The 144179-nt window shown below is 33.1% G+C and overlaps 4 protein-coding genes across 4 annotated transcripts in view; 3 read left to right on the forward strand and 1 right to left on the reverse strand.

Moving 5' to 3' along the window:
• The first annotated feature begins 848 nt into the window (after nt 1-848).
• On the forward strand, nt 849-84499 carry LOC123668514 (DNA-binding protein D-ETS-3). Its single transcript, XM_045602249.1, has 9 exons — nt 849-853; nt 2790-3163; nt 7651-7737; nt 39490-39543; nt 50274-50345; nt 76700-76747; nt 82507-82696; nt 82921-83129; nt 84375-84499. Exons 1-9 carry the CDS (start codon nt 849-851, stop codon nt 84497-84499), a joined length of 1164 nt encoding a protein of 387 aa, XP_045458205.1.
• LOC123668585 (dynein regulatory complex protein 11-like) lies at nt 14598-17303 on the forward strand. The gene has a single exon (XM_045602315.1). It carries the CDS (start codon nt 14598-14600, stop codon nt 17301-17303), a length of 2706 nt encoding a protein of 901 aa, XP_045458271.1.
• A 5795-nt stretch (nt 84500-90294) lies between the features above and the next one.
• Nucleotides 90295-91155, reverse strand: LOC123668515. Its single transcript, XM_045602250.1, has 3 exons — nt 90903-91155; nt 90629-90813; nt 90295-90393 (listed from the first exon to the last, which is right to left on the reverse strand). Exons 1-3 carry the CDS (start codon nt 91153-91155, stop codon nt 90295-90297), a joined length of 537 nt encoding a protein of 178 aa, XP_045458206.1.
• An 8244-nt stretch (nt 91156-99399) lies between these two features.
• Nucleotides 99400-144179, forward strand: part of LOC123668606 (chondroitin sulfate proteoglycan 4) — a 49578-nt gene continuing 4798 nt past the window's right edge. The window contains exons 1-23 of the mRNA XM_045602328.1: nt 99400-99454; nt 99573-99709; nt 99913-100059; nt 109635-109778; nt 110069-110250; nt 111520-111727; nt 121248-121403; nt 122112-122336; nt 126277-126561; nt 127239-127436; nt 130432-130538; nt 131120-131255; nt 132164-132339; nt 134082-134241; nt 135139-136344; nt 136912-137093; nt 137860-138013; nt 138643-139137; nt 140034-140229; nt 140546-140701; nt 141053-142911; nt 143224-143459; nt 144083-144179. The exon at nt 144083-144179 is cut by the window's right edge and continues 54 nt beyond it. Of these exons, the coding sequence (XP_045458284.1) occupies nt 99400-99454; nt 99573-99709; nt 99913-100059; nt 109635-109778; nt 110069-110250; nt 111520-111727; nt 121248-121403; nt 122112-122336; nt 126277-126561; nt 127239-127436; nt 130432-130538; nt 131120-131255; nt 132164-132339; nt 134082-134241; nt 135139-136344; nt 136912-137093; nt 137860-138013; nt 138643-139137; nt 140034-140229; nt 140546-140701; nt 141053-142911; nt 143224-143459; nt 144083-144179 (6897 nt within the window). The remainder of the gene's footprint in view (nt 99455-99572; nt 99710-99912; nt 100060-109634; nt 109779-110068; nt 110251-111519; nt 111728-121247; nt 121404-122111; nt 122337-126276; nt 126562-127238; nt 127437-130431; nt 130539-131119; nt 131256-132163; nt 132340-134081; nt 134242-135138; nt 136345-136911; nt 137094-137859; nt 138014-138642; nt 139138-140033; nt 140230-140545; nt 140702-141052; nt 142912-143223; nt 143460-144082) is intronic.

Raw genomic sequence — 144179 nt, forward strand, 5'->3', positions numbered from 1 at the left:
GTCGGTACGAGCCGGAGGACGTCCCAATGTTTATATACATATATTTTACTAACTAAACCGGTGAATTTTATATACTATATAATATTCGCCTTATTACGTTTGAGTGTTTTTTTCATACTTTCACGTCATTATTGTATATTGATATTATTGGACAAAATTAAGATTTGTTCATTATGCTAAAAACTACTAACATTTTTTTTGATAACTTTTTAGATAGTCAGTTAGTTGGTAGTAACATCATTGTTTAGAAATTAAGTAAGAGAATATACTGTCAATATTTCAACTAAAACAGAACAGGAGAATTATCTTATACAGCTTGGAAAGTTTGCGTAACGCTGTGGTCAAATCGAGCAGCAAATATAAATTGGTTATACGACACATTTCCTTTACGCCGGATGCAATCAATTTGAATGCTATGGCGCACAGCGCAGGCGCATTACATACAGTCGTCGGAAGGACATCATCACGATATCATCACTATAACTATCGAAAAGATTTCTGAAACGGGACCAACAGCATTTTGTCCGCTACAGTTTTACAAACGTTGCCACAAAGTGATCGATATTCATACTAAAGTTACAATGTCCATACAAAGTGTTACAGTGTACAGTGAAAATAAAAAATCTACGATCAGGAAATTCGTGACGTAACTAAAATGCTTCTTTCATGTTTCGTTGAAATAGTAGGTACATGAAAAATTAGTGTAAGTAAGCCTTCCTTGGGACTTGTTGGTGAATTCATTGATATAGTCAAGTGGTATCACTGAAATGTGATACCACCTGTAAAACTTCACCACGGAAAAGAATAAGAAAGACGCAAAGCGACCAAAACGGAAGAGAATATCCGACATGAGGTGAGGAAACTTGTTTCTGTATGATGAAACTAGAAACTACAAAACTGCACTCAGTAAGATGTGAATCCTTCGTGGTTGGTTTCTAAAACCGACAAATTACAATATCACAATTGCCCAAATCAACAAGTAGTAGATATTGCCTCAATGTATTTTTTTTTATGTGCGGAGATCGAATCCGCAACCGTTAGCGCATGAGTCAGTTCCATCATCAATGCATCGATAAGATATTATTTTGCTAGGAAAAATATTTAACACTAAGTGCTATACTATCTTATCTATAAATCATAATATTTTTTGTGAAATTCGTTTTAGAAAATCGTATTAGAAAACATAAAAAAATAAATCAGTTTCTACCCAGTCTATTTCGAGCTGTTTTCGAGTTTCGCGATTAACACCACATTTAACGATTCGTTATTTCTATATAGAACTAGCTGACCCCGCAAACGTTGTTTTACCATTTATTTTATTAACCTTCTTAATCCCTCCCCCCTTATAACTGAGGGGAATGAAAAATAGAAATTGGCCGATACTCAGACCTACCCGATATGCACACAAAATTTCATAATATTTTATTATACCTACCCCTCCCCTCCCTTAAACTTAGAGGTACGAAAAATACATTTTGTTCGATTCTCAGACCTACCCAATATGCACACAAAATTTCATGAGAATCGGTCATGGCGTTTCGGAGGGGTTTAACTACAAACATCGATCGCAACACGAGAATTTTATATATTAGATTATAAATTACGCACATATTATTACTACTATAAATAATAACCTTTTAAGCTACAATCAAAATATAAATTAAAAATATTAGGTATCTGCTTACTCGTTACACGTATGTGTTATTTCTGAGTAATAAGGTACCAAGATCAGCTGGCTGAAGGTTATGTAATACAAAGCACAATACAAGTGTCAACTCGGGAGGTAAAATCGTTAAAATTAATTTTTACCTACTTCCAAGCGTAGCGGTTTTGACCAAAAAGATTGACTAATCAAAACTTTAATTATTTTTGTTAAATTATTTTGAAACTTAAAAAAGCTTGTTTGTTTACACAGACTAATTTTGATTTCAAAATTGCATTTCATGTAATGTCAAACACGTTACATACCAGACGTCTACAGATCCTCAATAAAACGTTTGCGCATACTCTCTTATGTATTCACTAACTATTGATATAATATTTTAGTCTGGTGCAACAAAATCATTTAACCGAACCATTGCAAAATATATTTGTTGTCATACGTAACTTGATTTTTAAATTGAAATATAGGTCGTCAAACAATGATTCAGAGAAACGGAACAGTAGTCATAAAAGTTAGGTCTCGTTACATTACGATAATTGCCAGATTTTGTTTGTATTCTTATTTTGTCGATCAAAATTCTTTGGGTATATAAATTCATAAGAACCAAACAAAATCAAATTACAAAATTTTTATTAACAGGTATTTGTCTTACAACAACCGACATTACTTGCTTTTCTAACGCAGCGTTGCCAACGCTTACAAGCTCAATTTGTAATTATATTAATGCAATGGTGGTAATTTGTTTTGTATGCGTTTGTTTGTATATGTAAATTTTTAGGGAAAAAAACAGACAAAGGTGTATTTATATATTTAATTAAATAATTGCATAACAATAATATGATTATCTATAAATTTAAATTTATAAATTAAAATTAAAGTATAATAAAAAAAATCAAGATTGTGTGTTGAAATCTATTTTGAACATTCATCCGTATGACTCGTAAACAGCAAAATAGTTCGTTTTAAGTATTATACTATATTTTACTAGGGATACATAGGGATTATAAATACAATACTGATATGAAAATGTCTTTTGTTTTATGCAATAGAACTAAAATGTATCGATTTATGGTAAAAAATAAGATATTATTGCTCTCAAATAAAATAATATTTGTAATTGTTTCAGGGTCGATATCCGTGGGCTGAAGTGTGCCACTGCACTCCGTGCTGGAGTCAAAGCGGCAATGTACGAGAGTAGCTGCTCCTATGGTGGAGCTCTTGAACTTAAGAGAAGCGCGTTAAAAGAGGACCCCTGGCCCACTACAGAATGGCCACCTTACCGCTTGCATCAATCCACATTCGAACAGCTAAAACAGAGTGTCGAAAAAGCCAAAGCTGCTTTGCAAGACAGATCAGGATTACTAGGAACGGCGACTGCATTCGGTGACTTTTATGGAGGTCAATTGGGGCAGGATACGACTACTACAAGCTTAGGTTTCGGCAGAACAACGAGGACAGATGACTCCATGATAACTTCGATAGACAAGAATAAAGGATTGGGTACGTCTTATTCTTTGTAGATTTATTAACCAACCACTTTTATTTACAAACATAGATTAATAAGGTTTTTTCAGTTCAAAACGAAAAATCGGCTCTTTTTCTTTAACTACTTTTTTATTTTTGACTTTTATACTTTTAACTTTTTTTTATTTACCAAACGACTTCAAAAAAAGGAGGAAGTTCTCAATTCGAGTGTACTTTTGATGCGTGGAGATTCTTTTTTTATTCGAATGTTTTTTCTTGTCGTGTTTTATAGTTTTTGAGTAATCCTTAATAATGTATATTGTACTGTAATCTAAGCTTATCCAATTAAATACACACAATGTTTGTGCTATTTCGAAAAACAAACAGGGACATCAGGACAAAACCAAAAACAGAATGGTCTCGTCCAAAAGGGGACGTATATCTTCTAATATATAAAATTCTCGTGTCGCGGTGTTTGTAGTTAAACTCCTCCGAAACAGCATGACCGATTCTCATGAAATTTTGTGTGCATATCGGGTAGGTCTGAGAATCGAAAAACATCTATTTTTCATCCCCCTAAATGTTAAGAGTAGTCCACCCGTAATTATTTTTTTAATTTTTAGATAAATTATTTATTTTTTATTTTATTATGATTTGGGGTTGAAGAATATATACAATCCTAAATTTTCACCCTTCTACCACCAACCCCTATTTTGAAATAGCGTTTAGCGTCAAGACAACGTTTGCTGAGTCAGCTAGTATTATTATGAAATACACAGGCCGAAGACGGGCAGCAGCGTCTTCGGTACAAGGCAACACACACAAGTTCACACCGTTTTTGGCGTGAACTTGTGAAGGCCTATGTCCAGCGATGGACTGCGATAGGCTGAAGTTATTAATATGTTTAACGTGATCATCTACATAATTTATGTAAATGGTAAAATTGTTTTCATATTTGATTTAATGATAGTGAACTGGTTTAACTTTTTTTAACAATTCTCACTAATTTAGGTAATAATACTTTTACGACTTTAATATTAATTCTTACTTTACAGAGCAAACGTAGGTAAAGGTACGTTAATAACAATAAATGTTAATATAAACGATAGAGAACCTTTTAGAAAACAATGAAATCTCTTCATGCGTAAATGGGTATTACAGAAACCAGAGACGTAAAGATTCAATATATCTGGCAACACTAGAAATAGGTGTTTATATACAATATAAATCGATTGTTTGCGGTGTCGTTCTACCAGTAACCTTAGAGGCACGAGATAGGGTTGTTTTTGCGGTGGGCGGTGGTTGAACTCTTTCAGATTAAGGCTAGGGAGGCTGTAGGTACAGGCAAGGTGGGGTCTTTCTTGTTCAGATTACAATCGCTGTCAAGGGAGCGAAATGGGGGCGTGTGAGATTTATCCAACGGTTGCTATGGCGACACGCCCGCCCACTCGCCCCGGCGGATCATCGTAGCCTTATAAATACTAGTTGGGAAAATAAAATTTTATTATCTCCGCTGAGTTCATTATTTCGAAACTTACCCGGGGGTGCGCTATCCCGTTTCCCGAGCCTTAACGAGGGAGGCGCTTGTGAGGAAATTTTTGCAGTCATATTTTTATCGGTGCATTTCAACTGTTCATATTCAAAGTACTGGTAGGCTTCTAAACGTATGATTTCTTTTACGTATTCAACTGAGATAATCTTTTCATATCATTCATATCGTTAGATCGATTTTCTAAGAAGACTTTCGGCCTTGTGTCATTTTACTATGATTGTACAAAAAACACACGCGTATTATCAATTTTATTTTTAAAATCTGAATTTATAAAACAAAGCCATTTGGTTTTAAATGTTACGTTAACATTCAAAATATTTTTGGAAGTAGAAGATATTACAATGAGATAGGTCGAAAGGTGAAAAAATGAAAAAGATGGTTGAAAATGAAAAAAAATGCTTGATAATGTAAGCTCTCCATTTTCTATATAAAATTTTGTTGAAACCATTAACCTTTTTTATCTTAAAACACTGTTGATGAATTTTGATTTTCTGGAAAAGCTTTTAAATTGTTGTGACTTACATCGTTCTTAATTATAAACGCATTTTGGGTGTTTTCTTAGACATATTAAATTTCTGTTACAGAATATCGAACTCAAAATATTTATATTTAGAAAAATAAATATTTTATAGATATCAGTAACTTAGAATCAATCGTTAGGTATATAATTATAAATAAGATCATCATACATTAATTATCGAAAGAAATATTGAAAAAAAAAACTACTAACCATTAAAATACTGCTTCGAATTGAAAAAATATTTTTGTGCTGAATAGTCCATTTCCCGAAGAAGCCTACGTACCTACCTATATCATGTTTTAGTACCTCCTGTTTCTCACATTAACGCGGGCGAAACCGCGGGTTACGGCTAGTAATGTATATTTCAAATACACTATTTTCTAACTCTTCATTACTGAAAACTCTCATATATAAATTCATTATTTCTGTCTCATATTTTTTTACACCGTCCCTTCTTCAAAAGTTACGGTTTGATAAATATTCAACTCGAGCCAAGAATAACAAACAAGAAAGCGACTGAGCGTAACCTATTAGCATAATATTCAAATAAGTGCAAAAATCCACGCGCCACTTTTAAAGTCCAACCCTAATCTTATAGTCATCAAGAGCTATGTATTAAAATTTATAAGCCCCAGAGGGCTAAGTTAAAGAGTTGTTAACACGAAAATGATTACAGTACGCCCTCACTCACTGAAAACGTACCGTACGATACGCGACTGCGTTGTATACATAATCTCGTACAATCGTCATCAATTATGATGCCGTACTTTAGATTGTATCGTGATAAAATATATTTCAATAAATCATGTTGCAACTGGCCTGATACGCGTATATTGATTTTTTAATGTTTATTGCGTAACGAAAGGGCTGGGGTCGGTTTTTTGTTTTGTAATTTATATTCATTAGAGAACAGGGCTTGCCCGATTCCGATGGCTAACTACACGTCGTTTGCGTATTCAAACTTATTTTAACTGTTTCTTTTAATTATACAAAAAACTATTACCAATAGAGCAGGTTTTAAAATTATTTTTCATTATCGAGTATAAAAACGTTAAGCGTTAAAAACAAATTAACACGGAATAACAGGGGAAGTTTTTTTACTAATAAGCAGCTTGTGTGTATAAAATACCTTATATTAGCGTCCTTAAACATCTAGATATTATATTATTTTATTAATAAAACTGGGTAGGCAAACAAGCGTACGGCTCACCTGATGGTAAGCGATTACCGTAGCTTATAGACAGACGCCTGCAACACCAGAAGCATCGCAAGTGTGTTGTTGAACCTATCCCCAATCCCCCCCAGGAACTCTGGTCAGCTTATTTACCAACAGGAACACAACACTGCTTGAAAACCGTATTATTTTGTTGTAGTCTTCTGTAAGGTACTACCCCAGTCGGGCTGTTCCATATTTTGAGCAGGGAATTTCCTGTTGTGCTCTACCTCAGTTAAAAATAATAAATATAGGTATATGGAAAGACAAGTTTGTAGCCAAAGGCGGTTTTATAGTAAAATACGCCATCGTAAATTTATCCCAAATGCCCCACATCGGTACAATATTAAATATATTTTAAGTTCCTACTCAATTTTATATCATTCTTAGAAAGTACCAAGTGTAAATTTACAATTAGAACAAAAAAAAAAGTTCAAATAATACACGTTTATTTAAAATGCAGGGGTGCACAAAACCAAACAGATTATTAAACATTAACACCACTAAGCCAATAAAGTCATCCGCAAAACGAAAACTCTCACAGAAAACCCTTGAATTACCCCTACAAACAAACAATTATTGTACAATCAATGGGCACTCGCGCGTGAAGTATAAATCAGGAATGATAATAGGTCAGATTGAGTGACATCATTTTTAGTTCCATATTTTAACAATAGATGGCGCGCGTAGACGATGCGCGCGCGCATCTATCCGTTTGTTATGTCAGCTATTTCATGGGAACCGTGGCGGGGACAATGAACACTTAATTGTGCGAAAGAAACACCAGTAATGATGCTCCGTTCCCCTCGCTGGCGAGATTTATGCGTTCTGCTCGACCCATCGGGTGCCTCAGCATATTTATACAATAAATAAATAATTCCAAAACATATTGCGCCGAGCAATTCGGATTCGGAATGATGCGTTAACTTTTTGTAAGCGTGGGAGAGTTTGGATTACTTTTTTTTTTTTAAAGAAATTAATAATTTATTTATTTTAAATTTTCGCTTTGTTTTTAATTTAATAAATAAATGAATATATATATATATATATATATATATATATATATATACCAGTCTGCTATCACCTATATCACAGGCATTAAGTTGCTTACTTTAGGAACAGATGACCGTGTGTTTATGTTGTAAATATTTATTTAATAATTTTCACAGGTAAACTTATGATTTATGAGAATCTACTTATCGACTCTTTAACTGAAATATCTCAAATTCGTCTTTCAGGTTCAGAAAAGCTATCTGGGGGATTATCTAAAGGGTACACGACCTCGTCAACTCTGTCTGATACGCTGAGGGCAACAAAATGTTCAGGTGAGTGATAATATAAGAAATATCAGAATATTCAACAATATATATGTGTACTAACTATGAAGACATAAATTCTAAGATTACTGAACCGATTTTAATGATAACAGTTAGCGATGACGAGTAAACCCGCTTACGCTGTGTGATTACGGCAGTAAAGAATATAGCCACCCCCTCTCTTCCCGTGGGTGTCGTAAGAGGCGACTAAGGGATAAAACAGTTCTACTACCACCTTGGAACTTATAAAACCGACCGATGGCGGCATAACCACCCAACTGCTGGCTTTGAAATACACAGGCCGAAGATGGGCAGCAGCGTCTTCGGTCGTAACCGCCTGCCCAGCGTTGTGACTATGGGCAAAACATGAGTTCGCGCCATTTTTGGCACAAGCTTGTGGAGGTCTATGTCCACTTTTCTTAATTTTAAAATTTAGGTACAAAATTTTACTAAGACTACCCTCGCGCTACCGTAAAATTTCATACAAAGTAAAAATTTTATTATTAGTTATCTACTGTTGAAGCAAAATAGAGTACCTAATAGATCACTTGTGAACAATGTTGGTTCGTAAAAGTAGGTAGTAAAAACAGTTTAGATATAATTTATGTAGGTACAAAATATCACAAATCATACATATATCGTATATACTTAAGAGGTATGTATAACTTACATGTAATATCTATTGCAATATAACTATAACTAGGTGATATATTTTTTACTAGCTGTACCCGCGACTTCGTCCGTGTGGAGTTAAACAAAAAAGTTATTGTTCAGTTCGCAGAGTTATAAAATAAATAAATTTGTAAAATAAATATAGCCTCAGATACTCCTTATTACATCAGCTATCTGCCAGAGAAAGTCCCTTCAAAATCGGTCGAGCCGTTTCAGAGATTAGCCGGAACAAACAGACAGACAGAATTTTTTTATAAAAAATGTCATTTTGGTATATGTACCGTGTACATGTGCATTCAGTATTATAAAAAAGTTTTTTTTTTATATTACAAACAGACACTCCAATTTTATTTATTAATATAGATGTAAAACCTCTCCCTTCTAGTTATCTAACGTTGTGACTTCTCTCCTATTAATGCTGATACGCTTTGCCGAACTTGGTATTCCAAATAGTGACACCAAGACATTATTTATAGCGTTCATGTTTTTTCAGCCGACTTCTAAAAAAGGAGGATGTTCTCAATTCTATTTTTTTACTATATTTTCTATCTTACTTCAGAACATTTGACTGGGTTGACCGATTTCGATGATTTTTTTAAACCATGTTTTTTTTTATAAAGTTATGTCCACAGGCTTATAGTGCCCATGCTTTTGTCATTTCGATTTTTATTTTTGTTAGTGATCGTTTAGTTGGTACACTACTGCAGCTTACATTAAGAGAACTAATAATTCTATCTTAGTATCCCTAATGCAGACGTGAGTCCACCGACCAAAATTATGCTAACTTAATTTAAATCATATGTTAGTACGTGTCATTTGATCTCATTTAAATTTAATGGAAATCTAACAAGTACTTACTAATAAACTAAATCTAACAGTTACTTGACTGTTTGTTATCAACCTACATTGTATTATACCGCTATCTTTTCACTTGGTATAGCGATTTTGATGATTTCTATTTTAATCGAAAGGTAATGTTTATCTTGTAGTCCCATTTTGAATTTAATCGAATTCTGATGACTACTTTTTGACAACGCGTATTTACTTGACAATTTTTTCGTCTACTTACGTTGTATTCTATGTCGATGTAACTATTGATAACTAATTGTCTGTAGTAATAATGGGTTGAGTGGTAAGCAGCCTATGTATCTCTTTGGATATTTAGCTGTGTAGGTATGTATAGAGTTTGATAGTAGGGTAGTGTCATTAGTAGTGTAGTAGTGAAAACAAAACTACTTATTACTACTACCTATTATAATGAAAAGCTTAGTAGATTATCAAAATAATTTTGTCAAATATCATTCTAATCTGTACTCCAAAATAATAATTATAGTGGATTTACGCTTATGCTTCAGCCCATAATATCCAACTTCTGGTCATAGGACTATTTCCCCGTGTAGGAGCAGGATCAGAGCTTAAATCACCACGCTGCTGCATTACTGCGGGTTGACGGATATATCCCTACTATGAGTAACGATCGCTATCAGGTGTAAATGATAACAACCAGGACTGGCAGCTTAACGTGGCCTCCGAGGCACGGTGGGGAGACCCACAAGGACTCACAACCAGACCGGTAATTAATATTTGTATAAGCACAAATATCCACTCCGAGCGGGAATCGAACCTGCGACCGTCGGTGTTTAGGCGCCGCCAACACAGCACACGAACCATTACACCAGAGCAGTCGTAGAAGGTAGGTATATTGAGTTATTTTGTAAGAACAAAATATTCGACAAATTAGACATGAACAATTCTCGAAAAACTTATCAAATACCTTTAAAATATTGTATCTGACTTGTAGCGTGATGAAGTACCCAAAGATCAAAGATTTTAAAATTGTTAAGATATGAAATTACGCAAAACGAATTGCCACAATTACAGTCGGTAAGTTAAACTGGCAAACGGAGCGTGAACTCAAAGGATAGGTTAGACAATTAAAAGTTATCTGAGCACTGTCAAAGGAGCTGTTATCTTGCTCAGTAGGGTGGTTAAATGGTATGTATTTGATACTTGGTAATGTTTTGTCCTTGGTAACAGTCTTAAAACGTACTCGTATATGTATATTACTAGAGCGACTCGTGACTTCATCTGCTCTGCTTATAATGTTTGTATAAAAAGAAGATTTAATTAGGATTAATAATACGGTAATAAGTTTACTTCTAAGTAATATTTGGGATGAAACTTATGGGAAATCGATCCATACAGTAGAATCTAATGATGATGATACAGTATTCCTATACAGTCATAAAATTTATTCTTTTAAATTTAATTCATTTTTCTTGAATATCTCTTTCCGTTTCTTACTAATTTCTTATGCTTGGTGTGTAGATTGTCGCCTTCTTAATCGGAACATATGATTTTAATTAAAATTGTTATAAAAGATGACATTCCGAAAGCGTAAAGACAGCAAACGAACTTTACAAAATACAAAATATAACGATTCTATTCCGTGAAATGGCACTTTATTATTTTTTCCACCCTACGTTAGTCGTGAAAATAATAGGTGTCTAAAGGCGAAAGGATTTGTGGATTCTCTCTCCTGTAAAAAAAAACACACACACACAAAAGCAAATGTACGTTTATAAAAAGATCAGTGCAAGTACTGCATACGAAGGACCTGTACCTAATACAAAACATGCTTATATCACATTAATTACGATCGAGTTAAAGCGTCTTAAGTACAAATTTCTTGTGCAGTGATCCTTTAATTTTAATATTTATTTTCATTATTTGTCGTTGTTAGCTGATGCTAGTCACTAAGATTCTAAAGTGCGCCCAGTAACGAAACCAAATGACGAATCAACATATGAATATTGGAGGTATTAGATGACCAATTTATTGGCAACCTTATTTAACTTACACAAAACTCTTTTTTACAAATTTAAAAATTATAGTATAACTAGCTGACCCCGTAAACACTGTTTTGCCATATATGTTAGTAACCCCCTTAATCTTAAGGGAGGGGGCTAATAATTTAAGGATATAAAAAATAGATGTTGGCCAATTCTCAGACCTACCCGATATGCACACAAAATGTTATAAAGTTCGGTCCAGCCATTTTGAAGGAGTATGATAACTAGCATTGTGACACGGAAATTTTATATAAGAAAGATTTATACACTAGAACTACATTCATTGAAAAATAGTGTTCTAATAATTACTATTGGTCCTTCAGACCCGTAACTAAATACTGCCACGCGTCATCACATGTGCTTAATACAAGTGTTCTCAAATCTCGAGTGCACTTTATGATTCAACTCTATTCCTTATTGGTCTATGGCTCCTAATTATACTTATCATTTAATTTTAGGAAAATGAGAAGTGTTGCTAATGTTTTTAGATAGCTTGACATTTCAACAAGAGATAAGAAAGAATACTAAAGTTTAATTGATTGTAATTCTCAAATACATCTATATTTATTGTTGCTACCAATATTTATCTAATAAAAGCGGATATTCTAAATTAAGTTTTAATATTTCATATTGAGAGTACCACATTATCAAATAACAAACACTCCGGGTAATGATCATGTTTTAATAATACGAAAAGTACTTTGATATAAGGGGTCTAATGGATACCACCACCCGTAGCGAATGGTTGCGCGTGTTTCAAATGTTGCCAAATCTGCGGTGACAAGCGTGCATCGTACTGATTTTTTCTCATAGGGACACAAAAGACACACACCGACATTTAAGGGTTCACTTAATTCACTAATTGTCGTTGCGCTTCCTGATTTGATCTACACTCGTAAATTTAAATAATTTGATGTCTAAGTTTAAGCTAGGCACAAATATAATATAAAGTTCAAAAAGACTACTAAGAAATAAGTTTCTAAAAAAGAAGGTCTTAAAAAAGAGATCTGAATCGTAACCAACTTATGTCATCCGAACTTTGGAAAAGGTACTTTTTGTACAGTTAAATTATAATTTTTGTAAAGGTAACCTGTAATTCATAGCAACTGATCATTTGACAGACAGAAGCCCCTTGCCCAGTCAATCAAACTGCGGGTCGATTACACTAGTCGAGGCCGCTAACTGGGTGGGAGGAGCTGTGTCTAATTTGACTCGAGTACGCATTAACCACGCTGCAGCTAATGGTGATTCTCTCGTGAGAAAACAAACTAATTCTGTCTCTATTTATCTATGTGAATATTATGAATATAACCGATTTGTATGTTTGTATTTGATAAACTATGTATTTAAAAAGTTATTAAAATTATGTTAGTAATTATATTAGATTAGCCATAAAATGGATAATATTTAATATAATAAACAATGCAATCAATAAAATTAATACAACAATAAATTATTTTAAAAATTGGTAACTTAGATATAAAACTAGTAGCTAAAGAATCAGCAGCCGAACTACAAAATACCTGCGCATTAGCAGTCAGCACCCTATACCTAAGTTTCCTATTCTTTTTTAAGTTATATAATATTATACCTACCTGATGTATGGTACACAAACTATGTTTTTTCCAGAATGTGATTAAAATTGATTCCATATTTGCAGGAATGCAATAATACTCAAAAAGTTCGTATTATAACATAGCATTAGTTAAAAATATATCATTGTTACTGTGGTTTTGAATGTTCTTCGCTAATAAATATAATTTATAAAAATATACAGAAACCTTTAACAGAACCTTTAAAATTTCATCAGTTCAAAACCAATATAGGTAGTCAAAATGTTTTTTTTTATACTTGCCTGATTTCTAAAATTGTTTTAACAGTAATAAGAATGTTTAATCAGAAGCTTAGGTTTATAAGACATTACATAATGAAGGATACGAGAGTTGGACAGTGAATACAACACACAGGTGAAATCGCACTAGCATTCTAGTAAAATATAAAGTGAAGAAATAAACAACCATAGTCGAGTATAGCTTATAAACTAACGGCATTGATCCCTTTAACCCTCGCCAAGTCGGCTTTATTGCCCGAGACAGAGTTAACAAAATTAATGGCTAAAATTTCTACACCCGAAATGAATACATCGGAGGGATAGTGAATAAATCAATGTTACGTTGCATTTTGGACGATTCCGCTTCGATGTTTTGGTCTTAGTTAGAAATTAAGGCAATTAGAAAGACTCATTTTTTACAGCAAAACGTTTGTAGTATATTCTGTTTGTAGACTGCCAGCTAACTATATCTATTTATTTGTTTATAGCAAGTGCTAGGATTTTATATGTTTGAACGGATGAATCACAAGCATTTGTCTCCATGATACATATTTTATAAAAAGAACTTATTAGTATCCCGTCAGCGCGTATAACTAGTAAATACAAAGATAGATAAATAACTTAACATAAACACATTTACTTCACTAAATTTATATAAGTCAAGCTACCCGCTACGTCTCATAACTGGGGCCGAAGAGGGAAAAGTGGCACGCGTCACTCACCGGAAGCGAGAGACGAGCGCGTGCGCCGATTCTAATGTTCAATGGAACGTACGGAGGCGCACTTGAAACATTTTTATTGTAACCAGCGCCGGGGGCCGCTATCATTGTTAGTCCCCACAATTCGAAGAACCAAATATGAAAAAAAAAATGTTTGTAGGCTAGAATATAATTGATTTAAATTTAAATTTTAGTTACAATGGTTATTTTATATATCAGTAGTTTTGCGGTAAAGTAAAGAATTTTATACTAATTCTATATATATAATATATATATATAGAATTAATATAAAATATATATTATAAGTGGTCAGACTACGTATGCTGGTTACACATACACATAGTATAATTATCGTGGTATAACGTCTCATATGTAAAATATATTACTTTTTTAAGACTAAATTTTCTTTTAAATATGAATAATAAAGTCAACAGTGATCTTTAAATTCAAGGTAGCTTATACATTTTGTTAACAGAGTAATTTACTCCAAAGATATTCATAAACAATCAAATACGTACTTAGTCTTATTGCAAATTTTAAAATTGTATGTTATGTATTATATATCTTTTATAGTAACTGCGAAAGTAAAATATTGTACTCAACTTTTTTTTTAAGAAAACCTCCTTTTTATTCTAATACATGTCGCAACTCTGACAGACGTAACAGAAAAATATATCATAAGATCTATTATATTGTGTGTTACATAGTGTTAATTTAAATTGGTTATACAACCCATATTAGTTAAAATGTAAGTTTTAGTAACAGACTCATTATCAATAATACCTTAAATTTAAAATGTCAAACGTTTCTTATTATTTAAAATGGCTCAAAATCAAAGAACAAATACAAAATACCCTAGCGGAAGACGAACGTTTACAGGAGTTAGCATCAGCATTTGTCGGAATAAAACCACAAGGAACCGCAGTTGAAATTGTTGCTAGAGTTTATTGTAAATTTTGTGAATTATACAATAACTTGTGTGATTGTTACGATCAAATGGAACAAGTACAAAGACGACCTTACATACGAAAATTAATTGATGCAATTTCTTGTCGCATACTCGAATTGAAGTCAACGCTGGAGGAAGTGGAGGTTTTTGAATTTACGTACCCTGATAATGCTTTGCTACAATTGATTATGGTACCTCAGGATATTGAAATACTTTGTCCGTTTCATTATCCATTTGAAATGAGACAGGAAGAAATGCAGTACATTGCTAATCAAATCTTGGCTGGTAATCGGTTAGGTGATCCAACTCCAACACCTTCGGAAATTGAACGTCGAGAACAAGAAAAGTTAGAAGAAGAAGAGAGATTACGTGAAGAAAAGGAAGCGGAAATCAAAAGAAAATTGGCCATGGGTGAAGAAATCGTATCTATACCAGAGTCTGAACATTTGTCGGCTGAAGAGTTAGAAGAATTAAGATTTCAACAAGAGTATACTGGTCATATTTTAAATATTCAACGAATGGAACGCTCTAGGTTTACTGTACGAGAAAGGACTCATATTTTTAATAAGGATAATGACTTATATCTTGAACTTGCGGGTCTAAAAAAACCACCAGCAAGTGAAGAGTTGCGAATAAAAGCAGCATCACTTATTCAGAACATTTATAGACGATTTATGGAAATCAAACGAGAAAATATAAAGAATAATATGCGTAAAGATAAACTTAACATGATTATACCATCATGGTTACCCCCTTCTGCAAAAGAACAACTAAAAAATGTTAAAGAAATTAGACGAAACTTTAGATATAAATATTATGAAAATTGGGTTCAGGAAAACTTTAAGGAAAGTAGTCGTGCACTTAAACTTAGAGAAGGAGACATAATGGAAGATATTTCGACAGAAATTCGTCAATGGTTTCATGATTGGTACAATCAGGTTCGTATTTTTGATGAATTCCCTTTTCCAGAAGAAGGTGGGTCCATATTAATAGTGAAAGGAGAAACTTTTACTATAGATGAATACATAGAATGGCGTACTGAAGAAGAAAAAAGACTAAAAGCAGAAGGAGGTGCACAAAAAACTAAAGAACAGATAAAAGCTGAAAAACTTGCTGCTCGTGAAGAAGAAAAAAGATTAAAATTAGAAGCTAAAATAAGAGAAGAAAAACGTTTACTTGATTATAAGAAGGCCAGACTTAATCCTGATAATGATCCAGGTGTTTATATTTCTGTTGGTGAAAATGCAAACCAAGTGCACGAAGCTTGGAATGAATATCAAAATCAATGGAAGGATTTAGATACGAGAGATGCTTCACTCGATGTCATGAGAGGTTATATAAAGTCGCTTATTATTGAAAATGTGTATCAAGACTTACAATTCAAACTGAGACCGATTGTAGATGAACTCATGAGATTAGAATTGAATATGCTCAAAAATTCTTTGAAAATTGATTACCAAGCAGCTGGAATTGCCAAGCCTCCACAAAGCAGAAAAAGAAAGAAACCGAAAAAAGTTAAGCCACCAAAGCCAGATAAAGTTTCACCAGCTGCTATGTTTCAAGCTTTAGTCGATGAAGGAATTATAAAAAAATATCCACATACTACATTTGATGATTACTGGGGAGACAGAAATTATGCTGCAGCAGATACTCGTGCTATACTCTGGACACCAAACTTCCCACCGCCATGCTTAGGGGACGTTAAGGAACAAGTAAGATTGCGATGTGTTTTGACACTCGGATCCGACTGCCCAAATTCCGTTCGAACACAACTGTTTGTAGGACCCAAGGGTTCGGGTAAAAAAACCTTGATCTATGCAGTCGCGACAGAAACGAATTCTATCCTCATAGACTTATCGCCAATGAATGTGTACGATAAATTTCCTGGACCAAAAAATTTGAAGACTATGTTCACATACATTAATAGAATAAGTAGACTCATGCAACCTTCTATAATACTCGTTGACAATGCCGATAAAATTTTCTGTAAAAAGGTGGCGAAAGAAGATAGAAGCTTCGATCCTAAACGTCTCCAGAGAGATTTTTTCAAAGAAATAATTAAACCTATAAACCCTAGCGAAGATAAAATCTTAATTCTGGGTACAGCTACAGAACCATGGTTAGCGAAAAATGCACAGATGTATAAAGTTTTTCCTTCGATAATCCTTATGCCGAGGACTGATTATAGCAGTATATCATATATTCTAACTAAAACACTCATGCAATATCATGGAATAAATCGTGAGTTCAATGTACATTGCGTCGCACAGGTTTTAAGAGGATATGATATACACACTATAAGAAAAGCCATAGAAACCTTGTTAGATGGTACACGTATCGCACAACTATACCACAAACCGCTTCAGCCAGAGGAAATAACCAACGCTGTTGTGGGTTTCGAAGGTGCTGTTTATACAGATTTGGTGGCTTATGATATGTATAAACAGTGGTACGAGTCATATTCACCGTGGGGTAAAAAGTACATCGATTATATGCAGATGTTAGACTCACAGCTCGCTTATAAATTGAAGGCAGATAAAAAGAAAAAGTAATATTTAGATTATATTATGAAATCCCTACTAATTATCCACAACTTAGTGTCACTGTAACAATTTTCCATTCTTTTTTATAAAATTTTGCAGCTGATCGACTGATAATAGTTAAATTTACTAATATGTTCAAATAAATAAATCTTAAATAAAACGGAAAAAAGTTTTCACTAAGAAAATTCCTTTATTCAATTTGGGATAAAATATTAACACGTTATTTACTTTTATTTCTATATATATTCTACTTTATACCTTTTTAAATAGGTTTGTAAAAAAAATAACATTTGACAATTTAAAAAATAATAGGTATTCATCGCGTTAATCAATAGAAACATTTGTCTCCCGTTACAAGAAACACTGTCCTTTGAATTCGACCCTTGATCCAACAGTCAAGCAAAAATTTCTTAAGGTGTTGATCTTTTATCTTATTTGGTACTACATATTTACTACATTATTTGTCTTCATTTTTTTATCATCTCTTTGTCCATGTAAGGGCTTTATGTTTATTAACATTTTTATTCACCACTTCCTTTTTAAAATATACTAAAAAACAAAGCCTTATAGTAATTTGTTTCTATAAATTAAAAAAGAACTCTTAATGACAGCACATTCACAAAGGGCGCTTTCTAAGCGAAATTTCCCTTAAACAACTTTCAAAGAAAAGGAAATGAAGCAGGATAAAGTTCTCACTACATACGATAGAGGGCATTATACCGATGTCATTGTACCAGTGAACTTTCGTCATAAATAGTTTTTACATACGCCACTAGATGGCGAGTTATTTTTGTAAAATGATATTTAGGAAATCTAAATATTAGTAGGTGTAGAAAATATTAATTACACAAATAGTATTTTAATGCAATAATTATATTTAATTATTAATATATTTTTTTTAGTAATAGTTATTTTTATGCCTTACATTTAACTTATTTTTAAGCTAGTTTCTATATTTATTTGTCGTCATATATTTTATAGTCATATATATTTTTTACTTTACCTATATACCATTTACATATATAACTGACAGATCATTATTTTTCGTATGCCTAACGTGACCGTTTTATTTTTGGTTCAAAACGGAACATCGTTTCTTTTGGCTCAAATCGGAATATCAGTTTTCTTTTTACTAGTAGCTTGTACTGTAGTTGTAGTTGTTGTAGATGGCAGCATAAGAGCACATAGCTAAAAACAGTTCGCTGAAAGTATCATGCAACTCCTATTTCATTTGAGGTGACCATACCTAACTATAATATACGTCAACATAAAAACAATGAATTAAAAACACAGTTTTACTACGCTTACACGCTTAAATTATCAAAGCTTAAACATTTTTAAAAATGTTTTAAAAATTGTTTGTACAAATACTACTTACCTATCTCTTAGATTCTCTTAGATATGTGATCTATCGGTATATTGTTTCTATGTGCCTATTTTATTTATTTTTATTTTATTTTATTTATTCAGAAAAACTTACAACTATACATACAAAATAGAAATAGGTACAATTTAAAACTAGAAAGAGTGCTAGATTATTTAACAGTATTGAGAGTAAAACAAAATTAAGCTAAGGATGGTTAGAGAACTTAGCTTAGCTGGATAATTAAACTGCTTAGATATCATAAGCTATCGGAAGAGAAATATTTGAACGCACTTTTTTTGAAGTCGGTTAAAAGTTAAAGACGTCGACCGATTTGAAGGACTTCTTTTTTGTTGAGTCTGTAATATAATAATTTTTGAAACAATGTTTTTATGAAAAAAAATTTGAAAAATATGTTTCAAAATCAGAAACTCATAATTTTTTTTTGATTGAACTAATATTTATAAAAATCGCGAATGTTCTTCCTAATCCTCTTTATTTGCAAAGAGTATTTCTTATTTACTTTATATTTTTTTCAATTAAATATTGTATGAAGCCGAGATAGGGATGAAGAAATTATACTTATTAGAAATATTTATACTCTGTTTTTATTTTTGTCTGTTTTTTTTACCGATCATACGTAAAATCTGCTGCACAAAATTAAACTTAACAGTTGTGATCGACCACACGACAGAAGTAAAACTTCTTTTTAAACTTTTGTGTACTAGATATACGACACGTAACTGGCTATGAGATAAAGGGAGAAAGTAAATATGTGCTCGGACCTTTCTCTCCGTTTGCCACGTATGATCACACTTTTCGTAACGCTCTTGTCAAGCATTCACCAGCTTACTCCCCAAGTCAAGCGTGCATAAAGAAGACTTCAAAAACATTTCCGAGTAGAAATTTTTCCACGTTCCTTAGCAGGACCGGACCGGGCATGCCCGACCGGATAAGGTTTGTAACGCAGAAGATCCGGTGAGACCTGATCAGGTGAGATGAGATTTCCTCATCTCATCCTGGTCCTGGTAGAGTATGCCCGGTCCGATCCTTTTAAAAAACACAAATTTATATTCTTGAAAACATTGTTTAACAAAAAAAAAGCGAATTGATATTATAAATATGTTACTTAAAATAATTATTGTGATATTTATTTCCGTTTATTTTTACCAATTATTATTTATTTTTGTTAGTACTTTAACTATCAATTATTTTTATTTATTTTTATATTATTTATTAACTATTATTATTAATTAAATTTTATTTAATAACTTCTAATAATTAACTACTTTCTACTACTTAAGACTGCTCCACTGTGTAAAAATAGACTCCCTGCTAGACTGTCCTAATAACTGTATATGTATATATACTAAGTGCGGCTTAAAAACATCTATAGCGCGATTCAAGCTCAGTTCACGTAATTTCATTCAGGTTATCCTGATCTGGACCAGACCTGGTCCTGATGCAGTTATGCCTTACCATACTTGATTTTTTTTTATATTAGGCTATTCTTATCTGAATCGGACCAGGTCCTGATCCAGGACCTGGTCCGATTAGTTCCGATTAGATTAGATATCCAGTATGTCTTACCATACTTGATTATATTTTACATCAGGCTATCCTTGTCTGGACCGGACCTCATGATAAACATCGGCTTTCGATTAAATTAAAAATTATCAAAATCGGTACACCGGTATCGGTACATCGGTACAGTAAAAAGTTATATGCGGATTTTCGAGTTTCCGTCGATTTCTCTGGGATCCCATCATCAGATCTTGGTTTCCTTATCACGCTGCCACACTTGGCATATCTCTTTTTCAACAAAGAAAAAGAATTATCAAAATCGGTTCATAAACGACGAAGTTATCCCCGAACATACATTAAAATATATATATATATATATATACAGTCGAATTGAGTAGCCTCCTCCTTTTTTTAAGGTCGGTTAAAAATAATATATAATTTATGTGGAGTAATTGTGAGATTTTTTTCTAAAAAGGGAGGCAAAGATTTTAAACCTTAGCGTATTAATACATATGATGATGCTGATTTATGTTTTATTTACTATTCGCGGACCCAGCGGACGCTGTCAAGTCTTCCGAACTGTCTATCGAATAAAATTTAAGTAATCAGTAGATATGATTTCTTCAATTTTACATTTTATTTTTCTGCGTAATTTTCTTAATTATCACTTCCACAAAGTATCAGATAACCTTAAAAAAATTTCGATTCGCTCCAGCCGATCTCAAGCTTTAGGGTTAGCAATATACATAGCGCTTTATTTTAATTTATATAGATATTCTTTTTTCATATAATTATAATAAGAATAATATTACGTACTTGATTTTGAATATCACAACTACATCTATAGCATAGTATTCTTAATTTTACCAAACCAAAAGAAAAATGTCTCATATGCGTATATATCTTAAACGCATAAAGGCACGTCAAAGGTAGTTTTAATCACATTATCAGCTGGTAGGTTAGTGGTAGGAAGACATAGAGGGTCCATTGTAGTTGCGGATTCGGAAGCCCCCTCTCCTTCCCCTCTACGGAAATGGCGGCGGGGAGCGGAGACAGCGTCGTCCGGAGGTGAACCCGACGGTAGGTGCAAGTCTGTAGTCCGAGCTACGACCCACTTTCAGGAATTACGTATTAACACTAACCGAGTAACTTGAATGATGATTGCTGCTTACAAGCCTAACCGTCGAAGAACAGTACATTTAATACTGACTTGTGAAGGTTTGAAATCGATATAGGTATTTTCAACATTCGTTACAACAAGTCAGTTTTACCCACTACAAATTAATGCGAGGTAATGCAACGAATTCAGGTCCCACTTCTGGGCAAGGTTAAGGCTTAAGAGTCACAATCACGTTGATTAAGCTCTGAACCTGCGACGACGACCTCGTTAGTTTTCTTGTATGTAAAATATTACTATGGAGTGACGTAGTCCTTATGGACTAAAACTCCTTAAATAAAGAAAATAGGAGCTATGAACCTTTTTGATGTGTAGGTACTTATATATTTAAAATACCAATGTCTAAAGAATTCGTTTCACTAAGCTAAATCTAGACGAGTGAAGGGCCTTAGGAGACGTTTGTGTACTTCGTACCGTCTCTCTCGTAAACTAATTAAAACTGAAAAGTTTTTCAATAAACCACTTCGTATCTTTAGTAGTCTACTGAGAGGAGAAATGTTTCTTGTACGAACGTCATCTTCATTCTCTATGAATATCATTGTTGAATTTACTTGCTTCAAAAGATGTGGTATTATTTAATTAAGTTATTCCAATCTATATAAGTTAAAAATTAAACATCCACCAAATTCGATAATTTTATTTTGTGTTCATTACGGCCAGGACAAGTAAAAATAAATTAAAAGTAAAAAAACCTTTTTAAAAAACAAGCGTTTATTTGAATGCGCTAAAATGAAAAAAATAAATTTTTACTTTAAAACTTTTACTATCTACGTATAGAGTCATTACATAATTTATATGAAATATACTATAAATATTTATTTTATATTTTATATTTAGTGTCAGCATTGCACTCGTGCGAAGCCAGGACGGATCGGATGCGGTGCTTTTTGAGTTTATCCCGGACATACATACAGACAAACAGACAAAAATTCTAAAAACTATATTTTTGGCTTCGGTATCGATTGTAGATCACACCTCAAGTATTCTTTTAAAAAAATATTCAATGTATAGTTTTGACTTTCTTACCATTTTATTATATGTATAGATATATATGTTTTGATTCAGACATGTCATTAAATAATATATTATAATTAATTTTATCTCTGTTACTGTTTAGAAATATTTTATCACTAGACAGTCGATTCACCCGATGTCACCCGTACAATTTCACCCGGGCTGAATTTTGATTTCCGGCGGACATTTAATACTCACACAGCATCGTAGTTAGCTTATCGTAATACCTATTTATTATTCCTTTTCTCAATACCAGAATTTAATCAACGAATTTTTAAAGTAAAGAAAAAAGAAAAACAACAATCCCGCAAATACAAATCCGTCGCTGAATTCAGATAAAAAAAATCTGATAGGCGCTTTCCTTATAAAATTCTTAAAGCAAGTAATCTAATCAGACGGTCACAATCGAGTTTATTTGTCTTCAAGAATGAAAATAAAAAAATCATCACGAAACAACCTTTTGCGCCGCGATAAAATGTTATAGAGGCACTTTTTAAACATTTTATATTTGTTATTATCAATTGAATACGTGAATACATATATTTTAAAACAATATTTTCTTTATTAAGTTTGTTTTTATCTATTATTATTATTTATATAATACTGGATTACGTCAAAAAAGTATACACATTAAAATATTTTAAAAGTATTCCGAAAATAAACTAGGAAATGTTTATATGTTTATATCAGTATTTTGACATAATCTCCATAATTTGATGAGAAACTTTTAATAATAGAGCAAATAACACATAATTAGATTTAACAAATTTTCTACTAACATCGTCGAAATCACATCATTTATAAGGGTAAAGATATTAAATATATCTTTTCATTTTTTAAATTATTTAAATTTTTAGTTACATTTTTACTTAATTTTGAATTTTTTATTTTATTTTTTTTATTGTGTTTGTTGTATGTCTGTAAGACATGACATTTATTTGAGACTCCTCAAATAAATGTCTTTCTTTCTTTTTTTCAAATATAAGTATTACATAAAACTAAAAAATCCTATCTTAAAACATTTTACGTAACTGTAACACACGTACACGCTTATAGTACAAAATTAGACAAATGAAAGATATTATTAAATTTTGTTAGCTACTTCATGCTTATTAATTGTACACCACAAATTCATAATATACATACATTAGAAATAGTTTAAAGATGGTTACAAATCATGTAGTACAATGGATTATGGCTTAATAACCCATTTCGGTAAGTTTTTAGATTAAGAGCCGTCGAATCATCTAAGCTCAAAATTAGATCGTTTATTTTTATTTATTTAACAATTTTTAGACGTACAAATTTATATACAAAATATATTTGTCATGGAGACTCACGTATAATGGGTGTGCTTAACCCTATAAGAGATGTCTTCCAGCACACTTTAGTTTAGTTTATCGACATAATTTCGTTCCAAAAAAAAAATTACCCTAACCTATCTAACTTCAAAATGACGGCTCTTAATCTAAAAAAGACTAGCCGCCATTTCTTCCAGACAATACAAAATTAACATAATTAATAATTAAAAAGTTGATTTACAATAAACAAGTGACATAATACAGGTTTCGATAATCTCATAGTACTAACAAAGCGTTAACTAGTTTATTAAGACGTGTCTGCCACACGTATGAAAATTCCGTTTAATTTGGACCGACCCCGCCCTCATCCCTGCGCCCTCCGCCACCTCTCTACGTTCTAAGCTCATTTCCTCTGTGCCGCCTGCTTGAATTAATTTTAAATTAACTTCGGATAAAGCGAAGATCTGCCGGAGTAAATATAAACATAATGTTTGTTTGATAGGCATCATTTGGGAATTAATAAATTAGATCAAAAATAATTTCGTTATCATATTCAATTAATTAATTATTAATTAATTTAAGTTTATGAATAATTTATTAATTGCTTTTGAAGTATTTTAATGCTCATTTTAGTTATTTTTCGTTATTTTTAATTACAAAAAACTAAATTTAGACATCTGAATCATATACAACATTTTAATACATCAGATTGGTCTTATCGATGCATTGGATTCACTATTACTGCGGTTGAGCGCTGCATCGTTAGAACCTAGCGAGTTCCTCCGACTTTTCCAGGTCGTTTGTTTAACCGATGAGAAGTCGTCACTAATACTTCGGGACATCGAAAACTACTAGTCTTTCAACTCATGATAAAATTATGTATCAGTGAGCAGCCATTGCTACTTCCTCTTTGAAATGCATTAAAATATATGTGTCACCTTATTCTGTACAGATCAGCTTCTATGGATTCTATGAATCATTTCATTTCAGAATCAATCGTGTATTAATATACGTTGAGCACTGCTATTTTCATCCGTATCCTCTGCACTATAGTGCACTCTATTTTATGGTATTGATACAACAAAGGCTTCTCCTCCTTCGGAAAAGGAGCGTTGGAGCCTTGGTGTTGTATTTATATCAGTATAAAACCTGAATACTTTTTAATGCAATGAATATGAATGCAAACATATTAAGATTTATTTATTTTTTGTTACACGAAGATTGAAAATATACATCTAATTGAATATATAGAGCCTATTTCACTCAATAGGTTCCAGTGCTATACAAATTTTAAAACAAACATTTTAAGCTTACTTAAATTGCATAAGACTCGCATTACAAAAATCATAAATATTTATTTTAAACAACCATAGACACAAATGTAAATTTTTGAGTGTCTGCAATGACAGTTTGAGTAAACCTGCGTAACAGATGAACAGCGGTAATTGAGTAAGACTTCCCTTGGCAATTGTTTCGATACTATATAAAAATTAACACCAAAAGCAGATATATAACTCTCTTAATATTTACTTTTAATTGTTCTGTAACATTAGATATACATAAAGACATTTTTGTCTTGCGTATTTAACCCCCCCTTACTGCAAGTAGCGGCAACACCGCGGAAGTACGCGGCGTGGCAACGTCGCTACTGCATCGATCACGCCGCCACGCAAACGTACCGATATAAAATACACAACACACACTAACGCAACTTTATTCACGCCTCGAGGTGTTCAGGTCACGTTTAATCATAATAGGACCTCCGGATTGTTTTGACTAATTGCCTTTTCAATTCAGTTTAGTATTTTATTTTAAAGTTTTTATCGGCGTTTTTTGTTATTTATTTAAAATAAATTTGTAACTATACACGTGTAACTTAAAAAAAATAGACCTAAGTATATCTTCCAGTCAACGTTATACGACAACTAAGGGTACTTTTTTTATTTTATAATTATAAATAGAATCACATTATTGTTCTTCAAATATATACTTTTGCATTTTTTCAATTTAATAGGGAATAAGAAACCTAATACCACAGACTTAAAATTGTACGAATGAAAACGGTTTTCTACTTTCAGACGCTATTTTATTTTATACTAAGGCTTTCACAGACTTTAATCGAAGTTCGAAACGGTCTGTCAAAGAGACGATGTTTTCATTACGCTGTTTTTTTTTCAAGAGAGCGTTTTTTAATTTCGCCGTCACGGTTGCAAAGAATGTCTAGAAATGATTGGTCGTTGTATTGAATAAGACTATGCAGTTATGTATAAATACATAAATATACATGGAAGAAATACGCATTGGACGTTATTTTCATTTCTAAAAACGCTGATACCAAAACTGACTATAATTATCTTAGCGAGAATCGTAATAATATAGAGTTCATACACACTATAGTTGATATCTCTTCGCCATCGTTTTATTCATAATGAGGAAAATTTAATCATAGAATACGATAACAGCCTGTCTTTTACAATAGTTGATCTGTGTATTCACACTTATTATAGACCGCCGCATTTCAACACAATCCTTGTTTTTTTTTATACAACTTTGTCGACAAACAAGGTGTACAATGGTAAGCGATTACCGTAGCTTATAGACGCCTGCAAAACCAGAAGCATCGCAAGTGCGTTGGCGACCGTATCCCAATCCTCCCCAGGAGCTCTGGTCACCTTGCTCACCGACAGGAACACAACACTGCTTAAAAGAAGTATTATTTAGCTATTTCCTGATTTTTTTTTATGTCACTAGGTCGGCAAACAAGCGTACGGCTCACCTGATGGTAAGCGATTACCGTAGCTTATAGACACCTGCAACACCAGAAGCATCGCAAGCGCGTTGCCGACCCAATCCCCAATCCCCCCAGGAGCTCTGGTCACCTTACTCACCAACAGGAACACAATACTGCTTGAAAACAGTATTATTTAGCTGTGATCTTCTGTAAGGTCGAGGTACTACCCCAATCGGGCTGCTCCATATTTTGAGCAGGAAATTCCTGCTGTGCCCTACCTCAGTTAAAAAATGATATGCCCTACTATATTCAGATAAAATCATAAAGCTATATTTTTAATCCGATTACAATCACTGATTTTCTATGCAGCATTTTAAGTTTAATATACTTAGAAGAAAACTATTTTATTTGTCCGTGAATCAGCTGGTTACGATGATTTTATTACACTGTTTTCTTATATTCCCCAAATTTGTGCTTTTTATTATTTTGTTTTAGTTTAATCGATACAAACCTATTAAATAAAAATAATGTTGCACAAAAAAGTATTTTAATTTGATTAAAAAAGAATTGTACAATAATAGTATCAAAATGTAGTATTCATTCGACCAAACTTTACCAAGTTCATATTTGGGGAAATGCCGTGATGAATGGTACTTGTAATACTGTTTCGCATTAAACGCCATGCAAACAGCTGAGGGGGCTCCAAGTTTACGAGCTCTCGAAGTGTAACCTTATCTGTATCGCCTACGTGACCGCGTTACAAAATTTTACATACATTCCGTCAAAAATCGTCTCAACGTCATACATACAACATAAATCTATACAAAATAATATAATTGGAGTGTCTTTTTGTAATATTAAAATAAAGGCTTTTTACTGAATGCATAAGAGTGTATACACGGTACATATACCAAAATAACTTTTCACAATTTTTGTCTGTCTGTATGTTTGTCTGTTTGTTCCGGCTAATCTCTGAAACGGCTGCACCGATTTTGACGGGACCTTCACTGACAGATAGCTGATGTAATAAGGAGTAGCTCAGGCTACTTTTATTTTAGAAATTTATTTATTTTACACCTCTGCGAACTGAACAATAATTTTTTGTTAAATTCCACGCGGACAAAGTCGCGGGAACAGCTAGTCGTTAATAAAAAACTTAAATTTTAAATGTCATCACGTTTAAATGTCAAATAGATGTCATGAACACATTCATTTATCGTCATATAAACAATGAAAAATCCTAAAATGAAATAAAAAATACAAATTTCAATATGAAAGCCGACTGAGTGCGGACAATACGTCTATAATTCCACCAATTATATGGACAATAATTAAGATACGAGGGGCCAGTAGAGCAATTTATAGAAAAATAAAACGGTAGATTTTTATTGCCCGAATGTCCAAACGCGGAATAAAAACAATGTGTCGCCGTGGAACAGTTGAAAGCCTACAATGCATTGAGTGAATATTCTGGAGCTATATTGGAAACCACAGCAGAAAATCACTGTTAAAAATTATATTGTTTCATTTCAATTATTATTTGTTCATTGATTAATTGCTGTTGTTTTTACTTTTATATGAGTAAGTATTGTTTTGTACTTCTAATTTCGAAATGACAATAATCGTGTTAGATAAAACTGATAGTGTATAAACAAAGTTCAGTTATTATCTGTTATGCCTAAACAACAATATCTTACAAAAGGAGCACGAACAAAGAAATTGTTGAAAAAGCGTCGTATTGACAAATTATGTAAAATAGTGGTCGTCCAGAGATCGAAATTCGACCACAGTTAAAAATTTAAACTAAATAAAACCAAAAGAATAATGAAAATGAAGAACCTTTTTAAAAAATATCAATTTGACTACAGACTTTGACAATCAACAAAAGAGTAAAGAGTATAAGCGTGTGTGTGTCAAATACATGGTAGTGTATGTAATGTTTTTTTTTTTATCTATTTAATTTATTTTTATGCATAACTTTAAAAAATATTAGCATTCTGCACTCCTTCTCTATAAAACTATAAGTGTGCGAAATGTCATACTCCTCCGTCCGCGCAATTTTCGTAAAAAAGGAGTACAAAGTTTTAGCTTCACGTATTAATATATAGATAAGCGTAGCATTAAAATGTCGTCAACGATTTACGAAAGCTTGAAGTATACAATTAATTTCCCAATTATTAGCATTTATTTATTTAAAAAATATGTAAAATATTTCAATTTCATATAAGCTAAGAAGAAGAGAAGAAGTTAAGTTAAATTGGCTACGTTAGTATTGCTCAATGATAAAAATAGAACGAGTTAAGGTCTATACTAGGCATAATTTTTAAATTCGCATTTTGTTTATTTTGCATGGTATTAGTTCTTAAAAAAGATCTTTAGACGTATAGCTGACAATAGTTCTTCTCATTATAAAATAAATGAGAGGGTTCTATTATAGGCTTCTACAAGAACATTTTATATAGGTGAAAGTAATATAAAGTATACCTTACGATGAGTAGATATATACAATTAGTTTCATCGATTAAAACAATTTCCATCGCAAAATTCCGTGAAAGCTTTCTTGTGAATAAAAACAAACAAAAAAAAAAGATTTATAATCCTTTTCTATTATTTAAACCTTCAAATAATAATTTAATAAAAACTTAATAATTAATTTCAGTGAAAAATATAACAATCACGTTGATGTCGTTAACATATGAAAAGCGATTTCTTTGAGAACCTATCGTGATTTAAACTGAGTAACTTCTATAACACATCGAGTGTAAAATTGCTTCGAAATTATAAACGCTATGCCAACTTCGATTTTCCTCTGTCGCGAGGCAGCGCAATATCGCGAAAAAAAAAAGAACTGAAAGCGACACAAAGCATTCAATTTTCGCCAAACCATCGTCGGATAAGCTCACTAACAGGCTGTCGCGGCCCACAAAGCGCAGTGATTACCAGCGCCGTCGAAGCGCCTCGTCATTATCTCCCTCCCCCCCTCCCTGTTTATTTTTCTCTGATAAAGATTAGCCAGAGTGTTTCGCTATTGGCGGGGCGTGTTGCGAGGGTGCGAGAGGCGGACCGGGGCGGCGTTAAGGGTCGCTCCGCCTACGACAGCGGAACTTACGGGCGCGCTGATAGAGTGTCGGTAGCGCCATGTGTAACGCACGTCTCGATATGATGCGCCCGTCGACTTGATCGCGCCATGCTCGACATCAAAGGATCCGCCGACTACCTCAGTCGGTCGGGCACGTTTACCAACTTCTCGATGCTGTTCGCTGGTGAATATGCTATTTTATTTGTGATTGTGGTGTGAAGTGGCTTCGGTGTTTGTGTACAGGTTTTCTGTATATTTGCATAGATATCTATTTTTAATGTACATGCGTTTCGTTTCGTAAGTACATTGTATTTTTCAAATAGTGAAATGTGTCTTTGCTAGCTTATGACATATTTCTAACACATGCCTGTGTTATTTATTAGAAACATTATTTTTAATTAAGTTATATATAATAGGTTAGGAACAGTTGGTCGATATAGACTTCATACATCCTTGAAAACAACGAATTTTTGTGCTTTGTTCAAAATTTCTTCTATTGTACAGTGCTTTGTATACCGGTATATAAATTGATATAGTTTCAGGCGTACTCATGTAATCTAATGCGTATATTTGTTCGAATGCGTCATTGAAGATTAACATTCCTATTTTTAAGTATTGTTTAAAGAGTACATTTTTGGAACGAAGTTCCTTACGGCGGGCTTGACATTTGGCTGGGCGACTGAATTAAAAAAAAAGGATTATTAAAACCGTAAGAAAAATATATAACGGAAGTGACGTAATATCAGTCACACGACTGTATAATATGACCTTTGTAAAACTAAAATATTACTAGTAAACTTTAAAAAAAAAAATTATTTATGTAATTTTATACTGTCGACAAAAATAAATAAAGACACGTTTTTTTATTTCACTTAATAGTTTGAATTATTATTATTATTTTGTTGATTTATTTTATTTTACGGTATTTGTTATGTTCTAAAATACTAAATCTCCTAAATACTTTTATGTACTTAATTAAAAAACAATCAACAAAAAAAAAATCAAGAACTACAAAATATATATAAAGTTCATCATTTTTTTTTTACAATCTAGAACCTTAATAAGTATTTTTGCACAAGATTGACATACGAGTATTTGGCGACGCATACGGTGCCACGTGTTTGCTTAGTGCTCTGTTCCTTTGAGCTTAAGCTACACTTTCACGTGTTGTTATACAGCCTATAACCTATAATCTTCTTTAATCAACAACCTTTTGATGATTTTTTTTTTTATTTAATCGCTAGTCTCTGAAATTAATCTTTAAAATGTATAGTAAACAAACACTATTATTTTAAAAAGTCAGGAATGAAATTAGAAACCTCTGCATACTTAGGAAGTTTTGACGAGCTTTACTACTACTATTCGATTAAATCTAATATATAAAATTCTCGTGTCGCGGTGATTGTAGTTAAACTCCTCCGAAACGGCTTGACCGATTCTCATGAAATTTAGTGTGCATATCGGGTAGGTCTGAGAATCGGCCAACATTTATTTTTCATTCCCCTAAGTTATAGGAGGGGGGGGAGGATTGAGAAGGTTAATAAAATATATGGCAAAACAACGTTTGCGAGGTCAGCTAGTCGTAATTATGAGCAATTATATTTTCTTTCTATAAAACTGACTGTCTTTAAGTGTAAGTTACACTTACCTACAGACAGTCCTACCGTGAAATTTAGTTATATTACTTCAAACTTTTTTGGGCTTTCGAAAAAATTTAAAACGTAGTTGTCATAAAATAATTTTTGCAATTTTTGTACTAATACTTCCTTAAATTAGTTACTTTGTACTTGTATTATTTTTTTGTTTTAAATATTTTGCCGCTCTTTCAAATGACAATTTAGCACGTATTACGTTTCATAACTTTAGGTATAATTTAAAAAACGAAGTTACAAACATGATTTCCAATCTATTCTTAACACATTTATAAAAATCTTTATCATTGCGAAAGGTCGATAAGAATGCAATTCAAAGTTAATATTATCATTACATTCATCGTAGTCTTTCTCTTACGTTGATTTAAATGTATTGTCAGTTGTGACCCAATATTGGTCATCATTCGGCGATACCGCGAACCATAATATATATATATATATATATATAAGAATCATATGTTATTTTTGGAATTTACTGCTTAAGAAACGATACAAGGCGCGCAGTATGAAAAATATGCGAGGAATCAAAACGTGTGAAACAACGAAAAACAGTTTCGCGGAGAGCCACGCTTAGAGTTACCCTTTACAGTTTGAAGTTTTTTATGTAGGACTAGCTGTGCCCGCGACTTCGTCCGCGTGGAATTTCACAAAAAAAGTTTTTGTTCAGTTCGCAGAATTGTAAAAAAAATTCTAAAATAAAAGTAGCCTGAGTTACTCCTTATTACATTAGCTATCTGCCAGAGAATGTCCCGTCAAAATCGGTTTAGCCGTTTCAGAGATTAGCCCTAACAAACAGACAGACAGACAGGCAAAAATTATAAAAAATGCTATTTTGGTCTATGTATCGTGTATATATCCATATGCATTTAGTAAAAAGTGGTTATTTCAATATTACAAACTGACACTCCAATTTTATATACTCGTATTTGTAAGGAAGTAGTCATAGATAGAGTAAGCGTATAATAGTTTACCAGCATTTAACTTATCGATACGAATAGCAGCAATTAGTTTTGATTTTAGAGTTTAATTATTTTAAGGTAAGTGTAGATAATTTGATCCCTTTAATAGGACATTTAACCGCCTCCAAAAATGGAGGAGGTTACTCAATTCGACCGGATATATATATATTTTTTTATGTATGTTCGGGGATAACTTCGTCGTCTATAAACCGATTTTGATAATTATTTTTTTGTTGGAAAGGAAATATCCCAAGTATGATACCATGATAAGAAAACCAGGATCTGATGATGGAATCCCAGAGAAAACGAGGGAAACACTCGAAAATCGTCTTGATGACTAGCGCGTTTGTTAATTTTATTCGTCTACTTGCGTTGTATTATTTGTCTATGTAACTGAACTCGGTTTTTATCGTTTGCGAGCAAACACAATTATAATTTTTAAATATCACAGTAATCATTTTTGAGGAGTTAATTCCAAGCACGGGCCGGAACTGACACACAATTTTTAATAAATGCCTTTCAATGGTCAATGCTTCGGTAGGATGTGATTCTTGGATCCGGAATCTGGATATATACCTACACAGCTCATGCCACGCTATCGTGATATACAATGACAAATCGCTATTGTGATACAGACAAACATATATAATATTACTATAGATATTCGTTCTAGTGCACAGCGTATTGATTTCACACATCGAATATGATTAGACAAGGATGCCATGAAGAATCCTACTTACAAATGGAAAAGCTTCAGAGGACTGATAGATTTTTTTTAATCTCTCACACAAAAAGTAATAAGCTTATTGTATTGAAACTTGGTACGAAAATAGTCATAATACATGAGTTACTTTTTATTTTGTTATTTTTGCATTATCGGATATAACGTGGGTGAAAACGCTACCCGCAACTATCACCTAAATAAACTAAACCACGGTACACGCACTGGCATATATTCACATCAACAGAAATTAGAAATACTTTTCTGGATATTTTTCTATAAAGGAATCAAAAGACATATCAGTCAGTTGAGCCAATTGCAGTCCACTGCTGGACATAGGCCTCGCCAAGTTCGCGCCAGACATCCCGGTTTTCCGCAATCCTCATCCAGCCTACACCAGCAATCTTACGTAGACCGTCGGTCCAATATATCAAAAAGACATATGCTACCAATTAATTCTTTTGATGACTTATAATATGTCTGTAACTATAAATACTGCAGCGTTAACATGACACAATAGTGTGAAGTATCGTACGCACACAAATTGTCGTACGAATATGGTCTTTTTCTAAAAGTCACTTTGCTGGAACTAGTAGAATCGAATATTGAATATTTCGGATTGCGTTATAAAACTCATTTTTTTATTTTTTGAGCTATTAAAAATGTGTCATGATAATTCATCTTTTTTGACACTAGGAATTATTTCTTTCTTCATCTCTCCAAAGTGAATTTCGGATTGCCAAGTAAGTTTCTAATATTGACTTGAATCGTGTCAAGTTTCATTAAATATCTGCAGAGTTTCCAGATAGACATAGAATAATGAAAAATGAATTACGCCTATCGCTTTAATAAAAAATCTTCAATCTGTAGACAACCTTTTACAGTTTTATTATTAGTTCAAAACATATCATGAACTTTGTATTAAAAGGAGGAAAAAGTAACTATTTTTGATTTTTGTTTCCCGATCTTATGTTACCGAATAAAGCCAAACATTGTTCTGAATCTGTTTAGCCAAAACAAATTTGCGCGGCCATGTCCTATTGCAATCGATTCAGTAGTTTTTTTTTTTTTAAATAAACATTTTATACTCATCTTCATATTTTACCTAATAAATTTTGGCATTTTACAAGCACATATAGCATAGAAATTAATAACTATATAAGTTTTAACATAATATAGTTACACTTAGTTTTATTTATCGATTTAATAATAAAGTTCCCTAAAATTTTATCAAACATAAATCTAGTATTTGATCGACAATATATCACGAAGTATTTATATAATCCTTCCATATATACTCGTAAAATAATATATTTATATTCAAAATCGTATTCGGAATCAAATCTCTTTATTCTAGTAAGCTTTAGAAGAATTTGTATCATGTCACATTGTGCTATTATATTATCATTTGAGAAAACGTACCGATTTTTAATAAATTACTATTCGTTCAACATTGATAAAATTATTTAAAATAAGGGGCATTTTGTTCCCTGTACGTACTAAATTAAACCTATTTGATATCCAAATCAGCAAAGAAAAGCAACCAAAAAACTCCAAAAACTCTATTATAAACAATTTCTTATACATACACATACACAAATACGCATTCAAATGATTATACCACTTAAAAAAACACGTATTCAAAAGTGAAGTGACAAAATGCATACGAACAAGCGTTAATATGCCCATTTACAGTTTCAAGATTCCTTTAAAACTTGCCACTCTACCCCACGGCTTATAGCACTTCCAAAGGACGTAATGATAGCGGAATAGCTTCATCCTTTAATCACCGTCTCTTGTCGCATAGTCTACTTCGCAGCCATGACGGGTACAGAGGGTTTTAGTATAAATAGCACGTGTTCGAAATGTTTTTGACTGACAATTTATTTGTTTGAAATTTTGAAGAAGATTATTTTTTACGTTTTTGAAAGACCTTGAAAAGTCAACGTATTGTCCCTACTTATAAACGCATAACGTATATTTTGACAAACCTTTCTTTGTTACAGTTAATGGAAGTGGTATAAATAATCAAATAAACAGGTTTAAATCATTACTTACTAGCCTATTACACTGCTTCGTACATTATAATTTAATGACAGCGATGTTGACTGTTTGGTTTTCTGACGGCTATGTGCATGTGCAGTCGTGTAATTAAATGATCGGACAGATATTTTTTTATCACTTATTACGACTTAATATCTTTTCGGCGTATATATTTTTTTAAATACATATTTTAAGTAATCTTTATATTACTTATGATTATCATGAACAAAGTTTATTAGCAACTTATAATATAATAATAATAATTAGATAAATAACATTAAACTAAAAAACCTTAAGTATATATATATACATAATATAATAATTAAAAAATATTATTAAAAGGAGTCCCTTTAGGCAAGGTTCCGAAGATACTGGCAGCGTTCCCCCTTTGAATAGCTAGACTAATTCTTTGTCCGAAGTAGCTGCCAGCTCTTCGGTCTCCTGTGACGTCGAATAACCTTTTCGATATTTCCTTAAAAAGGGTTATAGCACTAGGACCCCACGGACCAAGGGTCTCGACACCGAATGGGACAAAATCATATTCGGAGCCTAGACCCCTGTATTTGTCTGCTTTTGTTTTTTCCGCCGCTTCACAAGCCGCACCAGCTCTGTTGTTGGTTCCATGTAGATGGGAAGGGGCCAGCGTGTCTGAACAGGTTGCATCCCATACCAGCACCCGGCCCATCTTCCATGGAATCAAATTCATACCGTCCGGTCTCTTGCCATCGTCTCTTGCAATACCAGTCGGCTCAAGTAGACTTGGCACGTTGACGGTGGCAAGGGACCGGCGTATGATATCGTTAAGTGCGGCATGTCTCGAGAAGCGGCCTGCACTTTTTAGGCATGACAGACCGTGATGTCCTAGCTTATCGACATCACTGCCACAGGGACATTTATGAGGACCGCAGACCGGAACCCCAAGCCGTAGACAGGTTGCGATTCGGAGCGTGTCAGGCTCAAGAAATGTTCCTGTATTTGTCGAAGGGTACGCGTGAAGCCAGTAGCCGGCCTCATGCGTACCCACGGCCAAAAGCCTAGCACGCGCCGAGCCTGTACTACAACTTAAAAGATTTTCATAAGTCAATTTGCAGTTTTAAGTAATTGTGTAAATATGTTTATTGTTACTTCCGTCTTCAACAAATTTTTGGTAGTAAATTTGTCCAAATGAATAAGCAACTTGTTACCCTTCGAAATATTTATTATTTATTTTACGAAATATGTATTATTATAAGTAGATTTTTTTGTTTTTTCTCACTATATTATATAATTTATTATTTTTTATTATCTATCTATATAGAATTTATTATTACACATTTTATTATCTCTATTATTCATATGTGTGTAAAATGTTATTTTGGTATACGTACAGTGTATACATTCATGTGTATTTAATAAAAAGCGGTTCTTTTAATATGACAAACAGACACTCCAATTTTATTTATTTGTATAGATTATCTACGCTTATTAAATTATGACACAAAATAATTTGATAAAAATGTTAATGAATTCAATTCAAACATTAATGAATTAACTAAAATACTGGCAATTGTAGGTTTTAATTATTGACTAAAACAAATTAATCAAGATTTTTTAGGCTTTCTTACACAAACGTCAAAACAATATTACTAAGATTCCTCTGTATCTCCATTCGTCTATTTCTTATTGAAATTACAATTTACCTACAAAAGCTAGTTTTATTGTCAATATAAATTAAAAAATTATAAGTTTTATAAATGTAAGAAAGTAGTGCACATCTTCGCACTAATTTCTTTACTTACTTTTGCTCTTTTTAAACAAAAATGGTGTTAAATATTATAAGGCGACATAGAACTCTTGTACTTAATAGATTTTCTTAATCATTTATTCAGCAAAACAAGATTTACTACCTATATTTAAGATTACGTAAACGTAGAAATTCGTAGCCTGACTCACGTAGCAATAGTGCGTAGCTGTGTCTACACACATTCGTAGTACAGTACTTATAGCAGTATTACGTACATTCAGCAGCTAATAACATACATAACAATAATTTTTGTATATATAATAACAACAATGGTTTTTGGCTGTTGCACTGGTAGTTGCGGGTTCGATCTCCGCACTGCATATAAAATTTAGATACAAAAATTCCTTGTTACTTTTTTCTTTTCAACAGTTAATATTTTGTTTAATATATATGGTACAAATGTAATATTAATATCTATATATTAATTGAAACTAGTCGATATGTGCGGTTTTACACGCTTTAAAAGTGACGGTTACTACTCTGCTTATTGTATACTAGCTGACCCGGCGAACCTCGTATCGCCTAACACAAACTTTATCGTATGGTATTAAAGTTCAAATTGACTTTTAAGTATTATCACAAATCTTTTGTATGGGAGTATAGAAAAGTGTTGTTTTTAGATTTTTTCAGGAATTTTTAATTTTTTTTTTTTAGAATTTTTCTCTCCGTAAGAACCATCCTCGTACTTCAAGGAATATTAAAAAAAAAGAATTAGCGAAATCGGTCCAACCGTTCTCGAGTTTTGCGCTTAGCAACACATTCAGCGACTCATTTTTATATTATAGAGATATGTCATAATAAGATGTATGTGTGAAGTAACAGACAGCCCAACAAAATTGTCAAACGTGAATTCGACATTTATAGCCACAATAAAGTCAAAAGATGTCGATGCTAAGTTTTTTTTTTGTATTCATTTACGATTCAACTAGGCCGAAACATTTCTAGAAGGCAGCTAAAGGAGAATTCAGTTGGGCTGGGCGGTGTTTGGCAGGGATCGCCGAGTCTTAACTTCGAAGACTTTGGAAAACTTGATGACAAGTCTTCGATGAATGCGTCCGGCCTATTTTGACATCGGTGCTCAGACGTAGACACTGATAGTCCACAAGTTTAAAGTCGCTCAACGTGCTATGGAGCCGGTTATACTTAGGGTCTCTCTCAAAAATAGGGTCAGAAATGAGACTATCTGTGAGGGAACAAAAGTAATCTGTAGAATCAGCATATTGGACAAGCAGTAAGCTCAACTCAAGCAACTCAGCAAGGTCAACTTTGTGGCAGGACCGATGGGTGACGGAGCAGACGTGTCTTATAGTGGAGACCGCGTGTTGGGAAATACAGTGTGGGACATCGTTGGACCGACGATCAACGTAAAATCGCCGGTGAAGGCTGGATGAGGATTGTGGAGAACCGGGATGTTTGGCGGGAACTTGGGGACGCATGTGTACAGCAGTGGACTGCGATAGGGTGAAGCGAGCGAACGAGCGATTTATACAAAACAACTTCATTACTATTTTATTGCTGTTGCTTATAAAGTAATAAACTTTACTTCTCGACGGAGTATCAGGATGGCGATGCGTTAATATTTTTGATGTAATGATAATTATTAATAAAAGTAAACTGTATTATTCATATAACGCCCAACTAAGTTAGTTGCTTCGACCAATAACACCAATGCGTCACCAACTCGACGAAACTTAGAAAAAACATTTTGTAAGGTATACTTCTATGTGTACAGTATGAACACGAATGTCATAATATGGTGAAGATTTTAAACGCCACATAATTAGGAAATGAGCTCCTCTTTTTGTTGGTGGAAGATTGAAGTTTGATACCCTGCGGTGTTCCTTTGTGGTTTGTTTAGTTTTGTCCAATAATCTTCCGGTTTTTTTAAATAAACATATCACTTAAAAATCGTATATATACCAAATCAGTCATAACTTCATTTCTTTTTTATATACAACTAGGTAAGCGATTACCGAAGCCTATAGATGCCTGCAACACTACAACCATCGCAAGTATGTTGGCGACCCTACCATCAGTCGCCCCAAGGAGCTTTGGTAGCCTTACTCACACAGGAACACAACACTGCTTGTAAACGGTATTATTTACCTGCGGTCTTCAAAATTATTTATTTAAGTATGTTTAAAATACTCTTCAATTAATTCATAGTTAACGTAAAGCTACAACAAATTTGAAAAGAAACACAGTTATAGCTATTTGCACCGATTTTAAATGGTTGACGACAGAGTGGAGTCGCTTTGCGCAACATGCAGAGGTCGCAAACATTTTAGGTAGCGATTCCTTGAGATGCATACTCATACGACATTTTTTTCTATTTTATACTAGCTGTGCCACCAACTTCGCCTACGTGTAATTTAACTAAACTAAAATATAAGTAGCCTAAGTTACTCCTTATTACATCAACTATCTGCCAGTTAAAGTCCCGCCAAAATCTGTCCAGCCGTTTTAGGGACTAGCCGGAACAAACAGACAGACAGACAGACATTATAAAAAACGGTTATTTTGGTATATGTACTATGTATACATACAAATTAATTTGGTAAAAAGCGGTTATTTTTAACCGACTTCCAAAAAAGGATCTACGTTGTATTACTCGTCGATGTAATTGAAATCGGTTTTTTTTCGTTTGCGAGCAAACACAATTATAATATTACAAACAGACACTCCAATTTTATTTATTTGTACAGATGTAAGTAAGATAAATGTCTACAAGGTAGACACTAATACGAGTACATACACAATAAACAGTACAAAATCGGCAGTACAAATCGACTTCAATCAAATATGCAGCTTTCCAATTTCTTTGTATTAATGATATTTTTTTTTTCAGATGCATCATACAAAAGCACGTGGTCTACACATGCAACGTCACAGGGTACGCAAGGTGAGCATTTATATAATAACTGAAATATAAATAAATAATAAATAATTTTATAAAGCAGATAGGTACCTACGAATGTGCTTCTACAAATGGTTTTTGCTCCTAATCTTCGAATTATATATTCATGTATATTCATATTCTTTTATAGCACACTAGCTTCTACCCGCGACTTCGTCCGCGTGGACTCCGTTCCTATTTGTCTTAGCGTGATGATATATAGTTTATAACCTGCCTCAATAAACGGGCTAACTAACACTGAAACAATTTTTCAAATCGGACCAGTAGTTGCTGAGATTAGCATGTTTAAGCAAACAAACAAACTCTTCAGATTTATAATTTTAGTATAGTGGACACATAATAATGCTCCTCTATAAATATTTACGTACTGTCTTCTACGAATACATTAATATACGATTTTTTTTCAATATTAGATCGATAAATCCAAAGGTAAACTCGTAGGTCACATGTCTAAGAAAAGTAACGTCTGATGACGGCTAGTTTTATTACTTACTAGCGACCCGCCCCGGCTTCGCACGGGTGCAATGCTGATACTAAATATACTACAGAATGTCTTTATTTATAGTGTGAAGCTAGCTTATAGCATGGTTATTAACATAATAACAATAACATTCAAATATTTGTCGTTAGATTAGGTACACGTTGTTACAGATTGCGTTGAAGAAATAAAGGTTCACTGCTCGTTCCCGGTGGGTGATAGCATGATGATATGTAGCCTATATGTTGACCCGACTTCTTAATAATATTCGTGCCAAATTTAAAGTAAATCCGTGCAGTACTTTTTGAGTTTATCCCGGACATACATACAGACAAACAGACAAAAATTCTAAAAAGTATATCTTTGGCTTCGGTATCCATTGTAAATCACACCCAACATATAAACAACAATATACAAATATTCTTTTAAAAAAATATTCAATGTACAATTTTGACTTTCCTACCATTTTATTATATGGATAGATTAATTTTTTTTCTAACGTATCTAACACACACATGCACTTATATTATAAAAGGTAATGCATATAAAATCTATAAATTAATAAAAAAAAATGTAATAAAATTATAAACACATACCTACTTGTATGAAAGAAAGGCCCCGCTCTAACTAAGTTAAAATAAATTAATACACAGAAAATATAATTAACATGTAAACATTAGGTACATGTACGCGCTGAGTTACGTCAGTAAGAATTCGATTGCGTGCTAATATTCTGTGTTGTAATATTTCGTTACTGTAAATTTTTTACGCCTCAAAATCAAAACAGAGGGGATCTAAAACGAAACGCTGGCCCGATCGACGAGCGCGGGTCCGCCACGCGCCGTATTCTGTACTACAATACAAACTTAATTCTTTGATTGACATTTACAATATTTCCGTAAGTGACGCAATATGATGATTATCATTATACTCGAAATATAGGGAGGCATTATCTTCGCACGCTTCACTGACACGGTCCCTTATTGCGTTGAAAATTTCTTGACTTTCGAGCTACGAAATTGTTGAAATAGACCTAGAGATACGTTTTTTGTTAATATAACTCGAAATGTACACGTGTTCCTCAATATATTTTAAAATAATTATAAAGATAAATTATAAGATAAAGTTTACATATTGCATTTATGTGCAAAATTGTTCAACTGGTTTTAATTTTATAAATTTAGTAGGTACGTATACAAATAAATTATTTAAACAAAATCAAGTTAAAATGTTTATGTATCGATCAATGACTTATTAGCTTATGATTAATAGAGTGTCGATGACATAGACCAAATCCAAGTCGATATAATGAAGAGTTGTCGACGTCGCGTCGCCGCGTCGTCGCGTCGACCCGTGACGACTTAATGCCCCCGGACAATAGTTACAAACGATTTAGGCTCACCCCAGGGAGCTATTATATTCGACGCTATTATCGAAACACTCAATAATATGCATGCGATAAAAATAGTTATTATCTAAATATATATTCTTGCAAATTAGAGCTTACAATAAACTCTTTAAATTTGTTATCAAAATATCTTGACCAAGTTGATAAAATTGTATAATTATTTCTATAATCAATTATTAAGTAGGTATCAAAGAACAGTAAAATTTCCATTTCGCATAAAGCACAAAAATGTTTTAATTACAACAAATTATCTTTTTCTAGGACATTGATAGTATATAAAAAGGTAGTGTTCAAATTAATCGTGTTAATTATTTCCATTCGTTTAGTTTTCGATAAAACAATAATCCCTACATATCGAACGCTCTTTGAATAATACATTCAAGTTAACCTCCGAGCCTGCGTCCCTCGAGACCATTTCAAAATGAATTATAAATAAGCTGGCTACAACTTTATTTAAACTAAACGATATTCATTAGGCGAGATTTGTGAGGCGACGCCCCTAATAACTCCCTTAATTCGGAATACTTATTAATACCGCTCATTAGTCGAATACATTTTTAAAATTTCTTTACACTTACATAATAAATGAAATTTTTTTGCTTTACGTCCAAATTTGCATAAATTGCATTACACTTTCTTCTCTATTTTGAGTAGATAGAGATTGTTTTTATTGTTTTATGATATTCTTGCTAGCTTAAGAATAACGTCGATGTAAAACTAAATCAAGCGCTAGAGTTTAATAAAAAAAAATGACGTATTAATAAAACGTGTCACGGTATGTACGAAATAAGAATTTGCAAGCGGAGACTTAAAAAATAAACCGATATTTTAAACCAGGGTGCGCTGAAAGGAGACGAAGCTAGCGGCGGCTTCGAAAATTAACTGAGAGTGGCATTTACCCACCGTTCTCCATCCTCTTCTATTGTACGTGATTTATAATGAGTGTGGAAGAGATGGATTAAAGAGGAAAACTTGCTTTAGGAGAGGGAAACCATAAGCGCCCTATTGTTTTGCGTGCCTTGAAGCGAAAACGAGAGCTATACCTATCTAAGTGTATATTATTAGACGGATGATGTGATTTAAAATGGAAATCGTAATATTTTCATCGCTTTCGGTTGAGATTATACTTGTAATGTTATATTTAATATTTAAAAGATTCGTTCTAATAATAATTATTATTAAATCGTCAAGTGGGTATATTCTTTTTTTAATTCTAGACACACTACATTCCAACTCAGAAAGACATGTAATAAATCATGAAAATTAGTAATTACTACTATTAGTCGTTCTTATTAATGCAATTTCCAACTACTATAACTAAGTTCAAAATTTAACGGAACTTCACAACCACCAACCGACTCATCTCCGTCCTGTCTTCACCATTCTACGTGACATTAGCAAAATAATCTATGCTAACACGGCACAATTACACATGACATGTAAACAAGAACTGAATGTAGTTGAATGTTGATAACCTATTTGTTAGTTTGTTTTTTAAAGGTTTGTTTGGTTGATCAAGGTACGGGTTGAAACAAAGATACGCCTAAACTATTTAATAGATTCTATGATTAGCATTTAGATTCAAGAAAAATAATAAAATGAACAATAAAATATATACATTTCTTATTCCTCCTTCTCAAAATCTGGAGCAGCCCATCTGGGGAAGTACCTCTCAACCTAACAGAAGATCACAGCGAAATAGAACTTTTCTCAAGAAGTGTTGTGTTTTTGTGGTACGTAAGGTACGACATAGGACACGTATAGGCTACGATGACCGTATACCATCATGTGGGCCGTACGCTTGTTTGCCGACCTTGTCGTAAAAAAAGCATAAATAAAAAATAAATAAACAAAAAATTGAAATAAGGTTTTGTCATTGTGAATTAGAGCTATTGAAAAAAAAGTGTTACTGAAAAAAAAATCGTTGATCTTAGGATAATTTTGATAGGTAATTCTATCAAAATTATCCATACAAATATTATAACGAAAAGGTTTTGATCTTTATAATTAATTTGTGAACTGAAAGAAACAGCATAAAATTCGATCGAAACCGTTATTCAATACACTTGATTTCAAGCCATGAGATGTAAATGTTTATTTTATTCCATAATAATTAATACATTCATTATTTGATCTTGCGGTAATTTTAACAAAGCTTGCTACATTTACTTTGTTATACCTCGGGGTATTTCTATTAACATTTTTTCCGATAAATTTTATCACTGTTTAAGTATAATAATTGCTAATGATTTAATCAATTACATGCAATAGTACATTATTATGTTTTCAATTTCGTTTTCAATTCCTTTTTTTTTATCTTATAATTGAAGGTGTTTGGTCACGAGTGATCATGTCACCCCTATAGGATTTAATTCTTATTTATACTTTTGTTTCATTACTTATCATTACATAGTATTAAACAAGGTCACTTCCCGCTGTCTGTATCCTTAGGTCTTTAAAACTACGCAACGGATTTTGATTCGGTTTTCTTTAGTAAATAGAATAATTCCAAAGGAAGGTTTATATGTATAATACATTCATAATATAGTAGAAGATCATTGATAGTTTTTGCAACCATGCGAAGCTGGGTTGGGTCGCTAGTTTTTAATCTAACAGTAATTAATCCGATAATTATAATTTAATTTTGTAAGCAAATAATATTTGAAAGTGTTAACCCATTCAATTGTATGGCTCATTGATTAAGACTAACTTTATTTTAATTATTTTATAACTAGCTGCCCGGACAGACTTCGTTCTGTCAAAATTTAATAGTAAAAATTACTTTTTTTTTGTATTAAAGCCTTTCTCCTGGCTTCCTTTCCCGGGCATTAAGGGTCGAACCATTCTCGATTTATGCGCTTAGCAACATTCATTTTTATTTATATAATATTATCATTGTTTGTTATTGTAATTTTTACGTACACGTGTTTGATTCAATAGAATCAGCGTAAAACCGATAATAAGGATAACGCTTAGTTTTTACGATATGCTGTGCATGATGCATCAATCTTCTTGGTATTAAATAAATGAAGGAAATTGGGTCGATAGTCTTGACTGAATGGATGAATGGTCATACATCTCGGTACCTCGATATATCGTCAGTCGATATGACATCTCTGCAGATAATTATAAGAATAACATCATACATGTGGCGTACTATATGTACGTAAAACAAAATTGTACATGATTACACACATCACTTTTTTTCTCTTACTCTTACGCTCCTTTGATTCAATACTCTTAACTTAATATGGCATATTTAATTTTTTTTACATATCAAAATCAAAATCGAAATTAAGTTTATTAAAATAGGCTTCAAAAGCAACTTTGAATCGTCATCTTACAAAATTAAATTTTAACTATCGTTGACGACACGTTGGCGCAACGGTAACAGCACTAGTTTGTGGCTGTTACACTGGTAGTTGCGGGTTCAATCCCCGCACATTACAAAATTTGTATTGGCCATAGGTATATGTTTGCCGTGGTCTGGGTGTTTGTGCAGTTCTTGTAGGTCACAGCACCGTGCCTCAGAGAGTACCTTAAGCAGTCGGTCCCGGTTGTTATCATGTACACCTGATAGCGATCGTATTGTACTGTACCTACTGATCGTATTGTACTGTGTGAATACGGTACTAAAGAATATAGCCACCCCCCTCTCATCCCGTGGGTGTCGTAGGAGGCGACTAAGAGACAACACAGTTCCACTACCATCTTGAAACTTAAAAAGCTGACCGGTGGCGGGATAACCATCTAACTGCTGGCTTTGAAATACACAGGCCGAAGACGGGCAGTAGCGTCTTCGGTGCGATAAAGCCAGTACTGCGGTCACCAACCCGCCTGCCCAGCGTGGTGACCATGGGCAAAACACATGAGTTCACGTTATTTTTGTCGTAAACTTGTGGAAGCCTATGTCCAGCAGTGGACTGTATAGGCTGTAATGATGAATGATGATATACTCGTAGTAGGGAATATATCCGCCAACCCGTATTGGAGCCGTGTGGTGAATTAAGCTCTGATCCTTCTCCTACATGGGCAAGGAGACCTATGCCCAGCAGTGGGATATTACAAGCTGAAGCGTATCGTTAAAAGTAAAGTGGTAGCTTCATCTTTCTCTTCATCAGTAGTGGGTCGATTCGGAATGTAGATTCTGCAGAGAAGAATCGACAAGAAACTCTGCAGTTACTCTTTTTTAAAAAATACCTGTGTTTTAACATGACATTTATATGATGTTAACTTATCAATACATATATTAAAAACTAGCCGACCCCGCAAACGCTGGTTTGCTATATATGTTATTAACCCCCCCTAATCCCCCCCCCCTATAACTTAAGGGTATGAAAAATAAATGTTGGCCGAATCTCAGACCTACCCGATATGCACACAAAATTTCATAAAAATCGATCCAGCCGTTTCGGAGGAGTATAGTAACTAACATTGTGACACGAGAATTTTATATAGAAGACTAGCTGACGCCGCACACGTTGTTTTGCCAGATATGATATTAACCCTCTTTGTCCCCCCCTATAACATAGGGGTATAAAAAATAGATGTTGGCTGATTCTCAGACTTACCCGATATGCACACAAAATTTTATAAAAATCGGTCCAGCCTTTTCGAAGGTGTATGTTAACTAACATTGTGACACGAGAATTTTATAAATAAGATGTAACGGATCGCTGTCTGTACATGGAAGGCATATGAGAAAAAATATTATTGGGACCTTTATCAACGCAAATAGCACCCAAAACGATGCTTGTTAGAATTTTTGTCTGTTCGTCTGTTTGTTTGTGCATTTGTGCACGCTAATCGCAGAGACGACTTATCCGATTTAGATATGGTTTCACTACTGCACTAATATACTATGGTAAGCTTGACTTAACACTTAGTGTTTGTTTCATGTCAATCTATTCATAAATAAAAAAGTTATGCCAATTTAAAGAATCACATTGAACATGTAAGTACCCTAATGTTTATAGTTCAAAATAAATATATATCTTTTATATATCCACAAAATTATGTCCAAAGTCACTATTCCACGCGGACGAAGTCGTGGGCAGAGCTAGTTACTTATAAACTTTTGACGTGAGATTAAAATTCGTATGTTATTAAGTAATATTTGTAAAGAATCATTTTTATTGTTAAAAAAATACCCTACAATCTATAATACCGTGATTTCTACGATTTTCAAGTAAAGAAAGACACAAGTATCGTGTTTCGTATGATCGATGCCGGCGGCGATAGTGCTGTGATGAACAAACAACGGGGAATAGTGGCGCTTTTATAGTCTCCTCTGATATGTACATGTGTATATTAACTAAAAAAATCCTATATCTCAGAATTATTTTCGACACTACACCTAAACAAAAGAAGAATGAACGAAGTGTTTTTAATGTTAAATATAAGAAAGGATTTTGTTTAAAAAATAACAATAGTTTATTAAACATTATGCATATTATTTTGTTTTGAATAAATTATAGATATATAAATTATTGTTTTATAAAATATCACACACTTCAGCCTGTAATATCCCACTGCCGGGCATTGGCCCCTTTTCCCATGTAGAAAAAGGATTAGAGCTTAATCCACCACGCTGCTCTAGTGTGGGTTGGCGGATATATTCCCTATGTATCGATCGCTATCAGGTGTACATAACAACAACAGGACCGACGGCTTAACGTGCTCTCGAGGCACGGTGGCAAGACCGCACAAAACACCCAGACCAGGACAAACATCTGTATGACCAATAAAAATGTTTGTCATGTGCGGGGATCGAATCCGCAACCGACAGCGCAACTGTCACAAACTAGTGCTGTGATCGTTGCGCTATATATAAAATATCACATATAAAATATCACATTTATATCAATAGCAGGAAAAATAAATGTAAATATTTAAAAAACGTCAAAAATATTGTAAGCTCAGCTCAGCTCAGCCTATTGCAGTCCACTGCTGGACATAGGCCTCCCCAAGTTCGCGCCAAACATCCCGGTTTTCCGCAATCTTCATCCAGCCTACACCGGCAATCTTACGTAGATCGTCGGTCCAACGGGCTGGAGGACGTCCCACACTGCGTTTGCCAAGACGCGGTCTCCACTCCAGGACCCGTCTACTCCAATATATATTGTATAAATAATAATATTGTAAGCCGCTCGCTATTATTTTTATTTTCTTTTTTGTACTCACAGTGCATCAACATTAAAAGTGTATAAACGTAAGCATGTCGCGAATTAATTTAATTTTAATGTTGCACAAGTTTTTTAGATGACTTACAGCTGAAATGTTAAATATTATAACGATATAGAACAGTTGAAATTGTTTAGAACTATAGCAATGAAAACGATACATAAAGATGGTCAATTCTTACTGTTGCATTCATTTTTGCCTTTTATTTGAACTTTATTTATACACAGTATTCTATAAACTATTGTTAATACCAAGATTTTTATATAGATTTGTGACAATATACAGATTTGCTATACTAGTGGTCGCGCAGTAGTCGAAATACGATCATAATTAAAAAATTTAAATAAAAAAATAAAATAATGAAAATAAAGAACCTTTTTTACATTTTTCAATTTGACTACACTCTAACAATCAAGAAAAGAGAATAATATGCGTGTGTGTGTCAAATACACGGTAGTGTATGTAATTTTTTTTATTGATTTAATATATTTTATTCATAATTAAAAAAAAATAGTATTCTGCACTCCTCTATATAAACTATAAGTCCTCCTAAGTAAGTAAGTATTCCTCCGTCCGTGCAATTTTCGTAAAAAGGGTTACAAAGTTTTTGCTTCACGTATAATATACATATAGATAGAAGACAAAAATTCAAAACTTTTTAGTACATCTCGAGAAAATGTTCCCTAACAATGTCACTATCAGCACCCTAAAAATCAAAGAGCCGTGGAACATGGAATCAAAAATATACCCGAAATCAAAAGGAGTTTCCACAATGTTGCTCTAACACTAACAACGCGTGAAATTCTATTGAGAGCTTCAAAGAGACTATAATCCTTGATCTGTGCCAGACAATCCAAAATAAAGCCTGGGTTATTGTTCGTAAGGTATAATATGGGTTGTCATATGCATAAATCGCTCCAGGCACTGTCAACCCCCTGGAACAAATAGGCAATATTATCTACAAAGATCGCCCCGGGACCGCTGATGAGGTGGTCCCGTTAATTATCAAACAAATTATTTTACGGCTGGCACTTGTTGTGCAATCTATTAATTTTTGTCGAAATTCGTGCAAATTTTGCAAATACAAATGAATGGCGATATTTTCGTAAAAAATTACGTGTCAAAAATTATAAATTAAACATTTTAAAAGAAGAGTCGGACATTTCATACGAGTACACACGGCCACAGCTCATGCATGATGTACTCTTGTCTGTAGTACTCGTATATTCTCTTAACATATATTCATAAGTTCGTAACTTCGTCAGTAGCAATTGAAAGTCCAGACTAGGCTGATGCACATGTTGTTATTCCGCAACATGGTGCCTTGTGTCAACTGCTTTTTTTCGTATTTATCTTAAACACCTAAATTGAATGAAATGTGTAGGAAATTATTTACAGTCATCGGTTCACTTTACTGGTTTCTATATTTTCTTCTTGCGACTAGCTCGTTAGCGCAGTTTGTTGTGGCCACAAATCACCCATCTAGTGGCTCTGCTTTTTGCTCCGGGAATTGTGGGATCGATTCCCGCCCTAGTCTGGGTCTAATTATATTTATCAAACAAAATATTTTTAGCTATATCAGTCGGCTGCTATATATAACACAAGCATTGAGTTGCTTACCGCAGGAGCAGACGACTTTGTGTGCATGTTACAAGATATTTACTTATTTATTATTTTTCTAAAGTAAAATTATGTTAGTACAATCACTTACCATGATGATGATCATTAAGAAATTCTAGTATTAATGACTCTGGGCTTAGTATCACGTATTGTTGAGGTTAAATCGCCACAACCTATCGTAACCAGAATTGCTTAATAAGCGTACCGTAATAACTCACAATTGAACTAGTTCTATATTTATTTCACGTAAATTTCCTTTGTTGCTTTGAGAAAGTAAACAACCACAACTTAAAACTAATATAATTGTGTTTGCTCGCAAACGAAAAAAAAAAACCGACTTCAATTCCATAAACAAGTAATACAACGTAAGTTGACGAAAAAAATTAACAAACGGAATTGTCGTCACTACGATTTTCGAGAGTTTCCCTCGATTTCTCGATATCTCCTTTCCAACAAAAAAAAAATGAATTATCAAAATCGGTTCATAAATGACGAAGTTATCCCCGAACATACATTTAAAAAATGTAGATATATATATATATACGGTCGAATTGAGTAACCTCCTCCATTTTTGAAGACGGTTAAAATTCTGTATATTATGTTATGTTTATATTAGGAAATGCTATCTCGATCTTGCTTAATCTCTTTCTAGTAATATCTCGTTATTATTTTGTGAGATCAAATCTTGATACATTTTATAATAATATTACTGATAATCTCATTAGATTCATTGAAGTGCTGTTTCTAAAAATATTTACACTTTATACTTTTTATCAAAGCTTAAGCTGCTTCGTGGATAAACAAGGATTAACAAAATAATTTTAACGAAAATGGAAATAAATAGGCGTTAAAGTGTGATTACTCTGATTCTAAATAACTCTGATTTGACATTGTGTGTTACACAGTTATAATAAAATAAAATAAAATAAAAAAAAAAAATAAAAAATAAAAATAAAAAAGCCTTTTATTCCATGCTTTTGCGTTACACAGTTATAACGTGCACTTATTTTGTATATTTCTTTGCAGGATATGGCAGCAATTCGCTATCGGCTATGTCGAAATCTACATTAGACGCTCACACACATCTGCGTCAACCAGGTCAGTTACACGACTATTGTTATTTTTCTTATCGAAGTACTTGAAACAAAGAAAGGAAAGGAATATGCTATTTCCCAGAATTTAGGATATCAAGAGCTCCCAAAAATCTTTACATGACCAAATATGCGTTACAGGATTTGTGTTAATTTACAAAGATTTTTTTAAAAACATTTTATTAAACTGCGTTCGACTCAGCTACAGTAGAGCTGATTTGTATATGAAATTTATTTTACTTTATAAATACTATAGTGCCTTACGTCTCAATTTGTTTTCATTGTTACCTATATAAATGATCATATCTTAAGAGAGACTGGCTTTAACAAAGTATTTGAGTTGAGAAGTAACATTATGCCATTTTTTTAAGCCGTTTTTCGTCGTTACAGAAATAATAATACCAATGTAATTGTGTTATTTACACTAATTATAGTTACAAAATAAAACACTGAAAAGTTTGCGCAAAATGTTAAAGAAGGATTGTTTAACGAACTAAAATATTTCTTTCATACATTTGCAATGTCCTGGATAAACACTCAGACTGTTTATTGACCACGGTCAGTTACCCAGGGAACACATTTATTTGTTCCTCGGCCCTCGGAACCGCCGTGTTCAAACATATTCTTTTAAGGGTAACACGATCACAAAAGGTCATTCAAATAAATATTTTTTGATATAGCTTTGAAAACGTATGATCTTTTGACCGCATTGATTTTATTAAAATTTGATATATACTATAAGCATTTTATGAAAAACTCAATAATATTAGAACATTTACTTGTTTACTTAAAAATCAAGTACTACAAACAACTACTATCTGGGGGCTAGTTTTTGTAATGTTAATTTCATTAAACTTGTTTTTAAATAAATAAAAAAGTTAATAAAAATCTGTCAATTTTTTTACTAAATCTGCAAGCAAGTATACAGTAGACATCTTGTAGGTAGGAGGCCATTTTACTTGAAACCAAGCGTGACAGCCGTCAGTTCTCCATTTCATTAGACAATGCCGCGCGTTTGCGCGTGTCAGCCGCGTGACTCTTGACACCGGCCGGGTCGGATTACATGCGGCCAGGCTATGGGGATCATGGCTTTTATTTATACCTCCCCCGCACATGGCAAAACATTAAACATATTTTATATTGTGACACACAATATCGCAACTTTATTTCAACGTTGTTTTTCTTTTCACGAGGATAAAAAACTTTAATCATCATAAAAATTTGACAGAATAATATTTTCACATTGTGGTATAGAAGCTTTATATAAGGTTTTTTAATCTCAATGAAAATTGATTATGATTTATACATGTATGTCAGTCAGACAGTCAGTCAGTTCAGCCTATTGCAGTCCACTGCTGGACATAGGCCGCCCCAAGTTCGCGCCAGACATCCCGGTTTTCCACAATCCTCATCCAGCCTACACCGACAACCTTACGTAGATAGTCAGTCTAACGGACCGGAGGACGTCCCACACTGCGTTTGTCAAGTCGCAGTCTCCATTCCAGGACCCGTCTGCTCCAACGGTCATCGGTCCTGCGACATAGATGACCAGCCCGCTGCCACTTCAACTTGCTAATTCTGTAGGCTATGTCGGTTATTTACCAAGAGGATATGGAAACTTGTACGCCGAGACCTCCGCTGCTGAAATACGAGAGAAATTGCTACTCTGATTGAGCAGAATAGGGGGTCCAAAGTTTTCCAAAGACCACTGGGTAGAAGCTTTCTCGCGAAGCTTAAAACAGCGGATGGCAGAACCGTTTGCTGTCACCCTCAGATCCGAGAAGAGGTTGAGAATTTTTATGGACAGCTGTACTCGTCGAGCACACGTAAGCCTGCGACTTGGGACACCGAAGATCCACGGGCACCATTGTTGCGTCATTATTCGGAGTATATCCCGGACTTCGAAGAAGATGAGATTAGTGCAGCGCTCGAGCAGCTTAAAAACGGAAGGGCCTTGGGGGATAATGGACTTACCACTGAGTTCCTTTAAGCCGCAGGGAAACTTGCATTAAAAGCCTTGGCAAGACTCTTTGACGCCGTCATCCATCCAGGAGTGTGGTGGGGCTGTTCTTTAAGAGAGGCGATAAGTCTCTGCTGAAGAATTACAGACCGATCTTACTTCTGAGCCACATCTATAAGCCATTTTTGAGGGTTGTTACGAATCATCTCGCCAGAATACTCGACGAATTCCATCCACCAGAGCAGGCTGGGTTTCGAAATGGCTACAGCACCGTAGACCACATCCAAACTGTTCGGCAGATTATTCAAAAGACAGAAGAATATAATCAGCCGCTGTGTATGGCATTTGTGGACTACGAGAAAGCCTTCGACTCTGTCGAGACCTGGGCTATCTTGGACTCTCTGCAGAGATGTCATATCGAGTGGCGATTTATCGAGATACTGAGATGTATGTACAACGCGGCGACGATGACCGTTCATGTCCAGGACCAGAGAACAAGACCTATTTACGTCCGGCGTGGGGTAAGACAGGGAGATGTAATATCACCGAAACTGTTTACCACTGCGCTGAAGGATGTCTTTAAGACCTTGGGTTGGGAAAACGAGGCATCAACGTCAACGGTGAATACATCTCTAACCTTCGTTTCGCTGACGATATCGTCATCTTTGCGGAGACATCTGATAAGCTAGGCCAAATGTTAGCCGGCCTAAACGAGTCCTCCCGACGTGTCGGTCTCTGTATGAACTTGTAAAAAATGAAAGTTATGTTTAACAACTAAGTCATACCAAGACCGGTATCGGTAGATGGTACCCTTCTCGAAGTTGTTCAGGATCATATTTACCTAGGCCATAATATCCAACTAGGCCGCGACAACTTCGAGAAGGAGGCCGATAGGAGAATTCGTTGGGCTGGGTGGTGTTTGGCAGTCTTCAACGAGTCTTCACTACGAAGATTCCGCAGTGCTGAAGTGCTGAATAAGTCTTCGAGCAATGTGTCCTGCCTGTGTTAACATATGGAGCCGAGACGTCGACACTGACGAAAGGACTGGTCCACAAGCTTAGAGTCGCTCAAGGTGCAAGGAACGGGCTATGCTTGGGGTTTCTCTCAACGATTGGATTAGAAATGAGACTACCCGCTAGAGATGTATGTACTCGTACCTACTTAAAAAGTGACCAATAAAAAAAAATATTTTAATCGTGATCAAATTTAATGAAATTCTCAGAAATTCGTTTTATTTTTATATTCAAATGTCAAAAAATATGAAGAATTATATAAATTAAGTAAAAATTTTAGTAACAATTACCTATATTTAATACACAAGTATCAAATTACGTAGTACTTGGTTAATGAACACTATGTGTAGGTACATAAGATCAACGATTATAGTGATGCATTGATTTAGAATCGACGGATAAGTAATGGTTTTATGTAAATGTTCCCATTTAATACCGTCGAGTAAACATAAAGCCAGGCGCCTGAGTCTACTATTCACAAGACACTAAATCAATCACGCGACGTTCCAGCACGCAACTGCGTTTTACACGAAAACAACTAGCAACTACATATCTCAAGAGCATTTTAACTGACTTTAAAAATAAGGGCGTTGTACTATTAAGGAAAAAGTATTTTGTATGTATGTACCCCGATATATTCGTCGTTTCTATAATTAAAATTCGTATTTCTTAATCACGTGCAAGTATATCGTAGTTGATTATCAAGTAACATTGAGTTATGGAGAGGATTTTATTTTTTAATAAATATCAGCTACCTCTAGTTCCTATATGGAGAGCGAGGCCTTTGCCTAGCAGTGGGAATTTATAATTTAATCAAAAAATTCATTCAAAATATTGTTAGTGCTGGTAGTCGTTGCGTCGCTAAATCATTGTTCTACTTACTATTGTACCACATTTTTCCATCTTTTGAAACATCTCTTATATAATTATTAAAAAAAAAAATAGTTATAAAATATTGTTTTATAAATATTTCAATTGATTGTAATTCAAATAAAATATATAACACTAGCTGTGCTCGCAACTTCGTCCGTGTGGAATTTAAAAAAAAGTTAATGTTCAATTCGCAGAGTAATTATAAAATAAATAAATTTATAAAATAAAAGTATCGTAAATTACTCCTTATTACATCAGCTATTTGCCAGTGAAAGTCTCATCAAAATCGGTCCAGCCGCTTCAGAGATTAACCGGAACAAACAGACAGACAAAAATTGTAAAAAATGTTATTTTGGTTACTTTAATGTTACAAACAGACACTTCAATTTTATTTATTTGTATAGATAAACGCGCTTCGAAATTCATTTTAATTACATTCGATACATGTCAAACAGCTCTGATACAAATGAAATTTATTTGTTGACATTTCTGTTTGTTTACAGACACCCAGATTGCAAACCCAAATCAAAAACTGCTATGTATTGTTGTCACGTTATTTACATTCGTAAAGGTATAACAAACACGAAATAGTCAATTTAATTAAATACATAACAATATAAGGTAGCAAAACAACAGCAACAATTTTAAGCCGCCTTCGAGCTAAAAGCCATTAATAGCCATTTATAGTGACGTAACAATAATTTCGTCACGCGAGATGCGTTCCCTGACGTGCGTTTAATTGTGCTTCAATAAAACAATGTTATTACAAAGTGTTTGCTCGACGTTTGATCGGTCCCACCCAAAGACAAACCGCGCTGCTCAAACAAGCTCAGCAAACAGGGGAGAGATATAAAAAGCGAATAAATAGACTAAATTACACAACATTTTTTCTTTATAAGAAATCATTAAAAATTCTATACAATACTTGACTTTTCTCGTGGTTTTATTATCTATTTGATATGAAGCATTATAAACCAATTAATAAAAATTAAAAAGGTACACTACTGTATGATAAAGGTAAAATTTGAAAATAAAAAATAACCAATTAATAACATAAATAAGTTTAAAAATCGTCATCAATTTATAAACTAAAATGTTTTATTTTTATTATAAAAGTGTAATCCAATTTTTCGCGGTCACGCTATTTGAGAACGATTCATAGACTTTTTTTTTTCATTTATTTTATACATTAAGGAAGGTTCATACGGTAAAAGCGTTTTAAAAATTGCACAAAAATTTATAAAATTCCATTTATAAAATTCAAATTTATAAACGTTTGACAGTTCGAAAACCAAAACAACGTCTGTTTATTCCGCTAGTATGTATTTCAAGGAACGTTTTTTTAATAAATATTTTTTTTATAAATATTTTCTAACTTTAATCTTCAAAACTTTTCGCTTTAAAATCAGTAACAAAACTTATATTCTTAACTCTTTAACTTTCATATTTTAACTCATAAATCGTCCAAATTTAATTTATTTGTAAGTTATAATTAATACCAAGGAATTGAGTTAAATTGAGCTTATAGTAGTAATATTATGAAATATTTATTCCACAGTGATAATCGTTATATTATAATCAGTGTTTTTAGAGGATCACAACTTTGAATTGGCAACACTGCTTTATTTGACAACCCATTTAACAGCTGATATTTGCTTTCTGTTTAGTTTTGGTTTGACTGTTATCTCCACCGCACCGATCAATCTCCTTCGTGTATTCTTCACTCTACGTGACATTGACAGAATCAACTGTGCTCCACTAGCACAACTGAAACCCATTAAACCAATCAATCAATTACTTTGGTTTGACATTTTACTATGGATAGACGTACAACAGCGCAACGCTTGCAAATTTTTGAAATTTTTTATCAAAATAATGATTCTGTTCGTGAAACTTATCGCTCACTTCGTCAATTTTAAGGCGTATATAATCTACCCTCAGAACAGCTAATTCGAATAAAAATCGAGCGTCTTAGAACCAAGTTTACTGTTTATGATAATGTGCATCCTGTGAGATGTCAAACTGTTCGAACTGAAGAAGATGTAGCCGTTGTGCAGGAAAGCATTGAAAAAGACCAGAATTAATCAATTCATCACCGTTCTCAGCAACTGGGTTTATGTCATTTCACTTTGTGGAAGATTTTATGAAAGGATCTTGGCTTAAAAATTTTCAAAAATCAACTTGTGTATGAATTAAATGCAAAACAACATCGTATGCACCGCCAATTCGGCGAATGGGTTGAAGCACAAACTGATATTGATATTGATTTTCCATTCAAAATTTTTTTTCTGATGAAGCCCATTTTTAGTGCGTAAATAAGCAGAATTGTCGCATTTTGAGTGAGGATAATCCACAAGCTTTTATCGGACTACTATTACATCCACAGAAAATTACTGATCGGTGCGCGTTGTAAGCTAGCGGAGTAATTGGTCCATATGGTCTTAAAAACCAATTGTGATCAGAATGTTACTGTCAATGTTAAACGGTATAGGGACATTTTAGAAATTTTTTCCTACCTCAATTAGCTGGCATTAATCTTGCTGACATGTGGTTCCAACAAGAACGGAGCCACATGCCACACAGCACGCGTTACAATTGATTTACTCAAAGAAATTTTTGAGGAAAGAATAATTTTCCGAAATGGTTCAATTACTCGGCCACCAAGACCGTGTGCTTTGAACCCTTTGGATTATTATTATTTTTTTACTATTTAATAAAATAGGAGTTTTTTTTTTCACACAGTGACCACGTCACTTCCATCGTTCTTAAGTAAACCAAACATGTCTCTTTAAATATATTAGGACTAATTTATAAACATTTTTTGCCTCTTCGGAAGTTGAAGAAGCCATGATACTTTTAAATACCCCCAAATTATATTGGATTATTTCTACTTTGGAGTTATGTAAAGTCATTTCGCACACATACACACAGTCTACATCGATAAACCAGACAATTGAACACCAAGTAATCTATATGCATTCGAACGATTATTGGCGAAATACGGTCGCAAATGCTGCGAAAAGTTTGTGAAAATTGTTGTTCCAGATAACGCCGTATACGCAACAGCCGTGTCGGTCACATGGCCGAAATCATATTCAAACATTAATTTCATAAAATTTTGTATGCAATAAAGCCCGTTTCAGTATATTAAAAATATATTTCTTTGTTTTTTTTTTAACTTGTGTAACTTTAAAAAAACACAAGTACTTTTGCATTTTTCATAGAAAAAATGTTAAATTGACTAATATTTTGTAATTCTTAATTCAATTAAATTCAATCACAGTGTTCGTATGATGCAAAGATATAAACAATAGAAATAAAAATTAAAGAAAAGTCTTTTCATCTAAAATCATACCTAAACAATCAAAAGAAATTACCAACCAATAATCGTAAGTCTTAACAAATAGAAACGTCAAATTTTATCTACGGGGTGAACTTTATTGAATCCGAGATTGGGGCTGAAATTGCAATCAAATGGCTAATAGTAGGGTCTCTCTGCTGGACCTAACGGGACATGTATCCATACTCCTTAAAGACATAAAAATAAAGGCTATAACGAGAAATATACTCTTTCTAGTCGTATAAGAAATTCTTCCCTATTTCGGCAGCACGTTAATGCAATGAAATGGAGTAATTATCCATTTATTATCATTTTATTGCTTTCGTAGACGTTCTTCTTTTGTCTTAGGAAATATATGTTATTCTGGAGAATTCCAGATAATTGTAAGATTTCGTAAATTGAAAAAGTACGTACCTTATTGTTTTAAACAAGATGGGATGTTAATATTTTGATTTTTTCGATATGTTTTAACTATATTTTTACTATATCATTTTTAATGTTTAATTGAACTAGACCTTTGGCTAGTGTTATTGATCGACGGGTGTCTGTGGCGTCATAATTGGAATACAAATTTCTTCTTTGACGGCGAGGCCACGTCGGGAGGGTCGTGATTTGGTCTTTTGTGCGTCACGCATTAACTCCTTCGAGCCTCTGGCTACACCCTACTCTATGGGTGTCTCGTCAGTCTAATATCCACCTTATTTGCGTACAAGAAGGCACGAATCTGTATGTCGTTACGCATGATCAACGATTTTAGATTTACGGTTAACGTAATAAGAACTGTTTCGAGTTTGTAAAAAAACACATCAAAGCTGGCAGTTTTATATAATTATTAAAAATTGTACTTTATCTTCTTTCAATAGAGTCTAAAATCGTTTTCTTCAAATAACGGTGGTAGAAAGATTAGTGTTGGTAATGGGTGCGTAATTACAGTAGAAAAGCGGACATTACGAGGTTCATTTGGCGAGCAGCGATAGTTCGAAGGGGTTCCGAGTGCTTTGGGAATTAGCCTCGCACTGATTTCATTTAACTGCAAACATCGTACGTGACACTAGAGCCTCTTTCCAACCACTCGTCAGTGATCCGAGCAATTAAGAAAGCGTTCAGAGCATCACTTTTTATTTTATTATTAACTGTAACAAATAGTTGTAACAATTACGAAAAAGGAGATTGAAACTATAATGAAGTAGTACTAACACGTTCTAATTTTTGTAGCTTAACTTACCTAAGGTTTTCTTTGACAAGAAACCTCTCTAACAAAATCATTTGAGTTATTCTCTAACAAAATCATTGAGCTTATTATTTATTATTGAGTTTGAGTATATGACCTAAAATAATAACTAATTCCTAAATTGTTTATAAATCATGCGAATCGAGAAGAATACCACGTTACCTCTAATGCGTTTCCCCGAGATCGTTCTATTTCGGCGGTAGCTCAATAAATTTCATATGAAGGGTGGTTTGTTTGCCGGGTATTGTTGACCATCGCGGGAGAGCGACAGAGCGCTCTTGTCAACACCGCGGGCGACACATATTGTGCGAATCGTAAAAAATATGTACGAAAATTCCAACCCAATTCTTTTTCATTTTAACATATTTGTTATTTTAACATACATACGACCAAAGTTATTTTTGCAATTCGCGAATCAAATTTTTCTCATCTGTCTGAGATTACTAATACTTCTACAGTAACTTATTTATATTAAGATTATTAATAAATATAGAATTACTTATTTTTGAATTATTTATAACAGGATTCACGACCACGCCTGAAATTCGATTTCCAATCAGACGAATATGAAATCATATCTCAAAACAATCACGCAACAATTCGGGACAGAGGTGCCTCGTCCTACCAATCAGTTGCAAATGGAAAATGTAATCGTATTTCGACAATTCTATTTGGTGCAATCATAACTTCGCTTAACGTTCAGGTGAAAAACGTCTGCTGGGGCTATTCGAGTAATTTGTTCCACCGGGAATGTAATTCAGAAAAAATAACTTATTGCACATAAATTATAGTTTTATTAATTTTTATATAATAATAAATATTTATTAAAAGTATACTAACTTTATTGTACGTTGACGGTTTCAGATTATATCATTATTATTATAATATTGAAATAAAATTTGAAACTATACACAGACATATTCACTGATTCACATAATCAATCGAAAGTTTCTGAATTTGACTGTATTTTCTTATATGTGTTACCTCATATCTTTTTACTGGCTGCTAGTGTCAAGTGATTCCATTTAAATTTTATCGAGATAACTATAGCATATTTAATTGATTATTTTTACAATTACTTATGTATAACTGGTCAATTTAAATTGAAGTCAGTCTTTTTTTGTTTGCTAACTAACGCAATTATTTTACATTTTTTTGAATAAAACACTAAATTTAACGGTAGAAATTTATAATAATACAAAGTAAAGTAACCGATCATATCATAATTTCAACGTAAGTTACGTATATAAAGAAAACAACAACAAATAATATCACTTTAATCACACATACGAAATCTTCTCTATTTGCAATCGATAAAATTAATAAATAAAAAATAAAAAGTTTTTTAAAAGCCAAGCTTTTATTTTTTAATAGGCTGGAATAAAATGTCCTTTAAAACTTTTAATCTACAATATATCATTACACAATGTATATGCTATAAAAGCTTGCCGCAGGATTTACCAACATATGTTGATAAACAAGGAAATTAAATAAGTTGATCTGATTGATTGTAATTTTTAAAATTTTTGAACTAAGTAAATACGAAGACTTAATCTCTAAGATTATTTCAAATAAAAGCTTATCTTTTAAAATATTTTTTAATTTTAAAATAATTTTTAGCTATCGCTGGATAGTTTTTCAGTCTTTTATTCTCAGCAAAACCTTTCCTTTGATACCCACGATGTAGAAAAGCAAAAAGACTTTATCCGTTATCTTTATACGCTATATTGGATCTAGAGAAACCTCACTTTATTTTTCGAATTACTTCCAGTAAAAACTTTCATTTGGTATCCATATTGTACATTAAAAATAGCTACTCCACCATCTTGGTTTTTCCGCCATGATGGATTTAGAATGACGTCATATAGCCATGCATTATCATCCAAACGAAATGTGTACATACATACATGTGTATCATACATTACAAGTTAACTAAAGCTTAAAAAATTCTCACAATTTTTTTAATATCATACAAAAAAAATTTTTTTTTGTATTATTGTTACATATTCAGTAAAACGAACTAAAATAAAATATAAAAATTCCTTGTTTAAAAGAACCCTAAAAAGCTATTCAGATAAGCTAGTAGCAAATTGTTCAATGGTAACCAATTTCATTGAATGAATTTCAACCTTTTGTCGAATCGAAGTGAGTTAGACAATAACCTTTTTTAGCTATTTGAATATTTTCTATTCTGGCTAAACACAAATAAAATAGAATTATATTAATGAAAATAGAATATATTATATTTTGGCGACTCATTTTTATGTAACTAGATAATAGATAATTATAAACCGTTTTGATAGATTTTTAATTACAAGGATTTTCAATTTATTGTCATTTTTCTGGGACCTATTTATTTACTTTCAATTATATTAATTCATAGAAAATAGTAAATATGTTTTTTTCCCTTAATTTCCTAATATTAAAATAAAAATACAAAAGATCTTTAGATAGTATCTATACTAATATTATAAAGAGTAAAGAAAGAAACTTCTGAATCGATTTGAAACATTATTTCCTTGTTGGGACACTTTTCGCGGTTGACATAGGCTATCAAAAAAAAAAAAAAAAAAATTGATAAAAAACAAAAAATAATTTTGAAATTTTCGTTAAATATCCGTACGAAGCCAGGGCGGGATGATAGTTAACTATAAGTTAATTTCAAATAATCATGTGGTGTTTTAAAGTATCAGCTATAAAGACAATCGTTTCCAATTTAACTATAAGCTCCCCTTAGTCATGTTGAAGTGGCTTTTTATCTGATATACTGATATAATAACTTAGGACCACGTTATCTTTCCAACACAAATTTTATTCAATTACATTTGAATTTACAACTAACTAAGGGCCTATTTAACATAATATAGTTTCAGATAGTTATCTGGCGTGTAACAGTATTTCAAAGATAAAAGTGTTTGAGATATTATTTCTGTTTCATCATCCAACTCTACTTTTGTTACACACAAACAAACACACATACACACGAAAGTATTCATGGAAGCCTTTTGGACTGCTCAGCGTACTAGCAACCTGCTACATGGTCTTGTATTGTTAATTTTACACCTGCACTACGTATCAAAAAGCCAGTCTGTAAGCGGTCCACTTCTGGGCAAAGCCCTTTTTCCTTATGGAAAATACATGCGACACGAGGGAGTGTGATTGAAGAGCAATTCATCACACTGCTCTACTACGAGTTGGCATTCCTTACAACGAGTAACGATAACTAACGGCTGTCTATGATAACAACCTCAAATGACGGCTTTACGTACCCGCCGACATACTGTGGGGAGACCACATGGACATGCACCTAGTCCAAAAACACAAAAATAAAATAATTATACAACTAGGTATCTGCCTCGAATGGGAATCGCCATCGCCGCTACCGCGTTTGTCGGCTACACGTACCACTACATCCATGCGGCTTTCATATTACGACTAGCTGCACCATGCGCGCGTTGCTACGCCTTTTTTTTGGTCGCACCAACTCAGAAACCTCTGTGGGCTCATGCACACCACTTTGCTGAAGATCGTGACATGAACAAATGCATAGTTTACGATACTATAAAGGTTATACAGACAAACATTCATTTAGATTAAAAACCTATAAAAAATAAGCGGTACCTACACTTTGGACTTCTGATTAAATAGTTATCAAATAGTTCGCACCTGGAACTTATATGCGTTTGTCTCTAAAGGTTTGTGTATCACTTTAAATAATACAAATATACGCATATAAGCGCTTATACAACGTTTGAGTTCTAGCAACACAGGCTCGTTGGGAAATATAACCCGAGCCCCAACACAAGTAGTCATTTATCATAATCATCTCGATTAGATCGCGCCTCGCCCTACAGGGGCGTCGAACTACCCTCCATTTAACACTTATTTTCAAAATTTTTTTATGCAAAACATGTCTTTTGTAACTGCTTAGTCACCTATGTTGTTATTCATCATTTTTTTGTCTGAATACAGTGGTATTTAAGTTATTTTAAACGTCAATTACTTTTGAAATTCTCGTTATTTTGTTTACACAAATTTAATTTTGACGACAATAAAATATAGGATTTTTTTTGTGTACTAATATTTCATAATTATCTCCAATAACAAATAAATTAAAGATTGCGATTTATAGATCACAATCAACCTCTTTAGAAATTTTAGTACTTAAATTTAAAAATTTAACATAAATACATGCCCAAGTCTGCAATCTCACTTTTCTCTGTCTTCTCTAAGTATCGTTTCTTATAATGAAGTAGGACACTAATCTATATATATGTATAAATGAATGTTTGTCCGTATGTCCGAATGAAAAAAAAATAAAAAAAATAAAAAGAGTAGTATCGCGCGTAGCACATACCTAGTCTATACAAATAAATAAAATTTGAGTGTCTGTTTGTAATATTATAATAACCGCTTTTTATAATACTGCATGCATATGTATACACGGTACATATACCAAAATAACATTTTTTACAATTTTTGTCTATCTGTTTGTTCCGGTTAATCTCTGAAACGGTTGGACCGAATTTGACGGGACTTTCACTGGCAGATAGCTGATGTAATATGGAGTAACTTTTAAAGACTACTTTTATTTAAGAAAATTATTTATTTTATAACTCTGCGAACTAAATAATAACTTTTTTGAAAATTCCACGTGGACGAAGTCACGGGCACAGCTTGTATTATAATAAAATTTGAAGTGCTTTTTTCTAGATAATGAAACTGTAATTTGTGAGACGGTGTTTTATAACATACAAGTGTTATCAACGTACAAACATAATTATATGAGAATAGTCTCACAAATATCTCCAATTATTTCGAAAAAAAATCTTCTACTGCTCTCTTAAGTTTGGAAATTGAAATGACAAAAAAGAAAACAATAAATCACTCTAATATTTATTTATATGCTATTGAAATTAATGAAAGTTTAAAATGCTTTTTGATAACAAGTCCAACTGAAGCTCCTCCTGTATAGTTATTACTTACAAACCATTTTTTATTGTTTGCTGTTTAAATTAGAATTTCAAAACAACTGCATTGCGCATTTGGCATTGTTTATTTGGAATACAGGTTATTTTGAAATTCTCATTGGCTATTTATGTTTTCATGTGTTAAGAATTTCAGACGTACGACACCTCGACCATATAGTGTGACCAAACTATACTCGATTTAATTTATTGAGTTTTATAATAGATAATTAAGAAGCAAAAGCGTTTTAATTTCTAAATAAATAGACAATTATATCTATCTTTATAACTAGCCCATTGGTGCACTTTGTATTGGCCCTGCTTTTTGCTCCGGGGAATGTGGGTTTGATTCCCACCAGTCTGGGTGTATTATTTATATTTATTTACTAGCTATGCCCGTAACTTCGTCCGTGTGGAATTCAACAAAAAAGTTATTGTTCAGTTCGCAGACTTATAATATAAAGAAATTTCTAAAATAAAAGCCGCCTAAGTTGCTCCTTATTACATCAGTTATCTGCCAGTGAAAATCCCGTCAAAATCGGTCCAGCCGTTTCAGAGATTAGCCGGAGCAAACAAACAGACAGATAGACAAACAAAAATTATAAAAAAATGTTATATTGGTATATGTACCGTGTAAACACACATATGAATTGAGTAAGAAGCGTTTATTTTAATATTACAGACACTCCAATTGTATTTATTTGTATGGATGTACCTCTATCAAGAAACACACATGTGTGAGAGTGCGATAAATATGTTTATAGACACAGTCGTCTCTTCCTTAGTTTGAGAACGTAGGGTCTGTGTTGTAGGTAACAACTGACTGACATATACATATTTCTTAGAGCACGTTAAAGTTTCGGTCCTAGTTGTTATCATAGACATCAGATAGCAATCGTTACTCATAGCAGAGAAAATATTTGCTAACCCGCAATAACTCGCAGTGGAGCATCATGGTGGCTGAAGCTATATACCCTACGTGGAGAAAGAAGCCTATTCTCAGCAGTGGGATGTTATGAGCTGAATCAATAATGTACATACATACATATCACACGCATACTCTTAGTATATGTAAAAACCATCCTCGTGTCGTTGATTTGTTTCCTTACGAATTGTTTATAATAATTGTTTGCTGGCAAACGAAAAAAACCGACTTCAATTACATCGACAAGTTAAGTCATAAGACATAGTCAAGTAAATACACATTTTCAAAGATTACTTCAAAAGTTGTAATCAGATCTCGATGAAATTTTAATTTGACCACATGATAATCATCAGCTTTCGATTAAATTAAAAATCATCTAAATCGGTATACCCAGTAATAAGTAATGCGGATTTTCAAGGGTTTCCCTCGATTTCTCTGGGATCCTATCATCAGATCCTGTTGTCCTTGTCATGATACCACACCTGGATTATCTCCTTTCAAACAAAAAATAATTAAAAAATCGGTTCATAAACGACGAAGTTATCCCCGAATATACATAAAAATGTATATATATATATATATATATATATATATATACGGTCGAATTGGGTAACCTCCTCCTTTTTTGACGTCGGTTAGAAAAGAAAAAAACACTAATATTAAAGTTATTAACGGCAATTAATGTTTTGTAATAAAAATTTATTAAAGTATTCGCTCGTATTTTTATAAAGGTTGTGGGTGGTAGAACTCAAAGTTAAAGTTCATAGGCATATTTAATTTATGGTATAAGAAAAACTCGTGTATTTGATACCTATTAATCGTGTTAAGCATCAAAATAAAGACGGTTCCTTGACAGTAGTAGAGCGGTAGTCTGCTGTTGTAAAACTGGAATTTCAATGGTACATAACCCTTCATTATAATGCACTGAAGGCGCTGATTAATTGTATTTTTCTTCGCCAAAAGCTAGAAATGAAAAAATACTTAAAACTTGTAATGAGTTGTGTAATTTAGACTAGTCCGGTCCGCAGTGTAGTGACCCTGTTTTCCGCTGCGAGGATTGTGGATTCGGTTCGGGGTAACGCTAATATTAATAAAATATAGCGAAAGATATTATGTTGTTATAAGAATTATGTTAATAATACAGATTTGTCACTAGAATATCTATGTTGTGTGAGCGCCGTTCAGCTGAACACTTCACTTCTTGATGATGTCATATTTGTATCAACGCATTGGTTTTATCGTGTGGTCCAATGTGTAAAATTTGTAAGGAGCTGGTCCAAGTTGACAAAATAATATTGTGGCGTTTATTATCATCAGGAAGTTCGCCACAGGTATATTCTTATAAATAAAATTCTCGTGTCACCTGTGTTAGTTACCATACTCCTCCGAAACGGCTAGACCGATTTTTATGAAATTTTGTGTTCGTATCGGGTAGGTCTGAGAATCGGTCAAAATCTATTATTCATACCCCTAAGTTATAAGGGGGGGGGAGGGGGAGATTAAGGGGGTTAATCTTAATATATATAAATCTCGTGTCACAATGTTTGTCCTCAATGGATTCCTAAACTACTTAACCGATTTTAGTCAAATTTGCACACCGTGTGCAGTTTGATCCAACTTAAAAGATAGGCTATATTTTATTTTGATATATTATGTTATTATTATATTTCAGAAAAAAATAAGGTGATACGAAGTTCGCCAGGTCAGCTAGTAACATATATGGCAAAACAACGTTTGCAGGGTCAGCTAGTTTTAATAAATTATATGCCCAATTGTCCATACTGTATACTTACATATATATAAGTGAGCTGAGTTGATTGCCATGTCGGTAAAGTTAAGTTCACTGATTTACGAAAGAATTGCCTAGAGGTTGCATCCGGTGTACACCAGCCGAACTTGTAAATGTGTTGTAGTGTATCTGAAATAAATACCTACTTTATCAAGTGTAGTACATTTATATATGGATTATTTACAAGTAGATATAAACAAGAATATCAGTCAATTAGTCAGTCAGTTCAGCGTATTGCAGTCTACTGCTGGACATTCGGCCTCTCCAAGTTCGCGCATTCCACAATTCTCATCCAGCCCACACCGGCAATCTTACGTAGATCGTCGGTCCAACAGGCCGAAGGACGTCCTACGCAGCGTTTGCCAAGACGCGGTCTCCACTCCAGGACCCACAAAATTAGCAAGTTGAAGTGGCAGTGGTCATCTGTGTCGCAGAATCGATGGCCGTTGGAGCAAACAAGAATATGTATAACCAAAATATAAAGTGTACATTTTACTAACATAGTAATAATCTTCTTCATCTGTATTCTGTACCCGGAATTCCAAGCCTGACTAAGTAGTGGATGTCAAAAGGAACTAAGTGCGAACGAACTATTAAAGAAAAACGAACTTCCATAAAATCACCTTTATTAAGTCCCATTTGAAAGTTCTAGCTGTACCTCATGGTTTTGCAGTTTACAGTCTTAATTCCAAAGTAATAATAAATAAATAATAAATATGTATACACACACATACATACACGATCGTCTGTTCCTAAAGTAAGCAACTTAATGCTTATGATATAGGTGACAGCCGATTGATGTAGGTACATTTCTTTCGATAAACATACATATATTAATAAATATATATATTACACCCAGACTCAGGGTGGAAATCGAACCCACAACCCCCGAAGCAGAAAGCAGGGTCACTACAAACTGTGCCAACGGGCTAGTCATAAGTAATCTTATGTTGAGTAAACAGCTTAACTTAGTAATTTCTCTAATTATTTCCACAAATTTTCGATTTAGAGCTGGGGCGATACACAAGGAAATCATCTGCAAAACAAATCAAGTACATACCTCTAGGTAATAACGAGTCTAGCTTGTCTATCTCAGTTTGTGTAAGACCCGATGGTCCTTGACGAGAGTACATTGCTTGATTAGCAGGTATCGCCTTCCAAGCATCGCTTCCGACTTTAAATAATGCTGAAATATATTTTCTTCATAATAATGTAATATATTAAGTAATCTTATACTATTAAACGAGCAATTCTTGTATATATATATCTATATAATCTGAATCTCGGAAACGGCTCCAACGATTTTCATGAAATTTAGTATGCAGGGGATTACGGGGGAGATAAATAAACCTAGCTAGGATTCATTTTTAGAAAATGTCGTTTTATCCCTGTTTTAAGGCAATGAAAAAATGGCTACAATATCGTTAGAATAAGAAAGTAAATTTCGCATTTGTCAATAAAGTTGTAATAGCTCAGGGGAAATCGGCCGATCGCGCTCGGCCGAAAAGATCATGGTTCGAATCCTCCAGTTTTCCAGATCGATTATCGTTTTTTTTTTCTTTTTTTTTTTCTAAAAAAAATAAAATCGAAAAATATTAATCATATTTTATCAATATGTAATTCGTATTTAAATATGATTTTCAAAAAACACGATTTACTAAAAATACCGAGCTAAGCTCGGTCACCCAGGTCCTTTATTATTAATACTAATACAAGCTGGTATCCGCTTAAGATAATTCTCCGTCTGTTCTAGAAAATATAAGTTATCTGTGGAAACTAATTTCCTTTATATCCTAAATATCATCATTTTTTTTAATGAAAATATAATAAGTAATTTAAACATATACAATATTAGTAGTTAATTCATTATAAATCTATTATAACTTTTAAATTAAATGAATTTAGTTTTTAATATAATTTTTTTTGTGTGACACTCTCTAGGTGAATACATGTATAATAACAAACTCTTATGATACGATTAAAAGAGACGTGATAAGGGAGAGACGAGAGACAGAGATTTCCGGCGTAGGCTAGATGAGTACTGCGGATAACCGGGATGTCTGGCGCGAACTTGGGAATGGTCAGCAGTAGACTGCAATAGGCTAAAATGACTGACTGACTGACTGGCTGATTAAAATCTGACTGTCAGTAATAATAAACTATCGCAGTATTTTTGTATTTTCTCTTTTTAATGATCATATAAAGTATAATATATATGCCGCGTTGGCGCAACGGTCACAGCACTGGTTTGTGGCTGTTGCGCTGGCGGTTGCAGGTTCGATCCCCGCACATGACAAATATTTGTATTGGTCATACAGATGTTTGCCGTGGTCTGGGTGTTTATGCAGTCCTTGGGTCTCCCCATCGTGCTTCGGAGAGCACGTTAAGCCGATGGTCCCAGTTATTATCATGTACACCTGATAGCGATCGTTACTCATAGTAGGGAATATCCGCCATCCCGCATTGGAGCAGCGTGGTGGATTAAGCTCTGATCCTTCTCCTACCTATGGGCCTATGCCCAATAGTGGGACATTACAGGCTGAAGCGTTTATATATAGAATATAAGTTACTAAACGTACCACATAAATTGAAAAACATATTTATAAAAGTAATATTTATTGAATAACCCAGCACGTTTGGCCATCAAATAAAATATGTAAAAATATGTATCATCTTACCGAGGCCCAACAGTATGAAAAAATAGTAACCATTCATTTTATTTTTTAAATCAATTTAAGTTAAGTACAAAACCAACCTCTTTGGGTAGATTAACATAATTAAATTTAACTTGTTTGTTGAAATGTACACGGTGTGTTTTGTTTTCCTTGGTATTTTGTAAACAACATACCGGCGAAGCGTGAGACGTAATATCGGTTCAATTTATAACATACAACAAATATACCGAATAAAAAAAACATATTTTTAGCTATGTAAACCTATATCATATTGTCCGAGGTTAATCTTGAATTTGACTAACTTTAAATTATTTGATGCTATAAACATTTTGTGTCTATAGCCATTATGGCAGTAAGAATATATACTATATGTATATATATAGTAACACCCCCACTCTCCCCGTGGGTGTCGTTAGAGGCGACTAAGGGATAACACCTTAGCTTAAAAAGCCGATCGATGGCGGGATAACCATCTAACCGCTAGGTTTGAAATACACAGGCCGAAGACGGGCAGCAGCGTCTTCGGTGCGACAACCCTGCGGTCACCTACCTGCCTGCCCAGCGTGGTAACTATGGGCAAAACACATGATTTCTCGAACTTGTGGAGGCCTATGTCCAGCAGTGCTGAAATGATGATGATGATGATGAAGATAACCATTGTGATATACATTCTGTACCCTTTTCTAGTCTATATAATTATAGAATACTGTACTGTGTATTGTTGTTATTTAAAAAAATTAGGAATTAAGAGAAGGAAAGAATGTGCTTACTTTCAATTTGGCTGACTGTGCCCATGTTCACGCATTGTCAGGATCATGGTACATTATTCAGGGACTAACAACATGATGCCTTCAGAATAGTAAAATTTATAAATCAAAAATACCTTTTTTGCGAAACATTTGATTTTAATTTTTTCTACTAAAAAAAACCAGTATTGTACATTTTATTTTTATTTTTATTTTTATATAGTTATCATAAATAAAAAAGGGTTTATATATTATTTTATGTGGCGTTAAATATTCTTTAATTAAGTATTTATTTCATAAAGCCAGTTCAGGTATTTTTGAAGACATTGAAGATTTTTAACCGACCCATTTTCTTTGCGGTCCAGTTTATTTAGTGTTTTACTTTAATTATTAAATAATTAATTAATTAAGAAATAATTCCGGGATAAATAGTAGCTTATATGTTGCTTCATAATCTCCTCTATCTTGTAGTAAAAACTCCATAAAAATCGGTTCTGCCGTTCCGAAGATTAGCGCGGACAGATAGATTTTTTTTTAAATCGATATGTTTTAATGTCGTGTGATGAACTAAATGCATTTGATTAAACATAGGTAGGTACTTTGGAATCACAGACAGAGACTTCAATTCTATTTATATAAGTATATATAGAAGTGTTTTAAAAACAATCAATACGTAAATACAAAACAAATGCTACAATATTTCTTTAACAGTCATCTATTCTATATCATTTTTACAATTTGTCGGTCTCCTGAGATCAGAAGAATGGTTAATTATATACATCAAATCACCATTTTGTTTCTCTTCGGTAAATATATAAGAATTGCAATTGATATAATACATCTTTTTTTTATAAAAGTTTATTAAAATGATGGAAACCAATTTAGATTTCTTTTTTTTTATACAGTTAGTCATAATTATTGCTGGCAGTATTTCACACCACTGAACGCTTTAACTTTAACAGGCTCTCCGCCAGATCAAGGTAAAAAGAACACGATTTATAGATTCAAGACGTTCTAATATTAAACTTTTATTCTTAATTTCTAATGTCATTGTAATATGAACTAAAAAAATTTAGACAATAATAGTAAGTGCATTTAATTAAAATAAATTGTAACACACACTGTTGTTAGCTTTTCATGTTTTTGTTTTTGTAAGTAACAGTCCTATTCAAACGTGGCTTTATAAAGTAAATATTTTTCAATAATAAATATTTCTCAAAAATATCCATTTTAGAAACAATTCACAGTGAATACACTTTTGGCCATTGCAAACGACCTGGTAACAAGTTCTATGCGCACGTACATAAAGATCATATGGATGTTTTAGGAAAGTTAATAATAAGGGTGAGTCCTTTAAATTATTTTGAAAGTAGGTATTAGGTAGTTTTTAAAAATATTTTCATAATAATATAATTTAATTTGAATAATATAATTCAATTTGAATATGAATTTTAAATTTCATAAAATTATAATTTATTATTTCAGATTTATTAAATTCATACGATTTTTTTTTTTTGTTAAGTTCATCTATCAACCATGATACGTATTAATGATTAATTAAGAACAATTAGACTGACAGATGTCGTCCTGTTTTGCGAAATGTAAAACACTTGTAATTAAAATTAATTACAATTAAATTGAAGTACTTTTTGAAGTAAAACTTCTTTACGCACACTTGACTTGGGGAGTAAGCTGGTGAATGCGTGACGTGAACGTTACGAAAAGTGTGATCGGACGAGGCGAACAGAAGTTAACAGGGAGATATAAGTTAGCGAAGATAGAAAGAGAGAGAATTACGTTTCGTCTATTACTGTAGGAACTAAAGAAGTTTTACTTCGTCGTGTGGTGTAAAGCCTATTCGTTTTTTTTTAGTTTACCGTACTTTAACATAGTAGATTTTTTTTTCAATCCTCTCGAGTTTTGCGTATTTCATTTAGTAATACATATATATACTTCTTAATTATTCACAGGGATGGCTGGATATACCAAGGATGCCAACGTGCATTGTGATAAGAGCCACCGCGTATGAAACAGACTTATTCCGGAGTACGGCATATAACTTTCAGATATGTGTACCGCGCATAACATATTGTCACACGCAAAAGCGTTACAAATATTACTATTACGAGTGGTACTTGCCCTTCGATATGGTGGGTGGTATGAATTGGGATCTATATTTCTTCGGACCCGATAGCTTATTTTGGCAATAATAGATACACCAAAATATATATTTTTTTTCTTTTTTTTTTGTTATATTTCTAAATAGGTTTTACTTTTTTATTTATAAAGTTTTGTTTAAGAGAAATATAATATATATCAAAATGTTTATTAAATATTTAAACCGTATTTTAAAATTTTTATATTTTTCTATTATTTTACTATTATTTTTAGTTTTAGTTACCAAATGGTATCTACCATTATATAGCAAACATTTAATTATACTGCTGGCTTATAACAATCCAAAATTCATTAGAAATTAAACATAGGCATTATCGAAACAGCTTTGTAGTAAAGTAATCAATACAATCACGTCCAAACAACGGTTTATCAAATATATTTTTTACTTTCCTCGGTGCGACTCCCTTTTCATAGTTTGAAACACGAATCAAAAAACCATTTATGGTATATTCAAATCTATTAGTCGTAGGGTCGATTCGTCATAGCTCCTTGCTTTATAGCCCAACAGTAACACGAGTGCCATTAACAATTACTTTATTATAATATTAACAAAGCCGCGAACAGTAGTTAGGGGACGCTTTTGTTTCAATTTCATTGTGTAACTATCGCTAGAGATACTTAATATTTAGATACAGGCTAATTTGGGTCTTATCTTGACGTAACTGTGGTCAATTCCGCTTATAACAGTTTCAAACATTCGACCATCGTTCCGTATAGTAGGTACTTGAGAATTATTACGATAATTTGCATAGACGCGACGAGTTTTACGAAATGGGTCCCATGAATGGAAACGAATGGAAACGTAATTTTTATTGCTATTAACTGCTTAAATTTGGTCAGTTTGGTATATACTGGAATCGGAAAGGTAGATTCATAACAATTTCCGACAAAAATAGATGTTATACTGTCGAGATAGGCTTTTAGAAGTTAACTATGATCAATAAATTGTCGCTTACAAATAACCTTTTTTTTTGCTCCAAACATTACTGATTCTTATAAAATAATAAAGAATGAAAGACACATTTTCTTTACAAAAATACATATACTTATGCTATATATATATATATATATATATATTTTTTTTTTTTTTTTGAAATATTGATTTAATTATTACGAATAACAGTTTGAGATATTCCGAATACGTTTTTATTCGCGATATTGCAACACCTTGAACCTCATTCTCTTATTTTTATTACCTTTACTTCTTGTATCTCAATTATTCTCTTTTTATCTTTGTCTCGTAACCCTAAAACAACGAACCATGAAACACTTACCTAGTTTTACATCACTTCAGCCTATCGCAGTCCACTGGCATATAGGCCTCCACAAGGTCGCTCCAAAAATAGCGTGAACTCGTATATGTTGCCCATAATCACCACGCTTGGCAGGCGGATTGGTGACTGCAAGGCTGGCTTTGTCGTACCAAAGACGCTGATGCCCGTCTTCGGCCTGTATATTTCAAAGCCAGCAGTTGGATGGTTATCCCGCCATTGGTCGGATTTATAAGTTCCAAGGTTGTAATGGAACTGTGTTATCCCTTAATCGCCTCTTACGACACCCACTGGAAGAGAGGAGGTGGATATATTATTATGAATCTGTGTTTTGTTCCCTCTGTTCAGTGAGTTAACCCGATCCCAAGACGTTAGTCGTAGAGCTGGCAGAGGCGACATACAGGTGCAGTACGCACGCGCACGCACGCACGCACGCGCACGCGCGCACGTGCGCCCACACACTCACACTCACTTGCAGAGAGGCACACATCACCAATCATCAACACTACTGCTTTAGACGTCGGGGTATAAAATACAGTGTATAAATATATTATTTGTTATTCATATACAATGACACTGATGTACACACACACACACACACACACACAAACGCGCGCGTGCGCGCACTCAAACACACACACACTCGCCATTTTTTGCCTTAGTTCTTGTACGTTCCAATCAAATAAACTTTAATTTTCTTTAAATTATAAACTTTAAATGCATTGTTTTTGTTTAAACTAACGGAATCGTATTAAACTAATGGAAGGGACTGGACCCCACGACACAGGGAATCCTAGTGTGGGACCAGAGACATATTGTTCTTTTTGTGACTAAATATTACTGATGTGTTAATGTTACGTACTAACGTTTGAAGAAATAAAGATTTATTATTATTTATTATTTATATTCTTTACTGCCGTAGCTACACAGCTTAGTATCTAGTTTTACATGACATCGACGAAATAAGATCTCAGAACGTCAGCGCTCACAGTATAAATAGAACAATCCTTACACGGTATTCATTATGCATTATGGCATCTCTACAATACAAGCGCAATATGTTCTAGATTACATAGCAGAACTATTCAATGATGTAAAACAGTTTGAAACAAGTTTTATTTTGGCGCAGCACTCATGGGTCATATCAGGTTGAAGTCTCCAAACAAATGTTTGTCCTTTTTTTGTATTTCCAAACCCTAGATAAAACAGAAAGTTATGCCCGTTGACTGTGAAGTGTTTATTTATTATTTATTTATTTACTAGCTGTGCCCACGACTTTGTCCGCGTGGAATTTAACAAAATAGTTATTGCTCGGTTCGCACAGTAAAAATGAAAAAAAAAAAATTCAAATAAAGTAGCCTAAGTTACTCCTTATTACATCAGGTATCTGCCAGTGAAAGGCACAGACAGACAAAAATTATAAAAATGTTATTTTAGTATATGTATCTACCGTGTATACATACATATCATTGGCCTAAGTCCGTCTATTGCAGACGATTTAGACAGTGTCAGACAGTCACTGTGTTGCCTAGGACACTCTTCAGGAAAACGCAGAGTTGCCTAAGCTCTGCGCTACCCTCTCGACCTCACTGGCTAGGCCCACAGTAACGACGAGTCGACACGTGTGGATCCAGTTCGACTGCAGGAGTCTTTCGAATTTTAGAGCTATGCCAGGAATACTTGACGGGGACCCCGTTCCGGGTTTCAAATGAAGTTTTTCTTCTCCATGACCCTGATGATTTTGAGCCAGGTTTTTCCCTTGGTCGCCTTTTACGACCCCCACGGGAAGAAAGGGGGCGGTGCTATTCTACTCGGCCGACACTACACAGCATATACATACATATGAATTAAGTAAAAAGCGGTTTTTTAATATTACGAATAGACACTCCAATTTTATTTATTTGTATAGATTTTGAAATGAAACTGAATTTCAATACTACTGCATTAAAAAAAAATAGATTTGTCTGTTGACATTATAATATGAAACTAAAACTGTTAAATTGATATAATTGTTTCATTATTAGAAAATTAGATTAATTGAAACCAGAACATGCTATTATATCACGCCACATCTTGTAATATTCTTAATAAAACAACTATTTAAATAACAACGTGGGGGCAATAATTGTAAGTACCTAGTTGGGAGAATTGTGATCAATTCACCATAATTTTTGATACACTTTCTAAAAATAAAGTTCTTTCTAAAAGTAAATAAAATGCCAACTAAACTCACATGTTGTTCATTTTTCGACGTACAACTTGAGGCTGATAAGTCCAAATTAGAAAGGGAACAAACGAAGATATAAAATTAAGAATCTTAAATATGTCATAATATGGAACTAAGCAGGTGAAAACGAGAGGAATATCTAGTATAAGTACAAATCCACCATGCAACTGTGTAAAATATTCCACAAACTCGATTTAATGTTCACTCTTATATACTTTTCACAAATATAGTCCTTAATACTATATTTACAAAGATTGAAATAGATACAATGCATTATCTACAGTACACAGTACAATCGGTAGCCAACATTATCTATGCTAATTCTGACGGCTGCACGTCGGGTTCATTAAGGCTGCTTTAAATGCAATCTATGTACTATATCTATTTTTTTCGGCATTGTTGTTGAGCCGTTGTCATGACAACAGATATCTTTACAGTCTAGGCAAGTAACATAACATCAACAATTGCGAGGATATACTGTATTCAGAAAGATTACAACTATCGACTTTTATTAAGAGATTAATTTGTCTGCCTTTACAAGTATTTCAGATTTGTTCGTCATTGATGTATTCTAAAAGGGATGAAATTATTTTTTAAATATATTTACCATTAGAAATCTACATTATACAAACGTAGATTATAAAACGTCAAAATATTAATACAGAAATTATATATAAAACACCAATCTATGAATCATCATAGTAACTGACAATCTCAAATTTCGAGTCTAAATGTACAAGCGGATGTGAAAGCGGAGTTCCAAAACTAAAACTTAATACATTTTGTGATATTTTTGACATTACTTTTATAAAAAAATATAATAGAAATAGATTGATAATTTCATCATTGTCATTATAATCATCCATGGAATATTACGAAAAACTATTTTATAAAGTAGTATAATTTTTTCCTCGGTAAAGAATAACATGAATTTAGTGAAACCTAATTCACGATTTACTTCAAGCGCCCTTCCTTATAGAACAAATCTCATCAAACATGGGCAAATGTTGACCAAATTCTCATACCGATAATCTATCAGATCTCATAGACTCTCATAACCCTGTATGAGAATTTGGTCTGCATTTGTCCATGTTTTATGAGATTTTTTCCATAGGGTTATGACATTCTATTGCTTAGTTATTACTAAGTCTTGTGTGTTTTTACAGATCCCTACCAGATGTTTGGACCAACAAGCAGTCGTCTAGCTAATTCAGGTATTACATTAAATTCTTGTTTCAACGAAGGTATGTAAAGACAATAACCATCTCATTTCTTTTTGTTAATTGTTTAGTAAATTAAAAGTTAAAAAAATACGTAAATGCACTAAAAATAATAATATAAATTTTTCGTTTGAAACTTATACTATCAACCAATAATTTCCTTACACAATTTAAATTATATAAAGGTTTCAGTAGGTAAGTGCCTAGTTTAAAAATGTTAAAAATTAGTAAAAATCAGATCAATTTATTTAATTTACTTGTATATCTACGAAAAAATGCAGTCGAATTGAGAACCTCCTCCTTTTTTGGAAGTCAGTTAGTAAATCTCGCGACATGCTTTGTGCCACAAATGTTCCGCCGTCTATATTATCTAGATTACATTATTTGGATAATTTTAGAAATAGTAGATAGCCAGTTTCTATACAAGCTTTTATCAAAGACTAAAGGATATTTATCTGCCATATCATATTATTTCAGTACCTGTAGATAGCAAGAGTAAATAGCTAATACTAGATTACTCCTAGTCAATACTGAGTTCGGTATTAGTCAATACTGAGGTCAGTAAACAGTCCTAATTGACTTTACGTGCAAATAATACTAGTTACTGTTGATAACCGGTCAGTATAGCTTCATGTGGGAACATAGAGGTCACGAAATTGTGTTGTATGTTATCTGTCTACGATCGACCCTTTGTTGGAAAGTCAAAATGTTAATGGGCTAACAACGCTTGTCGTAGGGTCACGGCATTAATAGCTAGGGCTACTTAAATTAACCAACTTAGATCAGATTTAAGCAAATATCCTGAATGTACATATTACATTTATTTAGCTGGACTTCGTATCGCCGTGTTATTTCTTTTTTATTATGATATGTTGGTTTTATTTTATCAGGCTTTATCTGGACAACACTGGAACACAAAAAAATATATAATTATGGCTATCCAATTTGCTGCAGGAAATATACGGCTACGTTTAAATTTTAAAGCGTTCAATAGTTATTTTAAAGTTACATTATGTGAAACACAACTAAATATTTATATCTAGAATCACAACATTTTTTTACGTTTTAAAATACCTCGCAACGTAAAAAGCAGCTGCGCTTGATTTTACAACCCTATTATATTTAAAAACGAATTAAAATAACACAACAAATTAAAATAAATTACCTTGGTCGGCTTTACGCCTGTAAATCAAAGCATATAATTACGTTACATTACAATATCGTGGGCAAGTGTGTTCGTGAGATACTTGGCACGTGGCAGCAACCCTAAGCTGTAACGTAGGTTCACACGCCCTCACCTGTGACCGGAGTCAAATGATACGATGAATAAGTCATACCTACTTAATTTTGTCGCTACAATAAAACATGGGGTTTTTATTGAATACAGATTTATATGATAAAATAATATCTAATAACACTTTGAGATAGGTTTCTACATGGAAGGTATAAAAATAAATATTATCACTAGTTGTTGGTTTAGTCGAAACTTTATAAGGAAAAAAAGAAACAAAATAATGAATTAATATGTAATTAAATAGGTATAAAGAGTTTGAAAATAAGTTTACTATTGAAGTAGAACTTGTTTACGCACGCTTGACTTGGGGAGTAAGCTGGTGAGTGTGTGACGATAGCGTAACGAAAAGTGTGATCGAGCGACGTGAACGGAGTAAGAGGTGCGAGCAAACATTTTCTTTCTCTCTTTCTCTCATAGCCAGTCACACTTCGTATATCTAAGACACAGTGCAGGCCTATTGTGTAGAAGTTTTACGTCAGTCGTGTGGTCTAAAGCAGACTCTTTTTTTTATTGTTATTGATTTTAAATAAAAATTGTTACATATACATGTGTCTTTTTTTAATTAAAATAATGAAAATATAGTTACACCCTATTCTTAGAGCTATCAAAGAAAACTGATAGCGCATAAATAAGTATCTGATTAAAATATTTTATCTTTTCTTTGGAATCATAATGCCATTGTTTAGTGAAAAGACAAAAATTCTTTACAATAACTATCAAATAAGATGTTTCTTCTTCTTCAAGTTAAAATGGCTTTCAATAGTGCCATGAGCATAGATGATTTCGCCAATGTCACGTAGAAATCAAATAAGATCTCAATAGTCTGAAAATGATTCAGTTCACCTGATCTTTTCATCTAGACAATTAAATCAGGACTAAACGACAGACCCAGAGAATAGGCGCAGAAGATAGACAAAGGACCAGAGCATTGTGAAAGAAAATCTAAAACATTTTATTTATCAGCATTCAGCTATTGAATATGAAGTAATTGTATTGTATCTGTGGAAGATAGATATCAGTCAATATAACGGCACCCAATTTATCACTCAGTTTATCTGAAGTGTAGCGACAATTTTGAAGTTAAAATTAAGTAATTATAGAATGCTCATAAAGAGAGCTGCAAATAGGCACAGCATAAAACAGTCAAGAGAAACGTAGGTGCGATAAATAATTTTCAAAAGCTAAAAGTAATTAAGTTACATATTAAGAAATGAGTGATAGCACAAACATGCCACTGAGGTTTACTTCATAGAAACGATTCCCGTGATATTTAAAAATTTTAATCTTAAAAAATTATAACTGAGGTACACCGGCCACAGCTGGTAATTTTCTAGTCAATATATGGAGCGGTCCGACTGGAGTAGTACCTTGACCTTACAGAAGATCACGGCTAAATAATACTGATCGAGAGCAGTGTTGTGTTCCTGGTGGTGAGTAAGGTGACCTGAGCTCCTGGGGGGAATCGGGGATAAGCTCGGCAACGCGCTTGCAATGCTCCTGGTGTTTCAGACGTATATAAGCTAAGAGAATCGCTTATCATCAGGTGAGCCGTACACTTGTTTGCTGATCTAGCTATATATTATAAAAAATAGAAAAGAAACAAATTTTAATTAATAAAATAACAAAACTCTAACATCAAAATATGAATAAACATTTGCCATTCGTATCAGTACGGTAATGCTGGTATATCACAATTCTAACTTACATTCACAGCTAAAATCGCTGTAAAATGTCACAGTCAGCCTCACTAAGCGTCAGCGTCATTGAACGTCAGTGTCAGTTGTGTCACAATATTTTACTTCCCACGTTTCTTTTTATCACGGGCGCCATATCGTTTCTTAAGGAGTTAATTCTAAAAAGCAAAAAAGTAGCAAATTGAAAATATATAGTATGTGAATCCACTTTTGCAGCTTAAGTTTTTGTTGTGGATCATTGCGTCGACGACGATTAATTGCGAGTCGTAAAATCGATGAGGCATAACAGACAATGCCTCAAGCTTTCCCAGCGAGGCGAGAGGCGAGCACAAACGTTGTGACTTCTACATAATCGATTGAGTATAAATCACAGGGATGCCACGCTCGTGTGAGCCGGCCAATTCGCTAGTGGTGTGTGTAGGGTGAGCAAAATAAAGAAAAAATAAATTCTGCTATTTTTTTTGTGAAAGCAAATAATTACAGTTATTAGACAACAATAACAAAATAATTATGATAATAGTAAATAATTATAAAAAATATGTATTTTTTATTTTGTATTGCTGGTAAATCGTTTTACTTAATACGTCAATCGTATAAATATTTTTTTGACAACGGTATTTGGTTCCAGTCGGCCGCATTCGGCTCAAGTCGTGCGTAATCGTAACACAGCCGCCCAATATCGCAACATGTGGGAACGACTCTGCCTGTTATACCTTTGGATATATTTATATGTTTGTGGTTTAACGAAAATTCATAATCGAAGAAAATATAGATGAAAAAAATATATTGAAGTAAATCGATCTAGCATAAATATTACCTAAAAATATAGTTACTAGGTAATTACATTTTTTTTACAATTATCTGTTTTCGTACAACACCGTCATCAACATAGTACCTACCGTCACAAGATAATCTTTTATATACATAAAAAGTAATTTTTAAGAGCTTCACTCGTTCACATAGTGCACCATTCTATTTTATTATAAATGTTTGTTACGAGAATTATATGTACATGATATTTAAAATATCGTTCGCCGAATGACCTAACTAAATCTGACAAAAACTCATCAATCTCTCTTTACAAAATAATATCTAAAACATTAGTAGACTTTTTTTCTTTCTATTCTGTACCATAGTGGAGCGCCTAGGGCGTTAAAAACATGTCAACCTCGGATTACCTTTACAGTAAATGAAATTTTATAATTCAAAGTGGAATGTTTAGCTGATAATAATTACAAATAAGTTTACGTCTATTAAAAAATAGTGATCTCGATTTAAAAAAAAAATGAAAACATTATAATAGTTTAAATGATACAATACTTCATAATATTATGCTGTAAATCATTTTTCCATAGCCTAATATTAGACAGTAATTAGGAAAAAGAAATAAATGAAGCAAAATGAAAGAAGGAAAAAAAACGTTCATGAAATCATTTGTTTTCTTGAACAATTTCAACAAACCCCCTCTCTTTCCGTGGGTGTCGTAAGCGGCAACTAAGAGATAACACAGTTCGACTACCACATTGGAACTTATAATGTCGACCGATGGCGGGATAACCATCCAACTGCTAGCTTTCAAATACACAGGCCGAAGATGGGCAGCAGCGTCTTCGGTTCGACAAAGCCAGCCCTGCGGTCACCGACCCGGCTGGCTGCCCAGCGTAGTGACTACATCAAAAAACATTAGTTCGCGCCATACGCCACATAATGTTTGGCGCGTACTTGGAGAGGTCCAGCAGTGGACTGCGATGCGCGATGCACAAATTATCACATTTTAATATAGTTTTATTTTAAATAATAAAAAAACAAAAGCACAAAAATGTTTCGGTAAACTTTACACTTTATAGTATAAAAAAGAAAAACCCCCTCAACCATTTCAATTCATTCACTGTAACAAAAGTCTGAGGTCAATACCCCCAGACACTCCACTACTAGTTAAGTGAAGCTTTTGTAAGCTATCCAAATAAAATAAAATATCTTTTAAGTAAGATAAAATATTTTAAAATTTAAGAAATTGTAAAATAGAATATTATTACTATTTTTAATAAGTTAAGCTTTATGAGAACAACAAATTTATTAATAATTTCAGGTTTCTATGTATAAGATTAAGGGAAACATTTTATAAAAATTGTATAATAGGGTGCGGCATTACAACCCGCTTTATTGCTCCGTAATAGCAGGGTAGCTCCGTAATAATAGTATTTGATAGTAACATCTAAAATAAGAATAATTATTGATATATTTTCCTACGGAATAACTAGCTTCTGACCACGACATCGTCTGTATAGGGTTCAGAACTAAGCCAAAGTAATAATTCTAAAAGCCAATTAAATGTAGCCTGTGAATTTAATCTCTTAAACTTGATTTAGCAAGTAAAGTCAAAGCAAATGATTTAAACATAGTATTTGTAAAATAACTGATGTTTATTCAAATAATAAAAAAAGATTTCTTTCGCGGTTGCAAGTTTTGTCCGTAATTTCGGTACAAAACGTTCCCTGTGGCCTAGTCCATAGATTGGACTAAGTCATGTCAATTTGAATTTAAGGACATCGAGTAGTGGCAGCGCGATACTCGTTTGTCATACACGAAGAAGCGAACAAAGCAAAATAACGACTTTTTTTCCAGAATGAATATTTGATTTGCTATTATACATATTACACTACAAATAATTTCGTTAAATATCTGGAGCGCTTAAAATTTGCATGTTTCGATTTTGTTACGTGTTGATACAATTATTATATTATTATAATAAAAATGTTTCCTAGGGTCCGGACAAATCCAACTATGGCAGTTCCTTCTAGAGCTCCTAAGCGACTCCAGTAACGCCGGATGCATCACATGGGAGGGGACGAACGGGGAGTTTAAGTTAACAGACCCAGACGAAGTGGCCAGGAGGTGGGGAGAACGTAAATCCAAGCCGAACATGAACTACGATAAACTTAGCCGAGCTTTGAGGTAAAAAATTCAAAATAATCGTATCATACGGATGGACGTTGGTACGGACTTGTCTCACTATAGACAAGCCAGAAATGCGCCGCTTTGCGATTTCATGGGTACCCATTCTGCTGAGCGAAACTTTTGCGAGTCTTCTTAATTACATATTATACTTTTGTTATTAATTGTATATTAAAGTATGTAGTGTTTTAAATTTCTTATTTAATATTGTTCCTCTTGTACAGATACTACTACGACAAGAATATAATGACGAAGGTACACGGTAAACGATATGCATACAAGTTCGATTTCCAAGGACTCGCTGCGGCCACGCAACCTGCGGCCAGCGATCCCGCTTATAAATATCAAAGCGATTTATTTATGAGCTCGTATCACCACTCGGCCAAGCTTTCCTCTTTCATGGCTCCACACGCAGCCATGCCAACATCGACAGGTAATTAAATTATTCCAGTTCATATCCTGTGTAATCGATTGAAAAGCGTTGCGATTTTGGCATAAACAAATAAACCACAAGGTTACAAAACGATATTTTAAAATACTTTTACATGGAAGGAAATATTTAAAAGAATCATTTTTTAGGAATAAAATCAAAAATAAATGTGTATCTAAGTCGGCTGTTATCTAAAACTGCCTTTACCAAAATTGTCTTTTAGGAATAGTCGCCTACGAAGTTTAAAAATGGCCATTTTACCGAAACTGATCAAAATTGATTGACATCCTTAACACACTAACAGCTTGCACTAGAAACCAAACTTAATTGCACTAGAAACCATAAACCTTATAAATTATAAGAATTTTTATTTAATAAAGAACGAATAATTTTGGTTTACATCTGACAACTTTAAAATCCATCGACTGTAAGCGGCATACGGATTCTTAGAGTAGTATAAATAGTCCTGTATTAGTTAATATCATTCACCCTTCAATCGCAGCAGAGTGTAATCTGCATCGAATGCTAATGTACACTTACTGAACAAATATTGCCTTACTGCTTCAACTTGGATGTCAGCGCCATGAACCGCTTCATGCTCTTGACTTAATGGAATAAACATTCATTTTCTCAGCTTTTCTCTGGTACATGTAACAGGTTCAAATAGTTTTTTTTTTTATCACAGTAACATTAAGATTTTAAAAGTATGTTTATACATATATTTAAAGTATTTTGATTACACCGTTAAGTAAAAAAATAATATATTAAATATTATACAGAAATCTAAGTCTACGAAATGGTCTACGAATGTAACAAACACGTTGCTCTATGTAGTCTATGGTAACAAATAACGAAGTAGTGGGATGTGTTTACATTTTTTTTTTTTTTAATAATAAAATAGGATCTTCAATTAAACAATCTTTTCAAGTAATTAAATCATACAGACGTTTTGTAACCTTGTAAAATGCTTTGCGACGATCGCGAAATATTGCCACTGCGAATTTATTTATTATAACAAGTTTTGAGGTTTTGTATACCTAATTATCAAGTAATTATTACATGTCCATGTATGACTCTTAATAAAAAATACTATAAAACTAGAAAAAATACCATTCGTTAATAAATATAATTGGTAACTAATAGTATATTGTCGGAACATTTTGCTATATAATTTTTCGAGTATTTACTCACAAACACATTTCACCCATTGCAACTTATATTAACTTAGGTTAGCAAACTTTGTTTCAGCGTCAATATTCCCGTCAGCGTCATGGAGTAACTGGGGAGGTGGTGGAGGCAACCTCTACTCCCCCCACTCAATGGCTCCTCCCCACGTGACGTCACACCTTGGCTCCTACCCGCACTACGCATGACCGGCCTACTATAACCATGAAACGACATATGACATTGTTTGACTCGAACTTACCAGTCGATTCTGAAAACTATTCGTTTTATTTTATTAGGCGTAATTGGATTGTATCTCTACAAAGTATTTTATATCATATGCACTCAAAAAAAGAGACGGCATTAGTTCCTTTTCTATGGAACAAATTGGTAACTTATTTTTAGAAAATAATATTTAACAGTAATTTAATGAAAATAAGTATCAATAACACTTTTTATAAGCCGTACTGTTCAACTGAATCTCAGGGTATTTGAAAAGCCATTTTAATTTGTTAACAATCACATATTTTAATTTATTAACAATCTAATTTTTTAATTTATTTATTAATTAAAGTATACATAATTAATTTATAACTTGACGCGTATGTCTGTAGATGTGGAGCGTCACTAGTCTTTTATCAAAGAATGTAAATAATAGATACTCATTAAATAAGTAGAACTATGTTATTTATTTAGGATATCAAGTATAAAAATTTTATTCATCATATAACCTTATCAAATATAAGGATTCCTTATGACATTTTAAGCGATATTGCATTCTTAACATTAGCAATCAAAATTACAACTTTTGTATGAATATATTATATTTATAATCAAAGCCATTACCAAACCGAGAATCGATTCTGTAATCAGTATGGCAAAATTACATAACTGTGACTCAGTTATAATTAATAAAGCTAAAGATTTCAACGAATAAAATGCATATTAATTACATTTATCATCGAAAATTTTTGGTTGAAACCTAATACGAATTTATAATAGTTTATTCATTTTAAATCAAACAAATACCTTCTGTAAATTCTACGAGTATAATACAGTTACTGATACAGATAAATCGTGATAATCATTGCAGTATTATTTGTATAATTTTAAAATAAGTTTGTGTATGTAATATGGTGATAATAATTTTCAAAATTGATTTTGATATTAAAATTATTGCTTCTAGGAGATGATAATTGTAATTCCATAATATTTTAAGCCTCCTTTATACTTTTTTTAAGTTTATTGTTGTTAAAATAAAGTCACTGTTATACTCAACGTGGTAATTATAATAGAGTATCAACATAGCGATCATTAGTATTGTAAAAGTTATTTTCGTTTGCCGATATTATCAAACAGAGTAGTCGTATAAGTATAATGTGTTATAACGGATAAATTACTCATTTTGAGATTGGCGATGAAAACACCGTTGTTAATATTATTTTAATGAATAAATTGTAAAGTCTCCAAGTCGTATTATAACTAAACTTCTACATAATGTAAAAGGAAAAATGCCATGATAAAGACATACATATGTATGTATAATTGAATGGTATAATGATGAAAGTGTAAAATATTTTTATTACTTTGTGAGAGTTTTTCTTCTTCCCTCTTTACAAATTCTATTATCGCATGTAATAATGGAGGGTCAGAAGCCAACTTGTGGGAATTGCGACAATTCAATTCTTCGTGCGTTGTTTGCGTGACAATGAACTGGAGAAGGTGCGCGTAATATTCCAACGGTCTCCAAGGGATTGTATATAAGTAGGTATTATTTTAAAAGTGCAATCGTATAATTATCGATAAAATGTAGAAAATATAATGATTAAATTAAATTATTTTCTGTTGTATATTTTGATTAATTTATAAAACATTTTGCTTTACTTTTAATTGACCTAAAATATATTTATACATTCCTTTTTTCGATTATATTTAGAATGATAATTACTAGTTTGTAAAGTTTTTAAAAACCATTGATTTATATTTATCATTCCGAGTCAACTTTTCTCTGAGATATAAAACAATATTTAATTAAATATAATGTAATTGATAATGTTTAGTTACCTTACTTGTGATCTTATACGTAATGTGCCGGTGATTTTTATTTAAAAAAGTTTTATTTACATAATTAATAATTTATTATTACTTTATTTTAAATTTTATTCAAATGCATGTGTCGGAATAACGAATCCGTTTAGTCGTAGTACCATTGTATAGATGTTATTGTATTTGGAAATGAATAAAACAAATGAAAAATATGTAATTTGTTTATTACACCTTTATAACGGCATGATGAATTTTTTTTTTCAGACACTACAAGATATACCTAAATAATGGTTCCAGCAACATTAAGTATTTTACATTTGTACGTATATGGCCTATGTTCATCTAAACAAAACACTGAAATTTTATTATACAACTACATCGGCAAACAAGCGCACAACTCACCTGATGGTAAGCGATTACCGTAACTTATACACGCCTGCAACACCAGAAGCATCGCAAGTACGTGCTTAAGCTACGGTCACTTTACTCACCACAAGACCACAACACTGCTTGAAAGCAGTATTATTTAGCTGTGATCTTCTGTAAGCTCGAGGTTCTTCCCCAGTCGGGCTGCTCCAGATTTTGAGTATTATATTTCCTGCTGTACCCTCCTAGCTCAGTAAAAATTGTGTTATTGTGTAAAAGGAGATTTTCTATAGAACACCCTACAGTTTATCAGATCTATTCATACCACACTCACTCAATTCAGCCTATGGTAGTCCACTGCTGGACATAAGCCTCCCCAAGTTCGCCCAAGACATCCCGGTTTTCCGCAATCCTCATCCAGCCTACACTAGCAATCTTACGTAGATCGTCGGTCCAGCTCGGCAGATTTTGACGGGACGTTCACTGCAGGCAGTTAGCTGATGTAGTAAGGAGTACTTTTAATTTATAAATTTATTTATTTTATAACTCTGCGAACTGAACTATAATAACTTATTTATTACATTTCACGCGGACGAAGTCGCGGGTACAGCTAGTTAAGAGCCATTTCACAATTTTACGCTCTGCAAGTTTAGGTAAATTTGGTCGCATCGCGCGAGTCGTACGAGCCGCGCGATCTTTGTGCTAGTACGTATAGTGTGACAACCAAAAGACCATCGTGATCATTTTCTGATGTATAATAAAAATTATAACTATGGTATAAAATGTTTTTTACATAATTAATTTGTTAAAAATGTCAAGTATGTTATATAACAACAGTCAATAAATTTAAAATAAAATAAAAAAAATCAATTTTATGAAACAATTTTTTAAAATTGATTTAGTTTTTTCAGTTTACGAATGAATCTAATATTTACGATATGAATAAAAAAGCATTTAATGACATCGACACCGACAAACATATTAATTAACAAATAACAAGACAAACAGATTGAAATGCCTATTTGTATTGATAGTGTGAGAAAAGAAAATTAAATTATACATTTGTTTACAGAAATTATCATTATATTATTTTACAGTCATTTTCGTAATATGTTTATTTTATTTATATTTTATTATGAAAGTATCAAATGCGTTTTATCCGCTATAACAACAGGCGCTTGGCGCGTGTGAGCGAAAGAGACGGCTGCGCAGAATTTGACGTGGACCTTACCTCTAAGAGCGCTAGCGCTCGACTGATTTACCGGGCTTGATGCGTGGCAATATATACTATCTTTTTATTATTTAATATAAAATGTATTAAAAATAATTACATCTTTTAATTATTTTTTTTGTATTCCTTAATGATGTAAGTTTACTTTGATGAAGATAGTTCGTAAAAATTTCTTAGTTTTCTAAGAGAAATATCGCTTTTAAAATTGTACTTATTTGGAAAATATTCGTAACTTTAAATTTTTTTTATCGTTTAATAGAGATACAAATGGAATAAAAATATATGATAGTGTGCGACAAAATTATATTCCACATATTATGATATTTTTTTAAAATGGTTTCAACGTAGAGGTTATTGAAAAGTAGGACTTCAAAGTATACATTGCGACCGTTTACCCAGGGAGGAGGCTGATGAAAAGGTTAATAATTTTATACACATAATATAAATCAAAATTCTGATCTGACTATGGACTACAACAAAGGTTGCTCTATTATATTTCAAGAATATAAATTACATTATTGCATCCAACACTGAGATTAACGACGTCAAAATATTACAATTTCGCGGATTGTTACCGATTTTTGTGAAATGGCTCTTAATAATAATCTGTTAAATATTTCTAGTTTTACCATTTAAATTAAAAATTGGGCTTCTATTACATTCAAATCTTATATTACGAATAAATAATAATAAATCAATTAAAATAATATTCGTAACTAACTGCAGAATTACTTTCTGAGGTTGATATTTCCGAGTTTGAATTATAAGAAAGTACTAAAAAAAATCTTTAACTAACATCTCTCACTGTATTCAAAGGTAAGTAGAATGTATTGTACCTGCTCACAGACTGGTTTAAAAAAGATTGAGTAGGTACTTTTTCACTTATACTGACATTCTATTTAAATATGTTTTATATTGATCTTAAACAGGAGCAACTTTGTAAGTTGGACTCAAGAATAGCTTTTTTTCCCATATTTGCAACTAATTTTACTCTATGAATATAACCTTTTAAGTTTTTAGTAACTTATTCTTCGATCTGTGGAAAAATACTTGGAAAAATATATGTTTATTAATTTTGTTTTGAAAACAATCAAAGAATATGATCTTATTAGTGGTATACTGGTGTAGGTAAATGAAGGTACTAGATAACCGCAACCCAGAAAGATTATATTGTGACAGTGTTGTACTTAAAAAAAAAATCTATGTAATTTACTATTTTATTACATGTATAGATTATAAAATGATTGTTATAATTGTACAAAAAAAAATGAAAATAATGATAAAACGTATATGTATATACGGTGATTTTTTTTTCTATTAAAACATATTAAGACTCTTTATACAAAATGATTGAGTAAAAAAATAACATATCTGACAGTTGTTAATCTCAATTTTCTTTTTAAACTAAACGATCGTGAAGTTGAAATAAATATATTGAATATGCAACGAATGAACTATATTCTTGGCGTGATACGTCCTCGACACCTTTTTAACAAATCCAATTGTTATACAAAGGACGTAAATGATATAAAGAATAAAAAATTCTATCATTCCGATGAGCCGACACAACCATTTGATAATTTACCTTTTAGAGTCAGCAACAGGTAAATAACTTGTTTACTACATCTAAATAGGGTAATAGAACAAGTTAAAAATATGTTTTAAGGAATGACATAGCAGGAAATATACTGCTCAAAATTTGAAGCAGACTGACTGAGGAAGCATCTACTTGAAGCTTACAGAAGATAGCCAAATAATACTGCTTCAAGTAGTCTTGTGTTCTTGTCGTCAGTAAGGTGTTCAGAGCTCCTGGGAGCTTTGGGGGTAGGTTCGGCAACGCGTTTACGACACTCTTAGTGTTGCTGGAGTCCACAATCTACGGTAACCGTTTACCACAGTTTTTAACAGGGGTCATATACTTGTTTGCCACTCTGGTAGATTAAGAAAAATCTAACAATGAGAATAACCTGATGATGACCATCAGATCCAGATCTCCTTTTTATGGAAACCTATCTATCTATACATACCCACTGATACAGATAAATTACTGTAATTCGTAAAATGTATCATAAAACGTTCAACTAATTTCGTCATACATACTATCCTGTCTATATATTATATTCTATCCTATATATACCTACTATTCTATCTTCTATCCTATCATCTACTTTCGATCTGAGCAATGAACGCAGCCATATATATATGTAAGTATGTATGATTACACACACATTTATTTTTGTATACATTTTTGGGTCGTATACAAATGTTCTTATAAATGTTATGAATAGTACTTTATTGTCTTTCTTTGACTTGGTATTTTGAATAATACTTTTTTGTAAAAGATCTAAATATAAACAATAATTAAAGACTATTGGGTATAGAATTAAACAGAGAGTACTTCAAACTTTGAAGTCTTTCAATTTCAGCGGTGTAGCTCTTTGTCGCATCTCCCCAACTTTTCTTAAAGAAACAACTTGTCTTTATAGCAACATACTATTTATGGTCTATGTCGAGCTATGGAAATGGTAAAATAGTCTCAAATACCATCTCCTTTGTCCTCATCTTTATTTTGTACTTTCCCAGGAATGAGTCGAGCAAGTCAACTTCATCCATAGGCTGATTGTAGTTACGTACAATTTGTAAAGTCAAAGTCGATAAGTATATATTTCTTTTGTTTTTTACAAAACCTTCTTACTTTTTGAGTAGGGTATTTTCCTACAAAAGATGAAGACAGCACCACTGGTTTGTTATCATACCACATAACTGTGACAATATCTGTGCCATTTACATTGCCTACCCATTTCTCCGAATATCCTCTTTTCTTTTTGCTACTTTCTAGATCTTCCAATGATGGTATTTGTATAGATTTTCCTTGTCGTCCTTTGTTCACGGTTTCCATAAAATATATTCCTTCATTTGCAAGATGCGTAATCAATTCAGGGCATGTGCAGTAATTATCAAAGAATAACTTGTAAATCCTTGGGAATAGGCCAAGTCAGGCTCATTAGGAAGCCTCAGATCTGAATTATTCTCCATTACAATGTATATTTTGAAGTCGTACACAAATCCTCGATCATCACATAGCACCAACAGTTTAAACCCCCATTTTTGAGGCTTATTAGGTAGATATTGGCGCAGCATTTTAGAGGCTTTAGTAGCGCATATCTGCTCATCTACTGACAATGCTTCTCGTTTGGGCATAGATTGACTTTTTTTGAGCATTTCTAATAGAAACTGATTTTATGGAAACGATCGTGTCCTGCAGTACCTGCTGGCGGCTGAATGGTGTTGTCATTGTAGTGTAGATATTGCCGATTTTGTTCAAACTGGTTTACTGACATGATATTTCTTATTAATGGCAAACGTAATTCAGATTCCCAGTCCATTCGATTATGCGGCAGTGAGGCAATGCTCATTAGCAGACGATATCTATGTACTTTTTCAGCTCTGTAACGCTTATAGAAAAGGGCTTTGGTGGGTTTTTTGTACACTTAGCTTGCGCATTTCTTCTACGATATGGCTTAGAATATCATCATCAAAGAAGTACAAGAAATAATGCAAAGCAGTTTCAAGTTCAGTAATCGGTGGCTCTAGATCGGTTTGCCCACAAAACTCATGGTTTGTTGGATGGAAAACTTTTTTTTCCAGATGTCGCTATTTTCTAGCGACGGATGCAGCAAGTGTAGGAACAGCATCTTTTGGTGCGCAGTAGACGCAGAAGATACAACTGTTAATTGACGTGTTCGTGAAGTAGTTGATCTGGATGTACTTGGAAAAGCAGGAATTGAACCACTGGGATTTGATATATGCTGCTGCATATCACAACCATAGGACCCTGATAATGGTGCAGCGGGTTTATACCTGTTCGATGAAACAAATTGCTCTTCATCATCCGTATCACTAAACGTTTCACAAAGTTTGTTGACGGTAGATCGAATAACGGCAATGTCATCGTCACTTTCACCGCCTGAGGAGTTTATGTCAACTTCACTGTCTAATGGTATTGTCAAATATTTTTTGATTTGAGCGCTGGATACGGTTTTCTTCGCCATTATTTAAAAAAAAAAAAAACAACATCACACCATCACATTAATAAACATACCTAAAATATGATCATCACTGCATGCCGTGACACATCGGGTAGGTACATACAGTAATTGTGAAAATTTAGTAACAAAACACGGCCAAATCAAAAAAATATAGGTACCTGCTTATATTTGTTTAGTTCACAGATATTTCGACATAAAAACAATTTATCCACTGTTGCAGTCCGTAAACAACTATTATCTATAATATAAAAATGAGTCGCTGAATGTGTTGCTAAGCGCAAAACTCGAGAACGGTTGGACCGATTTCGCTAATTCTTTTTTTAAAATATTCCTTGAAGTACGAGGATGGTTCTTACGGAGAGAAAAAATCAAAAAGAAAAAAAAATTCCTGAAAAAGTCTAAAAACAACACTTTTCTATACTCCCATACAAAAGATTTGTGATAATACTTAAAAGTCAATTTGAACTTTAATACCATACGATAAAGTTTGTGTTAGACGATACGAAGTTCGCCTGGTCAGCTAGTTTATTATATTTTCAAATTGAATACGCACGGTGCGCGGCTAACGTTCAAAATTTTCAATTGAATGACTGACTGAGCGAGATAGTACTGCCATCTAATTTCAATGAATGCACTAAATGGGTGCCATTGATTGTTGTCACTTTCTTTGCGTTATCATAGATATTGCTACTTGGTTCAAATCCGAAAAAACACCAATTTTATTGGTTGTCCCACATAAGGGACTGAATGCAGTCTAGGGTTAATTCTTGCTAGTAAATAATCTAATTTTATTACAATAATCGATTGTTTCATTGTTTCAGATATACTTTAACTTTAGTCTTTTCCATATTATTTGGTGTAGGTTTATGGGCGCCTTTTCTCATTGTTTGGTACTCAATGGCTAAGAGGACTATGTGAATTATTGCAATCACTTATTATTTAAAAAAATGAAATACAGAAAATATATTCTTTGTGATGTTTTTTTTTTCATTTTTCTTGCGAACTATGTGAACCGATAGTAGTAGTATAAAAAGGTAACCTTACCTTTTTATTAGAACCTTTTTATTAGAAGTCTATTGCCTAATTTTACCTGTATAATAAAAAGTGTACATAATTTACTTAAAATACATGGTCTTGGACGTTTTTGTGCATTCTGCGACATCTAGTGACTAGCACGTCTATCGTTACGGTTACATTAGAAATGTGACGGTCAAAATTAAGTTTCAGATATGCACTGCTTGTGCTGCCATCTCGAGAAATTTCTATCAACCGACTATTCACAATATAACGTTCTTATTTATTTGTACTATTAATTTATATAGTTTCAAACCATACCAATATGCAATGTATCATTTTATAAAAAATAACAATTTCACCTTTAATAATGTAAAAATATAATGACCACATTGAATGATTGAACAAATTAACAGACAAGCTTTTTCTTATCTGTAGAATTCAGTAGACCGTATACCCAATGACCTTAATCACTTCACTTCAGGACCATAGATGAACGATAGGTACTGTATTTTACTTCAGTACCACAGAGCACGATACTAATTCAGTACTTCTCACGGTCCTATCACTTAGTAGAAAGGAAACTAGAGTGGGCTGCATAGCGAGGAATAGTTACTGACATTAACAATAGATGGCGGTATTGTAAAAAAATAGAATTTAAAAAATATTGTCATTTGTTTTTTTACACTGGTAGCACTAAATCAGTGTGTCTGATGATCATTTCTCTCTACGCAAAATACTAACTATCTCTCGATTAACTGTGCACGTTTATTTTATTTCTAATACAAAATTACAAATTTAAAAAATTATAAAAATAAATTAATAAAAAAGACAGATTCTAACATTTATTTTACTTTCTATGTTATTAATAATAAGCTCTGTGCTGTTATAATTATAACCACAGAGTACTTTGTATATATATAAGAAAATTATAACGGAACGCGATGCGCCGGCGCCATGACAGTTGTATTTTTTTTACTTCTGTTTGTTTGTGATCTTGCGACGGTTTGTGTTTTGTGCTTTTCTAGCGATTCTCTTGATTATTTCGACAACTTTGGCTTCTGTTTTGGACTCTGGAATCTCTGTTATACTTTTTGACTACCGCACACCAATTTGGACTTCGATTTGCTTTTCGTTTTGGATTTTTGACTTGGCTTGAGTGGTTGTGCCACTATGGCGCAGAAAAGATGCTGTGTTCGTGATTGTTTTGCTGCACGTACGTATAATACAATATAAACGCTGTTTATACCTCTAAAGGAGACTAAATATATTAATGTGTATTTTTGTTTTAGGTGCAGACAATGTTATATTACATTCTTTCCCAAACCCCGATACGGATGCGGAAAGATTCCGAACGTGGTGCTACGCAATTGGAGGAAATATACTAGTTTTAGATGATCAGTTTATACACGCAAACCGAAAAGTGTGCCATAAACATTTTGAAACAAAATACCATACTAGGAGCTCAAGATTAAGTGCAAATGCCGTCCCCACTTTACAATTAAAACGTAAGTTTATTCAGCTCTGTCCTTGTAGGGTTAATAAATATTGTAACTTACAAAAGTCTAAAATGTATATGTAACACAACTATTAATGTTTTAATTTATTTGTAAGGTTAAAATTATGTGTTTTATTTTACAGCAGCTGCATCATCCCGTGAAAGACATATGTCAGACATTACTAATATAATTAGTAATAATTCAACATCTGCCGAACTTTCCACAGGTATGAGCAAGTCAGTTATATGGATGGCAAAAATTAAATAAGTTGTTATTAGGGCTCTGTGCCAAAGGGTGCAAAGATGACCTCATTACTAAGCCTACAATGTCTGTCTGTCTAACTTATAAAGGGCTGTCTCTTGAACTGTAACTTATAATGTCTAATGTGACATAGATGCTTAAGCCACTAGAATATCTACTGAATTTCCACATTTTATTAGTTCATATCTTAACATATCCATGGTAAGCTATGAATGCTGCTTTAGGTGAAATAACCTGTTTTCTGTTTTTTTAATACAAATATATATTGATCGAGCTTTGTACATATATTGTTATGTGCTCTTTCCAAGGACAAAGATAATTCACTGTTAAACTAAGAAATGAAACTGTTACATTTATTCACATTACTAAGATAATTACTCAATTTATTTATCACGGAATTGCATTCAATTGTGAAATTGACAAAAAATGAGTTCAATTCTTCAGATTTATTATCAGGGTGAGTTAGAAAATTTTGTGTAATAGTATAGTAATTATTTTAATAATTGTATCTTGCTTCAACAGGACCATCTGCTGTAGAACCATCATCCACCAGAGACTATCGAATATTTGCAAAAGCTTCCACATCCAAAAAAATTGGTAAGTCCATCAATTTCAATGCAATACTCTGGCAAAAAATCTGCCAAGATCTCAAAAAACTGGCTGTAAGCTGTGCAATTTTTATGATTAACTATCCAGTCACAGTTATCTCTAAGTTCAATTTCAATTAATACTAAATAATGGATATCCTTATTATGTTTTCCTTTCAGTAGAGAGATTTTAAATTTTCATATTTACATCCTTTTTTATGTAGCTTACAACAATCCTACAGCAGGGCACAGGCCTCCTCTCTTAAATTTTTAATAAGCATTCTTTATGTCATTTCAGATTCTACTCTGCCGGAGCAGATGTCAGCACCAGAAGGCATGTCTCAAAAACCAAGAACTGCAAAGACCAGTAAAGGTACATTGCACAGTATATTGCATGTAATATTTGTGTTTATGTATTCCATGTATAAGTATTCAAAGCAAACTTGGGTATGACTTGACAATGAAAATAATTTCAAAATATTTATAGAGGAAGCAAACAATAATTTTTTATAAGTTTGTGCTAGTCAATAATATTATTGTTCTTTTTTATTCTGCCTACCTGTTGTACTGGAAAGTATTAATAAGAAATATTTTGATATACAGATAAAACTTTATTATTATTTTTGTTTTAGTAAAATACATTGCAAACTTGAAAAAGACCATAAAAAAATTGAGAAATAAGAATGATAACTATGCAACAAGGTTAAAGAAAGCCTTGAAAATGTCCGAAAATACAACTTTTCAGAAGTGCTTACAAAAATTTACGACACTTGCGGCATTGTTTACTGTTATGCAGTTTCGGGAGATATCTAAGGAAAAAATGGGAAGGAGGTTTACAAAAGAGGAGAAGATTATGGCACTCAGCTTATATAAACAGGGGCCAAAAGCTTACAGATGGCTAAGTAAAATTTTCATTTTACCATCCCCTGTGACTTTAAGTCGTGTTGTTTCCGGAGCAGATATAAGACCTGGAATAAATAAGAAGATTTTTGCACAACTCAGGAAACAGACACAGAGTATGAAGCAAAGTGAAAAGTTGTGCATGGTCTTGTTTGATGAAATAGCAATAACACCACACTTTGACCTTGACAGAAAAAGAGATTCAATTAGTGGATTTGTAACAAATGGCATATATACAAAACGGAATATAGCAGACCATGCCCTGGTTTTTATGTTGCGAGGTGTTATAAAAAATTACAAGCAACCAATTGCTTATACATTTTGTAGAGGGACAACACCTAAAGAAGAATTAAAAATGTTATTGAAAAACATAATAACAGAACTGCAGGAATGTGGCTTTAAAGTAGTGGCAACAGTGTGTGACCAGGGTTGTACGAATGTGAGCACTATAAATAGCCTAATAGAAGAAACACGAGTTGACTACATAAAAAAGGATAAGGCTCTGAACAAACAAATATTTGAAGTAAATGGAGAGGAAGTGATTCCGCTCTTTGACCCGCCTCATCTAATAAAAGGCATTCGAAATAATTTATTAAGAAAAAATTTGAAATGTACAATTGACAACAAGGAGAAAATTGCAAAATGGGACCATGTTATAAATCTGCATGAGGAAAACCCAGCTTACAAGGGGATTAAATTAATAAAAAATTTAACAGAGGCACATGTAGACCCGAAAAAAATTCCAAAAATGAAAGTTAAAATGGCAACCCAAATCTTTAGTAAAACTGTTGCAACTAATATGGGATACCTAGCTGGTGAGTCATATATTTTACTAATACTTAAAACCCCAGTTACTTGTACACTACAATCTACAGTTAGCAAGGACCTTTTGTAAAAAGGTCAATGTATGCATGTAAACGTTGATGCAGTTGATTGTAACAACACAGAATTTGCCTCTGTAGGGTTCTCCCACAAATAAAACATGCGGCCCTCTTATTGTCAACCTCAATATTGTTTTACAATTATAATTAAATAATTCATTTATAATTAAATAATTATAATTAAATAATTTCTTATATAATATAATTATATAAGAAAAATTTAACATAAATTGTTAGTCAAAAGGCCTTGAACTTATTATTATTATTATTAATAATACTTTATTGCACAAAAGTAAATTAAATGGCAATGTGGCAAACTTAATGCCATAGGCATTTTCTGCCAGTCAACTACAGAAGGTGAAGGAAATTATTGGCATTTCAACTAAGGTGTCTGGCAGTAATCAACATTTCCTTACATCTGAAAGTCTATTCAATACCTGTCTACTACATAGCTACACTTCTAAAGCTTCTTCCTCACAAAGAATTATAAAATGTATTTTTTTTTCTGTATTTCAGATAAAGGAATACTTCCACTGGAGTGTAAAGATACTGCAGATGTCTTGTTATTTTTTGATCAACTCTTCGATTCCCTGAATGGAAGTTACAAAAACTCAAAGAAAAGGCATGGAAAGTTACTTTTAAGAGCAGTAACACCGAAATCGGAGCACAGTAAGCTGTGGGCAAAGGCAAAACAAGTTTTAAAAACTATAAAATTTGTCAACAAAGAAGGAAGGGAAGGTAGTGTACCATCAGTAACCAACTGGATTCGTACCATAGAAAATATAGAGTTACTCAAAAACAGGCTATTTAAACTAAAGATTAAGTCAATTTGGATGAGGCATTTCAACCAGGATCCTCTTGAAAATTTTTTTGGCTGCATACGTTCCCATGGCTTCAGAAACATCTCTCCAACACCATATGCCTTTGAATCGGCTTTTACGAGCTTGTTAATAAACAATTTGTCTAGCAATCACTCAGTAGGGGCAAATTGTGAACAAGACGATTGTGAAGTTTTTAAATTATCTTTTTGCTTTCTGCAAAAAGATGATTATATTCAAGATCCAATTCTTATTGATTATGATGACATTGATTGTGAAATTATTGATTTTACCGTAAAAAAGAGTGATAATAGAATATTTAGTCAGCTCAGTTACGTAACTGGGTACATATTAAAAAAAGCCAAACAAAAAGTTATAAAAAATTGTGAGCTATGCAAAGAGGTGCTGTTTTCTGGTCATGGGAATGATTACATACAACTTAGAGAGTTTGACACAACTAGGTCACTTACCTACCCTTCTGAGGCAATTATAAAAATATTTTCTGAAATCCAGGATGTGGCAAATTATATTTTACAAAACAAAAGTAATTTAAGTAATATAAAATGTTATTTAAAAACACTTTTGTATACGAAAATTGATTTTAGCTGTTGTTCTTGCCCGGCCCACAAAAATGAATTAACAGAATTCTTTTTTGAACTGTGCTCTAGATTTTTTATTTTCAACTGGTGTCGGGATATTAATAAATTGTTAAACGGCACCAGTGCACTATCTGTCAACACCCAAGACGAAATAAAGAAACTCGCCTGTGAATACAGAAAAAAAATCAATAAAAACCGCAAATAATATTTCTGTATTTTATTCCTTCTACCTATAAGCCAGCTTTGTTCATCATGTTACTTGTTATAAAGGTTCATACATTTTGGTAAAGGAAACTCCACAGCTTTTTTACAAATAACATGTTACGTGGAGAATTTAAAATCACATTATTCATTAACATTGATCTAAATCCATCCATCTATATCGTTTAGGTGTAGTTATACGTATATATATAAAACTCCTTAGTTCTCGACATTAACACGAGATGTCGCTATGTCGGCTAGGCGACTGATGACTCTATTAGTATTGTGCTCTGTGGTACTTCTTGTCCTTGTCAGCTTGCGGCCATGTTAGTGTTATTGACGTGAAAACGGCGATTTTGGTTTTTAATTATATTTTGTTTTATTTATTTTTTTGGGATGTAATAAAAAATTTGAATAAAAAATAAATAAATATATTTGCTTATTATTCGAAAATGATAAAGTCATACAGTAGGTAGTTCATTCTAGTCAGACGCCACACCTGCAGCTTCTCCGGTGATTTCAAAGATGTCTCAATATTCTCTTTATTTTGTCGGTAAAAATAAATTCAAGAAAATCTAAGATGAAAATAATATATAACGAGTGCTAACTTCAACTTTTAAGTCAGTAAAATATTTGTGAAACGAGTGAACGTAAAAAATGGAACTTTTGTTTATATTGTGTCTCGTGTCTTTTGGGCTGGCTTACGATAAAGGTAAATATATTATTTTTCAATTATAATTCATAAAATAAAAGTTTATAAATTATGAGTAAAATTTTATTTTGAAAAACCTGTAAATAAACATGCGTTTAAAGGCCTTGTTTATTTTTAGCGTCGTTCTACGGTGCCAGCTATATATCGTACCCGCTTCAAGAAGCGAAGGGAGTCACAGATATAAGCTTCAGATTTCGTACTCACTTATCCGATGCCCTTTTACTACTTGCCGCAGGCAAAACAGACTATTGTATGGTGTGTTAAATTTCTATACATATACATGCATGTGCTTGTCAATATTTTTAAATATAGGTATATGTTATATAAAGAGTTAATAAGTAATAAAATATATAGGATAAAGCTTAAATAAAGCTTAAAGTAATAATAATTACACTGCTTATTAGAAAATATTACATATAAAAAAATAAACAATATTTAAGATAAATATGTATTTTTAGATTCGTCTTGAAAGTGGTAGATTAAAACTTCATATAAATCTCGGTGCTGGTGAAAGTGAGTTGTCATCTTCAAAGGGCATATATCTTAACAACACTCAGTGGCATCATGTCAGCATCATAAGAAGAGAAGCTAACCTGACTATGAAGGTATTTACACATATACAAAACTGATGTATTATTTAGTTGACTTAAGTATAGAATAATTCCAGAAAACTGTTGTGGCAAACAAGCGTACCACCAGGCGGTAAGCGGTTACCATAGCCTATTGATGCCTGCAACATCAAAAACAAAGCAAGTGCGTCAATCCTCCTCCTGACCCTTCCGAGGAGCTGTGACGACCTTTAGGGGAGGGTCAGGGGTCAGGGTAGAGTAATGACTCCCCACAAGAACACTAGACTACTTCAGAGAAGTATTTAGCTGTGATCTTCTGTAAGGTTGAGGTACTTTCCTAGATGGGCTGATCTGTTTTGAGTATGATAATTCCTACTGCGCACTGCTGCAATGAAAAGGCATAAGCTACATTAGCCTGTTCTGGGCCTTATAATAATGAATGTGAACATATTATATCAGTTTTTAAGCTTTTGCGGTCACTATGTTGACTTTAACATGTTGCCAGTGATTATAGCAATTTGCAATGTCCCTGAAATAATAAAAATCTCAAAATGACTAAATCCCATTATGTATTAATTCTAAACTGATTATTTCCATACAAATTAATTTTAATCCCGTTGTGATGTTCCCACTTCCATTAACTCATTCATGCAAATATAATTGATCTATAGAAGGTTACAACCATTACTAAGCTACTGCAATTGAATTAATAAATACTAAACTTATATCGATCTATACATATACTACATGGTAACTGACTAATCTCTATTTTTATATATTTTTTTTTTTAGAAAAACATTGTTTTTTTATGAGTCATAGTAATGTAGTGTGTCTGTTTCTCTATGTGTTAGAGAGATACCTACCATCATTATTCGAGGATGACATGCAAAATCTGCCATGCAAAAGTGAATGCCATTTTTTTTTTCATATATTTGATTTGATTCCCAATTTTAATTCCATATCAATACACAGTTAAGAAGTGAACTTATTTATATATGTAATAAAATAGTTATGAAATTATTTTGATCATAATATAAGCTATACAAAGCCAGGGATGTCAGCTAGTATTTAATAAATATTTAATTGGGACTTACACTTTGATATTGGTTCAAAATGTCTAAATACAGTAACAATGGGTAGGAAGGGGGCTGTGCTCATTATGTGGGTGCTTTATCACAAAATCAATAGTCGAATATCATAGAAACGATGAATGAAGTTATAAAAAAATAAATAAATTTGAGAAAAAGTAACTTCTGATAGAATTTGCTTGTTAACAGAAGCTTAACAAGCAATTTGTAGAGAAGACGACCCAATATAGAGCTATAATGAGATGGTTACCTAATCAGTATTATATAAAATACTAGTGACCCGCCCCGGCATCGCACGGGTGTAATGCTGATACTAAATATACTACAGAATGTCTTTATTTATAGTGTGAAGCTAGCTTATGACATGGTTATTAACATAATAACAACAACATTCAAATATGCGTCGTTAGATTACACGTTTTTACAGAATTCGGTGAAGAAATAAAGGTTCACTGCTCGTTCCACGTAGATGTTGACCCGAATTCAAATAATATTCGTGCCAAATTTGAAGTAAATCCATGCAGTACTTTTTGACAAAAATTCTAAAAACTATATTTTTGGCTTCGGTATCGATTGTAGATCACAAGTATTTTTTTAAAAAAATATTCAATGTACAGTTTTGACTTTCCTACCATTTTATTATATGTATAGAAAAACAAATAAATTTAAGAAAAAGTAACTTCTGATAGAATTTGCTTGTTAACAGAAGCTTAACAAGCAATTTGTAGAGAAGACGACCCAATATAGAGCTATAATGAGATGGTTACCTAATCATTATTATATAAAATATGATTATTTATGTTATATATTATTTTCTTGTTTATTATGATAAACAGATCTTTTGCAAAATAACTTGTTCTTTTTCCAAAGATATATGCAAATTTAGTTTTTGATAAAAATAAGAACTTAATAACTGTAGTGTAGATACTTAGTTCTCTAAATAATTGCCAGATGTATGGCCAACAGCTCAGTGTAAGGCGGTTAGCGAGAGCTATCAAATTTACATACGAGTATACATACATGTAGATAGACCTACACAATGTTCGTGCCTGTAGCGTCTTATATATGATTACTGATTATGAACCCAGCTAAATCTGTAAATGTTATTACTTGTTTGTAGTTAAACTCCTCTGAAACGGCTTGACCGATTCTCATGAAATTTTGTGTGCATATCGGGTAGGTCTGAGAATCGAACAACATCTATTTTTCATCCCCCTAAATGTTAAGGGTAGTCCACCCCTAATTCTTTTTTTTTTTGAAAAATTATTTTTTTTATTATGATTTGGCATTGAAAAATACATACAATCGTAACTTTTCACCCCTTTACCGCCAACCCCTATTTTTAAATAGCGTTTAGCGGCAAGAAAACGTTTGCCGAGTCAGCTTGTATTATAATAATAATTTGTTGTAGCTAATATAAATAGTAATGGTTATTATAATTCTTGTTCTTCTTATTCAATTTTTAATACAGGTGCATTGCAATTACTCTATCATTTTTAATGTTAACCTCACATTTCTCCACAAACATTACCTGACAGTTTCGTTTTGTACTTTTTAACCAAAAAGTGTATAATCGTGTTTTAATGCTGCTCTATTATGTTACTTTATTTATAGCTTACATTCTTATGCATACTATTGTTATTTATAGATTGAATAAAGTTGAATTGATTTCTTGTTTATTTGTATTTCCATATTATTATTATGCATACTGTATCTAATCTAATACCTTTAAACAAGCAATTCTTGTATATATATACATATATACGACCAAGGTTTAAACCCGCATGTGTCCAGATCGATCTTTTTTCCCTTTTTTTTCTAATTGTATTCGTGATTTTTTTTTTTTTAATAACTAGTTCATATTTCTTATTAGTATGTCGGTAAGATCGAAAAATATTATTCATATTTTATCAATATGTATTTCGTATTTAAATATAATTCCCAAATTTTTTTTGGACATTAAAAAAACAAAATACCGAGCTAAGCTCGGTCACCCAGGTACTTCACATTTCATTTTAGGTTTCTTTTTGTATTTACATTCATTGCTCTGTATTGACATAGTTGTCTCTGGTAAATTAAATCTATACATATAATAAAAATGTAGCGGATAGCTGTATGTACATGGAAGATATATGGGAAGAAATATTATTGGGACCTTTATAAACGCCAATAGCACCCAAAACAATGATCGTTAGAATTTTTGTCTGCTTCTCTGTGCGTTTGTGTACACTAATCTCAGAAACGGCTTCTCCGATTTAGATGTAGTTTTCACTAATATATTGTAGTAAGCTTCACTTAACATTTCGTGTTTGTTTCATGTTAATATGTTCAAAAATAAAAAGTTATGCCAATTTAAAGAATTACAATGAACATGTAAATACCCAAAACGCAGACGAATTCGCAGGTATATGTATATAAGTACATATATTAGGAATTCAAATGACAAACAGTATAATGGTATTGTTTTGCATATAAGTCATCCCGTGATACTCGTGTGTTATCCAGTCTACTGGACAGGCCCAGTATTCCTTTATAGCATTCGTGTCACAAATCAATGAATTCGGAGTATTTGCTTTTGACAGTTTTAATATTCCACAAATTTAACAGATTACCATGATATTCAAAAACTTTAAAGTACATCAGTGTATTTTTTTATTTACTCGTATAATATTTATTTATTTTGCTCGTCCGGTTAAAATAATGCTCTCATGATTCTTCCGAACGGCTGCCATCGACGAACGGATTTGTATGATACTCGTATAATCAATTTTTTTTCTTTTTTTTTTTGTAAAAAAAAAAAATAGGTTTCCTATCTATACTCAGTTTCCTTTTTCTAGATATTTTCATCAAAAAAGTATACGTACTTTAAAGGATAGCCGAATAAATTTTATTATGCTTTAAGTGTGTATACGTTTTTTTGAAATTAAATGTTTTTGACGTGACAACGTCTAATAAATCGATGAACGCCGGCTGCATGCACGAAAAAGGATGACTCGTGCCGTTACGCTTATTGTACGGTTACTCCGCATCTATCTCTCTTCCACGCGATTGGCCTATCCGTCCGAAGTTGGTCCGAAGAGATGTTTTGTTATGACGTTGTCACGTTAAACTATAGTTCGTAAACCAACTTTACAGACAACCAATTTTTTTTTAAGTCTTTTTAAACATCGGCTTATAATATATTTAAAAAATAATAATAATAATAAAAACATTGAAAGAAATTTGAAAATATACTCGTACTAGCTGTGCCCGCGACTTCGTCTGCATGGAATAGTGGCTTGGGACAGCATTTTTTGAAAATTATAATAATTACATTTTTTGGTTTATTTTAAACATCAGAATAGCTCTAATATTTTTTCTCTTGTTGCAAACTTATAACACATTTCACATAAATCGTACACATTTCCATACAAACTTTCATTCTCTATTCCTTATTGATATTTTACACCCTTGGGGGTACATTTTTACAAACTTTGAATGTCATATTTATATATCACTACATAGTATAAAACAAAGTCGCTTTCTCTGTCCCTGCACATGTATGTACGCTTAGATCTTTAAAACTACGCAACGGATTTTGATGCGGTTTTTTTTAATAGATAGATTGATTCAAGAGGATTGTTTATATGTATAATAACATCCATTAAATAGTGGAGAAATACTGTTATTTTTGAGTTTTCTAATGTTATGTCGTAAATAATTAATTTTTTTTCGCTTAAATTGCAAACGCAGGCTGAACCCTACGAGATTTATCAAAATAATGTACGAAGTATTGTACACATTGAAAAGGTCTACAGAAAACTCCGCGATGGTATATACCTGTCTTTTATGGATATCCCACAATAACATTTTTTTGTCACTTACTTTTTACGACAAATAATGGCTAATTTTCGAAGCGATTTTAACCAATACAGCATTAATCCTTATCCAATTAAATACCTTAAATATGTTTTTTATTTAATATAGATCTATATGGCCCTTTACAGCATATGATTTAAATGAATATTTTCGAAGATATTACAGATTTAAAAATCGTGGTACGTAGCGTTTGCGGCGGTTCCGGCCGGCTTTTACTCTAAGTTAACGCGTGCGGGCCACGGGCAGTAATGAATAAATCAAAACTACTGGATCGATTTTAATCATTTTTTCAGTGAATGACATAGGCTATAATTATATTTTATACCCGTGCGAAGCCGGAGCGGGTCGCTAGTTTTATATATATACCGAATCAACAGCCTAAAAATAAGTTGCAAACTTCTAGCTCTAAAAATGTTCCATACAACTTTTCATCCCCACCTTTTAACCCCTTACACCTTACAACCTTTTCGGATTAAAAAGTAGCCTTTCAGGCTCAAAACTATCCGTGTACCAAATGTCATTTAAATCGGTGCAGTAGTTTTGGCGTGAAAGCGCGACAGATAGACAGAATTACTTTTTAATTTATAATATTAGTAGGGATTATAATCTCGATATATCGAATATAGGTTTGATTAACATTTTTTCTTATTAGGAATCAATAAGTATCGTTATTTTATATTACTTTTTTTAAATAACTTCATTTTGCTCTAATAGAAAATATGTAAGAGTAAAATATTACAAAAACAATTTTGTGATGGACCTGATAATATAATAGTATATCAGTCATCAATTTAATAAACGGAGACTATGTAATTTAAGGCTACAAAAATGTACGAAACAAATTATTTTTAATTTTGCTCCTGTTGTTTTTGTAAAGTTATTTCAGTTATCTGATAGTATACAGCTTTTAATATAAAAAATCAATTATAAATTCTGATTTATCTGACATATTAGATTGATTAAACCTCATATGACAGCCATCTGAAAAAAAAATATTAATAATTAATAATTGTTGCACAAAAATTGTTCATATATACAAAACTTAAAGTAATTTAAATAATAAAATTATTTTAGAATAAGTCTTCTAAAACAATTAATATATCGATGCAACAATTATATTTATAAAAAAATACTTACGGTTTTCTACACTGGGGTACGGGGGCACCCCACATCGCTTTTAGACACGTCCGCTCAGTGCAACTGTATCACTGCACTAATGAATCGAAAGCATTCAACACTAAACTAAAATACACGAATGCCCAAATCTATGGGTTTTATACAAACAGAAATAATTATAAAACAAACCGCTTTGGGGTACTCTAGCACCCCATGTAAATGTAATGTAATGTGGTTTAAGGTAAATTTTTAATTATAGTCGAATTTCGACCTCTAGGCGACCACTAGTTTTTATAAATACCCACTATTTCTCATGATTATTATGTTTGTATGACACTCATTTCGGGTATAATTAAAATAGGTAATAAAAATAATATGTAGCAATGAAAGAAATGATAATTATGCGACACTTTTCGTCTTCACTCTTCTATTTTTCGTTGCGCTTATGTATATGAAGTTAAATTCGAAAATTCAATATTTATAATAAAATTCAAGCTAATCTACGTCGTGCAATATATATAATCCTAATTGTAAAATAGACGTATACGTTCTGTAAACTCACAAGGCATCATGTTTCAAAGACGGTGTTTGGTTTGAGTTAGAAAAGTAAACAACATAAAAGGACACATCAAAGGCGGATCTCTCGTCTACCACTTAGCAGTTACTCGCGAATCGGTGACAGTTACTACTTTGCCTAAAATCGCAGTGTTACTCGTCACGAATTCGCAAATGAAATGAGAAAAAATTAACTAACGAACATTAATTTTTAATTATTGACTTTTTTAATGCTTGCATATCAGTTTCATTTCGTAGATGCTTAAATAACTTGATAGGTTTTAATGCAATTATGAATTAATAATTTTCGTTGTAATTTGATGACGGGGACTATAATAGGATTTATTATTATGACACCTCCTTATAAAAGAAAGGAAAACATTCTGCACTAAAAACAAATATATGAAATTAAATCTAATTGAAATACTTAATTCCGAATAAGTACTTTTATCTTTATTTATAATACATACCTACCTACTTACTACTACCATCAAAACTTTTGCACCTTATACCTACTTGAAGCTCGTGTAGTTGTGTTGATTTTACTTACAGTTCCATTGATGTAAGTAGGGAAATGTGTGTAATAATTTTATTTATATTATACAGAAATTAGCGTGTTCAGCAAAAAAAAAGTACAAGAAACTTCTCAGATTTAATAATAATTCCTTATCTCTAAAGAAAATACCTACTATAGAAGAGAAGGATCAGAGCTTAATCCACCGCTGCTCCCATGCTTTTTGCCGGATATATTGCCTACCTATGAGTACCGATCGCTATCAGGTGTACATGATAACAACCGGGATCGACGGCTTAATGTGCTCTCCGAGGCACGGTGGTGTGACCCAAAAAAGGACTGTAGAAACACCCAGACCACGGCACACATCTGCATAGCCAATACAAGTATTTGTCATGGCATCGAACCCGCAACAGCCACAAACCAGTGCTGTGACCGTTGCGCCAACGAGTCGTCAAAGATTTATATTATTTTTAACTGACTTCCAAAAAAGGAGGAGGTTCTCAATCCGATGGTATTTTTTTATGTATGTTAATTCAGAACTTGACTGGGTGGACCGATTTCGACTTTTTTTTTACTCGATAGGTGGTGCGTGTCATTTGGTCCCATTTAAATTTATTTGATATCCAACAACTACTTTTCGAGTATCTAATAATGCGTTATTACTTGACATTTTTTTCCGTCGACCTACGTTGTATTATACCGCATAAATTTTTATTGGGTATACCGATTTTGTTGATTTATAATTCAATCGAAAATGTTTATGATGATCGATGATGTTTATCATGTGGTCACATTTAAATTCCATCGAGATCTAATAACAAGTTTTTGAGTAATTTTTGATAACACCTATTTACTTGACTATTTTTTCGTCTACTTACGTTTTATAACTTGTCGATGTAATTGAAGTCGGTTTTTTTTCGTTTGCCAGCAAACACAATTATTTCGTCTACCTACGTTGTATTACTTGTCGATGTAATTAAAGTCGTTTTTTTTTACGTTGGCGGGCAAATACAATTATTTTTTATAAAACATTTAATTAGTCTAAAGTGGTACAATAGATCCGAAACATATAATTTGTGGCCGAACTAGAATGCATGTAGGTACATCAAGTGTCAGCGTCGTAGCCCCCGGATAATTTACACAGAATTAGGATTTTAGTATGACCTAATTTATTAATTAACTAGCTGTGTCCGCGACTTTGCCCGTGTGGAATTTAACGAAATAGTTATTCTTCAGTTCGGAGAGTTATAGAATAAAAATAAAAATTTTAAAATAATACATCCGCTTTCTGTCAGTGAAAGTCCCCATCAAAATAGGTCCAGCCATTTCAGAAATTAACTGGAACAAACAGACATACATACAGACAAAAATTATAAAAAAAGTTATTTTGTTACATGTATATTGAATTTATTCAAAAGCGATTATTTTAATATACAAACAGACACACCAATTTTATTTATTTGTATAGATTAATTAGACGTCATTTATAGAGTTTATGCTCTATACTAACATGAACTAACTTAATTTATTGCATAATGTTTTATTTTATAATTATAGTCAGTAAAATATCATTTTAGGGTGCAAATTAAAAAAAAGTTATTATTTGCTGGATTTTTTATACTACAAAAAAGTAAGTTTTGCTAAAGCACTCGTATTTTTTATCTTTTTATATGTCTCTCATTTGCACTCCTGTAGACAGTTTATATATTCTGTTTGCCTACTGTGTGCTGCAGCGCGGTGTATTAATATATCGTTTCTGGATATTACAGTTTTTTAATGATAAAATTAATATTAAATTGAGTTCCGCACTTTTAAAGTTTCTTAATTATAAATTACCAAATATATCAAAGTATAGCTAAAATAGCAGTCTATTTATACAATAGTTTATTAATACCTTCCGATTAAACGTGGAATATCATTACAGTGACAGACGTGATAACTGTCTGTGGCTCGTTCAAACGTTGTTCATAAAATTTCAGTTTAAATTGGACCTATCTAATTACGTTTAACTGAAAAGGAACATGAAAATTGTTTTAAATCATACGAACGCGAAACGTACAAAAATTCGTTTTGATTATCAAGCAATTTAAACATTGGTTTAAAATTCTATAAGCATGTGCAGTTAAATTTCATCAAAGAGATTGATAATGGTGCCCTTATTCTAGTAACTAATCAATAATCTATTCATGTTGCACCTATCGGAGGCTCACAAGCTAATTAAGTGCAATAAACAGAATCAAGATTAACTTACATCTGAACTAAGGAATTAGTGCTGGCAAACCCAGCACGTGTAATTTACTTCAATGGGCAAAATTTACATAACGTTCGTTAGACATTGTTTATCTTCACGACATTTTTATTTCAGTGACAGTATTAAAGCGGTACTTGGTAAAATGTATTGAAGTGTGTACGCTCTGATATGAGTCAGTCGAGCCAAACGGCTGATTATGTTATTGACTTTGACTCATTATTTTTAGGTTGACGACAACGTTGTGAAGAAGAAGCTGCCGGGACGCTTCTTTGAACTAAACATACACTTTGGTATATTTCTCGGAGGACAAGGTGACTTTTCCGAACTGTTTCTTGGTCACATGGAAAATTTCCGAGGATGCATGGAAGATGTATGTAAAACACTTATTAATAAATACATCACGTTTGAAATGAAACATATTGTATTATTAGCGGGTTGCCTACAGCAAAGTTAGGAGATAAACATTATGTGCACTTGAATCTTACTCATTTCTTACATGTTAAATTGTACCATCTATAAATACAACAGCAACATACTACAGTCTTATGTATATGTATATGTATTTGTGTATATTAGTTAATTTGTTTTGATTTTTGGATACTATACTTAAAAAAAGATTGTAATATGCAACAATGTATTTTCTATTTGTATATTGTTTAGGTATATTACAACGGTGTCAAGATAATCGAAAAAGCTCGCAGCCGAAGTGGCTCAGTGCACGTCGAAGGCGTCACGTGGAACTGTGCCCCGGAGTTCGACGCGGACATCAACGCTGACATCAGTTTTATAGACGAGGGGGCTTATTTAATCCTTCCAAGGATTAATTCAAGAGCAGGAGGAAGGTGGGCTTTTATTGAAAACATTTCATGTTTTATAAAACTTACAGCATTTCCGTTTATTTACATGACTGATTTTTTTATAGACGACTCTTCTGGCGTAACGTTAAATATATTTTTCCTTCAGACGTACCGTCTTGGATACTTTATTGTGAGTCTCTACCGAAGAGCACGTTAAGTTCGCCTCGTTTATTACGACCATCTTGATAATAATTCTTTGCTTGAAATGATTCTAGTCTAAATGTTAACAAATGAAGATATCAGATAGCAGACGCTCGTGGAGTAATCAATAACCTGCCCGATCTAGATAAGCTTGAATGCAATTTAATAATAATAGCTATATGTTGGAAACTTGTACGTTTATTTTTCATACAATTTAAATTAAGTAGGTATATAAAACTGGCGTGTATTTATACAGCTTTATTTGAATTTTATTGTTATATGCAGCTAATGTTACTAAACTTTTTTTTAACTTTTTTATTCAAAAAAAAAAAAAATCTTTCACCATACCTAAACATTAGCTGCATCTCATGGTTTCGTCGGGATTTGGGATAAAGAGTAGAATATGTCGCTGGCCCCGGGCAATAAAGCGGTATACGCCAGTTACACCCTTTTTAATGTTATTTAATTTTTGGCTTCTCTGAGTATCAATCTATCACTCTTATTTTTTTCAGTTTTTTTTATTAATATTTCGTTAGAATAAATGACAATAACCGTTTTATTGCATGGATAATTCTCTTACGATTAAGCTATGTATTATTGCATTACTCTAAGAAAAATACCACAAAAAACCGGTGAACATCTTTACAGTAATTGTTAATGATCTTGCAATTAAAATAGTATCATCTATGAAAAGTATTATACATTTTTTTAATTATTTCATTAAAAAATTATACGATTTGTTTTAAAAAAATTATTTTTAAAAGCTTAAGTTGGTAAAAAAAATAGCTTTCATTTGACATTTTGAACGTCTGTTTTGGATCACTGTACACTGCACTATAAACAAATTAGCTTCTTTTATTTCTCCTGTAAAATTTGATTTTTGATATTACCGCTTTATTGCCCGGGGACAGCGATGTGTTAGTGCTGCACTTTTTGCATCAAAGAGCCATCCATCTATCATCATAAACTATCGCATTTATTCATAATATTAGTAGGATATTCTTAAAATATGTACCAGTTCAATGCCAAAAATAAATTTATATTTCGTATAACTTAACCTAAGCTTTTTTCTTAGGCGAAGGTTACAAAAGGTTTTTTTTTTTCTTTTATTAGATGGCAAATAGAGTTCAAAACAATAACGCCAAACGCGATGGTACTATACAATGCTGGCGGCGGTCGAGGTTCTGATTTCTTAGCCGTGGAGATATTGGAAGGAGTTGTGAGAGTGAAGATGGCTAGGGGACAAATAGTACACACTGAACGCGTCAACGATGGACAGTGGCACAAGATGCATCTGTTGTTCAACCCTTCGCTCATCGAGGTGAGTACGCATTAGCACACTACACTTACACGTGGTAATTGTTTTCGTTTTTAGGATTGCGTAGCGAAAAGGTTAAAATTTAATTTGTCTATCTTTGTTGTATATTTATAAACGCTATTGGTAGACATTTTGTATTATTTACTTATTTATATATTTTTTTGACCACACATACATAATAAACAATACTTAAATATAGTTACAGATTGTGTATTACAATTGACATACTTATGTCCATATTTCTTCCAGTCAACCCAAGTTTAACATATGTTATGGTCGCGATGACTAATAGTAATTTTAACTCGATGTCAATAATTTATATCAGCGCTTTGGCGCAGCAGTCACATCTCTGACTAGTGCGCTGCGGTCGCGGGTTCGATCCCAACTTTTGACATGTTTTATAGAGCACATACAAATGTTTTCCGTGGTCTGGGATTTTGTCTTTTTATTGTGTGTGTTTCTTAACTCCTGATAGACGAGTAAATATTGTTACTGGGGATCGTGAATGTGAGGTGTTTTATTTTTTTTATTTATTAACATTAAGCTATTTGCAGTTTTAAATATTATGCTATAATACAGAACCCTCTAACCGAAGTCACTCTCGACCGGCTTATATGCTATATTTTTCAATTGGATGATTTAAAAGTTTTCCAAGAATTTATTGCTTTGTGACTGAACGAACAACTGTTCACATAGTTTTAATTTTATGTTAGTAGCTATGGCTTTTTATTCTATAAGTGAAACGCTTCGCTTTGTATTTGCATTGCGAACTTTAATCTGTATGCTTTTTAAAAGTTGAACAACTAGCGTAATGAAATTAATTTAATACATATAAGTACATATATACTTGTATTAGTCTATTATATATAATAATAATATATAAGATTGATTCGGGATAAATGCAGTCGCATAGCTATTGACCTTATTTTTATTCAAGCGTGCAATTAGGTCGAGTCGAATGTTGTAATGCCTCTGATTGAACGGTCTTATGAAGAGACCGCGGTAACGTCAGAGGTATCAAATGACTTATATATTACATTAAGAAGTTTAACTTTGAATATAGCACTAGTTAGGCGCTTACATTCGTTCTGGCAATCCGTTCTTGTTTATATAGAATAAGATTTTAAATGCAGTGACTTCATAATATACATTTCTATTACCGTCAACCGCATAACATATTATATTGAGGCAACCGGTACAGCGAACACGATTTTATTGAAATATTTTATTATAAGCGAGCGACGTTATGAAAAATAGCTCAATGGCGAACTGTTATAGTATTTTAAAATTATGATTTTTATCGGCTTTCACGCGGGATGCCTTTATTAAACGAGATGGGGGAGCGTAGCTGTTATTATATTACGATGTGTTTTATTTTATAACATTAATGTTAAAAGTGTTACAATTTTATTAAATATGTAACGTGTTTAACAAAGTTATATGTGTATACACAAAGTTTGTTCGTAAAAAGGGAAACTTAATGCCTGAGGGTATGATAACAGCCGAGACCAACACGCTTATGTTTACGTGGGTATTACGCACATTCGGGTACATTGGGTGTATTCAACCAGACTCGATCCGGGAATCGAACCCACTCCCCTGATGCGTCATACAGGATCACTGGTTACTGCGAGAACAGGCCAAACATCAAAAAGTTCCTCTTCATAGTTTTTTTTTTATTTTTATTTTTGTATAAACAAGTAGATAGTTACTGAAACAGCGGTAGCTATTCCAAACTGGAACTTAGAGGCCGTTGTCATGGCCGAGGCCATGTCATATATATATATATATTAGCTTATCCCGCAAAAGTTGTTTTGCCAAATATGTCATTAACCCCTTAACCCCCCGCCCCCTATACATTAGTGGAATGCAAAATAAATGTCGGTCGATTTACAGACCTACCTGATATGCACACAAAATTTCATAAAAATCGGTTCAGCCGTTTCGGAGGAGTATTGTAACTAACACTGTGACACGAGACATATATTAGATATGGTTGTTTGGAAAACATCCTTTGAGACTGTCCAAATTTCCTTAGATATATAGTTTTTTTGTTTGGCAATGTCTGGGCTTTGATTTATATTAAAAAAGATCTTAGACGTGATATTTGTCTCTCAGTGAATATAGAATACTGAACTTGTAAGATCCCACTGATGGGTAAAAGCCTCTTTTAACCGACTTCCAAAAAAGGAGGAGGTTCTAAATTCGACTGTATTTTTTTTTATGTATGTTACATCAGAACTTTTGACCGGATAGACCGATTTCGACAAATTTTGTTTTAATCGAAAGGTGGTGTGTGCCAATTGGTCCCATTTAAATTTATTCCACATAAAAGGCCTAAGGGCTGAGCTGCTCCACTACGAGTTACGCAATAAATAATTTCCCTACCACGACAAACGATCAATATGAGATGACTATGATAACAACCGGGTGCAACAACTTAACGTGTTCTCCGAGACGAGGTGGGGAGATCCTCAAGAAAATACGTCTAGATCAGAAACAAATATTAGTGAAAAAACAAACAACACGATACTTATTTGTTTACACAAAACTGTTTAAAACAATATAATTTTACTATGAATTGTGTGAATGAAAATGCGATTGCGAATTAATCGGACCAATATGATGTTACCTTTAGTGCTGTAGATAAATCTGACTTTGAATTTGATATTGACTTTTTTCAATAAGCTGAGTGACATAAATAATAAATTTTAGATTTTATTATCTGGATAAATATCTTACGAAATAGTATATTTCATTACAAAGGTGGAAAGGCTGTCATTGCAAAGAGTTCCGACAAATGTCTACCTGAGCCGAGGCACAGCCGAAGGCGAGGGTTGACAGTCGGAAGAAGTTGCAATGACGGTTCCGCACGTGTACTGAACGACTATTTTTAATACAGTTGCGAAAAAATGAAGCAATTTAATAAAACAATAAAAAGAAAATTTCTGAAAAATGGCGCCAACCGTAGACTATAAGCAGTTTTTTTTCTTCACCCATTCTGGTAGGTAAAGGAAACTATGCCCATACAGCCAAGTCTTCAGTAGAAGTTTTTTATTGATATGAAATGAAAATGAAATTTAATGAAATGAAATGAAACCTAACCAAACTTATTCAATCAAATCATTAAATCTGATATTGAAACAAATTAGTAGCTTCTTTTTAGAAATATACGTATTTGCATGAATCATAAAAACTTCTATGATTTTTTTTAGTAAAAACTTCATGGTTGGCTTTTCTTTTTAATAGACATTATTTTGACAGTTGGGAAAGAGAACGCACTAGTTCGGGAAAGGTAAAAAAAAAGCACGAGTATGTAATAGCCCACATCCCGAACGCTATACCTCCCTGCAATACGCCACTTTTTGAGCAACTGTATTAAAAATGTTTTTGAAAGTTTGTAAGAATGTGTGGATCGTTGTTACTCTTTCACGCTAAACTACTGAACTGATTGTAATGAAAGTTGGTATGTACGTGCATGATGACGCGTTGGCACAACGGTCACGGTACTTCGATTCCTGCACGTGAAAAATATTTGTATTGGACATACGGAAATTTGTCGTGGTCTGGGTGTTAGTGCAGTCCTTGTGGGTCTCCCCCTGTACCTCGGAGAGCACGTTAAGCCGTCGCCGTCGGTCCCGGTTGTTATCATGTACACCTGGTAGCGATCGTTATTCTCATATATCCTTCAAATCGCATTGGAGCAGCCTGGTGGATTAAGCTCTGATCCTTCTCCTAACTAAAACACTACCTTGTGATTGGACATACCTACGATGACGTCCAAAATTCCGTGCAAACTTCATTCCGAAAAGGTTATCGTGTCTTAGATAATATTTATATTCCGGCAGTATATACTATAAAATGTATAACCAACCTCTTTGTTTAGCGATTTTATTCTAAAAGAAGGTTCTTAGTACAAGGTAACTTTGGAAAGGTTATTATAATAATAATGGCGGTACAACGGCATGTATTTTTTTTTAATATAATTAGGTCGGCAAACAAGCGTACGGCTCACCTGATGGTAAGCGATTACCGCAGCTTATAGACGCCTGCAACACCAGAAGCATCGCAAGCGCGTTGCCGACCCTACCCTCAATTCCCCCCAGCTCTGGGTTACCTTACTCACCAACAGGAACACAACACTGCTTGAAATCAGTATTATTTAGCTGTGATCTTCTGTAAGGTTGAGTTACTACCCCAGTTGGGCTACTCCATATTTTAAGCAGGGAATTTACTGCTGTGCCCTACGTCTATTGTAATAACAAAAATAAAAGCACTATATAGATGCAAATTGCCTATAGCTTTTCTAGTCTTAAAGTATTTATACAAAAAAGCCACCATGTCATTTGTCACTAGTCCTTACATACAAAAATACTACGACAATAAAGCAGCGACAGCAAGAAGTACAAAGAGATGAGATCTTCCTAAAACCGTTTACATTCGCTTTGAAAGGGGTCTCTTTTTAATTTTGTTTGCATTCAAACGAAAAATAACCGAGTAAAATACGTTGAGAAAAAAATATCAATTAAATACGGATTATTAAGGATTACTAAAGAGTACTCGTTACATTTCAATCAAATTAAAATGGAACCATATTACAAGCGTAAGCAAGTAATGATTAAGAGTAAGTTAATAATGATTTTCTCAATCAGTCGACTTTAAAAGTATCATGAACAAAACGTATATTATTAACCGACTTCCAAAAAAGAAGGAGGTTCTCAATTCGATTGTATTTATTTTTTTGTTCGTATGTTACTTCAGACCTTTTGACTGGGTGTATCGGTACGATTTCGATAAAATGTTTTTTTAATCGAAAGGTGGTGCGTGTCATTTGGTCCCATTTAAATTTATTTGAGATATAACAATTACTTTTCGAATTATATCGAATAATGCGTTTTTACTGGAATATTTTTTCATCGATCTACGTTGTATTATACCGCATAACTTTTTACTATGAGTACAGATTTTGGTGATTTTTAATTTAATCGAAAGCTGATGTTTATCATGTGGTCACATTTAAATTTCATCGATATCTGATTACAACTTTTTGAGTAATCTTTGATAACGCGAATTTACTTGACTATTTTTTCGTCTACCAAGGTTGTATTACTTGTCGATGTAATTGAAGTCGGTTTTTTTTCGTTTGCGAGCAAACACAATTATATATATTTATTAATGAAGGCATATTACAGGCTGAAGCGAAGACAAATTGATATATTGATGGTGATTACTTTCGATTAGGTCCTAATTGTATGTGTGTTGGTCAAAATAGACATTTTTAAAAATAATGATTTCGACAGAGCTTAGTTTTGGTAGACTTTGGGTAAGCCAATAGAAAAAAAGCTGAAGTGCGAAAAAGTCGCTATAGTGTCGGTAACATGTGTGTTAAAAATACTATTTAAGCTCAACGATCGATAGTTGCATTTTTTTTTCAGTAAAGATCCAGGCGGTAAATTTTTGGTAGACTTGAGTCACATTCACGTTACGCCAATAGTTGAGATAATATTTCATTTGTTTAACCTTACAATTCTCAACAAACTGTCATAAAGGAGGTTAACGTTGTTAAAACACGGCTGTGCGTGGAAAATAATAAGAGATACCTAACAATGAACCGCCGAATAGTTGATGATGACGACGAAACAATGAAATTAATTGTTAGATTTACGTAAACTAATTTATAAACAATGCAGTATGCAAATTCAAGTTTGTTACCGTCTGAAAATTTCGTTCGCTTTAACAATAAACTGAAATGTTTAACATGAAAGTATATCTAAAGTTTTCGCTACGTGTGCACGGAACGAAGGATTATAACTTCAGCGACTTTCAATTTTAGTGTTTCGGGCTTGTGTTAAATTTACTCGAATTTCGGTGTGTTTCTTTGTCTCACTACCAAATTTTAACGACTATTCAGATATACTAATTGTGGCTATCATTACACACCCTCGTACTTTCATGCTGATTACCTGTTGTTTCTGCCTCACATCCTTTTTACGCGGGGAGCGTTTATCGTCTTAACTATTATTACAATAGGTTTGGGAAAAAATATTTTTACATTTTCTAGCAAAAATTTGTTATAAAATCTTTTTATTGTATTATTTGTAAGTGGTTAGTTTTGATACCATATAAAGGTGACATTTTAAAAATAAACTGTGTTTTAGTCCAAAATTAGTTACATGTTGCATAAAATACAGCGTCACTAAGTCCACTCATTTTTATCAACTATTAATCCTGCACCGAATAATAAGCTTTATCTATTACCTATTATTTTTTTATGAAAACTAAATTTATGCTGATACAATTCCAAAATTGTTTGTGGGATTTTATTATACATGCGAATACCATAACCTAGTGTTATAAATAAAATGTTTGAATAAAACGTGCTTTACTTGTTTTGACCGAAACGGAAGTGATATATTTAAATTAATGTTAGTTACATACACAGAGTACAATAATGGCGCAGACTGGACAAAACCTACCGACTAATTATATCAATTAGCATAGATAAATTATAAATGGCAACAGTAGTAATTTGAGTAGTCACAAATTAACACCCAGAAAGGAGACGTTTACTTTGCGCAGTCGGAAACTTAGGAGTTACAATTTTGTTATTCCGTCTCGTGTTTACAATGCGATTATTACTATTTATTTCAAAACAATGAATATTTTGATAAATATAAATAATATTGTTACAATTATGTATATTCACACATTATTCTATTAAGCCGTCAGTTCTGGTTTTTATCATGTACACCGTATACTAGGCTACTCATAGTAGAGAATATATCCGCCAACCCGCATTGGAGCAGCGGGGGATTAAGCTCTGATCCTTCTCCTACATGGGGAAAGAGGCTTATACCCAGCAGTGGGATATTACAGGCTAAAGAGACCATCTTCCTGGACACGTAGGCCACATCCGTGTCGAAAGCCAACTTGTCGCCGATAATAATTCCCGATAGCTGGATTTCCGTTAACACTCCAATGTCGACCCCATCCACGGCAAAGCGAGGGGTGTTGAACTTCTGTTTGGGCGCTTACATCGTGCCGTAAAATTTATTTGACGAAAAGTCAGCTTGTTTTTGATACCCTACTGTCTGACATACTCGAATGCGGCACTTTTCTCAATCTTTTGGGCTGAGTCACCGACGACCGCCAACACCTCGTCGTCTACGACCACGTATGCATATGCAGCCTCCAACCCTTTCATCAAAGGATCAAGCAAAATATATTACCGAATTAGGCTCCTGATGGATCCCTGCAGGCTGCCCACGTGCAAAGTATTTTAAAATGAAATACCTTTAAAATGTACTTAAGGACACACTTACTCTTCAGCCTATCGCAGTCCACTGCTGGACTTAGGCCTCCACAAGTACGCGCCAAAAATGGCGTGAACTCATGTGTGTTGCCCATAGTCACCACGCTGGGCAGGCGGGTTGGTTACCGCAGCGTTGGCTTTGTCGCACCAAAGACGCTGCTGTCAGTCTTCGGCCTGTGTATTTCAAAGCTTAGAAGTTGGATGGTTATCCCGCGCCATCGGTCGGCTTTTTAGTTCCAATGTGGTAGTGGAACTGTGTTATCCCTTAGTCGGCTCTTACGACACCCACGGGAAGAAGGGGAGGTGGCAATATTCTTTATTACCGTAGCCACACAGCATCACTTACACACACAGCACTTCGAATTATTATTTTGGCTTAATTCTGAACCTTATGCAGATGATGTCGTGGTCAGCAGCTAGTTATTTCGTAGGAAAATATATCAATAATTATTCTTATTTTTGATGTTACTATCAAATACAGCTACCCTGTTATTACGGAGCAATAAAGCGGGTTGTAATGCCGCACCCTGTTATGCAATTTGTATAAAATGTTTCCCTTAATCTTATACATAGAAACCTGAAATTATTAAACAAATCTGTTGTTCTTATAAAGCTAACTTAAAAATAGTAATAATATTCTATATATCTTATAGAAGCTTAACCATAATCAGTAGTACAATCGCTAACAAGTTGATAAGAAAAGTTTCATGAAAATATAATGAGTTTTTCCTTTAATACTTCAAAATAATTAAATATTTACTTAATAAAATATTAATTAATCCTCTATAGAAGTTCTACGAACTCGCATCGTAAACAACGTCGAGTATATTTTTTTTTTATTTGGAAATATGGAAGTGTTTTAATTGAGTTTAGAAGCCAATTATAGTGAAATACTTTCAATCTTATAGACTATATATAGCTAAATTATAGCTTAAATTAAAGTACGTCTTAACTTTGATTTGAAATCTTTAAAATGTATCATTTTATATTGATACCTTCACTTTACAAAAAAAAACTTAACTATTTGAGTAGCCCGTTGCTTCTATTGGGTGTGACCTGGTTTTCGTTTCATGGTTGTTGATCTGCGTAGTCTTGGTAAACTAATTATTTGTATCATGTACATGTACTAAAAATATATATCATTCGGCTGTTACCTACTAACACGGGCATTAAGTTGACTACCTTCATCATTACAGCCTATACAGTCCACTGCTGGACATAGGCCTCCACAAGTTTACGCCAAAAATAACGTGAACTCATGTGTTTTGCTCATAGTCACCACGCTGGGCAGGCGGGTTGGTGACCGCAGTACTGGCTTTGTCGCGCCGAAGACGCTGCTGCCCGTCTTCGGCTTGTATATCTCAAAGCCAGCAGTTGGATGGTTATCCAGCCATCGGTCGCCTTATTAAGTTCCAAGGTAGTAGTGGAACTGTGTTATCCCTTAGTCGCCTCTTACGACACCCCATGAAGAGAGGAGGTGGCTATATTCTTTAGTACCGTAGCCACACAGTACCTTAAAAACTACTTGACTTGACTTGTTGACTACCTTAAAAACAGACAACGGTGGGTGTTTCACATAAAAAACTACTTCCAAGCGAAAAGTAAAGTTAAAGTTTTTCATATTAAATTCTATGAAAAACTAGTTTTAAAAAGTTTTGATGTCGAGTTGAACGAAAGCGTTAGTTTCTTTTCACATTAAATATTCATGCGAAATGCGAATTTGAAATGTTATGCAGATTGCCGAGACTGAACTTTATTGAAATACGTAATCAATTGAACGAATAAACGGAGCAAATGATCACGTAAAAGCTGTATGAATCTCAATAGCTGAGGATATTATCAAATATTCGCTTTTTTTGTAATAAACATTTTTGCAGATTTAAATATGCTTGGCGTTTTACCTGACTGCTCAGATATTTATACACAGATAATGCTTATCAATGTGTATTTGTTTACTCGAACTCGTGTTTTATTATACTTTTATGATCGTCTATTTCATTAGTCGATTATTGAATGAGTGTCTAGGGGAACAAATTCAACTGTTGCACCTTTTTTTATTGTGAGCCCAGTATTAGTCTAATCATATTCGGTACTGTTTTCAAAATGTTTATTTTCTATAAACGTTATATTATTTCTTTCTTCTGTTATTGAAATAAATAAAATTAAATATATGTATATTGATTGTTATAAATTTTATAAAATTTCTTTCAGCTTTCAATCGATAATATAGCAATGAGCACACGGATAGAAAGCGGCGGCACGAGATACTTAGATCTATCAGACTCCTTCTATCTCGGGGGAATAGAGACTGAGAAAAGACAGCGAGCCTTCTCGAAAGGCATCAAGGCCGCGGACTCTAGCATCATGGTGAGTTTAATAAAATAAAAAATTAAGGTAGGTCACAGTTGGAAACATCTCAATCGAACCTTATAGGATATCACAACAAGGTATATATATAGCTATGGTAGGTACAACATAACAAAAAAATATAAGTATATATACAATGGATTTCATACTAATATCCTTTTGGTAGATTAATCGCTTGGCTTAAACTTGCTCTTTCGGGAATATATTTTTATATTTCTTGAGTTTTGAAGTAAAACTTCTTTACTTGACTTGGAGTAATCTGGTGAATTCGTGACGAGAGCGTTACGAAGAGTATGATGAAGTTGAGAGGGAGATATAAGTTGGTGGAGCTTAAGAAGTTTTACTTCAGTCGTGCGGTCTAAAGCACACTCGTTTTTTTTTTTTTTTTTTTTTTGTATATTATTTCGTTTACTTAAAAAATGTTATAGAATCGAGTAACGATTCATAGGAATTAAGCGGAAACAATAAACTCGAGTAACAACACGACCAGTTTTAAATTTGAAAAGCCAAAGTATACTTATAGTTTGTTATTTATCACCAGTAATCGTGTCATTTGTTGAGACAATATCATCGATTAGTAAAAAGAATCATAAAAGATAAAATATCGCATTTATAGCTTTTTTTAGTCCATCTCAAATTTTACTCCATGATAAACCTTAAAAAAACGCTCGATTATTTTTGATACTGATTTCCACGAAACGTCCTTAGGGTTGCATCAGACCGATCGAAGTCGACGATAAGATATACGGTCTGCCGAACGCCGTAGTATCGTACGGCGTTAGTCCCAGATGCGTGTGGTGGTACCCTTGCCACGCCGGACCGAGTCCCCCTTGCATACCGCGGGCAACTTGCGAACAACACGGCGTCGACCACTTCACTTGCAAGTGCGACTCCGACTTGTGTATAAATCCCGACTACGCCGAGAAATATAAGGTAATAACGCCTCTATTGATATAGCATTAAGGTGTAATTTCTAATCAGTGTTTTCTAAAAAAGGACGTTGTAAGTCAAGTGAAAGAGTTCAATGACCCCCATGTTCATATAATGTATCGATAGCCGTTTTGCAAGCGATATTAGTTTAGTGTACATGTTAAATCATCGTTTCAATATATTATCCCCTTAGATTTAATCTTACAGCCGTGCCTAAAAGCGTGGAACACTCTTGAATATATGTTTATGTCATTAATCATATGAGATATAATTTATTAATGAAATATAATTATAATTCATGAAGTATATGTTTGCAACGAGTGGCTAAGTAACTAAGACTTTAGTTGATTGAAAACTGCTTAGGAATAAGTTTAAGTATACTTGGGTACCCGCAGGAATCGTTCGTTATTATTCGTATAACGTAATAAAAAATATGCTTTTCCCGTTTAAAAAAAAAAAAAAACTATTATGTAAACAATGTTAAATCCCACATACTCGTAAAAATATAACCATCCCATGTTTCACTACGTGCTAAACCTAGAAATATGATTTCAATAGTTATATACTATTATCCAGAAATATCATTTAATTATACAAAATGAACAATATGCACTTAAAATCGAATACTGCTCATGTTGTTGTTGTAGTGCAACAATGTGATATTGTTGTTTTTCGATTAGAACTCAATTTATTCTTTTTTAACCGACTTCCAAAAAAAGAGGAGGTTCTCAATTCGACTGTATTTTTTTTTTATGTATGTTACCTCAGAACTTTTGACCGTGTGGACCGATTTCGACAATTTTTTTTTAATCGAAAGGTGGTGTGTGTCAATTGGTCCCATTTAAATTTATTTGAGATCTAACAACTACTTATCGAGCTATATCTAATAATGCGTTTTTACTTGACGCTTTTTTCGTCGACCTACATTGTATTATACCGCATAACTTTCTACTGGCTGTACCGATTTTCATAATTCTTTTTTTGTTGGAGAGGAGATATCCCTAGTTAAGGAAACCAGGATCTGATGATGGGATCCTAGAGAAATCGAGAGAAACTCTTGAAAATCCGCAATAACTTTTTACCGGGTGTACCGATTTTAATAATTTTTAATTTAATCGAAAGCTGATGTTTGTCATGTGGTTACATATAAATTTTATTGAGATCTGATAACTACTTTTTGAGTAATCTTTGATAACGCGTAGTTACTTGACTATTTTTTCGTCGATCTACGTTGTATTACTCGTCGATGTAATTGAAGTCGGTTTTTTTTTCGTTTGCGAGCAAACACAATTATATTTTTTATAAATTAAAACTACCAATATTTTGACAAATCAATAGATTTTGCCGGATCGTTTGTTTACAGGATAAATCAGCAGTTAGAAAAACAAACGATGAATTCATAAAATTAACGAGATATCGTGCCAATCAGTAAAAACGCCTTTTGTATGTAGAATTTAGTTTTTGTTTGGGTTATTATTAAAATTAGGTTAAACCTAATATATTATCTAATAAAACTTTATTTTTCCAGAAAAATGCCATTCACTTAAAAGCGTAACAGTGTATCTTATGTAAAATTTATAACAGACCGAAATGATAATATTGAATTTATTTTAATACTAGCTGACCCGGCGAACTTCGTATCGCCTAACAGTCGATCCTTTAATTTTATTAATTTTTTTTTTTAGAATTTTTCTCTCCGTAAGAACCATCCTCGTACTTCAAGGAATATTTTAAAAAAAGAATTAGCGAAATCGGTCGAACAGTTCTCGAGTTTTGCGCTTAGCAACACATTCAGCGACTCATTTTTATATTATAGATAGTAGTATGTAGGCGCGATCTATAATATATGTATGGCCACACTCCGCGTACATTGTATCGCGCTGTACATATTAAATTTATCAAAGTATGCTTAATTCCTCTTATTAAGATCGATCTTAGCACTTATCACAACACAGGACGCGAATAGAGCCTTATTTTTAAATTATATATTTATTATTTTTAACTTTATTCTATCAAATAAAAGCTTAAAGATTACAGATATTTTCCCAGCACGAGACTGAGAAATAATAACAATTTCTCTTTAAAATAGGTTAAAGATAATACGATTAGTAAATCGTACCAGATCTCGCATTCGTCTTGCAAATCCTTTGACAATATGATGTAAAACAGTCATATTGCAAGTAATATTCTTTAAAAATAAATAAATTAATATCTACACAATACACAGACGGTCGTCTGTTCCTAAAGTAAGCAACTTAATGCTTGTGTTATAGGTAATAGCCGACTGCTATAGCTACATTTTTTTTTCGATCAACATACTTATAAATAATACATATAAAAATATTTTTAAATAAATATTTATATTACACTCAGACTCGGGGTGGGAATCGAATCCACAACCATCGGAGCAGAAAGCAGGGTCACTACAAACTGCGCCAACGGACTAGTTAATGAATGTAATATATTGTACGTAATTATAGAACAAAAAGAGTGAAAGAGTGAAAGATGATCTGTGGATAAATGCAGGATGATCGACTCGTAATTACGTTTCTTCAAATAGCGGGTTCTGTAGGTGTAACAGATCACGTTTCGCTGTTAATAATAAGAAAACCTAGCCCATCCTTAATTTGTAGTTCAATACACACGACCATATGTCCAAATTTTAAGGAGATTGAATAAGGTATATTGAAACTATCATACAAAACGTCGTTTCAAGACTTCCTAAATGCTCTGGTATAAAGTTAGAGATTTACAAATCAGTCTGTACTACGATTGAATCGTTCCGCATGATACCTTTCGTGAGCGAGTAATCGCGGCTTTAACTTACAATAAAAAACATTCTGTGAGAAAAATAATTCGTTTCCATATGCGATTCTTTAGTTGTATACGGCAGTTTGTATTGATATCTCTATCGACGTTTTTTAGGACTAAAAAGATAGTATAGGGTGGTTATGCACAGGTACGTTGCCAGGGTAACTCGTATATTAATACAAATCAAAATTTAATAATTGTGTTTGCTAGCAAACGAAAGACCCGACCGATTTCAAATACATCGACAAGATATACAACATAAGTAGACGAAAAAAAAATAACAAACGCATTAGTCGCCACTACGATTTTCGAAGTTTCCCCTCGATTTTCTGCGATGCCATCATCAGATCCTGGTGCCAACCTTGGGATATCTCCTTCAACAAAAAAAGAATCAGTAAAATCGATTCAAAAAACACATTTAAAAAAATATACGGTCGGAATGAGCAACCTCCTTTTTTGAAGTAGGTTGAAAAGGGCTAGGATTTTTTTCCACGCGGAACGTGAACTATTACGTCTACAGAACGTTCCATTTGAAGGAACGTAGCTAAGAGTCTAACAACTTATATCTATACCTACATATAATAAAATAGTAGGAAAGTCACAACTGTACATTGAATATTTTTTAAAAGAATACTTGGGGTGTGATCTACTATCGATACCGAAGCCAAAAATATAGTTTTTAGAATTTTGGTCTGTTTGTCTGTATATGTCCGGGATAAACTCAAAAAGTACCGCATGGATTTACTTCAAATTTGCCACGAATATTATTAAGAAGTCGGGTCAACATATAGGCTACATATTATCACGCTATCACCTACGTGGAACGAGCAGTGAACCTTTATTTCTTCAACGCATTCTGTAATAACGTGTAATCTAACGACTCATATTCGAATGTTGTTGTTATTATGTTAATAACCATGCTATAAGCTGGCTTCATACTATAAACAAAGACATACAGAATGTCTTATATGTCTTAAAATGAAGTATATTTAGTATCAGCATTGCACCCGTGCGAAGCCGGGGCGGGTTCGCTAGTAAATTATATTTTCATATGAGATATAACCATTGTAGATCATCTAAATGTGGTACTCAATATTGCACATAAAAACGCTATACTAATTATGGTTTTCAGGTGTTTTCGAAGTCAAGCAGTGAATTAGAGCTAGTAGCTCTCTACCCACTATCCGTGCAAGAAGGTGGAGTAGCAGTGATCACAACTCAGAATATTGACGTGGTGTTAGATCACCATAAATATGGTGTTAGACCTTCTGGGGTGCTATTACACGTCGCCCAATCTCCTCAACACGGCAGGATTGCCGTGGACTTGTCCTTGAGGAACTTACCTCAGTATACTAATTACGTTGAAGGAGAAAAGTCCAAACAGTTTTTCACGCTTCTGGATCTTTCTAGAGATAAGGTATGCTCATTGTGTTTTATTGTAAAAAAGTATGTATGTAAATATAATGTCACATACATGTTATTTGATATAGACAGTTTTACGACCACTGACACGTGTGTCTTATGTATTATGTATACACATGTATTAGTATATCATTAATATTAAATTTAAGTTTTTTTTTTTTGTATTCTAAACCTAATATATAATTTATACAGCACAATGTATATATTTTAATATTAAATGTGTAATTAGGTTTCGTACTTAACTTATAAATTTTAGTGCATTGAGTTTTTGAAGTTATACTTCTTGTGGCTCGTTATGGAAGAATGGTGAGAGGAAATTTGATTGAATTTGAGATGGAAATTTTTACGATACGCGCGCACACCAGTACAAAAAAACCGACACTGAAGTTAGCTAGTCAACGAAGAACTTAGCAACGTGAAGTTAGTTAGCCGATCAAGTATAACTTCTTACGTGTGTACATAAGTACACACACTTTTTTAACATTTCTCAAGCCATCGAGATGTGATAACTTTAAATTTAATTGTTACATAGATTTCAATGTTTAAAAAAAAAAAAAACAAAAAAATCTATTTTTAAAGAATTCGTTTTTATGTAAAAAAAAACATTTTTTTTTTAATCATTATGTTAAGTTACGCAACCTCAATACTAATAATAAACTAATTGCCTCATAGGTCCGCTACGTACACGACGGATCAGAAAACCATCAAGACGCAATAGTACTCGAAATGGAGCTAATACCGGAAACTAAGTTCACTCTACCGAGCTACTTGCAAGGTCGTAACACTTTCGTCCTCCACGTGAACATAACACCCGTAAACGATCCACCCGTACTCAACCTCCTACCCGGGAAAGTCTTGAGACTCACTCAGGTATATTTATATATATTATTTGTATATTTTGATAGGTATCATATTAGTTTCTTGCACGAATCATTGAAATTTAATATTAATCGTAATTTCGTAGTGCATTAACAGTGCATTTGTATGTAATTTTACAGTCTACGTTTTCTTTCTTCATAAAAGTAGCATAAAATCTATTCTTTACGTTATTAGTAAAATACGTACTTTACTAACATATTTCTTGTTTTTACACTGTTTTGTCAAGACATTGTTGAATTATCTAAATCAAATCATCAAAACCAAAATAAATTCAATTACTGAAGCATCAAATAAGGACGCAATGAATAATAAGCAACTCTTTCAATCAAATACATTTTGCAACATCGAAATACGAAGATATTTTCAATATCAGTATTAACCTAAATATGTGCAACAATTATTAGTACTTAAATTTTTTTCGAGTTGCCATAATAGTCATAATTTGCAGTCATTTTGTCATAATCTATCTATCTATAATCGGCCATATATGAGTTCCAAGTTAATTACTACCCGCTTCAAGCTAAAATTACATTGTTAACAAGCACTATATATAGCCTGCTCTCTTTAATAACTTCTAAATTGATTTGTTGTTTGTTTTGATAACACTATTTTTTTTTTCTAATATTTAACGCTAGTTTAACATTTAGATAAAAATGTACATGTGACGTTTTAGAGCATGAACGTCGTCATCAAATCATTTATCCGCTAAGTAATTTTGTATATTTTTATTTGTTTTCAGAGCTCGGTGCGTTTCCATTATTTATTTATTTTTGAGTTGCTTATGAATAGTTGCATGCTTTAATGGCACGAAACAAATAACCCGTGATAAAATATGTAAAGTGAGTATAACTTTGTCAATGTTAAAATAATGTAAATTTCTAAAACATTAAATAGAAATAACCTTTGTTGCACTCAGTATCTGGTGCTGATTCACAAAATAACATATAATTTAAAAAAAAGAGTGTAAATATTATAAATGTAATTATTTACAGTTAAATATGAATTGAGTTATAAAGAAATAAATAACTAATTATGAAATTTTTGTCAGAAAAATATAAGTTTGTTTCTGAAAAAAGAGAAAATATTCACTATATTTGTAGTATTTTTTTTTTTTTTTTTTTGTAGTAAATCACTAATCGTATCTATTTTTGTTATATTTAAATGTTGAAAATGTTTGGTCATTCATCTATATTACTACAAATAATATAAGGTTAAAAAAATGCAAGTATTCTGATTTAATTTGTCAACTTTGTGTTGTAATAATGATAGTGAGTACCGATTCTTACATTGAAGATTTTTTACACTTTGATAAAAAGAAACTAATCGACATATCCAAGAAATAAATTTTATATCTACTATTTTTCTTTATTTTAAGAAAAAACCACTCATAAATTCGTAGCGTTGTGTTTTTAATATGATGTACTAAAACGTGTTAATTTTATTAAAATTTGCTTAAAAAATGTCGCCATTATCGAAATGTTTTTCGTTTGAAGTGTCTCTGTATACCTACTTTAAACTGTATCAGCATGATATTGTCCAAAGATGAAGAAAATTGTACATGAATTGCAATAACAATATGCTTCGAATGATTGTGAATTAATTTTTGTTTCGGTCAAAACCAGTATTATTCATTATACAAAAGGAATAAACAACAAAATAATGTTAATATTTAGTCGTGGAAAAGTTTCTTCATATATTATAAAGAAATTCAAGGTAAGATTTTACAAAATTAATTTACATTAATTATAATATATACATATGTATCAATATGTTGCAATGAGCAAATAAAGAAATGAATAAATCATAAACACATACATAAATATAATATGTTATGGAAACAAACATTAACGTAACATCACAACAACTACTGAATTCTACTCGAAAAGATAATCATGAAGAAAATAGTTCTACGTTTATCACGGAAGAAAGAATATAAGGAAAAATTTGAATTTCACGTTATAATGGAGAAACAATGTGTTGACGGTTCACGTGATTCCAGTTTCGATCCAGTACTGGACATACATACTTGGTCTGAATCGTCACTGGATTCATGTGGAACGGCACTAGCTTCTGAAGAAGACGAAGAAATCTAGACTCCAAGGAATTTATACGATGTTTACCGATCTACTATTTGCACTTAGCTCCTTGTTATATATCATTAGTGTCTTATTTGCTGGTTATAGTAATAAATAAACATATAATATATCATATCGTTGTAAATATATAAAAAAAAAATTATATTTAACTTTAGTTTACTCGTAATTTTAATCCCTATATATAATAATAAATACTATTAACATTCGATTGAATGAAATTAATATCTTATTTATAAACGTGGTTTTGCTTCTATTGGCGTCCTTATTGTTATTTATATTGTTTATTGTTAACTATCTCCGACATAATTGAATGATTTACAAAAAACCTGGCAGTTCAATTACTTGTTTCCTTTTCAAATGTCTCGGTACATATAAAAAAAAAAAAAAAAAAAAACGTTATTTTTAAAAATATATTTTAAGCCACAACTACAGATTCAATATTTGCAGCAATATAATGGCAATTATTTTTAAGCGTTGCGACTCTGAAAATTAAAGTTGTCTATTCTTTTCAATATTTTATACACATTGTGATTAAGAATACTGGTAACAAAATTGTACTTCTAAAGTTTTCATACTCTTAATTTGTTACTAAGCTACCTACTACTCGTTATCATCGTTGTCGTCTTTTTATTGAGTTAGGGGAACATTTAGTCATTAGTATTCTGAAATATGATTAACGATTATAGAAATTTGTGAAATTATTATTTATATTGTTCAATTGCATTTGATGGGTATACATGAAAGACCAAAACATTTTTAAAAAATATTTCAATATTAAAAAGTTATCAATGAAACTTAGAAAATAAGTTTAATTTTTTTTTTTCTTACTTTATAATACTTATAATTAATACTATTGTATATTGAATTGTAACATTATTGTAATTTTAAAGGGGACAAGAAAAGTTATCACATCAGATATACTAAAAGCCGAGGACCCAGATACGCTGCCAGAAGATCTGCTTTATACAGTTTTACATGGAAAGAATGAAGCGAACAGGTATATGTTTCCGTATAGAAGATATGTATATATCAAGCGACTTATACGTCACAAGAAACGTAGACCATACTTACTAATACTTACGTTTCTTTAAAAAAAAATTTTTAATTTACAACTAGGTTGACAAACAAACGTACGGCTCACCTGATGGTAAGCGATTACCGTAGCTTATAGACGCCTGCAACAGCAGAAGCATCGCAAGCGCGCAACCGACCCTATCCCCAACCAAGTCTGGTCACCTTACTCACCAGCAGGAACACATTACTGCTTGAAATCAGTATTATTTAGCTGTGGCCTTCTGTAAAGTCGAGATACTACCTCAGTTGGGTTAAAGATAATAGAAATAAATTGTAAAGAGCTTGACGAAGTTAAAAAAATATAATATATATATTTAACTTATATTAATATATATATTTAACTTCTTTAAATCTTACTGTGTGATACTTAGGAAACTATTTATAATATAATCTCTCAATCAATTAACATCCGTACTTTAAGTGCTCATTGAAGTTTATTTCATTTTGGCTGTTTACTTTTATCTACAATATTTTTTATTTTATTTTTTTGATATATTTTTACAGTGGTCACATTGAAATGTCAGGTCAACCGGTGGATTCGTTCACACAAAAGGACGTCGACTCCGGAGTGATATCATACGTTCATGGGACTAGCAATGAGAAGCAACTGAACAAAACTTCCCTCCGTCTTACTTTACAAGTAAGTTTTTGCTCTGATATATATCTGCCATATAGCCCGCATATTACTCGCAGTAATAGTTTGTGTCCGGCGCGATATGTAACGTGATCTTTTATAGCATTCTACAAATGAATAATTTGTTAATCGGTCGGTTAAAACCAATTATAGTGGAAATTAGTAATAGTTTAAAATTAATGTGTTACCTAAGAATAGTGCTAGAGAATAAAGAAAGATAAATGTTTATTTCTTTTATTAATGCGAAGATGAGGATCAGAGCTTAATCCACCACGCTGCTCCAATGCGGGTTGGCGAATGTATTCCCTACTATGAGTAACGATCGCTATCAGGTGTACATGATAACAACCGTGACCGACGGCTTAACGTGCTCTCCGAGGCACGGTGGGGAGAGCCACAAGGACTGCACAAACACCCAGACCACGGCAAACACCTGTATGGCCAATACAAATATTTGCTATGTGCAGGGATCCAACCCGCAACCGCCAGCGCAACAGTCATAAACCAGTGCTGTGACCTTTGCGCCAACGCGTCGACTTGACTAACTATAGTTACCTATGTTTCATATATATTTTCTACACAACTTTCTCAATAAGTCTCTTAATTTTTTAATTAATTCCTAAGTCGATAAGAGCCTGTTTCACCGGTTGCTGATAAAGTTATCTGACATATAAAGGGTGTCCAACAAAATAAAATGTTTGAGACATTTATCATTTTCACTATCTCATAAATTCTTCATTTCACCAACACTATCTAAACTTGTCAGATACTCGTAAATTGTAATTCTAAAAACTGTTGCTATAAGTTGAAGAGAAAAAATACTAGCATAAGTTTGAAATAAATATTATCAGCCATAGGTTAAACAAGATCTAAGTATATTAAAAAATACCATATTAATATTAACAATTTTTCAGGTATCAGACGGTATTGAGACGAGCGGTCCGGGTGTCCTTCGTATATCGATAGTACCTCTACAAGTTCGTTTAGTAAACAACACCGGCTTGTATCTCGTTCATAATTCGTACGCTTTCATCTCTGCTGATAATTTGACGTTCACGACCAACGCAGATGAGACTAATGTTCACGTGAAGTAAGTTGTTTTGTTCTTAAAAAAATATGTTCTACAGTACCCGGCGATAAATATTGATCGACCTTTAGCAAAAGAATCAGCTAATTACGACTTCGTTGAGCGTTATGGCCCAAGATCCTACACCAACAGACCTTTCTTATTTTCTGACAGAATGTATACAATTTAGTCTATTAGTGAGTACAGTGAACATAATACATAACCGCTTGCTGAGGCCTATGCCCAATTTTTTTTTTAATATTAGCTGCTAAATTTACGTCAAAATTTTACTAACTTTAATTATTTTCATATGGTTACGGTCACCAACCCGCCTGCCCAGCGTGGTGACTATGGGCAAAACACATGAGTTCACGTTATTTTTGGCGTGAACTTGTGGAGGCCTATGTCCAGCAGTGGACTGTATAGGCTGTAATGATGATGATGATGATATGGTTAAAAATAAGAAAGATCAGAGCGGCTTGGGATCTTACTCTGTTATATCTTTCAGTCGAAATACGAACAGTCCTATATCTGATTTGCACGTATTGATATTTATTTTTATTCTTTGTACACCAAATTTTTTTCATATAAGAGCTATCTTTACGTTGGGTAAAAAAAAAGTGTATGTTCATTAAATGTATTTATTATTTACTAGATAATCAGTCACGCATATCTAAACGAAATTGCTTTTTTGGTCTCCCTCTTTTCAGAGTACTGAACTTAATTGCAGTAGAATGTGATTCAGTACTGACTTCGCTTATCATATTGTTCAAAGTTCTTCTAGAAATTCCTGTGCTATTTGCAACTCCCTCTTAAACATTCTTAAATAATTACTTATATTTACATCTTCATTTTTTATTTTAAATCTGCGGGAAAAAAATTGTTCGAAATTTCAGTAAAAAAAATGATTTCTCATAAGTGACTTTGAAAAGGTTTCCCTCATTTTCCTAAAGATGCCATAGCATTATTTAAATTTTGAGGTGTTAACAACTCTGTATGTATTTTGAACTGAGTGCCTAGTGCGAATTTGTTTAATCCGTCTCGCAATAACGGGCGTCAATTTTAACTTCATTTTGTATGGAAAATTCGGCATTTCAACCTAGTTTTCGCGTTTGCTGCTAGATGACTCTGTATCGATTGTATCGTATACTATTCTTTATCGTCTAGGCTGCAGTGTTTAAATTCCCATGCAAAATAATCTTCACGTATAAACGCGTTTCTCTCATATTTATGTGATTAAAACTCGCACTAGGCACTCAGGATGCGACACGCACTTGAACAACGGCCGACAAAACGTCACATAGGTATTGTGTGCCATAGACAACGCTCTACGAAACTGATAGTTGTCGTTTCTTTCCAAAGGTCGATATTTATCATCGGGCACTATATTTTTCTAATAGGCCAGGACGAAACTGTCACATAGTTTAATTCTTATTTCAATAGTAATTGGCCATTAGCGCCATTACCCCTATTTTATGGTCCAAGCTTGTGAATTTGATTTTCGCCCTAATTCCGGCGAATAATATCTATTTACCTAGTGCTATATCATTATGTGTAAAATTTATCAGAAACATCATAAGGTCATGTCAGCTGGCTGTTATCTAAAACCTATTTGCCTATCTTAGGAAAATACAAACATGTTTGTATTTTAAACATAAAAATAAAGAAATAAACAGAAAAAATGAATATAAATATATACTGATTGTTTTAAACAGTGACTTCGATACATATCTTTATTTGCTAATTGTTTTTTTTTTTTTTTTTAGATACGACATTGTGAAACCACCGCAGTTTGGTGTCGTAGAACGACTCAGAGTTTTAGACAGTACTTGGCAAACTGTCGATTCATTCACCAGTGAGATGATCAATTTCGGACGAGTTCGATACATGCATATTCTTGGTAATCCGGCACACGATGAATTTAAGGTAAGCACGTAACGCAGTTAGATACTTTGGTCACCCGAACAGAACCTCACGCACCACCCTATCATCAGGGTGACGGCTCTGTTCAGAAGAATTTTTTGCGCCGACTATAAAATAGGTAGGCACAAAAAACTGCCACATTCCAAATGTTTTTGACAGAACGAGGTCCGCTAGTAGGTAATCCGCTAGTAGGTATAATAACAGAAAATAACTTGTTGAAATCTGTATAATAATAATGTGTCTAAAAATGTGTTGGTAAAGATCAAAAGTCGAGGACGATTAGACCAATTTGGCTATTTTTTTTCTCACATAAGTAATACTTTGTAGAGGGCTCGAAGAACTTCGGATAACGAAATGATTAGTAAAAATTCACGTTTGACAATTTGCAAGACGACCTCACGTTAGTTTTCTTTATATGTTGTTTGCAATAAAAATGTGTAGAAAATAATTGTTACAAAGAAAAGTACGCTCCGGCAAAAGTAATAAAGAAAGATAAGAAAAGTGATGCAATCAAATTTTACTTGTATATAATTATTTAAATAATAATTACTCAACAATGGATCATATGTTTAAACATATGATCAATTGTTGAGTAGCCCTGGTCGGAGTCTTAATAGTAAGTGATGAATGTTGTTGAGAAAGGAGGCGTCTATTGGGTTAACTAATATGTAATAAATTATGTTTAAGAGCTGAAATATTCTAGTGTATTTTTTAACCAAACAGGCTTAAATTAATTCGGCTCTGTTGATTTATATTTTACTGGCCGGGATAAGAATATTTCTTTAAAATAAACCACGTGTTTTGCGACGAAAAGAAAACATTGTGTGGTTTTTGTTTTCATATTATATTCTGATACTTTTATTTTCCAATATTTACTACTTTATATTATCTTGTCAACAGTTCAAAGCATCCGTGGGAACGGTACGAACGAATACGTTATACGATTTTCGATTAACATTTATCAAACTCGAATTATATCAATCGACAAACGAGGAATTAGTTTTAAATAATACAAGAGAGGCTTTCATATCGTCTCAACACCTAAGATTTAAAACCAAGCCGTTGTCACTGCCTGCCGATCGAATTTTGTTTACCGTACTCAAACCACCGAAGTACGGTATCTTACACCTTTCATCTGGGAAACATCACTTACAAATGCATAGCACATTCTCTCAACAAGATATAGATTCAGATTTACTATGGTATAGATTACATAGACGAGCGTATTCTCATATACAAGACGAGTTTACATTCGTAGTAGGAGCGACGGAGTGTGATAATATAACCGGAGTAATGACAATTAGACATTTACCCGGATCGTCCGTATCCGATCATTTATCCGGCCGCGTTCATACGACATTGGAGAGGTTGCAAGTAATCGAAGGTTCTAGAATGGTAATACCGGCGACTCATCTCAATTTCCGAACGGATGTGGTCACGAATTTAGTGTTTAATATCACACATTTGCCAAAACATGGTAAGATTGAAGTGATCAGTGATAACTTGAAAATAGTTAGAGATAACACTACATACTTCACTTTACAAGAATTGAACTCGGATAGAGTGTATTACGCCCACGATGACTCTGAGAGTAGGCACGATTCGTTTCATTTCATGGCTTTAAGTCCAGAACCCGAGGACTTCCAATACGTTGGAGTATTTCATATTGACATTATATTGAAAAATGACAACAGCCCTGTGCGAGCAAACGAAAAAGTTTTCCACATAGTTCACGGTGGAGCAAGATTGATAACAGCTAGAGATTTGAGTTATACCGACGCTGATTTGGACACTAAGCCCTCGGACATAATCTATACAGTACAAAGATTTACCAAAGATCCTCCTAATGGAGGTATATTTAGAGCCGATAACCCATCAGAACAAATAGCACAGTTCACGCAAGACGATATCAACAAGAATCTAGTGCTGTTCAAACACCAAGGCAAAGAATATGGTAAAATGGCTTTCTGGATATCTGATGGATTGTTCGATGTTAATGGTAATTTGGAAATACAGGCATCCCCGCCTTTTATACGGATGTATCCAACTAATGGTTCGATAGTTGAAAACGGTAAAGCTGTGGTTATAACCACCAGAGACATGCAGGTAAGTTACTATATGCAACTAAATTGAATATAAAATTAGATATAACCAGTCCCGCAACAGCTTGGAATACGTGCAATTTACTGATAAAAAAAAAAATTAGAAATGCTTTAAGTATCTATTTATAGTGTCCAGTTATTAAGGTTTATTATTTATTATTTATTTTACACTTTATTGTACACCAAACAAATAAAATAAACAAGTAATTCGTAGGAAAAAAAATGTACAAAAGGCGGCCTTATTGCTTAAAAGCAATCTCTTCTAGGCAACCTTAGAGCAAAGGAGATGATATATTGACTGTGTAGGTGTACAGTTTAATTTTGGGCTTAAGGTTGTGAGTTATCTGTTATTTCCAATTTGTTACTATAAGTAAATACAAGAGGTGTCAAATCGATAGATACGTATTTTATTTCGAGATTTTTCTACCAGAATTTGGAACACTACTCGTAGTTTTTTCAAAAATTTCCGTCAGTTAATCACAATCGTATATAGAAAAAAAAAACCATATTATAGTTTCTAGAAAACAATATGTAATATGTTTAATGATAATCGAATTATTTTTACGTAAAGGTGGACACGAATATGAATTGCCTAGAAGAGGACATCCACTACGATATAACGCAAGAACCCAAGCACGGGTCTATAGAAGTCGGTGAAGGTCAGGGTGTGACCAGCTTCACACAACTCGATATAGCTGCAGCTAGAGTGTCATATCGACACAGGGAGCCGAAGACACTAACTGACGCATTTAGGTACGGGTTCCATTGTCCTTTTTTATAAACAACTAGGTCGGGAAATACGCGTACGGCTCACCTGATGGTAAGCGATTACCGTAGCTTATAGAAGCATTGCAAGCGCGTTGCCGACCCTACCCTCAATTCCCCCCAGCTCTGGTTACTTTTGCTCACCAACAGGAACACAACACTGCTTGAAAACAGTATTATTTAGCTGTGATCTTCTGTAAGGTCAAGTAAGGTGTCTCTTTATATCTTCGAATTTCCAGAACTACTACGTCAAATAAACAATTATAGGTTTAGAGGAGTAATCCCACTCGGTGGCATATATTTTGCATGATATAAAAAACACGATTACTTGGGTTTATGGTAAATAAATAAATAAAAAACTTATGTAATTACTTATTTTAAAGTTTAATTCGACTAGCCCGTTGGCGCAGTTTGTAGTTACCCTGCTTTATGCTCATTGTGGGTTCGATTCCCAACCCCGAGTCTTAAGTGTTTGATGTATGTATGTATGAAAAACATAGCTGTACCAGTCGGCTGTTACCTATATCACAAGGATTAAGTTGCTTACCGACCTTGTGTGTATGTTGTAGATATAAAAAAAGTGACTTGCCAAGATTTTAAGATAAAGGATGAATTAAAAATTAAGCTGTTCTTAAAATCCTTTATAGTAGTAGTTTAGTTAGTATTTATCTTTATAAGCAGTCTGATGTTAAAACAAAATACAAAATAGTTTATATAAAATTATAAAATATTATCTAATTTTTTTTTTGTACAGGTTTAAAGTAATGTGTTTAGAAGCTTGGGGTGAGGGAATATATCCAATAAAGATCTTTCCCTCAAGTTACTGGGAACCACTGAAGGTCGCTACTAATAAGCCGCTTATTATCGAGGAGTCGACTAGTGTGAACATTACAAAAGATACTCTAGAAGTAAGAACTTTTATAGATAATAACTTTTAATTTATTAAGCGGAATGATATCTGCCTATGTATATAAAAATGTACTATTAGCCGATACCCTATTTCATTTGCTCACAGAAATACTTCAGAATAGTTTCACCAAAATTATTCGTCTTTATACTTAAGTTTATTACCCCCTCTCTTCCCGTGGGTGTCGTAAGAGTCGACTAAGGGATAACACAGTTCCACTACTACCTTGGAACTTATAAAGCCGACCGATGGCGGGATAACCATCCAACTGTTGGTTTTGAAATACACAGGCCGAAGACGGGCAGCAGCGTCTTCGGGGCGACAAAGCCAGTACTGCGGTCACCAACCCGCCTGCCCAGCGTGGTGACTATGGGCAAACCACATGAGGAGGAACTTGTGGAGGCCTATGTCCTGCAGTGGACTGCAATAGGCTGAAATGATGATGATAATGATGATGACTTAAGTTTATAAATATAAGTTTATATAAAATCAAATGAATTTAAAATTGGAACACGTTAGCAAAAGCTTGATGTATTTAACACTATCCACAAGATAGGATATTGTTTTATGGGTCAGTTGATATGCATGTAATTGTGTCAATATTATTGTAAAATTTTATTCGATTTTCAGGTAATGCACCCTCAAATCGAACCAGCGAACATAGTTTACCGAGTAACAGAAGGCCCGTATCACGGCTGGCTAGAAATTACTACCACACCAGGCACAATAGAAATGGAAAATTACAACGAAGAGCCCGTGCACACGAAAGTGTTTGATCAATCAATAATTAACTCTAATCGACTTGTTTACGTGCAATCAGGAGTTAATCGAACGAGAGATAGAATTAAAATGGATGTTACGAATGGAATCGTTTGGCTGAGAGATATTGAACTAATAGTTATTATAATACCTGAACATTTTTACGTAGAGCCAACAAATTTAACAGTAGTAGAGGGCGCTTCAGTGAGCATTAAACAGGACTTGTTTAAAATTGTAACAGAGTATTATAGAGGGAAAGTTGTGTCCTACAAGGTTATACAAAAGCCGAAGTTTGGTAAAATCGTCATGGGAGATCAAGATTTAACATTACTGCCCGTACTTAAGCTCAATTCAGGAAATATAATGGTATGTTATTATATTCACTCTAGTTACTATGTTTACGTTTAATTTAGACCCCAAAAGGTCCTGGTTGTTATCGTGTACACTTGATAGCAATCGTTAGTCATAGTAGGGAATCAATCCGCCAATCCGCATTAAGAAGGATTAACTACTTAATAAATGAATAAGTTTTATTTTTATTAAAATTTCTTCACATTTTAGTTAAAAGCTGTATTCTGTAACATTTGACGTGAAATATGTTGCTTCTAAAACATGGCTATAATTACAATTATTTTTTAGTTGTTAATATAAATTTAAAGTACATAGTTTCAAGTTTTATTTATTCAATATATTTTTAAAATTTTATTGAGGCAGGGCACAGCTGGGAATTCCCTGTTCAAAATGTGGAGCAGCCTGACTGTTATAGTACCTTACAGAAGATTACAGCAAAATAATACTGTTTTCAAGCAGTGTTGTGTATCTGTTGGTGAGTAAGGTGACCACCAGAGCTTCCGGGGGGAATATATATATAGGGTCGGCGTTGGTTTGATGTTGCAGACGTCTATAAGCTAATGGTAATCGCTTACCATCAGGTGAGCCGTACGCTTGTTTGCCGACCTAGTTATATATATTAAAATAAAATATAATTTTATATGAATTAAAATAAATAACTCTTTAATCTTCTATATAAAATTCTCGTGTCACAATGTTAGTTAAAATACTCCTCCTAAACGGCTCCCTTTTATTACATTTTGTGTGCTTATTGGGTAGGTCTGAAAATCGGCCTACATCTATTTTTCATACACCTAAAGATATAAGGGGGAGGATTAGAGAGGTTAATAACATATTTGGCTATCAACGTTTGCGGGGTCAGCTAGTAAAATTATATTCCCTTATTTCTAACCACTAACTTTATTCCGCAGTATGTAAACGACGGTACAGAAGAATCTTTAGACTCGATCAGACTGACCGCCGTGACAGAAGGAGGAAAGGAAAGCGAGCCTTTCCAAGTAATGGTCAATATCGTGCCCGTAAATGATGAACCACCAATTGTTGCTGCGAACACAGGTCTCTGTGTCTGGGAAGGTGGCACTTTCGTTTTCACCAGGAATGAATTATGTAAGTAGCTTTAGCAACTTCGAGAGACTTAAACTTATTTTTACAACCGATCGAACAGAAATCGTCAATGTCTAATCATGTCTCAAGTGTTTCTAGGCTGTCTTAGGACTTTTCTCTTTCTATACTCTCAATCAGCATAAAACGTAAATAGATTTAGCAAGAAATTCTGTCATATTCAAAAAGGCACATACGAACCTAAAATAAAAAATTAAAAAAAAAACAAAGTTTTGTGTCTTTGATACTTTTGATACATAGTTTTTAATACCTTGACATAAGCAGCTACCAATTTTCTAGTAACACCTTATTTTTTCACCAGATGTCAATGATATAGACACGCCACTAACAAACGTGACTATAAGGGTGGTTGATATTGTATCCGGTTATATTGCTATGAAAGGAGACCTGGAGAATCCGGTCGATCACTTCACACAAGCGGACATTGATAATAGACAAGTGATTTTCGTTCATAAAAGTAAGTAGAAAACGTTTGTTTTCGTAGAATAATAATGTATAAATAAATATTCATATGGTATATTAATTAAATAATTATAAATTTGAGTATAGATTGTCGATAAATTAAATTAATTTTATTTATTTTTCGGTTATTCGGTGTTACGTCATAATTATAATTTAATATTTACTATATATTGATGGATAACTTTAGTGTAAAAGTGTTAAAAAATATAAAGTACCTACAATATTTATACTCATTTTAAAGCTTTTATATTTAATTATCATAATAAATTTGATTGTGAATAACTTTAATTAGTTATATTTTAGTGTATATTAAAATCAATTTCTCACTGAAACTGTTATTTTCCAGATGGTTCAAAAGGCAAAATGATATTCAACGTCACAGATGGTCTCCACGAATTGTCTAAAATAACATTTTTGATTACAACAAAGTCGGTCAACTTGAAGTTAGTCCGGAAGCACACGCTACGAGTTTTCCCACTAATGAGAGAGCCCCTCAATAACTATCATTTAATGGCGAAATGTTCGGATCTCACAAGGAATATTGTGTATAAAATCGAAAGAGCGCCTACTTTGGGAAGGCTTATAATGTTAAACGGAGAAAATCATCACCGTTCCATCAAACAGTTCACACAACATGACATTAACAACACACTGGTGTATTACGAACACACACATCCATTCTCCGATCTTTATACAAACGATTCATTCATATTCACCGTTGAAGCGGCTCTAGCGAAACCAATAACCGATCAAATATTTAACATAGATGTGTCTGTATCTTCGGGCGGTCTCGCTAAATACGTGTACATTCCTGTAACGAAAGTCCAGGAAGGCGATAAAGTACCTCTAATAGTTAATGTAACTAATGTTATTACGTATTTGGAAACTCAAGCTGGGGTGAGAGCGCCTCAAATAGAAGCCCAGTGGTCCCAACCAGCCCATGGGGAGCTACAACCATTCTTATCATCACTAACACAGGCCCAGTTAGAAGGCGGCGTTGTAACTTACAAACACGATGACACGGACACTGTTCAGGATAAAATCGACATGGCACTCTACTTACTACCCGATTATGTCCTACTTTGCAACGTAACTATTCCAATTCAAATAGTACCGGTAAATGATCAACCGTTTCGACTTTTGACGGACACACCCCAAATACAAGTTGTTCAGGGAGAGAATTATACGTTAACAAAGAAGGATTTGTTCACTGAAGACGCTGACACTGGGCCTTCTGGAATCTTGTACGACATAATAAGTGGTCCGACGCAAGGAAGGCTCGTTATAATTGAGAAGAATCAAACCATCGACGAGGCGCAATCCATAAATAAATTCACTCAAGAGGATATAAACAATGGTAGAATTATATACGAGCATTCTGGTTTACTACAAACAGCTACTTTCTATTTTCGAGTGTGGGATGGCCAGTTCAAACCGACTTACACTGTTTTTACAATCGACGTTATTCCTGTTATACTAAACGCCACGTCGCTACATCCAATCTATCTCCAGCAAGGTTCCAATGTCGCCTCTGTGACTACCGAACAAATATACGTCGAAACGAACGCAAAGACATACAAAGTTTGGTATAACATAACTAGACAACCCATACACGGAATGGTTTATCTCGGAAGAAACCCAGTCACGTACTTCTCTCACAAAGATCTAATGGACAAAGTTGTTATTTATATGCAGAATGATATGACAGTTGCTAATGATAGTTTCGACCTTGTCGCATACGTGCATAATAGTAATTCGACTTTGCCATTTAGAATAGACGTCATCGTTCAACCTTTAATGATTTTAAGAGATTTGAAGGTAGACGAAGAAAAAGTGAAATTAACTTTAAAAAATTTAGATGCAACCGAGTTAGCTAAGCTTACAGCGAGCGATCCAGTTTATACGATAATTCGTAAGCCTAAATATGGGACTATAAAGAAAATTATTAGAAGTTCTGGGGAAAAGACAAGTGCGCGTGAGAGAGAAGTGGCATACTTCACACACGAGGATGTCAAAGCTGGCGTCATATACTTTGTTGCGAAGAAAAAAATCAATACTTTGAACGGAATAGAAGATAATTTTAAATTTTTACTAGCAGCTACAATATTCCAGCCGGCGGGTGGTAGTGTTAAAATATTCTTTGGAAATGGACAGAAGAAAAATCTACCTGGACCCAATGACCCCGAGAGTCATGAAGGTGTACTGGTGAGTTTAAATTTATTTGATATTTATGAACTAAATTATTAATTGACATTTTAAAAGATTAAGAACACAGTATCAATGTAGTTTTGTATATTAACACAAACAAGCATATTTGTTCCTTACGCTAACAGTATAAATATATTTGCATTTTTATGATACTTACTTGTAGGTTTAGTAATAACTGTATCGCCTCTATAAGTTTTGGTGGGCTTTTTTCTAGGTTATATCGTTCTAAAATAGTGAAAAAGAAAAACAAAATTTAAATTTCTTCTATTTCTATTTTAGAATATTTAACAAAATGGAATTTTTTACCAGGTATCGAATGGTGAATCGTCTTATTACATGATGATAGTAATGGCGTTGCTCGGCGTTGTACTTGCGATCCTAGTGATATTTGGATTAATCAAATGTCGCAGATATCTCATGAGAGATCAAAACGCTCTAGCCAAAATACACGGACAGAGCCAGGGGGCAGTGGCTCCCATACCATTACCGCGACCGCCAGATCATTTAATGCCTTCGCCTTCACAAGCGACGCCGCCTATAAAACGGTTAGTTGACTTACTAATACATTTATTAGCACCCGCTTTAATCGAAAAATTTATATTCATTCGAAACAGTGTAAATCAATTTTTTTTTATTTGTAAGTACATGAGTGATAGCAGATGCCAATACCAAACACTTAACTGAGGTAGGGCACAGTAGGGAATTTCCTGCTCGAAATATGGAGCAGCCCAACTGGGGTAGTACCTCGACCTTACAGAAGAGTACAGTTAAATAGCGCTGTTCTCAAGTCACTACTCGCACAACTACTATACAACACTTTGTATGCCTGTGATGAGTAAACCAGACCACCTGAAGAGGGTTAGGGTTTGGGACTGCCCTTGCGATGCTCCCAGTGTTGCAGGCGTCTATAAGCTAAGTTAACCGCTTACCATCAGCTGCGAAGTCGTATGAAAAACAAGTAAAACGTACGAAACGTAACTCTCTCTTTCTATCTTCACTAACTCCCATCTCCCTCTCATCTTCCGTTCGCCTCGCCCGATCACACTTTTCGTAACGCTCTCGTCACGCATTCACCAGCTTACTCCCCAAGTCAGGCGTGCTTAAAGAAGTTTTACTTCAAAAATGTCCATCATATTAAGTAACGACCTGTATGCATCGATGTTTTCAGGTACGTGTCATCAGAACAATCCGTACATACGGGAGCGAGTACGCCTCTTCCGTCTGGGGGTAGTGTGGCGTGTAAGGTAACGCCACTAGCCGACTCT

Source organism: Melitaea cinxia, chromosome Z (assembly GCF_905220565.1).
Source record: "Melitaea cinxia chromosome Z, ilMelCinx1.1, whole genome shotgun sequence".
Taxonomy (NCBI): domain Eukaryota; kingdom Metazoa; phylum Arthropoda; class Insecta; order Lepidoptera; family Nymphalidae; genus Melitaea; species Melitaea cinxia.

Bases quoted from the DNA above. Each gene is read 5' to 3' on its own strand.
- LOC123668514 (XM_045602249.1), top strand. The intron at 82,697-82,920 runs GTAAAAAATTCA...CCTCTTGTACAG, and splicing joins AAACTTAGCCGAGCTTTGAG to ATACTACTACGACAAGAATA. The intron at 83,130-84,374 runs GTAATTAAATTA...ACTTTGTTTCAG, and splicing joins AGCCATGCCAACATCGACAG to CGTCAATATTCCCGTCAGCG.
- LOC123668585 (XM_045602315.1), top strand. From the start codon at position 14,598: ATGTCAAACGTTTCTTATTATTTAAAATGGCTCAAAATCAAAGAACAA.
- LOC123668515 (XM_045602250.1), bottom strand. From the start codon at position 91,155: ATGCTCAAAAAAAGTCAATCTATGCCCAAACGAGAAGCATTGTCAGTA. The intron at 90,814-90,902 runs GTTATTCTTTGA...CCGTGAACAAAG, and splicing joins CTATTCCCAAGGATTTACAA to GACGACAAGGAAAATCTATA. The intron at 90,394-90,628 runs GTAAGAAGGTTT...TGTTTCTTTAAG, and splicing joins GAAAATACCCTACTCAAAAA to AAAAGTTGGGGAGATGCGAC.